Genomic DNA, 137782 nt, shown 5'->3' on the forward strand with positions numbered 1-137782 from the left:
CCAACACAAGTGTGATTTCCTTATATAATGATTTGGAACATTGTGCTATTTTTTTTTTATTGTATTGTATTTCTCCCTGGCTCATGTTGACACCTTGACCAGACAGTAGATGTCATCTTTTCAGCAAAAACAGGTCCTACAGAGACGCTTAAATCTTGTTAAGCCTTCCCAATAGTGTAGAGGCTGTTATAGCTGCAAATAGAAGGTCAACTTCATATTAATGTCCATGGCTTAAAATTGTATGTGAGTGTTTGTCCACATACTTTTGGCCAAATTGTGTTTTTCTAGCATTATTTATAGCCAGTCTGCAGTGTGGGATTGTTCTAACCACATGCCTCTAAGTACCAGGATAACCATCAAAGGCAGCATCTTCAAACACTGCATTACAGAATTGAGTTAAAGAGACATTTAGTGCACAAACATTTGGACATCAAAACCCTCGCCTGTTGCCTGGAGACTACAGTCCTTCCTGGGTTTCAGACAAGCAAAGGGTGGCTTTGCTAACCTACTTTTGAGCTGATTTCTACGAAATATACTTATTTGTAGAGAAATATTTTCTGAATTTCTGTTTGTACTGTCAAGGCTTTCTTTAAACTTCTTTCACGGTTAATAAAAAAAGTGTAACGCCGAGGCTTTCTAAAATGAAAATAAACTGTCCACCACCATCATGAAGCCCAGTTATTATGATCGGTTTTAATTAAATTTTGTTAAATGTATTGCTCCAGCATGTTGGTGCCAATTTTGTACCTTTTATCTTTCAGACATTGAACAGAAAAATGTGATTAAAGCATCTGCGGTGAGGAACATCAACAATTCCATCTAATCAACATTTTTCCCTAATGAATTCTTTGTGTAAGGTAACAGCGTGAATACCTTGCTTCCTGTTATGCAGATGAAGCAAGGTTCCTATGTTTCGATGCCAAAAACATTCTTGTAGAAATTTTAATAACGTGCTTTCTTTTTAGCTTTGTTATTAAATGGAATGAAAGACATGTTAAGGCTTTGCATAGTTTACTAAGTCCCTAGAGTTCACAAAGTTCAAAAAGTTACTCAAAGATTCCCTTCAGCTGTCCACAAGAGGGCGATTCTTACTGAATTTCACTTTAAGTCTCTTTTCTTTTACCAAAGCCAAGGAAGTCGACTGGGACCCAAACTATTTGAAGTATTGCTAAATATGTCATTCTAAGCCATTGCATAGTAAATTGTTTTGTATGTTTTAGTGAAAAGTCAACGTTACACCCATTTCCTCGCAATGAAAACGTTGCTAAAAAGGGTGTTTATCTGTCTATCTGACTGTTAATAAACTACCTTGGCTTACATTTGTCATAGGTTACTTTAAAATTGTAAACCTGTTACCTGTTAAATGTTGAATTAATAGTTCAAAGCTCAAGGGACAAAAGGTTAAAAAGGTAAAATTTCTGGCTGTTATGGTTGAAAATCAAGACTTTCCTTGCACCATTTAAGGACATACATGTTTACCACTCTAGTTTTGCTTTGGCAGTTTGTCACTTGTCTGATTGACGCCAAACTTTCCTCCTAGTTTAGACTTTCAGCCAGAGATAAATATTTTATCCAATATAGACCTGTACTGTACATTATTCTGTTTTCATTCTGACCAGATTGCCGGTCCTGGTACTGAAAGGCTTCTTATAACAAAACGCTACCAACAACATACACCGACCAGGCATAACATTATGTCCACTGACAGGTGAAGTGAATAACACTGATTATCTCTTCATCACGGCACCTGTTAGTGGGTGGGATATATTAGGCAGCAAGTGAACATTTTATCATCAAAATTGATGTTAGAAGCAGGAAAAATGGGCGAGCGTAAGGATTTGAGCTAGTTTGACAAATGCCAAATTGTGATGGCTAGATGACTGGGTCAGAGCATCTCCAAAACTGCAGCTCTTGTGGGGTGTTTTCGGTTTGCAGTGGTCAGTATCTATCAAAAGTGCTCCAAGGAAGGAACAGTGGTAAACCGGCGACAGGGTCATGGCTCATTAATGCACGTGGGGAGCGAAGGTTGGTCCGTGTGGTCCGATCCAACAGACGAGCTACTGTAGCTCAAATTGCTGAAGAAGTTAATGCTGGATCTGATAGAAAGGTGTCAGAATACACAGTGCATCACAGTTTGTTGCGTATGGGGTAGCAAAAGGGGGACCAACACAATATTAGGAAGGTGGTCATAATGTTATGCCTAATCGGTGTATTTTACAGTGGCAAATGTGTTACAGTAGCTCAACCTGGTCAGTGAAGCTTTATTGTATATAGTTTCTTAATTTATGATGAGCTAAACAGAGCTCATCAGGCATGTTTAGTTTATGTCTTATAGATCTGTGATTCTTAATCATTAGAATCATCAACTTTAACATTGATTTGATTTATTTAGTGAACAGTCTTTCCTATAATTATAGACATTGCAAAGGGTAGACTGTTGATCCTGGTGAAGTAATTAAAACTGCTTTTTCACAAATTTGCTAAGACAGATGTTTCCTACTAACAATTAATTATGTTTACTGTCATTTGTCTCATGAAATTAAAGTTATGTAGGATTTTTAATTTTAGCAAATGAAGTTGCACAAAGTTAAGACAACAAAATACAAACATATTTTAGGGGTAAATACTTTTTCAAAACACTATATTTGTTAATTAATTTTTTTTCCTTTTTACAAATGGTGAGACTGACACATGCCAGTGTGAAGACAGCAGGCATAATGCCAGTGATTACAGAAATTCATAAAAGCAGTATAAATGTAATGCACGGGTCCCCTGTGGTGGTGTTAGTTTGGACACCTCTCTTGCTCAGGGTTTTGATTGAAATTAAGCTCTGTGTTTTTATCAGTGAGCGAGAGCTGATTCTGCCTGACTTGACTCTTATCTCTCGGTAAAGCCAATCAGTGCTGGCTGTGTGAGCAGCCTGGCCTGATCTGCACCTGGCCCTCTCAGGGGCCTCCTGATTAGCCGAGGTCACAGGGCGATGGCGAAATGAACTAAAGCAAGCCAGGCCACCTCCCCCCACCTCGCCGCTCCACCTCTGCCCCCTGCGGCAAAGGGACCAACATGCTCCAGTCTTCAAAGCACGCACACACAAGGCCTTTGGGGCTGTATCTGTTCACATCAGATTACACTGCTGATAATGGTCATGGAAAAGACCCTCAGTGAAAACAGCCTCAGCAAATGTGTTTGTAAATGTTCCACCAGACCCTATGGGGACACTTTTTTATTTTTGTGAAAAGCACAGAGGGACGGTCTCTGTCTTACAGAGAATTATGCTGAGTCAGCTACCAGGATTAAAAGATGTGGTTCACAAAACCAGTCTATAGGTTCAGAATGATGATTAAACCTTCTAAATATACACTGAACAGCCAACAGTGTGAGAAAACTCCTCCCAATCATTGAGTTCAGATGTTTTAGACACACCTCTTACTAAAAGGTGTTTTTTTTATATATATATATTAATGTTTTACCACTGCTTTGGCCTGCCCAGGCTAGTGGAGGTTCAGATTCCCTGGAATTACTGGGTGCAATGCAGCAACACACCCCTGACAGGATGCAATTTATTGTGAGGCCTCATAACACCACTGGGGATTCGAACCCCGGATCACTGCTGTGCCACCCAAGCATCTTAAAGGGGGTTATATTAAATATAAACATTGAAAATAAATTGGATGTAAAGGTAATTCAGTGGCCTGTACAGAGCACGGACCTCAACCTCATTACTATCAATTTGAAGGAAAGTTGGACGTTCTCATCCAACATTCTTGCCTCACCTTATAAATGCTCTTTTGATTACATGGGTACAAATTCCCACAGACACAATAAAAAAATGTGCAAAGCCTTCCCAAAAGAGTGGAGGCTCTTAAAGCCACTAAGAGATGGGAGTGTGTGGGTCAGGTTTTACTTTCATATTTATGTGCATGGTTATGAAACAGGCTTTTTCCACAAGCTCATACAAGTTGCTCTAATTTACGACATGACATGATGTTTTACAAAATAACATCAGCTATGTAATTGCTAAATAACTGTTTCACCATACATTTATAAACGTTTTTGGATGTAAAAACGAAATGCACAGAAATGTGCATTTCTGTGGTCATGTTCACAATTTATACAATACAGTTTATACATTTACACAACATATGGTCACTAATGTGCTGTATATCTACAATCTGTATGTACCACAGTCACACAGGCTTTAATATCAATATTATGCATCTAAATGATCTACACTGTAAGCACAATTTAGAAAAGGTGTCTCGTCCATTATCTTTATTCTAGCACCTTGCTTACACCTGGAGGAGGTGGAGACCCCCCATAATACAACTCTGAATTGATTCCCATCCCCAAACACGTTTAAAAAACCTCTCCTCCCCCCAAACACCTTGCTAACAGAAGGTCGTCTCGGGTTGCTCCTCTGCATTAACTGCTTTGTGTCAAGGCCACACCCAACGGTAAGCCAGATTGGGTATTAGTGTGTGTGTGTGTGTGTGTGTGTGTAGGATAAGGTGAGACACATTACAGTGAGTTTTAAAGTAAACAGCTCAGAGGCTCTGAATCCTTCTCACCTGTCCATCTCTTTCTTTTTCAGATGCCCAGGGGTGCAGCCTTTATTAAAAATGTATTAATAATTAAATAAAATAGATAGATAGATAAGAACAGCTGATTGTAAGAACTGCTAAATATATGTTATGCTGTGTATTTATTTAACTGCTCTGTTTTGAAACATGATGTTATTTTACAGTGTTTTAGAAATTATATTATACCAATGCATGCATAACTAGATGGACCACCTATATGTAATGTATAAGACTGTTTACATAAAGGAAAAATCTGTCAAAATTTTTATGAATAGTGTGTAAAAAGTTCATCTTCAATAGACCACATACAGCATAACTCATTAATAGAATTTTTGCCACACTGTCTATGCAGAACAAGCTTATGGTTAAAACTGCATCCTTAAAAACAAATGATTAATAAATCTGTTTGTAACATTTTTATTTATTTCTGATTAACATCATGTTTTGCTTTTAACAAGGATTACTACTACTGCTACAACTGCTAATAATAACAATAATACCAGGATGTGTAGGTGTCCTCTAAACATTTTAGTTTTCTTTACACCAATGAGCCAAACATTAAGACCAACACCTATTTCATAACAATTGTGCATGTAAACATCAGTGATATGGTAAATGTTGGGCTGTTAGGATGTTAGGGTTTTTTTTGGGTGCTTTAACTGTGTAAACAAATGGTAATGTGTGATTTAAAGCAGGTGACTAACAACATTGCTGTAAGCAACAATATTTTGAGCAATTCATCACACAGTATGCAAAGCCAAGGGAATTTACAGCAGCAGTGAAATTATTGCCCCGGTGTACATTTAATAAGAGTGATTGAGTCAAATGAATGATAGTCAGAAGGTTAGAAGGTTGGTTCAAGCCCCACCACCACCAAGTTGCCAGTGTTAAGACTCTGAGCAAGGCCTTTGCTCTCATCAGTCAGAATTTTAGGTTGCTTTGGATAAGAAAGGTCTTTTCAATGCCATAAATGTAGCGTTTGTTTTCCAAATGAGCAACAATCATAAAAACAGTATCTGTACCCTGCAATCTCCAAAAGCAAAAGCTTAAGGTCTGCACCCACAGTACATTTAATCTCTTAGATTCAATCAGTTTAGATGTTACATATACATGTATATTTGTTTTAGTTTTATTATTGTCCAAGACATTAAATATCTTGTGTTCTTAAAACCAAGTCTTCCTCATAATGTTGCCTGGCTGAAGGGCACAGATGACAGCACAGAGATCTATGCCTTGTTTAACTGTAGCCATTTCGTTCTCGCAAACCACATTTCCACCTGTGTTCCTGGCCACTCTGAGATTTTCATTTGGCCCCTCTATTCTGATCCAATCTGCCACCTGAGAGAGGCCATAAACATTGGCCATGATGTAAGGCTATGAAGCTGTTTACAGTCTGCTATTATGCAGGGATCCAGTGCAGGTCCTTCCTGGATATGCCAGGCTAATGTTTAACAAGAAGCTCATGAAACCCTTTTGGCAGATGACCCCTGACGGAGAATGAATCAGGGCTGAGGCTGTGCGCAGGTGTTTAGAACTCTACGTCTGGCTAAAGGGGGACAGTCTGGCTCCTCCGAGCCTTTACAGCATTTACATAGATAAACCATTCTCTTTTCATGCATAGTAGTTAAGTAGTGAAAAAACAGACACCACCTAGGAGACAAGATAAGATAAGAGACCTAAAAGAGCAGACTTACCACCACTAGTGCATAATGAGTCAAACAAGAGCATTATACTTACATGCTCGTCTTAAATCATGCATTTACACAGCTCATTATGCATTAGTAATTGATCTGCACCAAAGCGGCTCCCCAGATGATGTTACATTATTCGTAATGAACTGTTCGACTATTTGACACTTACCCCTCTAGCTCTTCTCAACATGCACAAACTGGTGGAATGAATCGTGTCTTAGGGAACTAATAATCTCAGGATGCACTTAAGGGAAATAGTGTCAAAACAGAATTGGAAAACTTGTGCAGACCTGTGCAAAAGTATGTGCAGTTGTCCTGGGACTTTTAATCTTCCAGTAGATGATCTTTAATCATTGGAATGGGAAAATATGAATGCTGGCAACATTAGGTTTCTCCTTAGTGTGGATTTATGCATGCAAAGGGATGCTAGAGCTAATAGAAGTAAATAGTTAATTAGATTTGATTTGAGGAAAGTTAGCAATCAAGCGAGTAAAAGCATTTATTTTGTGAATAAAAAATGCATCCTGACATTTTAATTTTTTTCAGATTAATATATCTTAATATTTATGTTTAGATGTTTAGCTAATGTAACTTCTAACAGGTCATTTACCTTTGTCTGCTTCATCTTGTTGCAGAAAATGTTGATCTGCTGTAGTTCAAAATGTACTACTATTCATTTGCCAAGTGTTTTTCTTATAATTGTAACTTTTTCCTTTTTGTGGGGCCTATTTTTAAAAAAAATGCATTTCTTCCCCTTTTCTCCTGATTTTTAGCGCATCCAATTTTTTACCCAATTTTGTTATGCTTCCTCTCTACTGGTGCTGACCCCCGCCCCGATTGACACGTGTGCAGTAGCTGACTGCATCTTTTCACCTGCACGAGGCGAGTTCATATGCGGATCAGCTTTGTGTACGGAGAGCCACTCTACTCTGTGCAGATGCCATCAATCAACCAGCAGCGGTCATAACTGCATCAGTTATAAGGTCCCTATCCAGCATTCCGTACCTGTATGAACAACAAGCCAATCGTTTGTCATATAGCCGCCCAGCCCAGCCTGATAGCAGAGCTGAGTTTCAAACCGACGAGTTTGAAATGTCAGCTCTGGTGTGCTAGCTTGTTTTAATGCTGCGCCACCTGATTGGTCTGTTATTTGATTTTAACCATAACCATAATTATATAAACAGAAATCTGTGTACAGTATTGTTATATGAAGCCAGGTGCAGATAATGTGACCAATGTTTAGCAAATTCCTGTTTTTGTTAATGTACAAGCACACTTAGGTGGGCAGCAAGAAACACCCTGCACTGTTCTGCTCTCATGTCGACCTATCTCCTCTTCTCTAGCCCTCTGATCTCCTCTCCTCTGGTGCCATATTGTAATCTCCTCTTCAATATTTGCTCCTTTTCTCATTCACCTCCATGTCACTTGCTCTCACTGCCCTGTCAGCATCCTTGCACTTTCTCTTTTTTGAACACACCAGAGTAAACATGAAAGAATTATTATCAGTAAACTCAGGAATGGAGTCCTGACCATATCTGATCTTACTGCCAATTATATCAAGAAACACTGACTCATCTTTTGTACTACTGTATACATCTTTCATCTGACTAGTACTCATTTTCCTACTCAAATGTCACTGCAACCCTTCCTTTTGGTCATAGTGACTCACTGTGAATGAAAGCTGACTGCAGTAAAAATAAACTATCAACACTTTAACCAAACAAACACTAATAGTGCTATTTACCATTATACAGAATAATACAGCAATAAATGAAAGCTGCTACCATCGGCTACGTTACACATGAATCTCTGCAATGATTGAGACTTTAAAGACTTAACGTAGGTTTTCTAACAAATAGAACAAAAAGAAATTATTGTTAGATGAATACACCGTAACGACAGTAACTGTTGGTCATTTTGTGGATGTGTGGCTAACTAATGTTCCAGTTAACTTAGCTATGATGGCTAACGTTACGGACAGTTGACTGATTAGCAGTAGGAGGAAACCCACAAGGACATGGCGAGAACATGCAAACTCTACACAGAAAGGACCCAGATTGCTCCACCCAGGAACTGAAACCAGGACCTTCTTTTTGTAAGGCGACAGTGCTACCCACCGAGACACCGTGCCACCCTAGATAGTCATAGTTTTAGAATATCCACAAAAACATATGAGAACTCAAATTTGTGAGGCTATAAGAAATAAGTGTTTGAATAATTCAGTTACAGGAAAAGTCCAGGGTGTAAAAACATGCCAACCGGCCTAAACTTTTGACAGTTTATTCTTCTTTAATATATCACTTGGGCCACATCCGGCCCTTTGGCTGTCCCCAACCGGCCCGCATTAGGTCAGTGGCAATTAAAAATCAGACGTAAATAAATGTACATCACACATGCAGTGAAACAGGATTGTTTTTTATTTGAAAGGGAGCGCTGTTTTAAAAATTCTGTAAATTTCAATTTACGTGTGTGTGAGTGTGTTCAGCTTCACCTTGTGTAGAGTTTTAACAAGACATGGACTTTTAAGTATTTATTTACTGAAGTCAGATGTAAAGCTGTTTAAAGATCACAATTTAAATCACCATTACGGTACTAAACACACAGAAAAACTTAAACGATGCAAAATGGTCACATCAGAGGCTTTGTTTGTCTGTTATTAGGATTTTAACGTCATGTTTTACACTTTGGTTACATTCATGACAGGAACGGTAGTTGCTCATTACACAAGGTGTAACAATTTTGTATCTCCAATTCACCTCACTTGCATGTCTTTGCAAACTCCACACAGAAAGGATTTGGACCGCCCCACCTGGGGATCGAACCCAGGATCTTCTTGCTGTGAAGCGACAGTGCTACCCACAGAGCCACCATGCCTCCCCATCAGAAGCTTTGCTAGCTAAACTGCAAAAGCAACTTTTTATTAAGTTTTACACATCCAAGACTGAAGCAGTCAAGATCAGCTTTGTGATTTCCAAAAAGAATATCCAACAATAACAAAGGACTGAAAAAGAGCAAATGAGGTAATTAGACTCCAAAATAGCAACAGCACTTTGTGTAAAGTTAATTTAAAAACGGGCACATTTTGTTCACACCTGTTTTTGTGAAAATTGATGAAATAGTGATATAATGTTGATACTTTTTGCTTGATTGTAACATTCATTTATACCAGTAACAGCTTATTAGAACTGTACAATTTACTGCTTTTTATAAAGAGATACAATTAATATTGAGCAAAATTAAGTTCACCCTGTTATGTGGCCTCTTGAAAAAATTTAATTGCCCACCTGTGAACTAGCCTGTATTTCAAACCATGAAGCGGGGCTTTAAGTGCTTCTATTGGACAATTTTTTAAACAATTTTATTGAATAACACATATATTACATAAGATTATTTCAAATCACAGCCAAAATATGAAGTAGACAATAAACTATAAATTGCTCGAGGTATTAAAAGTAATAGAAATAAAATATAACTGAAAAATAAAAATAGCAGGAATCTATAAATAATATAATTTAATGATTTTTATAAACATTAAGGGAGAGAAGTTTTTAAGCAGTGTTAAGGTACTTTTTGCCTTCATATTTTTACAGGGTTTTAATGTATTAATGTAGGGTATAAAGGATGCCTTAAAAGTGTTGGAATTTGGTCTGTTATTCATAAATAATAATAATTGTAATATTTGGTTAATATTGAGAGAAGGTTGACAACATAAATCCTGTCTGAATTCAGCATATTACTTTTAATGATCCCAAACAGAATAAAATCAATTCTTATTGGACAATTAAAAAATATATTATTATTATTATTATTTTTATTTTTTATTTATTTTTATTTATTGCATTTTAGAAAAATAACAAAGGAAAATGAAACATTGTATAAGCAATATTGATCAGGATAAAGTATCAGCACAATAAACTACAAACATCACATTATTCCTATTGGACAATTCATCCTACAGTTTCTTGTCCCGTGACGTAACCCGAATGGGCGTGGTCGCGCCCTCCCTGCTGATCTTGGCGTATGACGCCACATGTAGCCCCGCCCCCTCCGCGAATCCGACGCCTCGCGTTCATTTCATTCCTGCTCTCATTCCGCGCATTCTTCACATCTCTGATCTGGCCCGGCCCTCACCGTCTGCTGCCTGCCACAATAACACAACTTTACGCAGTTTGCAAAAAAAAAAAAAATCCCAGATCTGATATTAGAAAAATCACAGGGGTGAAGTAGTTTAATATTACGGACATTGAGGTAAGTTTAATGGTAATAAAACGATAAATATGCAAACTTATTTGGTCGGGTATAACTGTTCAATTCCGGGTTAGTTTTTTTAAACTGGAATAAGGAGAATAGAGAATAAAATAAGTGAGAGAGGACGGGCTGGAAGTGTGTGAGCAGAAGGATTCGGTCCTGTAGTGCAGTGTTTTCTGCAACAGGCTGCTTTCACTTTGGTGAGCCCTGCCTGACTCAGTGCTCTAACCCGCCTGACATGGCAGGGAAATCTTTGGCATTTTTGACATATTTTGCTATAGTAGCCCGAGCTTGCGGCCGATCGCTTTGCACTGAAGCATCCTCCTCTTGGTGAAACCGCGCTCTGCTTTGGGAAACGCTCGGATCGTGAATTTGTTCGGCAATTTTGGACAAGATGACGGATCCAAAATGTTGCTGTTTTCTCTTCCACAGTTCGCTCTGCCGGAAGTTGCGGATCTCATCGGAACATTTTCTGCGCCGGGAGACTTGTTGCTCTTTGGCGTTTTGTTCTAAAATCTTCACCGTAAGTAGATCTTTTTTCTGTTGTACTTCTTGTCAAGTGCTTTATTTTTAAACCAGTTCTGTTTGCTCAGGTTGCGTTGTTTTACACCGGTATGATAGTAAATAATCTTTGATTTGGAAAAACAAGGGAATTTATTTATTAGACTGGGTTATGTTGATTGCCACAAACTTTCCAGGTTGGATTTTCAGTCTAAACTTGATATGCTCTCTTTATTTATTTTTATAGGCAAATTGTTGCGTTTCGTATTAGTTTTCTGTAACTAGCATCTTTATAAAAAGCTTCTATTGCTTAAGTTGCTTGTATTGTATTTTATTATGTGATTGAGATTTATCATATATATATATATAGTTGTATGTATACTTAAACAGTATCAGACTGAGACTGATCATACTTAATAAAAACAGTAAAATATGTAACTTCTAAGGGACATCGTTCCAAAAACGCTCCAAACTTTACTTTCCATGTACTTCTTGACACAGTTTAAATTTGTCCTTGAATGATCGATAACTACAAATGCATCACATTATGTGTTATTATATTTACCGCTATTGGTAAATATTAAAGTTAATATTCATCAGACCGGTGCGGTGGCCTATGTGTAACTTACTGGCAGCCTGTTGCATTTGAACGCTGCATGCTGCCGGTCCTTTAAGTGATATAACAATAACAAACACGTTGTTTATGTTGTTGGTTTGTTTAATTGCTAGCATGCAGTGGATTTAAATATACCACGTATATTACAAATCCTAAAGGCTTCAGTTACAGTAACACAAGTGATAACCGCTCTGGTTTTGGTTTGTCATTTCCTTTGTTGGGAATGCCCGCCTTACACTTCCTTACGGACTAATCTCGAAGGAGTCGCTTGTTGTTTTCTTAATGTTCGTCAATATTATATCTAGAGCACTTAGTAAAAACAAATTGCTTCTTGGTGTATGAAATACACATGTAAGCAACGTTACACATTCATTATTTGCTACAGAGTAGGATTTAACCAACAAACAAAAAGGTTTAGTTCGACCAAGTGTGTTAAGTTCAAACCCCGATTCGGGTTTTGCACTTAACATTAAGCTCATAAAGTAACATTAGATGACAAACATTTTGAAAATAATGAACGCTGCATTTTTAGGATTCTCTGGATTCCAAGTTTTGGTTGCTAAGCTAATCCTTAGCGCTGCACCCATGTTCTTTCATATCACATACTTAAAATAGTTATTAAAACTTAACTTTAATTCTAATTAATTAATATCAAGAAAGCGAGTTGTTCACTGAGAAGTGATTTATTTGTCGTTAGCGTGGAATAAAATACCGTCAAAATATCGCGATAAATGTAACTGCCACAGACGTCACACAATAGCAACAGTATTGCAATATGTCGTTTTTCTGAAGTTTGGCTAACTGTACAAACCAAAGGGATACATTATAACTCAAAGTTAACTCTTATAACTCTAATTAAACAATTGTAGAAATAAAAGTATTTGAAGATGGCACACTAAGTAATTGGTAGAACATGCAGCAGATAATGACAGTTAATCATTACTGAATAACAATACTTTTAATACAAACAGCACTGTGACTTTACATACTGGCTAGCCGCCAAATGCCCATGATGACTGTCTCCTGCTTACTGTATTACATGCATTTTAAAGACTAAATAACTTCAACTTTCCTACTGGAAAATTCATTTTTAAATATACTTGTTGGTTTAAATGTTGCAGCCATACATGTACATGTTGCAGTAAAACAAAATACAGTGGACCACAGTCTTCAGCTTACAGACTGACATCTGAGACTGACATCTTTAACACACCTTACAGATACAATTAAAACAAGCGCCATACTCAAATTTAGTTAAGGTCTATTTCTCTTAGCCTGTGTGTAATTACAGTAGTTATTCTGTCTTATAAACATCACCACGATTACAATAAAATATATAAATCATCACAGAATAAGAAAAACACATACAAAAAATACATCCGAGACACCGCACAATCCCCACACAACACAAGTTGTAAATATGTTGGTGCCAACATTACTTAACATCCACAAGATTTCCAAATTTTGTTACATTCAGATTGGTCACAATCTAATACTGTGTTTACTTATCAACTCATGGAGAAAAGTCGCAGTTTACTCTACAAATGACAAATTTAGTGGTTGTCACAATGCTGTGACCACATTGTTGTGTTTGTCTGGACTGTTGTATCACAGCTGTCTGGTTTGCTAATTTGTTTGTTGAGCACACACCCACTTCTAAATTATACACTTGTGTTATTTAAATGATAAACTGCTGTATATTATTATAAAAAAAAAAAAATTTATTAGGAAAAAATAAGGGATACTGTAAGACCAAGCCTACTTTTGTTCCAGTTAATTATTGTCTTTATATTTCAATCTGGCTATTATGTTAAAATGATTGCCGGAGAAACAATGCGGTGTTTGTCCTCTAACTGGACCATTATTGACAACAAGAAGTCGTGACCTTAAACATTATACTCATGTTCATGAGCAAATCTGCTTAAAGTGAAATTGAAAAATGAGAAGATTATTTACATCTTAAAACCACAAAATATTGTCTGATTTTGAAGAAAAGGAAATTGCACTTTTGGATGGACACTTTTACAGCTGGTAAAGCAGGTGCCATAGAGCAATGTAGGTTCTAAGGACTTTTTTGGTTTTGCTAGTTTTACCCATGTCTGCATGGGTTTCCCTCAGGTACTCTAGTTTCATCTGTGTAATTTACTTGCATATATGTTAGGGCTGGTGAAGCATGGTGTTCAATTAATTTATTGATTGGATTGAAGCCATTGCTGTGACTTTGTTAAAGTATGAATATAAGGTGCTCAACAAATATGTAAGTATTCCTGATCATCATGGACACTTATGCTATGGGCCTCGTGGGATTGGTGCTCCCCTGCTCTTGTGTTGGTCACTGATTCTCCTTTTATAATAGGGTCCATTACATAAGACAATAGACCAATATAGGCCAGTTGGTGTTAATTTTATAACTATGACCAAATTAAAGTTTTTATTTTTAAGTTTTTATCTTGCATAATTTATACATTTGGTTTATTATTAAAAAAATACTGTACAACATTGTGGTTTTTAGTCTGTCCCCAAATATTGAAATTTAAAAATAAATCTGAATCAGAGGGTGAAACACTTCCTCAATTTTAATACTTTCTGTCTGAGTGGTGCTTGTCAGCATGGCTGGAGAGGAAAACAATGCAGTCTTTCACTTGTGAAATGGGAAGAGAATAGGTGCATTGCTCTGACATAGGATTGAGTTACCTCTGGGAATGGAGGATTGTGGGGGAATGGACCAAATACAGAGAGAACCTATTGTCTTTTCTGTGTGTGTGTGTGTGTGTGTGTGTGTGTGTGTGTGTGTGTGTTCTGAAGGCAAACACTGCTGCGCTCGAGTTGACATCTGGTTTAGTCTCCTTCTGCACCTGTAAGGAGGAAAATGCAAATATGAACGTTTACTCTCACATTTAGTGCTTAGAGGATGCAGGCTAACGGCTATTTGTCAACCCACGGCTGCCGCTTACTGTCTGCACCAGGCCATTGTTATGCCAGCAACAGGCGGCTTGGGCCGTGGCACCATATGGCTTTTGTGTGCTTCAGATAAGATATATGTGCACTTAACTTATCAATGGCATTTTAATATGCTTCATGTTTCAGTTGCCCACTGTTAGTGGCACCGGGATTTTTCAGTAAAGGTTGACTGTTTGATGTGGCTTTAAATGAACTAAAATTGTGTGTATAGTGTACCAGTTCTTCTTCCTTTAGATGTTTTATTAGAAATTGTTAGAACTCTTGTTAAACCAAGTTGTGTTTGTGTACATTTGTATGTCCGTGTTGAAAATCCTGTACATGCTAATTTAAATAGAAAGCTTTTCTCTTGGAATTTGCATTAGGCAAATTACTCAGGTTTTATAGTAGGTTATACCTTTCTTACTGCTGAGGGCTAAACCTTTAGGGGTATTTTGTACATTTAGTGAGTGTGTTTACACATAGATTTGCAAATACATTACTGTAAAATATCACATTATACGCTGTTGGACCTTTGTGAATTTGTACTTTCTTTATCAGTGAAGTTGAGATCAGGGCTCTGGAGTTCCACCACACCGAACTCGTCAAACCATGTCTGTATGCTTCATGCACAGGTGCAGAATCATGCTTGATCATGCTGGCTATCCGTAATGGTTGCCAGAAAGTTGGAAGTATTTTTTGACAGTTTTTCCATACCTGTTAACACTGACTATGAGGGGGTGTCTACCTACTTTTGGTCTTGATTCATTATTAAAGCTACAGATTGTACTGTATATTTTTTACTTAAAAGGCAGGGTTAGTAAGTCAGTGGTTGGGTCGTTTTAGAAGTCTGTTAAATTTAAAAACTGGCAACATACCAGTGAATGCTTAGCTGGCAGAGGAAAGGTGCTGGAAAGGTCGGCAAAGGCTATGTCTAAAATTACACACTGTTTACAACACAGTGTGTTCAGAATAGTAATGTCACAATAACTGGAGTGCTAAACTGGAGGGCAAAGTTTGTTGAATCACTCACACTAAATGTGTTATGGTGTGTACTTGTCTAGTCAACAAACAATAATGTGTCTAGAACTGCAGTATTGAACACAAGGTGCTCTAGGCTTTATGCACTACTAAATACTGCTTAAATGGGCCTTTTTTAGATAAATCCGTAAGTTAAATGGGTTTACTGAACGCTTCATTCTGTTTCTTTAATTTTACTGCATTCATTAAATTGCTTGTAATAACAGAGTTCTGCCAGAGAGGTCTCCAAGTAGCTAAATACTAAATGTTTCATACTACAGCTTTAACGAAACTATTGACGTTTTAAAAAGATTCCAGAAAACCAAGAAAAACAAATCTCTTAGAGCCATCTGAGCAATATGAGCAATATGTATAGCCAAGTAATGATGCATTTGAATAGAATTTTTGCTTCCTTTTCTTGCCACTGATGCATTTATTGATTTCAGTCATTTGTATGCACTTAGCAAGCAGATTGAACAAATAGATTTAATAATGGCTGTATGCAGTGAGCTGATGGTGGTGGTGGTGGTGGTGGAGCTACCTTAACATGTATGAATGAACCATACATAAATGTTCTTGCCACTTTTAGAAGCAGCTAACTTGCTTTTCTCCCTTTCTGTGGTCACGGGCCAATGTGAACTGCTCAACTCTGCTGGGATGGAGCCCAACACAAACAGCCACGTCCTGTCTGTTTCATTCGCCCTCCAGATCATTTTCTATTAGAATCTATCTGCGGTCAGACAAGAATCGGAGATTGCTGGGTAAAAAAAAATCAAGGGATGGAAAAAATTACAGACCTTGGAAAATGTTTGTTGTAAACCTAGACATAATTGTGGGCTCATATTAGACAGGATTTTCCCCCTTTTGGTTGTATATTCTAAATTATTCCAGGATATTAGTGGATATACCGGAATGAGGCTATTTCTGTCGTTTCTCATCAAGATTTTTCCTCGTGCAACAGAGGCAACTGGTATGAATAAATCTTTGAACTGATCAAATTGCTCATGCTCAAGTGTTGTTAAGTCTTTCCAGTAGCAAAGACAGAGAGATGCTTCTGTGTTTTACTTGCCTTGAGTGTTTTGTAGGCATTTTTGTTTCCACTGTTGCCACTGCTGTATGTAAGATCTCTAAGATGTTTTACATTCACTGCTTATTCTAGACCTTTCAAGCATGACCCTGTATCCTTGTAAACTTGAGTTTATGAAACCTCACTGGCCAGCTCATTACTCTTGGAAAGGGCATTATGATTGGCTAGTGTGACACTAAAGCCTATATACAGTACTTATAGTTACACAGTAAGGTGAAATTTAAACCTGTATGTCTTGTATGAAATGCGGTTTAAAGATGGGTCAATGATTGATATATGGTTGTGATATTTGAGATCTGTGCCACTATAATAAATACAGCCATGTTGGCTAGGGAGTACTCAGAAAACCGTTGTCACTCAACACAGTTTACCACTGCATCAAGAAATAATGCTACCAAAAAAAAAACCATACTCAGTTCTATGCAGAAACAAAGCCTGGTTCTCAGAGCCTGAGCTTATCTCAGATAGACCTAATGACAGTACTGTGGTAACAGGACCATCCATACTGTTATCATGGAAAGGTGTAAAAGCCAGCATCTGTCATAGAATGGGGTGCATCACAGCCAACTGCATGGGTGACGGTACTATTCACTTGTGGGTGTATATTGGGATTTAGGAGAGACATACGAAGCCATTAAGGCAACATATTTTTTGGCAGGTGATTTTTTTTTCCCAAGCCTCATTCTGCATGCGCTTCAACCCTTGGGCTTCAAAGACACACAGTACATGCTTGGCTAGCCTGCCTGCAGTGCAGATCTGTCTCCTTCTGAAAATTTATGATGTATCATGCAGAGGAGAATTAGACAATGGCAACCAAGGATTGTTGCTGTTGAAGCTGAATATAGCATAATATACACCGATCAGCCATAACATTAAAACCACCTCGTTGTTTCTACACTCACTGTCCAACTGTTCTTGCTGTTCTTCAGTGGTCAGGACCCTTACAGGGCCACTACAGAGTAGGTATTATTTGGGTGGTGGATGATTCTCAGCACTGCAGTGACACTGACATGGTGGTGGTGTGTTAGTGTGTGTTGTGCTGGTATGAGTGGATCAGACACAGCAATGTTGATGGAGTTTTTAAACACCTCACTGTCACTGCTGGACTGAGAATAGTCCACCAACCAAAAACATCCAGCCAACAGCGCCATGTGAGCAGTGTCCTGTAATCACTGATGAAGGTCTAGAAGATGACCAACTCAAACAGCAGCAATAGATGAGCGATCGTCTCTGACTTTACATCTACAAGGTGGACCAACTAGGTAGGAGTGTCCAATAGAGTGGACAGTGAGTGAACATGGTAATTAAAAACTCCAGCAGCGCTGCTGTGTCTGATCCACTCATACCAGCACAACACACACTAACACACCACCACCATGTCAGTGTCATTGCAGTGCTGAGAATGATCCACCACCTAAATAATACCTGCCCTGTGGTGGTCCTGTGGGAGTCCTGACTATTGAAGAACACGGTGAAAGCAGGCTAAAAAAGTATCGAGAAACTGATGGACTACTGTCAGTAATTGTAGAACTACAAAGTGCTTCTATATGATAAATGGAGCTGATAAAATGGACAGTGAGTGTAGAAACAAGGAGGTGGTTTTAATGTTATGGCTGATCAGTTTATTTTATGAATGTGCAAACATTCCATTTGTAAAACTGCAGCAGTTAGTATCCTCAGTCCCCAATCACTTAAAAGTGTACATTTTCACCCAGCATACCTTTTAAAGTATAATACATTTTTTGGATGTAAACATTTGACTTCTACTGTATGCCTAAGGGGCTGCAACCCTAAAAGAAGCTGGAACAGTATCCAGAGCTAACAAATTGTTTAACTCTAGGATTTTCAACTTTGCTCCTGAAACCAGATGGTAGTCTCAGTCTTGGATTCAGTCTTTAGAAATAACCTCATTTTTATTCAAAAGATCTCCTGTTAACCTTACAGATTGAAATGTTGGATTGTTCTTGCGTATCTTCTGTAGCATATCTAACTCTTCTCCTAAAATATAACCCAGTTTCTATGGAAGACAGGCAATCTGTTCTTTGACCAAACACTTGAAAAGCGGTATCGAATGAATCCATGAATCATTAAATGAGTCAGTTCCTGAAGACGCCATAAACCCCCAAGTTCTTGGCCGCAGCTGAAAGCAGGAAATCCAGGCTTCAATAACTTCCTTTCCCAGAGCAACCAGCGACGGGAAGATGTACACCCATGCAACAAAGCCACTCGCTCACTTCATTTACTCAAACTGTTTATAATTTGTGGTCCGTATTCAAACGCTGAGCGTCCTGGCTTGCTGGCACAGTGTTTCCTGCTTCTCTGTTGCTATAAATCCAGAGCAGGCCTTTTATTAATGGCCACCTCTTTGTTAATGTGACCACCAGAGTTCTGAAACTGGCCTAAGGATAACTCGCAGCATTAGTATGCACGGAGGTTCTGCAGAACGGGTTTGAACTCTGGCTACAGAGAGGTTGCAGCTTTTGTAAACACTGTCACGCTAGTTCAACACCATCAAAACACTACAGAGTCAGATGCACAAAGATCCAGATTTGTTTGTGGTATTTTTAATAAACTTTTTTTTCAAGTTTTTCCAAAACTGTTTAAAGAGGAAGATTTGGTTAAACATAGACTGTTTAAAAAAAAAAAAAACCCATCATATTTACAATACTTACTATATATAACCATATTCTAACTTTAATGGTGTGATTGATTGCATATGTTGGCATAGATGATTTGTGTTTAGACTACATGCTTTTACAGAGTGAATTATGAAAATAAGTGAAATATTGATGTTTAATTTGATTCGTCAAGAATTCAGCTTCTTAGGGCAATGTGTATGTTACGCATGATGCCAATGCCTCATAACTGCAGTGATACAGTCCTAATATTTGACACTTTATTCCTAGAAATGATACTTTTGGATGTTTAATGAGGAATGTTCTACAGAAATAATACCAATATTAATTTTCTTTACCTTAACACATTTCAAGAAGTACTATATGTCAGGTGTTGTGACTATATATCTGTTATACACCGACCAGGCATAACATTATGACCACTGACAGGTGAAGTGAATAACACTGATTATCTCTTCATCACAGCACCTCTTAGTGGGTGGAATATATTAGACAGCAAATGTTAGAAGCAGGAAAAATGAACAAGCGTAAGGATTTGATCGAGTTTGACAAGGGCCTAATTGTGATGGCTAGACGACTGGGTCAGAGCATCTCCAAAACTGCAGCACTTGTGGGGTGTTCCCGGTCTGCAGTGGACAGTATCTATCAAAAGTGGTCCAATGAAGCAACAGTGGTAAACCGGCGACAGGGTCATGGGCGTCCAAGGCTCATTGATGCACATGGGGAGTGAAGACTGGCCCGTGTGGTCAGATCCAGCAGATGAGCTACTGTAGCTCAGATTGCTGAAGAAGTTAACGCTGGTTCTGATAGAAAGGTGTCAGAATACACAGTGCATCACAATTTGTTTTGTATGGTGTAGCAAAAGGGGGACCAACACAATATTATTAAGGTGGTCATAATGTTATGCCTGATCGGTGTATATCCATTTAAACTAGCTTTATTTATCTGGGCACAGAGAAGTCACAAGCTGTAATCAAACACTATCATCAAGAAATGCCACAAAGTTAAATGACATAATAAATTTACCCCCAGATTAACAATCCTTCACTTCCAGAAGCCAAATTTTTTCAAAAGTCATAGAAATCCCTAAACTACCATGACAAAGTATGAACAAGTGTAATAAGTTTCTTTACATTGTATGTAGTATTTATAGAGGTCAGATTATTATTATTATTTGTTTTTAAATGGCACTTTTCCCATACCATTAGTCCCCCATGGCCTTACATGCATTTCATGCATTGTGTTACCATGGAGTCCAGGCGTAGCATCACATCTGGGTTCAGTGCTCATGAGAAACCTTTAAACCCGTGGCGTCACCGTGTGACCTTTGTGCCGTGAGTGCTTTAGTAACCAGAGACGGGTTTTGCAGATGGAGGTCTCCTATCAGAATTTCTTCCTGACATGAAGGAAATGCAAGCAGCTTCTCTTATCTACTACTCTACTTATTTACAGCTTTAATTTCCTGTTCTTCATACGCTCCATCTCTCTCGCCGTGTTGTGCAAAAGCAGCACAACAAAATGCTGGAATTTGATTTCTTTATGGTGTCTTAAGATTCACGATGCAGCTCCGGCGTTCGGACAGCTCGTGCCACTTGTTCAGTTATCTTGACTTGATCATGACTACTGTACGTCTTGAGAAACCCTTTTAAGAGTGATATGTTGAGCTGGAACATCCAGCCTGAGCCGTAAATAGATAGCGTCCCTGTGGCCCTCTCTGCTGCAGCGGTGTAATGGGCTGAACAGTGCAGCTGATTGTTGTGCAGCGCGGGCAGGTGAAGAAAGCTGTTTTGACAGGTCCTGTAAATCAATCCAGCATCCCAGCCAACAGAAATTGATCCCAGAGTGGCCTGAAGTAGCAACGGGCTTCAGACCTCAGGTTTGAGCTGGATGGCATCAGACTGACTTAACATGTCCAGCTGTGTGGATTTAAAGATGTATAAAATAAGTGCTCGAGTGCTGCCAGCAGCAGAGAGTTTGTGTTCTGCTTTGGAACAAATTTTCCAACTAGATCTTATTTATAGGGCAATTTATTGACATTTATATTGGGATAACTGGCTCACAGGCTCACAGGCTTATCCATCTTTGGGTCATAACTTTTTTTGCCCACAGGGATTCGAGCCAATGACTCAAATAATGTTATGTTAGCATAAAATGCTGCTTCTTGAGTGACAACATGATTTATATAAGCTGACCGTTGGGGGAAAAAACCTGTGTTAAAATGTCCTGTCTGAATGAAGCAAATTCTATGCTATGGCCTGTGCAGTCACCAGATCTTGATGTAATTGATCTTATTTAAAGTGCTGTTTAACACAGCCTTCTCCACCACCACCATCCTCAAAACACTAATGGAATATTATTTGAACAGTTTTAGACCTGTACAATCCATGATGGGAATTAGAGATGAGTGTAGAACCTGCTTGTAATATAAAATGCTTTACAATGTATAAAAGTCTTACATGTCTGTTTCTAAGTATGCATTATGATATCCCATGTGTGGACTCAGTTATGTCTTGTTGCTGCTGACATGCAGAACTGGTTAATTCCAAACATATAGACTTTAGAACTTTAGTTTTAAGGTTGCAACAGTAATTAACTAGTCATTACTTCTGAAATGCTCATTGAGTGTTGAGTTTGGTAATTACTAGGCGATTGTAATTCTTCACTTTGAGGCCTTAACTACTCTGGGTCATTATGGAGTTTGTGAAAGACGTTCACGGGGTGATCATCGTACCTTCAGAGATAATAACACAAAAGGGCCTGACACAGAAAATTACATTTCAGCCCACTTCTTTTCTATTATATTATCCCAGCCTTGCGCTACGACAGAAATTGGGTCTCTTAATTTCAAGAAGCTACATTCCAGCTCGGCCACAACCGGGGCGGCTCGTGCAACCCGGCGATAAGTGTCATCTCCCGTAATACCACCTCACAGTTGCAACTCGCATCTCACAGAGGCATTCACTTGTTGCCCACTCCCCCCTTTATTGTGTTAATAAGGCTATTTCCATGGAGCCCAAGTCACTTGGAGAGAAGCATGCAATTATCTCCTGAGGTTGCGAAAGTTTCCACAGGTGCCATTCCTGCCTTGTGGAAGCTGTGATCATTAGTGATAGAACAAGTCCATCGGTTTTTGACAAGCTCACGGCCAGAGCCGAAGACGAGCTCGTGTCAGCTGGAGAGCCACTTACCTTACATTTCTGAATGATGTTACGCTGTTGCTAAAGCTGCCCGGGTCCGTGTTTAAATTTATAAAGGCGTTATGAAGGGCATGGGGTGTTTTAGACCTTATAATTAAAGTGTGTTATTTGAGGCTCACCATGTGTTGTGTTTAGTTTCTTCAGTATTCAAAAATTGGGCAATAAAAGATGTGCTGATTTGTGCTGAGACTATTTTTATTATTACAGTTGCTGCTATGCCTGCTATGTTTAATAGTTTAGTTTAGTATAAGAGCACCATTCGTTTAGAAATGCCTTCCATGTCACTTATATCATATTAACTAATGGCTAACAGTATGTATTGCTTGCATTGCTTTAAAATGGTCACAGGTAAATATGAGTGGTATATTAGTATTTCTATTAATTTAAGTATTATTAATTTATTTTAGACACCTGTCAAAGCTTTTAAATTAAACCACAATACCCGGAATTTGGGCTGTGTTCCAAACCTCATACTATAACCCTGAAATTATAAAATGAATTAAATTGTGCAGTAGTGTCCATTGATGATGATTTTATTCTAACACGCTCTTTGTAGCCTGTAATATGAAATGACTTCAGTTTTTTACCAGTGGTAGAACAATATTTGACTGCATAAAACACCATAAATTAGCAACCACCTGATGCTGTGCTATGCTACTTTTTACAGCAGAGATGTCCGGTAAACGGCTTGATGTTAGCATTTACTTTAGCTAACACTGATCACATGTACATTCATTTTTTTTATTATGTGCAGCGTTATTATTGCTAACAGTGTGTCAGCTAGCAGGCTAGTTAACTAATTGCTAATAAACTTGCTTACAAGTTTTCAAAACACTTGTCATGCTATAATATTAGGTTATTTATTTGGAGATTACAGTATTGCATTTAGTGCTCACCTGAGTGTCCTTGTATGAATGGCTAAGTTGATTGCAAATTACAGATGCTGGTTTTGTACGGTTAGCTAGCTAAATTCAGTCAGAGGCAACGTAGCCACCAGTCTGACTGTTTGGCAATGCTTTTTAAGCACCAGTAGACAGATTGTGAGATGCTGTTAGGTGCTGTATGCTGTTCGTAACTTGCTGTAAAATCGTGTTGCTAACTGTTGCTAACTTCTCAGTATGTAAGCATTTACAGACATCCCAAGTCTCCCGGAAGTTCCGGGAGTCTCCCGCATATACATAGCAGCTCCCTGATGCCCGTAAGTCAGATAAAATCTCCCGGAATCTAGAACGAGCGGCCAAGAGCGACACAAACGGGCACACAGGCGACACAGACTTTTTTCCCCGATCGCGTATTAAATCCGTTATCTGATATACAGTCTAGCGCACTGTGTAGGAAACATAAATCAATTGTCTAATATACTGTCTAGTGCACTATGTAGGGAACATAAATCCGTTATCTGATATACAATCTGGCGCACTGTGTAGGGAACATAAATCAATTGTCTAATATACTGTCTAGTGCACTATGTAGGGAACATACATTCGTTATCTGATATACAATTTAGTGCACTGTAGGGAACATAATTAATTATGTAATACACTATCTAGTGCACTATGTAAGGAACACAAATCATCATCTAGTTATACTTTCTAGTGCACTATGTAGTGAACATGAATGCGTTATCTAGTGCACTATGTAGGGAACATAAATCTGTGATCTGATATACAATCTAGTGCACTGTGTAGGGAACATAAACCAATTGTCTAATTCACTATCTAGTGCACTATGTAGGGAACATAAATTCATATCTACAATACTATCTAGTGCACTATGTAGGGAACATAAATCCGTTATCTGATATACAATTTAGTGCACTATGTGTGAAACCTAATTCTGTTAACTAATACGCTACCTAAAGCATTATGTAAGGAACATAAGTCGAGTACACTATCTAGTGCACTAAGTGAGGAACATAAATTATTTTCTAATATACAATCTAGTGCACTATGTAGGGAACATTAATCTATTATCTTTCACACTATCTAGTGCACTATGTAGTACACAAATAGGTTTGGGATGTGAACAGTTAGCTTAGTAGCTCAGTTAGCAGCTCCTAAAAGCTTTGGTGTGTGCGAGAGGTTTTTTAGCTTTTTTTTTTTTGGGCTTGCAGGGTCGGGGCCGAGGTACGGGTCCGGGGGGTACCTCCCTGAAATGAGTTTTTGCAACTTGCGATGTCTGCATTTATATCAGGATTGGAACCAATGTCTGAACTGCACTAGTGGACAGATTGCGAGATGCTGTTAGGTGCTGTATGCTGTCCGTAACTTGCTCTAAAATCCTGTTGCTGACGGTTGCTAACTTCTTAGTATGTAAGCAAACATTGTCTGAACTGACAAAATGTTAAATATTATCTTTAAAATTTTGCAATATATTGCCTAAACTCTTCTTAGTACATGCCTATTGGAAGCATGAGCAGGATTACACAGTCCCAGTGTAATATTCACCTGAATGTGAAATTAGCCCCATTTCAAAATCCATCACAGTACGTTTGCTCATATGCTCTTTACCAGGCTTTGTGCACTTTGTGTGCCTGGCTTTGTGTTTAAACGATGAGATGGATATAATGATGCCATGTAGATATATGGCTCAAATGAATGAGCGAGTAAATAGGGCTCTCGTTTGCATGGCAGACTTTTTGATATCATTCTAATGAATGCACCGCCGTCCACTCCACTGCTCTAAAGGGCCTATGTACCTAATAGCAGACGCCGCTAGACAAAAGAGATGCACTAGCAGAAATATTCCATTCAAATGCAAACGCTCTCGCGAAAGAGAAGCCCTTGAAGGGACGCATTTTGTACGTCTTTATTTGAGTTCTTTAGCATATTGTGAATTATCATGTTAAGGTCTGTGAGCTTTACTAATCAGTTCTAACTCTTAAAGCTTCAAGCAGAAAGCATGTAGTTAGTTAAGTTTCAGAGTCTTTGTTGTTAACCACATGTCTATTTACAGTAACAGCTTGGTTTTCACTTCCCACCAGACTGACCAACTGCTGCAGTTATTTAACTTATTGGTCACTCCTGGCCTGTTTGTATTTTCACAGGCAGAAACAGAAACCAATATGCATGACCCCATTCAAACACACTATCAGAGTATGCTGGTCAATCTTTTTTTACCTGATCCTGAGTAGAACTGATAGCAGCAGAAATGCTGTCAATGCTAGCAGTAGAGCTCAGCTGCCTTTCCATACACATTCAAATTCCCAGTACTGGAACTGCTGGCGTGTGTGTGCATAGCAGTAAGTTGTGAAAGAGACGTGTTGGGGCACATCCTGGCCCTAGCATGTACAGAACGTTATCAGAGAGGGAGATGGCCTCCAGAGGTGCTGTGCTTCTACAACAAGCAACAACCTCCAGCAACCCCCAACTCTCTTTTAAATTTTAATTTTTTACTACGTATGGCTGGTTAACCCTTCTGCATTAGCAGTAATACAGTCATACAACAGAACACTGCCAAATTTGTAGTTTTTAATATGTTCTTATTGATAAACCACTCCACGACGTTGGCGAAATGTATGTATTCAGGTTTTGCAGCACAAGTGCGCAAAAATGTATAGCAGTATTGTCAAGTTATATTGTGCCAGTGTGTGTAATTATTGCTTTAAACTTTAGAACTGTATGCAACCACTAGAGATCAAATAGTGTGAAGACCTTCGAGAAGTGGTCGATGTGGGTAGATTTCTAGTCAACAATCTTGACTAAAAAATATTAAGTTTGTTGTCTGTTTAAAAGTGAGTCAGCAGTCAGGAAAGATGTCATTACATTAGGGATAATACACCGACTAGGCATAACATTATGACCACTGACAGGTGAAGTGAATAACACTGATTATCTCTTCATCACGGCACCTGTTAGTGGGTGGGATATATTAGGCAGCAAGTGAACATTTTATCCTCAAAGTTGTTGTGTTAGAAGCAGGAAGAATGGGCAAGCGTAAGGATTTGAGCGAGTTTGACAAGGGCCAAATTGTGATGGCTAGACGACTGGGTCAGAGCATCTCCCAAACTGCAGTTTTTGTGGGGGTTCTCGGTCTGCAGTGGTCAGTATCTATCAAAAGTGCTTCAAGGAAGGAACAGTGGTAAATCGGCGACAGGGTCATGGGCAGCCAAGGCTCATTGATGCACATTGGGTATGAAGGCTGGCCCGTGTGTTCTGATAGAAAGGTGTCAGAATACACAGTGCATCACAGTTTGTTGCATATAGGGCAGCAAAAGGGGGACCAACACAATATTAGAAAGGTGGTCATAATGTAATGCCTAATCGGTGTAAATAAAGGTACTGAAAAATAACTGTGGAACTTTTTTTGAATTAGGTGTTCCATTTCACTAAGACAAATGTGTAGTTTTCCCACGTTTTAAATAATTGCAAAACTTAATTATAATAGGTAGGCAAAATAAAACTATTAAGCTCATAAAATTCTTTAAAACCTAAGGAAGTCTGCAAAACATAATTAAGATTTTAATTTTGTAGAAATGTTTTGCTGTGAATAAGAAATGCTTATATATCTACAAAAATACCTGCTATGCATATAACAAGAGCATGTGTGTCAGTCTGTAATATGGTATTTGGATTTAAACCATGTAAATAATCATTACAAACAGAATCAGTCTACTACAGTGCTGGGTTCAACAGACTAATTCCTTAATATTGAGTCTGCTAATGTGCAGTAGCTTAATTCAGCTAAGCTTTGCCTTGTTTGAGCTTTTTTAAGTTTAGGGGCGGTGTGTTGGAGTACAAGCTCCTGTGGGCATGGTGCCTATGAGGCAATTGTGTAAGTGTGAGCGAAGGCTGGAGGTATTAATACAGTTTACAGTACACAGTCTCCTACCAGCCGGTACACTGAACAAAGCCTGAGATAATACCCCATTCAATAAAACATGTTGCAGGGCTCTTGTCAGATGATGCCAGATGCCTCTTGTTTTCCTGAAACTCAAAATATTTGGGGGGACATTTATGGGCAGTCTTATGCCCATAAATGTCTTATGCCAGTCTTATGCCCATAAATGGAAGTAATTATAAATACTAAATTACTACAACTTAATTACATTATTGTACAGACTAGAGTAGATTATAGGCATTCAGTTGAGGCAAGATTACCAAAATGATACCAGCTGATGATTCATGAACAGTCACTAATATGTGTAATAAACACAACAATGTAATTTTGTCCACTCGTTATTTAAATTTGTACTTTTTAATGTTGAAAAAACATTGCGCAATATGCAAAGTACCTAAGATTGCTAATTTACATTTTCGACATTTATCCTAATTGACTTACAGTTGTGACAGTAAACAATCTAAGCAATTGAGGGTTAAGGGCCTTGCTCATGGGGCCAACAGTGGAAACCTGGCATTGGTGGGGCTAGAAACGGCAACCTTCTGATTACTAGTCCAGTACATTAATCACTAGGCTACAGCTGCTTTGTAATCTGTTTATCAAATTTGCTGTACCTCTCATGTCGTCTATTTGTCTTAAGTAACGTTCTGTTCTGTATCACATTCATTGTGATTGGCTGGTAAAGCTACAGGGCGGGACAGTTTAATTAACAGAACGAGTAGAACGAGTGAGAACGAGTCAAAAAAATTTACCAGCCCACCACTGATGAGATATGGGGTGGAATCTTACCTGTGCTATCGACCAGCTGGGCATCTACACGGACATGATTGGCAATTGGTGGTATTTCTGGGTATTCTGGTATTTCCATGGTATTTCTGCCTTGCGCCCTGTGTTTCCCGGTGAAACCAGTAGTTTGTCAGCAATTTCTTCTGCATGTAGGCTTGTCTTTAAACTCCAGCAGCCTTCTGAATGACTCTACACCATTGTTTTAATAGTACAGATGAATTTGTGTTTGGTGTATAAAATAGCAGCCACTCTGCTCAAATTTGATGCTTTTACTATTGTGATATATAAACATCTGTGCTCATACCTGGATTAAAGTGCCTTTAATAATGTTATGTGTTAAATATCGCTAGCATAACGTGCACTCTAGTAAACAATGCCCCAGGCTTTCTTGCTTGCCGCCTTGGCCTTGGCTATCCCTAAATGGGTATCAGTGTCGTCTATTTGTCTGACATGCTCAGACTGAGAGTAACCACAGTATATTGTTGCTCCCATCTGTCACTGAGACTCAGATAAGCAGCATCAAGCTCAGCATCATCTGGAGCCATATTGTGCAAATCACAACACACTCTGGCATGAAAATACAGCCAAGTCTCATTTTAGCGGGTCAAAACTTGCTGGTAAATAATCTGGAGTGTATTACGTTTTTAAGTCATAGGTTTTTTTATTTTTTTATTTAGTGTTATATTCTTGTGAATCCTCTGTGTAAAGTACTAGGATTTTATTGGCTAATGGAGTTAGTGTCCCTTCTCACAAAACAGACTAGTGAATTTGGTAAACATGTAGCTTCTGTTTGTCTCTGCTTAGAGAGGATGTGTGACAATTCACAGTATTGTGTCGAATGCTTGTGGAACTGGTCATAATTAGATATACGATGTGCACTTGTCTTCCCCATGACAGAGGGTTTATTTATCTTATTAGTGTTTTAAATTATGTTTAAAATGTCATTGTTGGGCATTGTTTTAGTGTTCCTAAATTATTTCTCTTGCAATGTTAGGGGTTATCTAAAACATGTTTGTATATTTCCTCTACTGTATTTACTGTGTATTTAAATAGCCTTTAATTCTTTGTGTTTTAAGAGTGAAAATGGTCAAAACATGCAAAGACTAGCTTGGCCAACACCGATTTATATGGCCTGATTTCTTTCATGCCTTGATCTTGTCAGTGTATTTATTATAAAGACGCAGTGGAGACACCAGCAAATAAGATCAAGCCATATTCATGCTCCAGCTTATTGCCTGATAACATAATACAATAATGAAGAGCTTTTAAACTCAGCTGAAAGTATCATTATCTTTAGGCAGGAATGATCAGGCACTCCCGTGGGTCGTGTTGTATATGAAATTGTGGTAGAGGTAAATCAGTTAGGTTGATTTATTGAAGCTTAAATGACCACAGAGGGACTGAAGCCATGTCCCACGATTAGGCTATTTTTATGCTATTGATTTCTGCACTGAATGTATCAGTTGATGTATGCTGTTGTGATACTTTGTCTAAAAGCAGCAAAAAAAAAACTAAATGAGAATGACAGGTTAACCTTATTATTTGGTGCTTGTGTAATACCAATTTGTAATTAATTTCTTGTATTACAGGACAATGATTGCTGATTGCTGGTGATATTATGAACACTGTGAGAGTCAATAACAATTAAGCAGCATAAATCGAGAGACAAGAATGTTCTTGGCCATTTAAAGACGAGACTTGCATATTCTTGCCTGGCTGTGTATGTGTGCATGTCATGCAATGTATTATTGATGCAAACTTGTAAGTTTCAGCTCTGTTAATTATCTATATTTCCTTCTACATCTTAGTTTAATTGTACTTTCACTCACTTGTCCCTCTTTATACAAGTCGAAGTCACTGTAGGTCAGACACCACCACGAAAAACAAGCCTGGCACAAGCCTATCGCAGGGCAGCACACTCTTATTTACCTACTTATTCACACCTAGGGGCAAGTTAGAGTAGCGATACCTAGAGCAAACGTATGTGGACCATCAGGAACATGTCAGGCTCATTACGGAGTGTGGGATCTCCGGGACCTTGGTCTTGTGTGGCACTGACACTACCGCTATTAAATAACTTTAGACTGAACTGTGTTGCTAAGATTTGTGGCCTTAGGATTTAGGTATTAGACTAGTGATCAGCAGGTTGTTGATTCAAGCCCCACCACTGACAACTTGCCACTGTAGGGCTCCTGAGCAAGGTCACAATTGTAAGTCACTTACATTGACCTGTACTTGGCATAACATTGGTCTTCAAGCTAGTATGCAGATGGCTGAGTTTCAGATAGCTTTTTACATTTACATTTTCAGCATTTATCCAAAGCGACTTACAGTACAGTTACAGTATACAGTCTGAGCAATTGAGGGTTAAGGGCCTTGCTCAGTGGCCCAACAGCAGCAACCTGGCAGTGGTGAGGCTTGAACAAGTGACCTTTTGATTACTAGTCCAGTACCCTAACCACTAGGCTACAGCTTTTTTAGAGGCTCTACTGGGCAATAGTAATGTACAGCACTACTATATCATTTCCTTTGTGTAGTGCATTTGTAATAAATACTAAGCCATTGGGCTATGGCTAAAGTATATTTTTCTGTGTTAATAAGTTAACAATGGTGGATTATTCTATGCAGTAAAGAGTAGAACGTTGTATATGGTATTATGTATGATATTATATGCAGTTAGACTCTTGGTTTTGCTTCTTTTTCCTTTACCCTTATTAGTTTGAAATGTAAATCTGATCCTTTGTAATGAGTAACTCTATTCTTAAGTACAAAATGTATAGAAAGAAAAATGAACATGCCAAGAGTAGAATTCAGAGCTGTAGAATAATGACAGTGGTTTTGAAATGGGATGCCCTAGGTGGCTAGGTCCACATACTTACTTTTAGTACAGTTTATTTTGTTCAGTCTCTCCAAACCCACAATTCCATTTTTATCTCAGGTCAGCTGCAAAAACCTGATGTACTTGATTCCTAGATTTGCATGTACAGTTCTTAAAAAGAGACATACGTTTTGATAATTTATTGACTGTTCCAGCATGGTGGCATTCTCATGTTTTCTCATGTGATGTGTTCGGGCAACCACCTGTGGACACGGGACATTTATTTCCCTAAAGATCCCCCCCCCCCCCCAAAACAAAAAACAACTCAGAACGAAATGTCAGTGCAGGAAAAATGGTAGCAGGAGGAATGGACATGCCCAGACGCCGCGTTCCTCTAGTAGGCCTCCTGAGGCAGATGCACCAGACGCCAGCGTTTTTTAAGGTGACTCTCTGTTTTCATTAAGAAGCTACAAAGGGAGTAAACAAGTGTATCTATGCCAGGCTTGGCCGTCTTTACACAGCTTGCGCTGCTGAGGAGCTAAAAATGTGTTCGCAAGATGAGCGGCCGTGCCGAACAACCACAACATGTTCGTTGCAGTGCTGGAAGTGATTACCAATGTAGTTCATTATGCAGTAAGGCTGGGTTACTGGGAAGTGGGGCCAAAAGAAAAAAAAAGCCTGAGCCATTTAGTGGTTAGAAATGAAAAATAGGCTTTTTCCCCCTCTCTCATCAGTCTGTAAGTTGGTCCTGCAGTGTCAGCATTCAGCACACAAAACCCGAATTCAGGAAAAGCTCCCTCCACTCTGGTCATGTTGCCCCCTCCCTTTTTTTTTCCTCTCAACAGCTTGCTCCCTTCCCCCCTCATGAAATGACATTCTAGAAGAAACATATGCTGCTAGTCCCACTACACAACAGCTTGCATTGCCTTTGCAGGAGCAGGCCAAGGGAGGAAAGACTTGTCTGGAGAATTAGGGGGAGGGGCTAGATGAGATTTCGATAACGTTCGAAAGTCTTCACAGTTTTGACACCTTTGGCTTTTTGAATTGTTCTCAGTGGGTTGGTTGTAAGCATATATGTTTAAAAGCAAACTTGACTCTCTTTAGCAAGCTTTTGTGCTATGCCGATTCAGCAGGTTGTCACTCCTGTTTGAAGTGCTAAATCCAGTTCTGTCTATACACTGTTTAGCTATGACTCCCAGTAATGTTGTGTACTATGTACGATCAATACAAAGAGTTGTTTTTAACAGTTGGTTTAGTCTGTGGAAAAAGAAAACAATACACAGTGAGTACATTCTACACTCACTGTCCATTTTATCAGCTCCACTTACCATATAGAAGCACTTTGTAGTTCTGCAATTACTGACTGTAGTCCATCTGTTTCTCTAAATACTTTTTTAGCCTGCTTTCACCCTGTTCTTTAATGGTCAGGATCACCACAGAGCAGGTATTATTTAAGTGGTGGATTGTCACAGCACTGCAGTGGTGGTGGTGGTGGTGTGTTAGTGTGTGTTGTGCTGGAATAAGTGGATCAGGCACAGCAGTGCTGCTGGAGTTTTTAAATACCGTATCCACTCACTGTCCACTCTATTAGACACTCCTACCTAGTTGGTCCACCTTGTAGATGTAAAGTCAGAGACGATCGCTCATCTATTGCTGCTGTTTGAGTTAGTCATCTTCTAGACCTTCATCAGTGGTCATAGGACGCTGCCCATGGGGCGCTGTTGGCTGGATAGTTTTGGTTGGTGGACTATTCTCAGTCCAGCAGTGACAGTGAGGTGTTTACTCCATCAACTCCTGACAGTTTACTCCATCAACTCCAAACTCCATCAGCATTGCTGTGTCTGATCCAGTCATACCAGCACAACACACACTAACACACCACCACCATGTCAGTGTCACTGCAGTGCTGAGAATGATCCACCACCTAAATAATACCTGCTCTGTAGTGGTCCTGGGAGAGTCTGTAGTTCTGCTTAGAGAGTTTTATGTTCATCTACTGCCACATTTCATCATATCCAACTGCTGGATTTGTTTTTTCCCTCCACTGCTGCAAGCTCCACTCCTGACTGAGGAGCCCGTAACTGACACACGCCCACTCTGCATGTTTGCAGTACCGACCACTTCTTTTCACCTGCATGAGGCAACTTGGGGATCTGTATTGCACACAAAGAGTCTCTGAGCAGGTTATCGACCAGCCAGCAATGGTAGTAATTGCAGCAGTTATGCTGAATCTCTACTGCCTCTCTCCCTCGGACCAGCCAATCATTGTTCGTGTAGGTTCTCAGCGAGTGCTTAGCAGAGCTGAGATTTGAACTCACACGCTCGTCAGCACTGGAGGGTTAGCATGCTTTACTGCTGCACCACCTACATGCTACAAAGTTTTAAAATGTATTTTATGTTTCTCTTGTGACCGCTTTATTACGAATCATCTGTCAATACGGCAACATTTATGGACAACGTTTATTTTGCCATTCAGTTTGAGATTTAATAAGTACATATGGTGATCAGTACCAGACTCTGTCTAATCCTAGGATCTGTCTGATCCTAATATTGCACTGAATGTTTTGTGAACAGCAATACAGTGCATTACTCAATTTGCCCGACATGATTTCCGTCCAGATTTAAGGGGCGATTTAAGGGGCCAGACAGCTCAGCTGAAATTGGCTCGCCTTAGAAAAAGTCTGCTGCTTTACAGGAGATGCCAGGTGGTTTTGGTGAAGCGTTTTAAGGTTATACGCCTGCTGCCTTCTCATTCGACCCAGCTCATTTCTCAAAGCAATTGGATCATACTTTCAGTTTGCTGAAAGTACCTCAGTGAAAAGTAGAAACACAATCTTAATATCTGGGAAATGGGAAGCTGTTCGGAAGCTAGCGGTTGTCATTTCTTAATAAGGGCAATTAGAACGAAATGTTTGCATTGCTTGGCTTAATGGAATTGTTGTGAAATGTAGTGATCATGTAATATGTGGGTTATAATTGACACTTTATATAACATGAGTGAAGGTGTGTTAAAGCATCGTTTAGATCTTTTCCAATAAATTGCAGAGATCATTGGGGCATTTTCACTGTTGAAAATACTCTGCATGTAAAAGGTAGCAGTATATCACATAACTGACCACATAATTGATCACAGTTTTTTAAAGAACTTTTAAAGACATATTTAAACAGCCTCCTATAAGCTTAGGACAATACAGCCGCTGGTGCCCAAAAACATGATCATCGGAAGAATTCCCACTCCAAAAACTTTTGTTTATTATTATTAACTAATTAGGCTTAATTGTGTAACACTGCAAGTTATCTAACAATCATTTTGACCACTAGTTTGACCTTTTCTTCTTCGTCTCTTATAGTTCTCACCCTAGTGTGCTCCAGGCTTCGGCTTGGAGGTCCCTACCGCCAAAATTGATCCCAGCAGCTGGAGCGGCAGCGAAAGCCCTGCCGAGGACATGGAAAGGATGAGCGACTCTGCCGAGAAGCCCATGGACAACGATGCTGAAGGCGTGTGGAGCCCTGACATCGAGCAGAGCTTTCAGGAGGCGCTGGCAATTTATCCACCATGTGGCCGCCGCAAGATCATTCTGTCAGATGAAGGAAAGATGTATGGTAAGAACGCTGGTGCCATTTTTTTCCCCCAATCAGGTCCAAAGGTATTTAAATCTCCAGACTGAGAGTGCTATGTAAAGTAACTGTATTTTCCCCAGTTTATTTTCCCCATATTAATAAGCATTGCCTGAGATTCATTATAAGAATTTGTCAGACCAGAAAACCAGTTATCACATACTATTTTGTTGTGTCAGATACCTAGTATATCCCACTCTGTAGCCTCTGTTGAACTCCAATCACCATAACAGATATTCTGAGAGAATGCCTTAAATACAAAGGGAAAAGACAATGACTAGTTGTGACCAACCCAATGAGAGATATATTCAACCAGAACAATGCAAAAATAATACTCATTTTTTTGACTAAAGTCTAGTCTTTAGTCTAGGTTAACCAAAGACTAGTCCCACATTAGAAACGTAATAATTAAATTAGCTAAATAACTTAAGTTCACATTTTAATACCAATCATCACTTGACTGCTTTTTCACTTAAACCTTATCTGACCCCTGTTTGTCTTGTGGCATTTGTGGCATATTGCAGATGCTTTTATCCAAAGCAACTTACAATTCTGACTGAAAACAATTTGAGCAATTGAAGGTTAAGGGCCTTGCTCAGGAGTCCAGCAGTAGCAACTTGGCGGCGGAGGGGCTTGAACCATCAACGTTCTGACTACTACTCCAGTACCTTAACCACTGAGCTGTTGGTCCCTTTAAAGTTTAAATAATGTGTTTGCCCTTGTCTAAACAAACCCAACATAAAATCTAATTTCTTTTTTAGTTACTGCTTAGAACTGGTTGACTGGCAACAAGATGGAAAAGCGGCATGAATGGGGCGCTAGTCTTTGCAATATACCAAATTCCCACACGTTCATTTAATTTGACTTACATCTAGTTTTTGTGCCAGGAAAATAGCTAAAAATGCAAGTACCTGAAAAAATGGCAGGGGATAACACAGCAAACATCACAGCAACATGTCACAACATGAGTTCATGTGACTTTGACCTTCTATGTGACCTCCACTCTGCTGAACTCTACGGTCAGTCCAGGAGTGGATGAAGGGAGGGAGAGGAGAAATGAAATGAGGAAGCGGGTTAGAGTGAGTGGAGGGCGAATGAAAGCAATTGTCAGTCAATTAATTAATGTGTTAGCCTGCCTGGCCTCTAAAGACCTCGGTTCAGAACAAATGAGGTCTCTCAGATGATTGAAACGTTTTCAGAATTATTTCACAAGTCCAGTTACTCAGATGTAAAAACCTACAGACATACTGGTCAATTAGAGGTCAGAATTCCTCGTCATACCAGGATTTTATATACGAAGTTCCGTGTGCAAAATGATGCTAATTTTTAATAGAATTTACAAGGAAATGCGATTTTGCACTGCTAACTTACACTGATCCGCCATAACATTAAAACCACCTCTGTGTTTCTACACTCACTGTCCATTTTATCAGCTCCACTTACCATACAGAAGCACTTTGTAGTTCTACAGTTACTGACTGTAGTCCATCTGTTTCTCTGCATGCTTTTTAACCTGCTTTTACTCTGTTCTTCAGTGGTCAGGACCACCACAGAGCAGGTATTATTTAGGTGGTGGATCATTCTCAGCACTGCAGTGACACTGACATGGTGGTGGTGTGTTAGTGTGTGTTGTGCTGGTATGAGTGGATCAGACACAGCAGCGTTGCTGGAGTTTTTAAATACTGTGTCCACTCACTGTCCACTCTGTTAGACACTCCTTCCTAGTTGGTCCACCTTGTAGATGTAAAGTCAGAGACTACATTTCGACCTGATTTGGTTTCTGAATGTATTTTATATTATTCATTTGGTTTATGAAACTGGCAAGAATTTATTACCACATTTCTAAATGGCTAACTAAACCACAATGGCAAACCTTTTAACAAACAATAAAACAAATGACCACTCACACAAGTTTCTGGTGTGACTGGGGCTCAAAGCACATTTGTTAATTGTGATCTGATGTTGTCGGAATGCCATGACAAGCAGGCAACAGCAAGCGCAGGGAAAAGCAGAGTAACTGTCAGCCAGTAAATTAACGTGTTAGCCCGCCCGGCCTCTGCAAACCTCGGCAGCAGAATTCACCGGGCAGTAGTAGAGGACTTGGGAGTCTGTAAGTAAAGCAGCATGAAGTATCAGTCTGGAGCAGATGGCACAGCGGCTGCCACCAGCTGTGCCCCCCACCCCTCCAAAATCCTGGCTGAGTGACGTCATGGAAAGAGGGCACATTTTCTTTCGAAATCTCTCACTGCCAGTCAGTGTCAAGTGAAAGCAGAAAGCCCTCAGGGGCCATCCTTCGCAGCTGTCATGTGACCTCTCCGGCCAAATGAAATGTAATGTTTAAGAGCCGTGGCGATGGCTCTCAGCTGCCGGCGCAAAAAAGGGTTTCAGAACGTGCGCGCACACTCGTGTGTGGCCCCTCCTCCTCGTACACCGGGAGTGCCAGAGAAACTCACTCGCACTCTCTCACAATGCCTCGGATTAGAGCATGACAAATGGCTTGGCCTAGTGAGTTTTAAATGATTAACGGCACGTACCAGAGCTGCTACTGCTTACTGATTTAACGGTACAAAAACCCTTTTGAAAAAATAAATCCCTTTATCCTATGACTGAATGATTGGAACAAACCTTAAAAAAAGTTTACATTTCATTCAACTATGTGGCATGGCCTTGTATTTCCATATTATTGACTACATCTGATGACTTCTCTGCATCTATTGAGGTAAAGCTAGTTTGACTGCGTCTATTAAAATGCACAGTGAACAGTGGTCTCTTGAATATTGATGAAAGAATGGAGTAATGCAACACCGATGAATGTAGAAAACCTTGAATAATTCTAGGCCCTGTAACCTTTTATTACTAATAAAACTGATGGTAAATGTAAAAATCACACAGTTTTTTTGCACACTGAAACTTTCAGCTCAAAGGTTAACATACACCGATCAGCCATAACATTAAAACCACCTCCTTGTTTCTACACACATTGTCCATTTTATCGGCTCCACTTACCATATAGAAGCACTTTGTATTTCTACAATTACTGACTGTAGTCCATCTTTTTCTCTACATACTTTTTTTTTACCTGCTTTTACCCTGTTCTTCAATGGTCAGGACCCCCACATGACTACCACAGAGCAGGTATTACTTGGGTGGTGGATGATTCTCAGCACTGCATTGACACTGACATGGTGGTGGTGTGTTAGTGTGTGTTGTGATGGTGGATCAGACACAGCAGCGCTGCTGGAATTTCCACTCTATTAGACACTCCTACCTAGTTGGTCCACCTTGTAGATGTAAAGTCAGAGATGATCGCTCATCTATTGCTGCTGTCTGCTGTCATCTTCTAGACCTTCATCAGTGGTCACAGGACGTATTTTTGGTTGATAGACTATTCTCAGTCCAGCAGTGACAGTGAGGTGTTTAAAAACTCCATTAGCGCTGCTGTGTCTTATACACTCATACCAGCACAACACACCACCACCATGTCAGTGTCACTGCAGTGCTGAGAATGATCCACAAAAGCATGCAGAGAAACAGATGGACTACAGTCAGTAATTGCAAAACTACGAAGTGCTCTTATATGGTAAGTGAAGCTGATGAAATAGACAATGTGTGTAGAAACAAGGAGGTGGTTTTAATGTTATGGCTGATCAGTGTATATTTAGTATTAGTTACCATGTGGAACTGAAGCGGAACCATCCGCTTGTGTATGGGCAGAACAGCGCAGTGTTAAGTTAATCTGTTTAGCCTTGCCATAGTGATACGTTAAGTGTGCATGTTTTGTGGCTCAGGATCCACCATGACCTGTCAGACTGTGCAGGGATTGAGCAGGGGTTAGCCGGGCCAGATGTTCAGGGTGTCTGGTTGCATGTGTACTCAACAGCGAGGTCTTTCGCAGCGTCTGGTGTAACGTTTCCCAGGCCAGAGGAGACAAGATGCGAGCTTTTGGAAAACACTCATTATTATGCATTACTGCCGCTGTGCTCATTGAGAACGTATTGTAGGTCATGTGATCTCGTTGACGTTTTAAAAAAAAAAATAGTTTTGAGAAGGTTTTGAGTCAGGATGACTAAACTTGTGGTTCAGCCTTTGCAGTATTTTGCCTTTGGTGCTTTATTCATTAAAAATAATAACTTTTTAGTTGCAGTTTTATGAATGCAATTTTAAAAGACATTAAAAGACAGCTAGAAAGCTTTAAAAGCAGATGTCGGAAACCGATTTGTTTTCTTGTTTTGAAGGCCACAGACCCTCTATTTAGACATGAAGTTTTGATGTGTCATCGAGGTTGAGCATAGATATTTGGTGGGAAAGGACGGGTCTGAAAGGCAGTGTGTAGGCGTCAATTTCGGCACTTCTCCACCCCTTTTCTGGTGAAACTAGTTTGGCGGGAAGAGTAGAAAACTAGAGGTGGCAGATTGCGGCTCGGCACTCTTTGTAGGGGCTGGGATCATCTTTCAGCCCTGCAGCTGTTGCTGGCTTCTAGTGCCAAAGCCATCGCACCGTGAACTGTGACCTGAGCACTCGCTCAAGCATTAACGAGGGCCGTTACAACCGTCAAAACAAGCGCGGAGCGTCTGTCAGTATGGAAGCTGAACAAATTAGGAAACTGGAATTTGTTAATATTTGTGCAGATTGCTAAATTGTCATCTGTGAGTACATATGTTGTAAACAGCTGGGTTGTTCATGTCTGCTTTTTCTTTGGAAAAATGAGCCGTCGTGTAAATTGCCGTCTGATTGGTTGGTGGATATTTAAAGGAGACATGGAACACTAAAGGAAGTTAGCATAACTGCTTTTAGCAGTCAGACGGCAACTGTGGATGTTAACTTTTGTTAGTGATTCAGCGAAAGCAGATTAAACTTTAATTCCCATTCACATTTAAACATTACACTGTGACCTTTTACATGCTAAATTGCAATAATTAGCTAAGGTTACGTTACCTGCTCCTCATGGACTTCTCATTGGGAGAGCATAGACACTTCTAAGACAACCCTATCAAAGCAGAACACCTGATTAATTGTGGGTCCCCAACCAAGTGGTCCACATTAGACTCCTAAAAGCAAATCGACTTAGCATTTCAGTGCAGTTACCACAGCTGCCCCAGCTGGTGTTGCCCACCCTCTCCACACCTCAGGGAACCGATGGCTACACCTCTGAACAAACTTGAGTTTGTACTTGTTACTCTTCTCCTTCCTATCTCAAATGCATAAGTCATTGGCTTTTTTTTTATCTCCTCAAAACACTGTTCAGTTTTGTCTTCTGCCATAATGTAACAACAAACACAATGAAGCAACAAGCACTGACTGTAACTGCTGTACAACTAACCAGCGTCATGACCTAGTTACTGATGTGACATGCAAAAGCATAGTTTAGTACAAATTATAAATTAAATGGACCCTGTACTGATTGTGGACTGGACTAAGGGGCCAATGAGAATTTGATTAAGGCAAGTTCTCTGCCCCTCAGTGTTGGCCCCTCATTAAAAACTCTGACTGTTCTACGTGACATCCAGACATAGTGCATTCTGTCCTTCCTGGCCCTTCATAGGCTTTGAATGGTTTTTCTATAGTTATACTGCCCAAAGTCAGCCCATAATGACTATTTTTTTTTATTTTTTATTTTTTATTTTTTTTAAATAAATTTTTACCCCTTTTTCTCCCCTTTTAGCGCATCCAATTGTTCAATTAGCATCGTGCTTCCTCTCTGTCTATGCCGAACCCTGCCCTGACGGAGGTGATTGAAGCTAACCCGTATCCCCTCCGAAACACGAGCAGCAGCCAGATGCATCTTTGCCACCCACACATTGACGAGTTTGGCGCCACCTAGCGTTGCATGCGGAGAGACACACCCTAAGGGCACCCTCTCCCATCTCTGTGTAAGCGCCTCCAATCAGCCGGCAGAGAACGCAATCGCATTCTGACAGAGAGAGACCCACATCCGGTTCTTTGTCCCACCCCCCACATGAGCAACCGGCCAATTGTTGCTCATATAGCCACTCAGCTTCGAACCGGTAAAGCAAGGCTGTATTCGATACCACGCTCTCAGAATCCAGCCCTGGTTGCAGCGCGTTTCTTTTTACCGCTGCGCCACCTGAGCGGCCTGAGGACTATTTCTTAATATTGGTGTGGATTATTTGTGGGCTAACCTATAAAGGCACCTTGTGGGACATTTTTGATAAAAGCCAAGTTAATTATACCATATAACTTGATTAAAAGTGCAGTATTTCAAAGAATGGCAAGTTTTACATGCATGATCAGTGTTAAATTGAGGGTAAATTAGTTGACCACTAATATTGCAAGAGTTGAAGTTGGGTGCATTGCTGACTTGACAGAGCCAGTAAACGCCAGGACTGTACGTATAACCATAATAAAAAACCAAAATCTTTTATCATTAGACATCTACTTATACACATCACCACAGTAAATCAAAGTACCGTACGAGATGAGCTGTCTCTCTAAAATGCCACAGGATGAGCTGATGAGATCCTCCTCAAGTGCTCCTTGATGCTGGTGGGTCACGTTGATTGGCCAAGGATGCAATGATTATTTTTGTCGTAGGTAGGCGGGCCCCCAGACAAGATTTACAATCTGCGTCTGCCTTCGATAGGCCGGTCGATGCACTTCTCCTGACATGCGTTAAGGGCGAGGAGAATAAAGGAGAGACGCAGGTATTTAAGAGAAGGGTAAAAAAGGGGGGGTTGCACATGTGCACTGTGCTGTCCTGAGTGCCTTTAAGCCCTTTGTTCCCCTGGCTGAATGCAGTTAATTAGCAACAGTTACTATAGCAACTGCCTCTCACTTCAAAACAATGTCTGATTTTTATTTTCTATTTTTTTTGCCGCTAAGCTTATCGTACTGTTTACCTGATGGGCTCGCTGCTGGCTCGCTGCCCAGCCTCGAAGGTTAATTGTGACAGCGGCAGAAAAACATCACCACCACCGCTTTGTTTTGAGAGGAACACGAAAAAAGGGAGAAAGAGACGAGTCCCCACGGCAGCGAGAACCTAAGACCTAGCACTTACATAATTCACCTGCTTTGCAAGCCTTCATTCAGCCTTGCCTCAGGCAATTACATAGCCTCTGGAGTACATCACTACACACATGACCAGATGTGAAACACGACAAGAAAAGCACAATGGGACACTGAGATCAGAGAAAATGTATTTAATGGGTGTTATTGTGGGTGAGCGAGTGCCTTATGTCAATTTGCTTGGAATAATGTGCTCCTCTAAGTTCCCCTCTCTAATGCAGTTTGAAGTTTTTATCCCAGGCCTTGTAAGTAAATTCTTGAATTCTGCTAGGCGCCTTTTTGCAATCCTGACATTTGGATGGCACATCTTTTGTAATTTAAACAATTTGTCTCCTAGCTCACATCCCAGCAACTAAAACATATTTGTAATAGTGCGCTACCACTAAGCAGTCTAAATATCACAATATGTTTTGGATGGTGCCTAGGAGCATATGCAGGCTGTTATGATTATTATGTGCGAAAGGACCATCTGTTTCAGGAGCCGGGTGCTTTTAGCGGCAGCTATCAGGCTCTGACCACCTGAGTAGTCTTTTACAGTGCATCTGTTTGCTTAGGAGGTGGCATGCGTTAATCATATCCTGCTATTTTTTTTTTTTTTCAACCGTGACCCAGTACTGGAAGTTCTGCTTCAAGCTTAAGGTTTTGCATAATAGCTACAAGTGCAGATCGGACCCGTTTACGGTGTCGTTTGATGAGGCATTTGTTTTTGCCCCATTACTGACATGCCACGCACTCGGTCATCTCATCAGAGTCGGCCGGCTGCCTCAGACGAGCACTAAGTAGCACTTGGTTTGCAGGGCTGCTGTGGCTCAGTTAAGCGTAATAAGCGAGCCTGGCCTCCCCCGTGGACCGCTGCAGCAAACACGGCCCCCGCTGTGAGGATAATGAGGAATTCTGGGATCCGCTCAGGCTCCCTCCACTACTTGCATTCACTCCGCGAATGGAGTCTGGAGAACTTCAGCCTCGCACGCGCACACAGCTCCTATACAATTTCCCGCTTTTGTCGGCACGCCATTGTGACTGGGTAGCGCAGCTGTAGTTTCGCACCGGTGGAGGACACGTTTACGCTGTGATTACCAGTCGTTGTATGAGGAGGAGTAAGGTAGAGTCTTATTCAGCTTAGGCAAAAGGTCAGGGTAACATAAAACCTTCAGATCTGTGTTTTTTGTGGGTTTTTGTTCAGTCGACATTTGAATTTAACAAGGTGGTGTTCATGAAGCGTTTATCAGCACTAAAGCACTGATTCTTATAAGCTCCTAAATGCAACACAACTATATTAAAAGGTTTAGAGATCACTTGGAATACCATACAAAATTAATATGTAATGCCAAAAACCCTAAATAAATAAGTGGGCAAACGTAAGTACAGATGCTTCCATACGTAGGAATCATGGTAGCTTAGTGGTTAAGATACTGGAATAGTTATCAGAAGGTTGCTGGTACATGCCTCAAACAAAGCCCTTTACCCTCCAGTGCTCAAATTGTATTCAGTCACTACTGTAAGTCTCTTTGGATAAAAATGTCTGCTAAATGCTGTAAATGTAGCGATTCCATAAATACAGTTTAGCGATTGAGATCCTGCCATGCTCCATGGCCTTGTTGATCTCCATTTTCCTTAGGAAAAGGTCTTAATGACTAGAAAAATGGTTTACTATTTAAGTGGAAAGCATGTGCTTGACTAGTTTTATGTCTATCATGGTATCTGAAAAGTACCAAGAGAACAGTACAGACCTAAATGCTGGACTATTACATTAATTGGCTCTAGTGGTGCTGCAGTGCTGTATGGGACAATTTACTGGCATCGTTTGGGCTTACTTGTCCTCCTAAATTAAAGGATCATTGCAAAGTAAAACAAAGGTATTAAGGCTTATTGCAATATCAATATAAAGCAACACCAATGGCAGGAATATTTAAATTAATGACCCTTTAACAGAGTGTGAATTATACACTGACAGTTGTGGGGGGTCAACTTCACTCCCATTAGTGGTTGCATCTTTAAGGTTGAAGTTGCTCAAATCAGAGCAGGCAGTGTATGTTAATGTATGTAGCTATCTAGCTTATTTAACACATTTTATTATTTTCTGATTTTCTATGTTGTCAACTGCAAATTGATGAATGCCTGAAGTTTCAGTTTAGCTAACTAACCACCCCCCATTTTCCACCCGAGCTGTTGATTTTAACCTTTTTGGGGGTGTCTAAGTATTAATTAGGAGGGTCGGACCCCTCCCAACCACACCCGTAATTTAAACCAAGCCCTTTAATTTAATGACCTTATAACTGATCACTGCATTTTGTGTAATCATTCCCTTTTGGGATATCTTGTTTGTCTGGTCAAATGGTCAAATGGCTTTTATCCAAGTCTCTTAGTGTAACCACTTATGACAAGTTCAATAATGGCAATGTTGTTGGAGCTTGCAGGGCTTGTAGCTTTCTGCCATCTCTAAACCAGAGGAGATGTTTTATCCATTTGGTCCCAATATTGAATCATGAGAAAACGGTTAAAAAGAAACACTCATCTGAAAACTTCCCCAGGTGCTGGCCACTTACTGTTTTACACTACATATTTCTTTCTGCTTGAAGTACTGGCCGATAGTTTTAATAGTTTATTACTAGATTGATGCTGCCTGATTCCTAGATAATTAACATTTTTTTAATTAATAGGTAAGACCATGGTTAGTGTTTGCTTGGTTAAAGTGGGTCTTTAGTCTTCATTTGAAGACTAAACCACAGGACTTCACAACTCAGACTGCCAGGTGAAGTTCATTCCACCACCTGGGTGTCAGAACAAAGAGGAGCCTTGATGCTCACCTTTCTTGACTCCTGAGGGGTGGTTTTAAGTCGAGCCAGACTTGTGGCTGGAGGGGTGCAAGGTATAGAACAGGGCTTAGTAAGTGTTTTCAGGTTGATGCTGGGGGCTGGCCACTTTGTACACAATAATTATTGTGAAAGGAGCGCAGCAGTGGGATGATGTGGCACTGGTTGGGTAACCACTGCAAGATTGCACCTGATGCAGTGCATAACAGCCTTGCATGTGTGACATCTATGCATGGTGAACATATTTAAACTATGGAGTGCTGCAGCATGCATGTTCTGCTACATTAAAAAAAGCCAAATTTAAAAAGTGGTAACACATTCTCTATTCCTTATAAACCAACAGAATTATTGTTGTATTGTATTGGTAGTATTGGGCGGCACGGTGGCTCAGTGGGTAGCGTCACAGCAAGAAGGTCCTGGGTTCGATCCCCAGGTGGGGCCGTCTGGGTCCTTTCTGTGTGGAGTCCCCTCATATCTGTGTGGGTTTCCGACGGGTGCTCTGGTTTCCTCCCACAGTCCAAAGACATGCAAGTGAGGTGAATTGGAGATACAAAATTGTCCATGACCGTGTTTGACATTAAACTTGTGAACTGATGAACCTTGTGTAATGAGTAACTACCGTTTCTGTCATGAATGTAACCAAAGTGTAAAACATGACATTAAAATCCTAATAAATAAATATTGCTGGTATTATTATAGTAATTTGTATTTGCATGGATTAACTTTTTTTTCTATTTTTATACACTATAGTCCCAAATATTATAGTAATTCATCCAAAAGAACTTAAATAAGTTTCTTTCCTTTGTCATGATTGGTGCTTATTGTGTATCATTGTATTGTCCAGACCTTAATGCACCTTTATTGGTAAAAAAAAATGCTTGCACAGCTGGTAGAGCTAAGGGATAGTGAAACAAGTGGTTTGCCAGCATGACCAGACTGGTGTTAATAGTGCTTATTTAAATTGTACAGATTAAGTTTGGTATTGTAGGTTTAGTGTAAAGTGTTAATAGCTAAACGATCCATAATTTTACAATCATTTTTGCTGTATTTTCAAATCAGATTTTATTCTATTAAAAATTTGTTAAGGGTAGATAACAAAGGGTGGATTAAGGATAAGGTTGTAGGTTTATTGTATGAACGGATGGAAGTCTAAAATGAGTAGTGTTCGGACTTTGCATGCCTAAACTGGTTTGATGTTCTTTTCACAGTCACTGGCCAGGTGAAAGTAAATGGGCTTTAGGTCAGCCTGGTCATCTCATGCTTGACTGCCCTTTTTAAACCCAAAGCCTGAGGCCTTTGTGTCTCCTGTTTGGTTACATTTTGAGATGCAATCTTATTGACAGGCCATTTCTCAGAAGAGTTTTCAAACTGCACTGCTAACAAATAGGTCACGACCTACCAGACTGTAGTCCATTTGAGGTTTTTTTTCTTTGACGTGGGTAAAATAATACAACTCATCTGACATTTACTTCTCTAATGAATTCCAGAGCAAGAAAAATAAAGCTTGCTTGTTTTCACTCCCAGAAGACTGTGTTGTCTGGTTTTTTGCTTTGCAAGCAAACTGCTGTTCCAGACTTCACACGGGCTTCTCATCAGAATGGAATGTGCTGGGAAATCTTGTATTACTTTATTAACAAAGTGTAAGCACTCATCACGTAAACCTTGCAAGATCTAGTGAAAACTGAGACTGCTTTTGTGTTTTGCTAATCAAATCGTGAGCATAGCACAAAAGATATACAGAATTGACAGTTAAATCTAGAATGATTAACTATTGGAAATATCTTACTGATAATTAACCAGCAAAGCAGTCTTTTTATTTGATTTATTTTGGCTGACAGGGTTTTATACTCTAGATTGGTGGTTCTTTTCTTTAACTGGGTTGGTCTTGTGGACTGCACCAATGCATTCAAGAAAATGGAAATACAGGTCATCACTTTGCGTGTGGCAGGCCACGAATAGCCAGATATTCTAAAAGATTATTTGTTGCAGCCTGTAAGGCCGCATCTCAGTGAATAACTAAGCAAAGAAATCTTGGATTTTAGTTTTTAATCCTGTTTTGCATTTGATATTACTTGCTGATGTATGCATGGCTGATGGCTGTTGGTAATAAGTTCATAATGATGAATCATTTAAGTGAATCATTTGTGAATCATACTTGCAAAAAGCCATACAGTAGAGAGAGAGTGTGTGGCTGATTTTACCAAATCCATCCTATGGGCCATTTATGTGATGATATTCATAATGGGATTGTAATTCCTTATCTGGTAAATGGACGTGTGAAGTCTGGGCGTAGCAGGACACAAAGCCTGACCAGAATCATGACATAGACATACACCAACGAGGCAAAATATTATGACCACTGACGGGTGAAGTGAATAACACTGATTATCTCTTCATCACGGCACCTGTTAGTGGGTGGGATATATTAGGCAGCAAGTGAACATTTTATCCTCAAAGTTGATGTGTTAGAAGCAAGAAAAATGGGCAAGCGTAAGGATTTGAGCGAGTTTGACAAGGGCCAAATTGTGATGGCTAGACGACTGGGTCAGAGCATCTCCAAAACTGCAGCTCTTGTGGGGTGTTCCTAGTCTGCAGTGGTCAGTATCTATCAAAAGTGGTCCAAGGAAGGAACAGTGGTAAACCGGCGACAAGGCATGGGCGGCCAAGGCTCATTGATGCACGTGGGAAGCGAAGGCTGGCCTTTGTGTCCCGATCCAACAGATGAGCTACTGTAGCTCAGATTGCTGAAGAAATGCTGGTTCTGATAGAAAGGTGTCAGAATACACAGTGCATTGCAGTTTGTTGGGTATGAGGCTGCATAGCCACAGACCAGTCAGGGTGCCCATGCTGACCCCTGTCCACCCCCGAAAGCGCCAACAATGGCACGTGAGCATCGGTACTGGACCACGGAACAATAGAAGAAGGTGGCCTGAATGCAGATCTCAATCCAATCGAGCATCTGTGGGATTTGCTGGACAAACAATTCCAATCCATGGAGGCCCCATCTCGCAACTAACAGGAGTTAAAGGATCTGTTGCTAACATCTTGGTGCCAGATACCACAGCACACCTTCAGGGGTCTAGTGGAGTTGACGGGTCAGTGCTGTTTTGGCAGCAAAAGGGGTGCCGACACAATAATAGGAAGGTGGTCATAATGTTATGCATTATCGGTGTATAAATAATGGTAACCTGGTATTTTCGCAGGTTTTGAGTGTAAACAGAAAACTACAGACCTATAATTGCTGACTGACAGATTTGTGTGAACAAGAATCATTTGCATGTCGGAACAGTGCAGGTCTGATGAGGCTGTCAAGAGCGTCCAGCGTAGCAGCCAGACAGTGCAGCAACTGGTTTGAGATTGCATTTGTACTATTTTGAGGAAAAGTGTACTGAAATTAATGAACCCCCATCTAAATTATCTATTCTAGATCCAAATTTAGATCATTTTAGCTTTGGCATAAGAGTACATATGATGTACATGTTTGGCGCAGAGAAGATTTTGCATGCTAATTGACATTACATTGAGTGACAGTGGAAATGAAAGAAATTCCCATGCAATTTACAACTGTTAAGCATGATTGACTGTGACGAAGGACTGCAGCACTACAAAACAGAGAAAGAGTGATGTTTGGAAGGCGGGTGGTGATGCATTGGGGTCATGAAGTTTGGCTTTTCATTTACACATATTGGTGACTGCTAACAGGTTTCTCTTCATGTTCAGATGCAGGATTGATCCTGAGAGATTGAAAATATTGATTTAACTCAGCGTCTGACTTGCTGCTTGCTGGGAGGTATTGGGAGGTGCAAGTCGGCAGCGTGTTCACACATCAGCGGGACTTGAGTTCCTTAGTTCCTGTGCTCCTCTTGGGACTCCTCATTACTGCTGTTGCCCTCTCTGCAATTCTGGCTCGCTCTCTTTCTCTTAGAGAGCCCTCTTCTCACCCCCATGACCAGGCTTGCCTTGACAGTAATGCATGTGATGATGATAATGCACTTGCGCCTCCTAATTGATAGAGCAAGGCCATGGAGGACCGGGTGCATTAATTGGCCCTCCGGGAGCTGGTACTAATCCAAGCAAGGTTGGAGTGGCTTCTGGTCGACTGACAAGCAAAAGAGGACAAACACGGTCACCTCGACTCCCTCCCCACCTGCCTCCGCGCTCTCGAGAATTACGAGGGGTCGTCTAATGTGATCCTCAGTTCTCTCGGGCGACTTGGGGTGGTCGCCTGCAGATTTTTGCTGTTTGCTTGTCTGTTTGCACAATGAATGTTCATCATTAATCCTGCTTTACAACCCAGACTTCTCCATCTGAGTGTCCATAATACAGGCTTTTAGCTCTAACCCAGGTCACCTAAAGTTAACTATCGATTCCATTTGTACATTCGCAATGTTTCAATTGATTTTTAAAAGGGTATTCATTACACTTAAGTGTCCTTTAAGTGTGAATTTAATTGAGCGGACGTCAAGTCTGACTCACAAGACTGATGATCTATTAACAGGTCTTACAAATAACTGCTGAACCCCAGCATTATTTAATAGTACGTTATCTCATAAGGAACTGCACTCTGGCCCGCGTCATAGTTTTGTCATGTAAGTAAATGCCCAGCAGCACTTACAGGTTTGGAACCCAGTTTAGCACTGGCTCTCCATAAATGGTCTGTCACTGCTGAATGCTAGTAGAGCCGGCTTGCATACATGCCATTATTTGTCATGCCAAAGCAGCATTTTAGGGTGACAGTGAGTGAAAGGTGGATATTGTCGGTAGGTGTGGTGGTGAAATGTGAAACATTAGATTTTTTTTCTTAAGCCTGCAGCACTTTCAGATCTCTGCTTGCTGTAATCACAAGCTTTTAAATTTGTCAACTCGCCTGGAGACTTTAGAGAAAGCATGCAGCGCATATTCTACCGGCTTGCATTGTGGGTCTGCACTTTTATCTGCTGGTTTTTATTTGGTTGATAATTTACTGCATTTTTTTTCTTCAGAGTTACAACAAATAATCAAAAAGTTTGTTCATTGTGCCACACATGCATGAAAAGACTCCAGTGGTGATGGATTAATAAGGGCAGCATTATGGCAAGCGGACAGAGCAAGTGTGTGTGCAACATTGTAATGCACAGCAAGTGGCAGATGGCACGGGGGCCATGGCCCTGGTGAGCCAACTCCAGACAAGGCCCGAAGTTCACCGGGTCACAGTGCAACACACAAGCTTGAACCTTCAGCTTGTAAAGGCAGGGGTGGCTGCAAGTGCAGCATTGTGCCTCACAGAAAAAGCCAGGGTGGGTGTGATGGTCATGGCTGTGGGCGTGGTGACTTTGGACTTGGTTCTTTAAAGCCTGGGGCCCTCACCATTTGGGAGCTTAGGCTAACCTTATTCGGCAGCTGGTTGGCTAAAGTCAGATGTTAAGATCAGCAGATGTTATCCAGGATTTCTGTGCCTGGTTGCACTGAGCTCTCTTTCTTATAACCCTCATTACCACCAAGAGCAGAATTAGACAACACTACATACCCACACCCCCACAGTGACCTTTAAAGCCTCTTAAGCCCCACTTATCTGAGGGGTCTTTTTTTTTTTTACCGTAGTTCTCAGAACAAGATCACTAATCTTGGCTCTGCTTAAGTTTTTTTGGTGCTTTGAATGTGAAATAAAATACATGACTGAATGCTGAGCTCTTATTGCAAGAACCTTTATAAATGTGGGTCCAATTTACTTATTAAAAAATTTATATATCAAAAAAATAAAGACTTAAGAAAGACTTAAAAATTAATAGTAACAGTCGAATGCTTCAAAAGTTGTGTTGCAGTTCATGCCTATAAAGCTTTTGTGAATATTCTAAATGGCTTTCCTCATTGGCTAGCACATTCTCTAGGAATCCTGTCTTTCAATCACACGTACAGACACACTCTGGCCCCCTCAAACCTAGCCAATGACCCTTGGTACTTAGAGGCTGAATGAATGCCTTCATATTGTTGGTTTAATTTATTGTAATGCTAATGGCAGCCAGAGACCCTTAAGTCATCTATCATGCATGACAGGAAGGAAGGGGTATTGTCTAGACCTAATACCACATATTGGAACAGGACTACGGCCTCTACCGCATTCATTGGGAACAATACAAACAGAAAGACTTAATGCCCCTGCTCTAGTATGTCCAGAACGTGTGTACACCAGACCTACTCAACAGGAGGCTACAAGACACACGTAGCCCTTATTGTGGTTCAAGCATTAACCAGACTACAGCAAAGTTATAAGCAGTTATAAAACGTTCAAAATAAGATATTTGTAGGGCCTAATGTGCCCAAAGCAAGGAAATGGCTTGGAGAGTGTGGAACTGACAAATAGAAAATATATAATATAAAAGCTATCAGGTCATACTACATGCTAAGTATATATAACTAAATTAAGATGATGCAATTAAAATGTTTTAGTACTCACTTACTCACTTTCTTAACCGCTTATCCAGTTAGGGTCGCAGGGGGTGCTGGAGCCTATCCCAGCTTTTCAATGGGCGCAAGGCACACAGTAACACCCTGGATGGGGTGCCAGTCTATCGCAGGGCAGACACACATACATACATACACACACACATACACACACCCATTCACCTATAGAGCAATTCAGTGTCTCCAATTAACCTGACTGCATGTTTTTGGACTGTGGGAGTAAACCGGAGCTCCCGGAGGACACCCACGCAGACACGGGGAGAACATGCAAACTCCACACAGAAAGGACCCGGACCTCCCCGCCTGGATATCGAAACCAGGACCTTCTTGCTGTGAGGCGACAGTGCTAGCCACCATGCCACCACGTTTTAGCACTGTAATATGTATTTGTTGTTATACAGCATATGTAAGATTGATAGAAATAAGTCTTTCCATATGCTATACAGTTTTTTCACTGGCAGGTGAAAAGATGTGGCTGGTGCAGGGTTTTATTTTACCACTGTTTAAATCACCCAAGGTCTACAACATTTTCTCAAATCACACAGCTCATTTATTTATGACTGGCATGTTGCTTCTGGTCATGTTGAGCTAATTAAGGTTAAGCAGTAGCAAAATTCTGATTGTAGTTCTCTTCCAGTCTGACAAGTGACACAAGATTATAACCTAATAAGGATTCATAATAAATTTGGACGTGAGACAGAGGTCTGCAGGCTTTGTAAAGCTGCCTTTTATGTTCCCGAGTACAAGTAGAGCTGTTCTTGAAGAAATCCTCAAGAAAGACGCTTCACATGTGTTCAAGTGCTGCTGGCTGACATTGTTCCTGAGTGAGCGTGGCCTAGCGTGCAGTGACATCATCTCTGGGCCAGATGTGAGTGTGTTCTTGCTTAGGTTAACAAAAGTACTGTTACAAAATGTTTGGAGCATAGTGATAGTTGCAATTCAAGGATTAAATCGAAGGATGACCAAATGAATTACGTAAGGCGTAAAGCATGGCAGGGAAAAAATAATCAACAACAGAACGGTGGTTCAGGAGCAACTCTTTGGAATGGTCTGCTGCAGCCCTCATTGGTTATGGTGTACTTGACGGCTGATGTCACTAAGTCTTTAAAATAGGGGAAGATGCATCACATAGTATTGGTGACTTTAAAGCAGCTTGCATAGTGATCATTATGTCAATTAAAGTACAAGACACTACACCTGAGTTATCTACTAAAGTAGCTCAAAGTTTGTCTGTTTTTGGCTTTGTAGACAAACGTTTTTATTCACAGTCAAGCCGGAAAGTCTGCACACCCCTTTCACCTTCTCCACGTTTTATGTTACAGACTCATTCTATAATAGATTGAGTTTTTTTTTGCCTCAAACACCTACACTTAATCGCCAATAATTACGAACTGAAAACAGGGTTTAGAAAATATGCAATTTTATTTTTATTTATTTAGGGGTTACATATTTTGGTGGTTCCAAACTTCTTCCTTTTAGGAATGATGGTGGCCACTGTGCTCTTTGAGACCAGTAAAGCTGCAGCAATTTTTCTGTACACTTCTCCAGATATATGCCTTGGCACAATCCTGCTTCTAAGGTCTGCAGGTAATTCCTTTGACCCCATGGATTGGAGTTTGCTCTGATATGCCACTGTCAACTGTGGGACCTTATATATGTAGGTGTTGGCAATCCCCAATCATGTCCGGTCAATTGAATTTACCACAGGTGGACTCCAATTAAACTGTAGAAACATCTCAAGCAGTATCAGTGAAAACAAAATGCACCATAGCTCACTTTTGGGTGTCATATCAAAGGGTGTGCACACTTGTGTACATATGATATTTTACATTTGGATTTTTAATAAATTAGCAGAAATCTAGTCTAAAAACCTGCTTCCACTTTGTCATTGTGTCTATTTTGTGTAGAATTTTGTGACATGAAATGTGAAATGAACTCAATCTATTATAGAAAGAGTCTGGAATGTAATAAAACGTGGAGAAGGAAGGTGAAAGGGGTGTGCAGACTTTCCGGCTTGACTGTAGATACATTTTTCCTACAGATACCAATGTATAATCTATAAAGCTTTGTAGCTAAAACCAGCCCATCCTGATAACCTAAGAAAAGAAGCAGTGGTATGCAAATCTGTACACTTGTCTTCTCGAAGTCCATTGTACAATCATTCGGTCACTCTAAAAATCCTAAATCTGGAGGCTACTGGATGAAAGAATTGCCTCTCTGTCCTTTAAGAGGGTGATTATGAAGTGATTATAAAACACATTTTCTTTTTATTTACTGTAATGACTTTCTCATTTAGTGGCACTTTAGTTTAAGACCCAGGCTCTCAAATCTGACCTCAAATATTGTGACTCTACACACATTTATTATTATTACAAATTTATGCTGAGAAATTAAACTCAAGCTAAAAACCACTCTTCTTGTAGTGGTTGGTGAGTTTCTGCAACCTTGAGTAAAACATAAAAGCACAGAGGAAATAACTTGCCAAGGAGCGGATTAAAAGCAGGCCAGTCCGAATCTTTCCTTGAATAAAAGGAGTGTGATGGAACATGGTCAGAATGTGCCAGGGGAGAGTGAATATGTTGTAAATCTTACTGGCCTCAAGTGAGATAGCAGGGGGAGGTGGGTTTCAGAAAAGCGATGGTAGGGGGGGGGGGGTTAGGGTAGCTGTTCAGACCAAGCAGCTGTGTAAACCTTACTGACGAAAGGAGGGTCTGGATGTAGGCAGGGAGGCAACGATAAAGCCTGATAAAGGAGGACAGGAACTTTTTTACTATTGACTCACTCAGCTGACTTCCACATCTCAACCTCAGCCCGGGCTGATAATCTGTGCTCCACCCGTTTCAAAGAAAGAGTCTTTGCCCAGCAGTTGGATTTACAAGTGCAAGCAGACAAAGCTTTCAGGTTTCTCTCTGCATATGAAGGCGAAGGCGGGAGACCGTGCACTGTGGAGGGTTTGCCGAAAGCCCCCCCCACTCAGCAGGGAGTAGGGAGGGGAGGCAGTTCCAGCAGCCTTGAAGGGAGGCACCACCAAGGGTAGATCTGTATTTCTAATGAATAGAGCAGTCAGCTGCTGGGGGCCAATTCTGGGAAGAGAGGGATGCCACACGGATCTATTGTGGGACGTTGCCGTTTGAGGGCCATTGATATGGCTCAGGACCTCCAGGGCTTATTCAGATTTAGGGACTTTTTTCTGGCCATTGAGGGTGGGGAAAACACTTTCACTTTCAGCCCAGACCCCAGGCTTTACTTTTTGGTCAGCTCATAAATATCTAATCCTTCCCCTGCTGGTTCTCGGCCCCTGCTGGTTTTAGAGACTAGATGTCCTTCATAATTTCACATAACATACGGAATGTCCACCTGAACCCCCTCTCCACCATACCACATAACTTTAAGTAGCCGAGCAAAAGGGGGGCTCCGTTCCAAAAAGTTTTGAAAGTTTCTGGATTAGATCAACCATACTGGAGAGAAGGAACATCATTTGTACAAAAGATACCCTTGAGGTTTTCAGCTGGGTCCTGAGCTGGTCAGTCTGAAGATTATTGAAGCATTTTTATACTAATCAAACCTTTCAGTGACTCGTTGTGCACTTGACTTGTGTTGCGTTGTGTTGACCCACCTTGACTGTTACCAGGGAAAACATAAGAAAAGCTAAGACAGTAATACATTAGTGAATAACATGCATTTATTTATACACTGATCAGGCATAACATTATGGCCACCTCCTTGTTTATACACTCACTGTCCATTTTATCAGCTCCACTTACCATATAGAAGCACTTTGTATAGTTCTACAGTTACTGACTGTTGTCCATCTGTTTCTCTACATACTTTTTTAGCCTGCTTTCACCCTGTTCTTCAATGGTCAGGCCCCCCACAGGACCACTAGAGAGTAGGTATTATTTGTGTGGTGGATCATTCTCAGCACTGCAGTGACACTGACATGGTGGTGGCGTGTTAGTGTGTGTTGTGCTGGTATGAGTAAATAAGACACTGATGGAATGCTGATGGAGTCTACCAACCAAAAATATCCAGCCATCAGTGCCCCTTGGGCAGCGTCCTGTGACCACTGATGAAGGTCTAGAATATGACCAACTCAAACTGCAGCAATAGATGAGCGATCGTCTCTGACTTTACATCTACAAGGTGGACCAACTAGGTAGGAGTGTCTACTAGAGTGGACAGTGAGTGGACACGGTATTTAAAAACTCCAGCAGCGCTGCTGTGTCTGATCCACTCATACCAGCACAAAACACACTAACACACCACCACCATGTCATTGTCACTGCAGTGTTGAGAATGATCCACCACCTAAATAATACCTGCTCTGTGGTGGTCTTGTGGGGGTCCTGACCATTAAAGAATAGGGCGAGCAGGTTAAAAAGGTATGTAGAGAAACAGATGGACTACAGTCAGTAATTATAGAACTACAAAGTGCTTCTATATGGTAAGTAGAACTGATAAAATGGACAGTGAGTGTAGAATCAAGGAGGTGGTTTTAATGTTATGGCTGATGGCTGTATATTTTCACTGACCTCTGGTCCTGGTCAGGCTGGAGGTGGGTCAACCACCAATTAGAAACACTAAGTGCAAGTTAGATCACATCCAGGAAAGCGTGACGATCCATTTCAACGTACCAAACATTTAACATGAACTCACTCACCCACTCACACCAAGGGGCCATTTAGAGAGGCTTATTCATCTTCCATCCTGACTGGAGGCAAACTGTCGTTTATTGATGGTAATATAGTCAGAGCTCACAAAGTGTAATACAGGGGTGTAGCGGTTACATCTCTGTTCCTCTGCCAAGTACATAGAGAGCCTGTAATAATAACTGCGGTGGAGTTGTAAGCTGTACATGTGGAAGTAATACGGACTTTAATATCACAATGTCTGCCCCCAAAAATTAGTAATCCCATTAAAACGTAACTATATTTGTGTTTTCTGATCCAGACAGCCTTAGTTTCTTGTTTGTTGATTAAGACCTTAAATCCTTAATAGATTTTTAACACCAGATTCTACCAAATATTGCATGAACAATTAGTCAAGTTGGGAGTTAAGCAGTCAGCTTTTATATAGACTACAGTAATGAGATTAAAAAGTCCCCCTAAAACTTACATAATAAAAAAAAAAATTCTCTGTAAAGTAAGGCGACTTCACAATTGTTGGGCTTTCCGTAGAGGCTTAGTTTTTTCCCCTCTTACATAAAACACTAGTCCTGATTAGTTTATGACACGCAAAATTAGTCCTCATAAAGTTCATAGGGGAAGTGCGGCCAGGATTTGGAGTCCTTGAATGTGGCTTGCCTCATTTTCCATGCACTTTTTTGTGCCAGTGTTGTTTTGCACTGCGAACACAGGAGAGAAAGCACGCTGGCTTGGTCCTGCTGAGTGGGGTGGCTTTTTTTTTCCTCTTCGAGCCGGTGAAAAGAATGAATTATTCAGCAGTGAGCATGCTTACAGCTGGCCGATTGTGAGCTTTGATCTGGAAATAGGGCGTCTGCATGAATAGCCTTATTGTCATGTTATGTGTACACAGCGTTTGAATTATTGAAAGTGGCGAGGGCCCCGGCTTCATCTGGGAGAGATTACAGTGCAGGCATGCTGGGGTGCCGAGCTGGAACTGCAAATCTTCCAGATGCTGTTTATTTGTCCTTGGGTCATGTGACTGTTGGTACAGCCTTCACAAAAAATGATGCCTCCCACGAATTGGTTCATCTTGTACACCCACACATGCTTTACACGCCTGAGGCCAGGTAGCAGTGCACACCTGTCGGGTGCGGCCTTGCTTAAGTAGCATGTTTTTTTTGCTTGGGGCCTTGACTGATGGATGATCTTCAACAGACTTAATGTGCCTGTGATTATACTGTACAGATCCCAAAATTTATGGAAAAAGGGGTGTGCACACCTGATCATGAGCTTTTTTGGACATCCTGTTCCTAAACCATTGGTCCCTTGGTATTTGTATGGAGTTAACTCCCAACCTCCAACCCATTTGCAGCTATAACATATTGCAGTGGTGTAATTAGGAGCTCATGGGCCCCAGTGCAAAAAGAAATTTTGGGCCCCCTCAACAAATGTCTCTATATATATAGTATATATCTGTTTTATTCCATATATATCAGTGTTTGCTATATATTTCCTGTTTGGCTTGCCATAATACATGCACAATACGTGCAGCCAATGGGGGGGGGGGGGGGGGGGGGGGGGCAGTGAGGTGGGTGGTTGAGTTCATGTTGTGGAGGGGCCCCCCTGCAGTTACGCCACTGACATACTGCATTTCTAAGGACGGCTTTTTTATTCATAAGTTTTGTGGAGAGTGTCTATGTACATGTGTGCCCATTTTGTATAATGAAGAGAAGGTCTGGTTTGCAGTCGTTGTTCCAATTAATCCCAAATGTGTTTAGTGGGGTTAGGTCACTGCTCTGTGCAGGCCACCAATTTTGGTGTGGAGTTGTCAAATTGTCGAATTATGCATGTATGTAGGCCATATGACAAAGTCAAAAGCAGATAATCGAATATGTTATTTATTTTATATTCCTTTCTGTGTGGAGTTTGCATGTTCTCCTTTTCGTGTCTATGTGGGTTTCCTCCGGGAGCTTCGGTTTCCTCTTACAGTCCAAAGACATGCAAATGAGGTGAATTGGAAATACAAAATTGTCCATGTTTGTGTTTGACATTAAACTTGAACTGATGAATCTTGTGTAACCAGTAATTACCTGTCCTGTCATGAATGTAACCAAAGTGTGTAAAACATGATGTTAAAATCCTAACTAATAAATATATATATTAATAATTATGCCTTTCATGCCCATATAAGGCATGTCCCACCAATCAAAGATTGTTTATTAACCGAAGAGTCTAGCTGTAAGTAGGCCTGTACCCAAGAACTGAAGGTGTACTGGTCAAAACCTTGTTCTTGCTAAATCAAATTAAATGGATGCACCTGATTTAAAACAATGTAATGTAATCAAAGCAAATATGTCATATGCCTAAAATATCATTCCTTAAATAGCTATTAGCCATTGTGTGATGTAATAATTATAACAGGACTGTCGTAAGTGCTAAATCCGTCCTGGTGAAAAGATGAAAAGGTGCTCTCTGTGCACGTGTTCTTTACTGAACTGGCTTAGGACAGACACAGATCAAGTTCCTTTTTCACATGGCAGGTGTGTGTAATGGCACAAACTCAAGAGGCATTACCCGGCCCCGCTGGCTTTCATCTAGCCCACCTGAATGCGGCAGCCTCACTCGGCACACAGCAGGCATGGACTGCAGCTAGCTTACGTGTGCCCTCATTTGAAATAACCAAGTATATATACAAGTATATATATATATATATTTATTATATTATATATATTTTATCAGCTCCACTTACCATATAGAAGCACTTTGTAGTTCTACAATTACTGACTGTAGTCCATCTGTTTCTCTGCATGCTTTTTTAGCCCCCTTTCATGCTGTTCTTCAATGGTCAGGACCCCTACAGAGCAGGTATTATTTGGGTGATGGATCATTCTCAGCACTGCAGTGACACTGACATGGTGGTGGTGTGTTAGTGTGTGTTGTGCTGGTATGAGTGGAGCTGGAGTTTTTAAACGCCTCACTGTCACTGCTGGAATGAGAATAGTCCACCAATCAAAAATATATCCATCCAACAGCGCCTCGTAGGCAGCGTCCTGTGACCACTGATGAAGGTCTAGAAGATGACCAACTCAAACAGCAGCAATAGATGAGTGATCGTCTCTGACTTTACATCTACAAGGTGGACCAACTAGGTAGGAGTGTCTAATAGAGTGGAAAGTGAGTGGACACGGTATTTAAAAACTCCAGCAGCACTGCTGTGTCTGGTCCACTCATACCAGCACAACACACACTAACACACCACCACCATGTCAGTGTCACTGCAGTGCTGAGAATGATCCACCACCTAAATAATACCTGGTCAGTGGTGGTCCTGTGAGGGTCCTGACCATTAAAGAACAGGGTGAAGCAGGCTAAAAATGTATGTAGAGATATAGATGGACTACAGTCAGTAATTGTAGAACTACAAAGTGCTTCTATATGGTAAGTGGAGTTGATAAAATGGACAGTAAGTGTAGAAACAAGGAGGACTTTATTCTCAAAAGCAAAGAAGCAAGCAAAATCTAGCTCTTCAGATAGTTCCAATTGCATCTGTGTATTCCATTTTAACGGAAATGCATTACGCCTACTTTATTCACTAACGTACACACAGCACTTTCAGGCTAAATTCAATCCAGACCAACTTGCTGCCTTGAATCAGTGCTGTTTAGCTGACGGTCACTCATCATTTCTACATATCCTCTTCTGTTTCTTTTCTTTTCTCTCTACTAATTACAACATGGCCTTAAATTGCAGTTTAATGTCGTTCCAAAGTAAATTGTGAATCCAGAGCCCTAAAATTGTGCTCCGACTTTAGCGCCGCCTGTTTAAAAGCTTGTTATCTTTGCGATGGCCCAGATTTCAAATTGAAAACAACAGTTCTATGGCAACCTTCGGATACAGCTGGACACATAATTAGAGCGGCTCCGTACCTATAATTTGCGTAATAGTTTTGAGGTGGCGGTATATTATTAACATATGAAAAGGCTAAGCAGGGGTCATTCCGCCTTACATGAGCAATTAGGGGTGCGTCGAGGGCAAAAGAATGTTTAGAGCTGCCATTAATTGGAAATCACTACAAAGCCATGCTTTAATTAGAATTTAGCGAGAACGGCGCTCTGTTAAATGGACATAGTTCCTGCACCATTATGAGCTGTAACAGTATGAATGTCAGGTTCTGTTTCCTTTCACGGTGTGAGGCTTTGAAGAAATTGGGATTAAATTAGATTAATTTGAAAGCCTATAGAGTTAGACAGTTTTCTCATGGTAATACCGTGTTTGTTTGCATTGAAATAAATCACGTTTGTTTGTTTGTTGGAAAGAAAGCAGGTCTGCACTGTCCATGCGCTGATTATAATGAAGATAAGAATATACGTGCGCGCAAATGTATCTGCATTTTCAGGCTGCATTCATACACAGCTGAATAAAACCTTTTCTTTTTTTCTTTTTTTTTCTTCTTTCAGGTCGGAATGAGCTGATTGCCAGATACATTAAACTGCGCACTGGGAAGACGAGGACGAGGAAGCAGGTAAGATCAATGCTGCATGAACATTACACAGGAAGGCCGTTTGTATTCAGCGCTGCTGATGCCTGAGCTTCTGCATAAAGGATTATGGAATAGAACATTATAGTGCTAAACCAACACAATCAAAAACCTTTTCATATCCTTAGTTTTGGACACAGGCAGTGTTTTATGTAATTTTAAACACATTTTCTAAACATACACGGGAGCATGGAGCTTTGCAGCATGGCTCGGCTAGGAACAAATGGACTGTGACCCTGAAAGTACATCACTATGTGGAGACTTGTATTTTTTTCAGCTGCATGGTGCTGACCTGTGCCTATGGCCACTCACACATAAGACAAAACAACAACAAACACACATCGCACTTAAATAACCCCGAAAGATACACTGTAAATTGATCTCGGTCATTAAACATGAGTTTGTCTATCGATCAAATGTAATTAAATGTGACTTTTACATGTTTAAGCCTGTGCAGCCCGGTGTTCAGTTAGGCTCCTTTAAGTGCTAAACTGCTAAACGGCTTGGCACTGGCTGTGCCGTAGCTTTCCTGTGGAGGAAGTGGCGCCAATTACCTTGTCGCTGCACTACCTTAAGTGTCATGCAATAAATGGATTTGGCACTTTGCTGCTCTGTTTTGTTCAAGGAGCTGTTTTGTTTTACGACCTAAAAATCAATACTGTGCACAAGCACAGAAATAAATAGAAATAAAAATGCTAAATAGTTTCCTTGCTTTGATTAAGTCAGCTCCACTAAGAATTAAAACCTGCTCACCAGAAAGGAGATGCTTGTGTAGGCAGGGTGCATAATTTGGCATAACATCAGTGTTGTGGCCGTACTTTGAACTGGTACACATGCACCGAAAGCTTAAAAGATGTATGATTGTATGATTGATGCATGATTGTCTTAAAATACACTGTAAAATCGTACATAAACTGCATCTCCAACAATGCATACCGATTTTGTGACCTGCAAAGTGACCGCATCCCACCACAAGGTGGCAGTGTGTCCACATTAGCATTTAACTGAGGCGGTTTTCCAACAAGTGATGTTGAGAAATATTTACAAATAATCCCAAAATGTACAAGAAGAGAAAATTGAAGCAGAAGGAAGAGAATTTAATGAAAGATGGGAAAGTGAATACAAGTTTGTGCTTTAAGAGTAGAAACCGGTATGTCAGACTGCAATCACAGCATTCTGCCCTTTGAGGACCACCATAATGCACATGTGGCCCTCGGTGAAAATGATTTTGACACCCCTGATCTATAGCAATACCTAGCAATCCTCAAGTTTTTGAAAGAAAATTAGTGTCAAAGAGCGCATCTAAAGATGAACATATACAGTGGGGTCAAAAAGTATTTAGTCAGCCACTGATTGTGCAAGTTCTCCTAATTAGAAAGATGAGAGAGGTCTGTAATTTTCATCATAGGTACACTTCAACTATGAGAGACACAATGAGAAAAAAAAATCCAGGAAATCACATTGTAGGATTTTTAAAGAATTTATTTGTAAATTATGGTGGAAAATAAGTATTTGGTCAATAACAAACAAGCAAGATTTCTGGCTCTCACAGACCTGTAACTTCTTCTTTAAGAAGCTCTTCTGTCCTCCACTCGTTACCTGTATTAATGGCACCTGTTTGACCTTGTTATCTGTATAAAAGACACCTGTCCACAGCCTCAAACAGTCAGACTCCAAACTCAACCATGGCCAAGACCAAGGAGCTGTCGAAGGACACCGGGAAGAAAATTGTAGACCTGCACCAGGCTGGGAAGAGTGAATCTACAATAGCAGGTTGGTGTGAATAAATCAACTGTAGGAGCAATTGTAAGAAAATGGAAGACATACAAGACCATTGATAATCTCCCTTGGGGTCAAGATCTCATCCCTTGGGGTCAAAATGATCATGAGAACGGTGAGCAAAAATCCCAGAACTACACGGAGGGACCTGATGAATGACCTGCAGAGAGCTGGGACCAAAGTAACAAAGGCTACCATCAGTAACTCACTACGCCGAGAGGGACTCAAATCCTGCAGTACCAGGCGTGTCCCCCTGCTCAAGCCAGTACATGTCCAGGCCCATCTGAAGTTTGCCAGAGAGCATATGGATGATCCAGAAGAGGATTGGGAGAATATCATGTGGTCAGATGAAACCAAAATGGAACTTTTTGGTAAAAACTCAACTCGTAGTGTTTGGAGGAAGAAGAAAAATCCAAGAACACCATACCTACTGTGAAGCATGGGGGTGGAAACATCATGCTTTGGGGCTGTTTTTCTGCAACGGGGACAGGACGACTGATCCGTGTTAAGGGAAGAATGAACTGGGCCATGTATCGTGAGATTTTAAGCCAAAACCTCCTTCCATCAGTGAGAGCATTGAAGATGGAACATGGCTGGGTCTTCCAGCATGACAATGATACCAAACACACCGCTCGGGCAACGAAGGAGTGGCTCCGTAAAAAGCATTTCAAGGTCCTGGAGTGGCCTAGCCTCCAGACCTCAACCCCATAGAAAATTTGTGGAGTCCGTGTTGCCCAGCGACAGCCCCAAAACATCACTGCTCTAGAGGAGATCTGCATGGAGGAATGGGCCAAAATACCAGCTACAGTGTGTGCAAACCTGGTGAAGACTTACAGGAAACGTTTGACCTCTGTCATTGCCAACAAAGGTTATGTTACAAAGTATTGAGTTGAACTTTTGTTATTGACCAAATACTTATTTTCCACCATAATTTACAAATAAATTCTTTAAAAATCCTACAATGTGATTTCCTGGATTTTTTTTTTCTCATTTTGTCTCTCATAGTTGAAGTGTACCTATGATTAAAATTACAGACCTCTCTCATCTTTCTAAGTAGGAGAACTTGCACAATCAGTGGCTGACTAAATACTTTTTGGCCCCACTGTAAGAACAACATTTTAAAAGGACTATAGACTGACAGATGAGAATTACTTAATATAATCACTGTGTAAGCACAACATAAAATATCTGAATAAATAAATGGTACTTGCCAAACAAGTCATACTAGAGCATATTGACCAATCATAATTAAGCATGATCAACCATAATCAGTAATCCTGGAGTTCAAAGGTGCACCTCCTATTTACAGATATTCACAAATCTAACTTTGCCAAGTTGGAGTGTTGAAACTGTTGGCCATTATTATGGCCATTATTCCTCTAGCCTCACAAGGCCTAGGAACTCAACCTTCACAATCACAATGACACAACATTTAGCCAATTTTTTTCCAGAGTCCCAAACGCTGTCTGTCCCTGAAGGCTCCCAGACGTAGCAATTGTCATTCTGCATGCGGCTGAGCACATCTGCTGTTTCTTAATGTGCTTAAGGAGCCTGCATACTTCTTAATCAACTCACTTAAGAGCCGAGGACGAGCCGGTGCGGCCGGTGGCTTTGAGCTTGGGCCACGCTTCTCTTTCCTAGTAAGCTCTGCTAAAAGCTGCTGCTAATTTCTTTTTCCGTCGAAAGGAAAAACCATAATTACTTTGTGTATCTTTTGTTTTTGCCTCTTGTCTTCTTCAAAATGGAGGTGTCTAGTCACATACAGGTCTTAGCAAGAAAGAGAGTTCGTGAAATCCAAGCCGCATTCAAGGTAGGTCTAACTCTGCCCCCCGTCAAGGGGGTAGGGGGCTTTTGATCACTATGGTTACAGGCTGTGTTCCTTTGTCTTTCCTCCCCTCCCCGACCCCGCAGGTGTCTAGTCACATTCAGGTTCTTGCCCGGCGGAAATCTCGCGAGTTTCATTCCAAGCTAAAGGTATGCGCTTTCCTGCTTTTGGCTCTGTGGTTGCCGTGCCAATGCAACTCCTTCTCTTTCTTTAAGGGGCTAACGCCTTGTTGCCCTGGTTCCATCACACCCATGACCCCTGCACGTGTGTGTTGATCATGCATAATTCACCCCATCCACACAACGCCTGACCCCGTTTAGCTTTTTCACTCACGCTCATTCTCACTTACGCTGCGGCCGTCCGGTGGTTAGTGTCTCTGTTTTATGACTGTTTATGCTGCTCTGCCTTCATTGACCACTAAGTGCATCTGCTTTGAAGCTAACTAACCCAGGGGACCTCTTTGCTGTTCGAGTATAGTTAGATGGCCTTTATTAGTAACTCATAAAGCTTTCATGAGAACAGAGCGGGGCATCAAAAACGTGGGTGGAAAAAAAAATCCTGTACAGCATTAATGTGACAAGTGAAAGATTTCGTACTGAGCCTGTACTGGTATCCATTTCACTAACAATGAGGGGAACTATTCTTCACAAACCAAATGTAATTAAATGTCTGAACTCAAATCAGCTAAAGTAGGAGCAGCTTCAAAGCAGATGATATTTTAAATAATATCTTCTTTATTTCTCTGTCTTTCTTTCTGTCTGTCTGTATTTTTCAGATCATCATTTCTGTATTGCTTATGTAAAGTATGTGCAATTACCACATATAATCATTTCTGACACCTTTTCTTATACTAAAAAATAAGACGAAATGTGCTTGAACAAAACTAGGCAGTTGCTTAATCTCTTAAAAATGACTTGAATTAATACGGTACCTTCACAAGTTCCATCCAACCACTTCAAAAAGCTTTCCATGGAAATGAATGATCGTTTCTTTGTTCTGAGAACGGACAACGCTAGTAAGAAGGTAATAGACAACTGATTAATCACATGGACATCAACTGCTAATTCCCTGATTGTCACTTGAAACTTTGATTTGATTTTTAAGTGAATACTTATGTCATTAATGTAGCCTAATAATAAACATGATGGGGGGAAAAGGGAAAGAAAATGTATAAGCATGTACGTCAAAATTATCATAGGAAAATTGAAGCACTTTGACATGATGTAGGAAAACAACTGATTTTGACAGTTGACACCATGTGGTATAATATTTTCATACAACCCCAAATCAGAAAATGTTGGGACAGTTGGGACAGTAAAGCATTTACCATTTTGTAATGTTGCCATTCCTTTTCACTACACTTGAAAGCATTGTAGAGGGTGAACTATGCAAATCCCTTCCAATCTTTCTTTGAGGTTCATTGTTTTTAAACATTTCAATAATTTTCTCACACATTTGTTGATAAACTGGAGATCCTCTGATCATCTTTGCTCATCAAAGACTCAGCCTTTCCTGGATGCTGCTTTTGTACCAAACCATAATTACAATCACCTGTTGACATCACCTGTTTGAAATCACATCATTATTTAGTTTTTCACCTCATTACTAGCCCTAAATTGCCCCCATCCCGACTTTTTTTGGAATATGTTGCAGGCCTGAAATGCAGGAATGGAGGTATATTAATAAATGAGCATAAAGTTGACATAGCATGAAATATCTCGTGTTCAAACTGTCTGCAATCAAATAAAAATCAAAGTAAATGTAACGAACACTGTGTGTTTATTTTATTTGCATTTTCGATACTTCACACTCAAGGATGCCTTTTTCAACACTTTGATTGACCCAAAAAAGACAAGATATAATAAACAGACTGAATCATAATACAGACTATGCCATGAAATGACACACAAATGTGTTAAATACGACATTAAAACCCAAATAAATGAATAAAGACCTGGAGTTTACAAGAATACATAATTTGCATGAAACTTTCTTCACTACCCTCTAGGGATGTAACGATTCACCACAATACAGTTAATAACCGATTAAAAAATTCCACGATTCAAATCGATTCCATGTAAAATGAATCGATATTCACTTTTAACAGCAGAGGGCACTGGTGCTATACACCTCGCCTTAATGACATCACTGGCGCTATATGCCTGGTTGCCAAATTTGGGATTTTTCTGCCAAATTGGACTTAATTCAAAATTGTTTTGCATAGTTTGTACCTACCTCAGAAATAAAAGGGCAGTATTTTATTAATAATAAAAGGAAATAATAAAAGGAAACTTTGTCATCATTTGTCTTCAATTTTAGTTAAAAAATAAAATCAGAAAAAAATTGTATCGTGAACCCAGTATCGTGAATCGCATCGTATCGTGGGTAGAGTGTATCGTTACATCCCTACTACCCTCAAATCTGACCTTAGACGTCTGTTATGTAAATATGATGTATGAATATTTCACTGAACTCCCATGATAACAGGAAAGTCTGTTGAGAGAATTGTTACTAATACTACGTGGTAATTGCACATTGTTTTACATACAATAATGCATTCAATAATTTCCTTCGGGATAAATAAAGTATCTATCTATCTATCTATCTATCTATCTATCTATCTATCTATCTATCTATCTATCTATCTATCTATCTATCTATCTATCTATCTATCTATCTATCTATCTATCTATCTATCTATCTATCTACATACAGGGGTTGGACAATGAAACTAAAACACCTGGTTTTAGACCACAATAATTTATTAGTATGGTGTAGGGCCTCCTTTTGCGGCCAATACAGCGTCAATTCGTCTTGGAAATGACATATACAAGTCCTGCACAGTGGTCAGAGGGATTTTAAGCCATTCTTCTTGCAGGATAGTGGCCAGGTCACTACGTGATGCTGGTGGAGGAAAACGTTTCCTGACTCGCTTCTCCAAAACACCCCAAAGTGGCTCAATAATATTTAGATCTGGTGACTGTGCAGGCCATGGGAGATGTTCAACTTCACTTTCATGTTCATCAAACCAATCTTTCACCAGTCTTGCTGTGTGTATTGGTGCATTGTCATCCTGATACACGGCACCGCCTTCAGGATACAATGTTTGAACCATTGGATGCACATGGTCCTCCAGAATGGTTCGGTAGTCCTTGGCAGTGACGCGCCCATCTAGCACAAGTATTGGGCCAAGGGAATGCCATGATATGGCAGCCCAAACCATCACTGATCCACTCCCATGCTTCACTCTGGGCATGCAACAGTCTGGGTGGTATGCTTCTTTGGGGCTTCTCCACACCGTAACTCTCCCGGATGTGGGGAAAACAGTAAAGGTGGACTCATCAGAGAACAATACATGTTTCACATTGTCCACAGCCCAAGATTTGCGCTCCTTGCACCATTGAAACCGACGTTTGGCATTGGCACGAGTGACCAAAGGTTTGGCTATAGCAGCCCGGCCGTGTATATTGACCCTGTGGAGCTCCCGACGGACAGTTCTGGTGGAAACAGGAGAGTTGAGGTGCACATTTAATTCTGCCGTGATTTGGGCAGCCGTGGTTTTATGTTTTTTGGATACAATCCGGGTTAGCACCCGAACATCCCTTTCAGACAGCTTCCTCTTGCGTCCATAGTTAATCCTGTTGGATGTGGTTTGTCCTTCTTGGTGGTATGCTGACATTACCCTGGATACCGTGGCTCTTGATACATCACAAAGACTTGCTGTCTTGGTCACAGATGCGCCAGCAAGACGTGCACCAACAATTTGTCCTCTTTTGAACTCTGGTATGTCACCCATAATGTTGTGTGCATTGCAATATTTTGAGCAAAACTGTGCTCTTACCCTGCTAATTGAACCTTCATACTCTGCTCTTACTGGTGCAATGTGCAATTAATGAAGATTGGCCACCAGACTGGTCCAATTTAGCCATGAAACCTCCCACACTAAAATGACAGGTGTTTCAGTTTCATTGTCCAACCCCTGTATCTCTATCTATCTATCTATCTATCTATCTATCTATCTATCTATCTATCTATCTATCTATCTATCTATCTATCTTATCTATCTTATCTATCTTATCTATCTTATCTATCTATCTATCTATCTATCTATCTATCTATCTATCTATCTATCTATCATAATAACTGCATCATTGCTTTGACTGCATTACAGGTTGCATGGCTGTATATTGATTGCATGTTTTGGTGTGTCTGTGTGATGTTCGCTGTAATGTTCTGAGGGTTTGTGTTGAAGTTTGGTGGCATGCTGGCAAGGTGCTTTGGCTGGCTGGTTGGTCAGAGGTCAGACAGTCATCTGTTTTGTGGCCTTTGCTTAAAAGCTTAACATCATGCTGGTGGGCACGACCTAAGACCTAAAGGCCTTCTTTAACTCAGAATGGCCTCTGTTTTTTTTCCTCATTTTAATGAAGTCATCCCATCCAAGTCTCAGCGGAATGACGTGGCCTAAAGAGGGGCCATTAGAGCAGCTACTCACAAACTTTCTGTGGGGTTCGCCCCCCTCTCTCGCTTTGTCCTCTTTTCTGTAACCCCACTGGCTGTCAAATGCTTACCTCATACTGCATTAATGAAACTACTGAAATCCCCCCGTACTGCCTCCCCTTCCGTTTCGTCCCTCTTTTTTCTGTGATTCAGCCAGCCCACAAAAGCTGCCTCTGGTAGAAAAAAAGCTTTTGTGGGAGGTATAATCTGATAATAAATTGACCTGTTATTAAAGACATTTCTGTAAGAGTCATCTATAACTGTGTGTGACCTTGGAGTTAGTCTGACTTCGCTCTCTCACACTCCCACCCACTGTACTTTCTCCTCTTGTGACTGGCACACTTTTCCACAGGTTCTAGTTTACTCGGGTGGATTAATGACCCCTCATTTGTGTCCTGTATGTATGTGTGTGGGTTTCCGTTGTAAATGGCTGATCTTTCAGTGCCAGTGGCGACTGCCGAGTAGAAGCAGCCTGCCTTTGTGTTGCTTTCTGTCTCCTCTCATCTAAAGCAAATTAGAACTCAGGAGCAGGGAAGAATTCGCCCTGGCTCCCACCATTTGCGGCTAAGCATTAGAGAAAACCGGCCCGGCATCCCCTTATCTGAGACATGTTGAGTGAAATGACTGTCATTACACAGTGGCTCTCTCTGATAGGCTAGCAACTAATGAAAGGTGGTCACAATGATCTACAGCCTTTATGTTATCAGCTGCAAATCTCTCTTTAAGATTCTTTCTGTGGTGACTGCTGACTTGGAGTCTGATCTCTAATATTAAACCTGATTTAATTGAAATGGCACCACCGATCTAAAATCTGTTACAGGGTCCAAATGTCTAGGGTTGACCGAAAGGCTCCGCTAACAGTAATGTGTTTTTAAAATAATTATTAATTATGCAAAATTGCTTAAAGTTATGTCTGAAATAAGTTTAATAATAATAATATAATAATAAATATAATATAAAATAAATAATATAATATTAATATTAAATAAATAATTATTCAATAGTATTAAATATTCAGAAAATATGTTTTATTAAAACATTATTATAAAAAAAAGGTTTTAATGAAATAAATAAATTAAAAAAATTTATTTAATAAAATGTATAAAGCTTTTATATAGTAACAACAACAACAGCAAGAATAATTATATGTATGCGGGTGGCACAGTGGTAAGTTATGCTAGACCACTACTGCTGGTATTTAGGGTTCAAATCCCCAGTGGAGCTATTGGCCAGTCGGGTGTGTACATACAGACATGATTTGCTGTGTCTGAAGGAAGGGGGTATGGCCGAGGCCCTGTGATGCCTGTGATACTGTAATACGCCTAGTGACCCTGATCAGGATAATACACTAGTAAAACATAAAAATTAAATAAAAAATAATTTACAAAGATTTTGTAACACCTAATTTAACAGATTTGTTTTTGTAAAAGGAATCTTCATCCACTTTCCCAGCATAAACAGCCACCAGAAGTACTGTAAAAATGAACAGGACAATGCGTGGAATAATCCTTACAGTTACTTGACTTGTCTCAGAACTAGAAGCCTTCTGCAAAGGAGGGTGGCTGAAAAATCTCCCAGCTCCTAACTGGCTACAAAAATCATTTACAAGCTGTAATATCTGCCAAAGGAGGTTCTACTAAGCACTGACTTACACCGATCAGCCATAACATTAAAACCACCTCCTCACTGTCCATTTTATCAGCTTCACTTACCATATAGAAGCACTTTGTAGTTCTACAATTACTGATTGAAGTCCATCTGTTTTTCTGCATGCTTTGTTAGCCCCCTTTCATTCTGTTCTTCAACGGTCAGGACTCTCCCAGGACCACCACAGAGTAGGTATTATTTGGGTGGTGGATCATTCTCAGCACTGCAGTGACAATGACATGGTGGTGGTGTGTTAGTGTGTGTTGTGCTGGTATGAGTGAATCAGACACAGCATCGCTGATGGAGTTTTTAAACACCTCTCTGTCACTGCTGGACTGAGAACAGTCCACCATCCAAAAATATCCAGCCAACAGCGCCCTATGGGCAGCGTCCTGTGACCACAAACAGCAGCAATAGATGAGCGATCATCTCTGACTTTACATCTACAAGGTGGACCAACTAGGTAGGAGTGTATAATGGAGTGGACAGTGAGTGGACAGTATTAAAAACTCCAGCAGCGCTGCTGTGTCTGATCCACTCATACCAGCACAACACACACTAACCACCACCACCACCATGTCAGTGTCACTGCAGTGCTGAGAATGATCCACCACCTAAATAATACCTGCTCTGTGCTGGCCCTGTGGTGGTCCTGACCATTGAAGAACAGGGTGAAAGCAGGCTACTAAAGTATGTAGAGAAACAGATGGACTACAGTCAGTAATTGTAGAACTACAAAGTGCTTCTATATGGTAAGTGGAGGTGATAAAATGGACAGTGAGTGTAGAAACAAGGAGGTGGTTTTAATGTTATGGCTGATCAGTGTATTGTGGTGTTGAAACATGCGCACATGCCACCATTACTAAATAATTATTAATGTATTTTTAATTAAGTATAAAGACACTGCATTGTTGTGGATTTAGTAGTATAGATTCAGACCTTTGGATCCTAATGCACTGTGTACTGAGAGTTTGAATCAATGGGTAAACTGAGGGTCGTATGTTACTGTTGAATGTGCCATTATGAAAAGTATGACGTGTAAAATTACAGTACAGCCTTGTTTGTTTCCGTTTAGGTGACGAGCATGGTAAGTACTTTATTTCCGAACGCACTTGCTTTTGTCCTCCCGTTTCCTCTTAAGGCCTCTTCACTCTGTTAGCATTGAGCTTTCTCACCAGCCTGCCGGACAAATACGCACAATCTCTGCCAGCATGTTCACCAGCTCCTGCTCACCGCTAATCAAAAACGTGGCTGCTGGAGCGCTAGCATACAGTTCCGTCGCATTATCCGCTAGCTCTTTGTGCTTCGCTAGGAATGATGCGTGTGAAGACCATGTGCGGTGAAAGGAAGGATGTCTATTGTAGCATTTGCGTTCTCGCAGGTTGACGTGTTTCTCTTGTCGCTCGTTAATTAACCTTTGCTTAAATGAGGTGTATGAAAATTATAAGTCGCTACGAACCGAAGGTAAAACTGAATATATGCATGCAGAGTTAGCCCTTAGCCTCGTCTGGAAGATTAAAGGCTGGGTTAATGAGTCGATACACAAAAGCAGAAAGACTCTTAACCACAGTGTCCTCCACGCTTGCATTCACCATTAACCTTGTATTGTTGACTTCGTTCAGCAGCCTTGATGGTTGCTGCGGACGGTGAATGTAACACGGAGAAAGGAAAGAATGTAATTATTGCTTACCTTTAACTTTAAGAAATTTTACTCAGAAAAGATGTTACATTCCGGTAGTGAGTTTACTGTAGTGGTTAATACAGTTTTAATAATATTATAATATGAGATGAACAAAACTGACACACAGGCAGTTCTTCTTTGAGAGTTTGGTCAAACACATTTAATAATCATGTACCAACATTAAGGAGAAATATTAAACCTTGGTTTGATCATCGTTGGATGCCCACTTTTATGTAAACTACCAACAATACTGAATTTCTTCCATTTTTCAATAGGTGGGCTTATTCTTAATTGATTAACACCAAGAAAATTTGTTTTGATTGACTCATGGCCCATGTAAACAGCTTTCTAGAAGAGGGCAGACTCAGGCTTCTTGTTTTTTACTAGGTCAAGGCGTCTGAACCCACTGTCCTGTCCAGCCACGTTCTTCCTGTGTCTGTGTGGGGGTTTCTTCCAGGAGCTCCGGTTTTCTCCCACAGTCCAAAGACATGCACATGAGGTGAATTGGAGATACAAAATTGTTCATGACTGTGTTTGACATTAAACTTGTGAACTGATCAATCTTGTAAAGTGTAACAATTGTTTCTGTCATGAATGTAACCAAAGTGTGTAAAACATGATGTTAAAATCCTCATAAATAAAAAAATAAATAAATTAAACCCACTTGGGTGAATTAGACATTTCCAATTCTTGATGGTAACCTCGTTGCCACTTGCGCTATCTCAGTTCTGACTGAGAAGCATCATAGACCATCACATGTCCCCTCCAACATGTGGCCAGTTGCCAGCCACTTTTTATCACCTGCCCCCAGTGTCTGTGTGGGTTTCCTCCGGGAGCTCCTGTTTCCTCCCACAGTGAATTGGAGATACAAAATTGTCCATGACTGTGTTTGACATTAAACTTGTGAACTGATGAATCTTGTGTAACGAGTAACTACCTGTCCTCTCATGAATGTAACCAAAGTGTGTAAAACATGACATTAAAATACTAATAAATAAATAAATAAATACCCTTTACCACGTGCCAGTGTTGGGTTCCCCCACAGCTTCTGTCACTTTATGCAGAAGTTGGTGGAAGGAGACTCTACCCACCTCTAAAACATGGCTAATTGTGTTTGTGTGGTTGCCCAGCCAGGTCGGTGTGGCTCTGCTGAGATTGTATTTCACAAGTACAAACATGCCGCGTTGATGTGCTAGCACCTTAGACTGCTTTATTCTTTATTTATTATTGCAAGTGCAATCTACAATAGACATCCTTCTAAAAGCCCACCAATGGAACAAACACATTTTATATACATTTATGTCATTAATTTCATGGCTGCGAACATTTTATCCTCTCTGTTCATCTTGCTTGATCTTTGTCTTCTTTTTTTTACAACGGCATGTGCTTATTGCTGATATCCTGGAAATTTTTGCCTTCTCTTTAATCCCAAATGCCTTATAAAGGATCAGACCGTGAAGGACAAAGCCCTCCAGAGCATGGCATCTATGTCCTCGGCACAGATCGTCTCTGCCACAGCCATCCACAACAAGCTGGGCCTACCAGGCATCCCGCGGCCGGCCTTCCCTGGAGCGGCTGGGGTAAGAAAGCCCAATCCCATTACACACTCACATTCACTGCCCACATCTGATGAGCGAACCGCTGCTATAGTCCAGATAACGGGCCACTTATTACTAACCCAGGTGTAGTACGTGCCAGGTTGGGCTAACACTCGTATATATGATGAATATCACAGATCTGCAGAGACTGTATGTGATAAGCTTTGCTTTTTCGTCTATTAACGTATCTAAATCCTCAGCTTTGGCAGGGCATGATATCCACGGGCCAGCCTGGATCCTCACAAGAGTAAGTAAATATATAATAAATATATATGCAATTCAGTTTCTAAAAATTAGTCCACTTTTCCTCACACTTCCTGCTGTATCTTTTGTTTTAGCTTGTACTTTAAACTGCTCTTATTTTTTGTCAGTGGTAATACAAGAGCTTTTGGCAAAGTTTATATATATCTGGTTCACTTCCATATGCCCCCTTTTTTCAAGTACCTTGTTGGTCTAACAATAAAATACACACACATGTACCTGACAAAAAATTAAATACAAACTTTTCAATAAACAAAAACTAGAATCAATATAAACTAGATCTGTTATGATACATTAGTAGTTCCATTAACTATTTGTCCAGTTTATATTTCTCTATAATTTGATATTTATTACTGTAATGATACAGTAAAAAAAACACCACTTTTCAGTCTAAATGTACATATTATAGATAGATAGAATAGATAGAATGCCTTTATAGTCATATACATATACACATGTGTACAGTACATCAAAATTCTTTCTTTGCATATCCCAGCCTGTTTGGAAGCTGAGGTCAGAGCGCAGGGTCAGCCATTGTATGGTGCCCCTGGACCAGAGAGAGTTAAGGGCTTTGCTCAAGGTCCCAACAGTGGCTGCATGGCAGAGCTGGGATTCAAACTCTCAACCTTTCAGTTCATAGCCCAAAGCTCTACCCACTAAGATACAACTGACCCAAATGTACATACTTCACATAAAATTAAATACATAAAACCCTTCACTCAAATATTAATGAATTAAATAATTTTTTTTTTCATTTAAGTCCAAGGTCTTTTACATATACAAAATACAGTGTGTTTTTGATGTGATCACAAATGACCACAAATAATGTTGAATACACAGCTATTTACAAAAAATTCTATGGGAACTCTGGTAGTGCTAGTTCAATAACCTTGACTAACAGTCAACGAAAATGTAATGCACCCTGATTTCATAATTTAATAATTTTCATAATTAATATATACATACTTCCCATTTTTGTATATACAAAAGTATGAAATCTGTTGATTACTGTTGATAGTCTTAAATACCTACAATTGGCTCAAATCATCGTTATTAAGTGATGTGCACTAATTGTAACATATTTTTTTTCCCCTTTGTTGTTTGTTTAATTCAATCATCTTTTAACTTCACCAAATTGTATTCCATTCTACTACACGTCTCCTTGTGGCGGCACGGTGGCTAAGTGGGTAGCACTGTTACCTCACAGCAAGAAGGTCCTGGATTCGATCCCCAGGTGGGGCGGTCCGGGATCTTTTCTGTGTGGAGTTTGCATATTCTCCCCCTGTCCACGTGGGTTTCCTCCAGGTGCTCCGGTTTCCTCCCACAGTCCAAAGACATGTAAGTGAGGTGAATTGGAGACACTAAATTGTCCATGACTGTGTTCGATATAACCTTGTGAACTGATGAATCTTGTGTAATGAGTAACTACCGTTTCTGTCATGAATGTAACCAAAGCGTAAAACATGACGTTTCATTTTGGTCAGTGTCACAGTGGGTCCGGTTTCTCCCAGACACCAGTCTGTATTGAAAGAATTCAATTTTGCTGCAGTATGGCAATTACAAGATTCATTTGCAAAAATAAAAAATAAAGAAAAAAGCCTTTATAAACATATGATTTTATTATGGCTGGCTTTGTTGCTTTTTCTCTTACTTCATTCGGCCATCTTTTCTTTTTCTGCCTTTTGTATAATTTAGAGGTTGCTGATATGGCACAGATATACTGTATGTTTGAAGGAATTTCCATGATACACACTGTTATGATTGATTTTGCTAACAAAGTAGTGGTAACATACTTACAAAATATATAACTAATATGTTTTAAATGGTAATTAAGGGAAAGAACCAAATACATTTTCATGACTTGTTGGTATGAGTAATTCTAGTGTGGTTTATTATTTTATTCATATAATATTATCCTATCACTCATTTAGACTTTTGGGATATGTCAGATACCCTGAATCTAATTTCTCTCTTTCTCTTTGGTTTAGCATCAAGCCATTTGTGCAGCAAGCCTACCCCATCCAGCCCACAGTCACAACAGCAATCTCAAGTACGCTTAACATAGTTTCATTAATTCAGAGGTTTAATAAGTTTGCACTGTTTAATTAGTGCTGATTTTAAATGTGTGTGTGCAGGTTATGAGTCATCAGCACCACCAGCACCTACAGTGCCAGCATGGCAGGGTCGCTCCATTGGCACCACCAAACTCAGACTGGTGGAGTTTTCTGCTTTTCTGGAGCAGCAGAGGGAGCCTGAATCGGTAAGTGACACTGAAGATGGAAAATTTTGCATGTTTCTCAAGGATCTGTATGTGTATTTTAATTTACTAAATAAAAAAACTCAGAACTGGTCTAAGATGTTTACTGTCTAACAAGGAACCACTGCAGTATTGGGTTTATCCTCTTATCACCCAACTGGAACAAAAATACAATGGTACCTTGTAACTCAACGTCCCCTAAACTCAAAATCTTTGAAACTCAACGCCCTTCGTCAAGAAATTTGCACCCTTAAACTCAACGTGTTATTTGTTTAATTTTAAATTTACAATGATCAGCCACTTTGTTCAGCGCTTGGCATGAGCCCTGCAGTAAAATGCCATCAAGTGCGCGTATGAGACGTATCTGCGTTTGTGTGGAATAACCATTGAATCCACTCTGAAAGCTCCACGTGTCTGTGTTTAGCTGGTTTTACTTTTAAACTTGTTACAGCTCGAGGTTCTGTTTTTTCCCGAGAGTCTAAAACGCTTATTGTTAATTTTATTGTTAATGTATTAAAAGAACGACATAGAAACACTAAACCTCTCTTAATGATTACTGCTCATAAGTTCTCTCCACTAATTAAATTCCTTGCTCGTTGTTTTAGTACAATAAGTCACGTTAACCGGGACCATGGAACGCATTAACAGGTTTCCCATACATCCTTATGGAAAAAAAAACCTTGAAACTCAATTCAATGCCTTTTAAACTCAACGCCACTCCCAGAACCAATCGACGTTGAGTTTCAAGGTACCAACTAAAAAAACTAATACAAAGTATTTAAATAAAACCTAAAAAAATCAAGTTAAAAATGATTAGAAATCTTAAACAAAAGGTTCTAAAGTAAAATGCTTTAGCTAAATACCAATAGTTATTTTTTATTATACATAATTTTTAATGCTGTATAATACTAAAACACATTTATAAACTCGAAGTATGCTAGGCCTGTAGCCAGACAAGAGACAAGGCCAGTAAGAAAGGCCAGACATGTTTCTGTCCCTTGAAATGCTGACCCTGAGTGTGAGCGAAACATTTTTTATGATTTCTTTGACGCCAGTGATCCATTTTAGTTTGTGCACCTTCTCGAGAGGGTTTTGTTTTGCTATTGATAACACGACATGATCCATTTATCAAAGCTGAGGCTGCATTGTTGAAATGGTCGTATCTGCACAAGTCAAACTGAAGCTCGATTTATCACAGTTACAGGCTGGTAGGGTTGAGTTCGGCTGAATTTTCAAGAACTCTGAACATATGATTTGTCAACAATCTATGTAGAGTAATGACTTGTTAATTAAATACTAAACATTGCCAGGAAACATCTCGCATCTTTCACTCAGATTAAAAGTACCAGCATCTGGTCTCCTCTCATCCCTCAATAAAAAAACTAGCTAACTGCTAATAAACTTTTGCTGATGTGTATTTGTTACCGATACCTAAAAGTGGGTTTTTAGTTTCTCACTATTTATTTGCATTGCAATAACTTGTAGCCAAACATGTCTAAATACATTTTCAGCATTTGGTACAATTAACTGAGTGTTGTAGTTGCCGCAAAACACACACAAAATCGTTGTAATTAGTATACACTGATCAGCCATAACATTAAAACCACCTCCTTGTTTCTACACTCACTGTCCATTTTATCAGCTCCACTTACCATATAGAGGCACTTTGTCGTTCTACAATTACTGACTGTAGTCCATCTATTCCTCTGCATACTTTATTAGCCTGCTTTCACCCTGTTCTTTAATAGTCAGGACCCCCACAGGACCACTACAGAGCAGGTATTATTTGGGTGGTGGATCATTCTCAGCACTGCAGTGACACTGACATGGTGGTGGTGTGTTAGTGTGTGTTGTGCTGGTATGAGTGGATCAGACACAGCAGCGCTGCTGGAGTTTTTAAATACTGTGTCCACTCACTGTCCACTCTACTAGACACTCCTACCAAGTTGGTCCACCTTGTAGATGTAAAGTCAGAGACGATCGCTCATCTTATCCACTCATACCAGCACAACACACACTAACACACCACCACCATGTCAGTGTCACTACAGTGCTGAGAATGAGTCCTGACTATTGAAGAACAGCATGAAAGGGGGCTAACAAAGCATGCAGAGAAACAGATGGACTATAGTCAGTAATTGTAGAACTACAAAGTGCTTCTATATGGTAAGTGGAACTGATAACATGGACAAGGAGGTGGTTTTAATGTTATGGCTGATCGGTATATACCGTACATTAGGTCACTCTGGTGGTGGAATGCAACTAACTAAGTGGCCCAGTCAGTGTCCGAGTTGTTAGTTGCTGTGACTTGCCACTAGGTCTGAGTGAGCAAGTGAATGGGTGACTGTGTTGCCATTGTGCCCAGTGTTTCTGGGTGACGCCAAATGTACTGCAGCCCAGTAGTATTGACCATTTTTAATTTGAAGGTTACATTTATGCTTTGTTATTACATAATCTAAAAATAATAACTTAATGCTCAGTTGAATTGCCATTTTGAAAGCATCATATTTTATGACTGGGTTTGTTTCTTGTTTTTGTCCACAGTATAACAAGCATCTGTTTGTACACATCGGTCAGACAAATCACTCCTACAGTGATGCTTTGCTGGAGTCGGTAGACATTCGTCAGATTTATGACAAATTCCCAGAGAAGAAAGGCGGACTGAAGGAGCTTTTTGGCAAAGGCCCACAAAATTCCTTCTTCCTCATAAAGTTCTGGGTGAGTAGCTGTTCTCTGTGCATCTTCAGTGTATGATCTGTGAACAAACATGCCAGTACAGGAAAATCCACCCATTTTAGTAGACTGTAAATTATAGTTAAATATAGTACATTTCTTGTCATTTTGAACACAATATAGTCAAAGGTCTGCGGGCATCATAAACCAAATACCTGCATTAAAACCCCAGACATTAATTTGGACTTGGTCATTTATACAACAACTTCTTTTCTGGAACATGACTGTGGGGGTTTATTTGTATTTTGCCACAAGAGCAGTGATGAAGCTTGGCATTGAAATGTACTATTTACATTTTATCCAAAGCGACTTACAGTACAGTGACAGTATATTGTCTAAGCAATTGAGGGTTAAAGGCCTTGCTCAAGGGCCCAACAGTGGCAACCTGGAAGTGGTGGGGCTTGAAACAGCAACCTTTGGATTACTAGTCCAGTACCTTAACTGCTAGGCCACAACTGTCACTATACACACATTTTACACACTATTTTTGCCCATCCCTAGAGTATTATGCCCTATCAAACAGTTGTCACAATAATAGACAATTTTCTCTTGGCAATTAATGCTAGTTGATGCCTGGAATTATGCATTACTATTTTTAGATTGTCTGTTTAGCCATGGGAACCCAATCATCTTCTTGAATAATTCTTGCGCATATGGTATCTAAAGGTGGAATTGTATGAAAACATTTAAATTTATTGGATTAAGCAGATGCTTTTATCTAAACCGACTTACAATTGTTAATTTATACAATTCAAGCAATTGAGGGTTAAGGGCCTTGCTCAGGTGCCCAGCAATAGCAACCTGGCTGTAGTGCGGCTTGAACTAGCAAGTCTCTGATTACTGGTCCAGTACAGACTGACAGACTGACTCACTCACTCACTTATTCACTCACTGATTCACTCACTCACTCACTCACTGACTCACTGATTGACTCACTCACTCACTGATTCACTCATTGACTCACTGACTGACTCACTCACTGACTGACTGACTCACTCACTCACTCACTCACTCACTGACTCACTCACTCACTGATTCACTCACTCACTCACTTACTGACTTACTCACTCACTCACTCACTCACTGACTCACTCACTCACTGATTCACTCACTCACTCACTCACTTACTGACTTACTGACTCACTCACTCACTCACTCACTGATTCACTCACTCACTGACTGACTGACTGTTAGCCTCTACCAGAAGTGCAAATAGTAGCATTGTGAAAAAAACCCAAAAAAAACAAAGAACATCAGTAAGCTTATATATCTATGGTTAATATAACAATTATAACTGTAACTTTTTACATATATGGTATTAGGTCTATATACATAGTAATATATACATAATAATAATAACATAAGAAGCATAAGAATGGGAATACCTAGGTATGTTTAATAATAACAGTTATAATGATAGTAGTAATAATAATAATAAAGATATGTAAAATAAATAACTATACATAGGGTCTTGATGGGTATATATTGTGCAGATATGTGTAAGGTAGACAGTTTATGTAAGATGCAGGTGCAAATGATAATAAATAATAGGTCCAGTTTGTAGTCCAGGTAGTTAGTTGTGTTAATGGTGTAGTGTGGCATTCAGCAAAGTGATTGAGGTGGGGACGAAACCGCTGAGCTACCACTGCCCACATGAAAACATGGCACTGTGGGTCTAAAGATCAATTAAGATCAAATATTAAGAAATTATGTTTGGCTACAATAAACGATTACTTGATCACACTATATTTGTATGGCAACTATTTGTAAAAATGTAATGTAATGCAATTCAATGTCATTTAATGTCATAATTTATTATGCACACAATAAATATATATATATATATATATATATATATATATATATATATATATAAATACACAATATGCATCAGTATTCATACACACACGATAATGCTGAATCTTTGAAACCCTGCCCAGTTGAACATGAACAGAATGGCCCACTTCAGTCCGAGTTTGCATATGCTGCTATATTTGGCGCCACAACATATGAAAAGTGGCAGATCAAAGCTTTTGCTAATTCAGTGTCATATTTCAAAACAATCGGTAGGATCCGGCCGCGCTGTAATAGCTGTTAAAACATTGCATATGCTATGCCCAAAACAAAATGCTAACTAGTGGCAAGCGATAAAGTGGGCCACGATGTAGCCTGCTCAGATTCCGTTTGAAGTGACGAGTGGATCTGAATTTCAAACACGATGGTGATCTGAACAATAATGCATCTCAGGAATATGATATCAGAATCTAGCGGGCTGCTTCAATCAAGGGGCTGCATGCCTGAGAGAATTATTTGTGTTTTCTTTGTCCTTTTTTCCTTCAAAATTTTGGTAATGACCACGGGCTTGTAATGAAAGAAGAAGCGCCGCTAAGAGCCGCCGTCTTTTACAAGGGTGAAATAGCACTTATGTAATGTGTCATTTAATATATTCTTTATCATCCAGCTTTGAAAGGCCACTGATACACTGCTGTTTAAATGGATGTTAGCTCATTGAATGAAAAAATGCAGTGCTGAACACCAGAGCTGTAGAAAATTAAGATGTTCCTTATTTCTTCGTAAATGTATTTTAATAGCTCAGTTTTTGTTCGTCTTCAGAGTAATTCCACTTATTACAGCTAGTCTCACAAAACGAGCAGCTATTCTCTTAACTACATTTGGCTTCTGAATAGAGTCATTAAAAACGTTGGCTACAAATGGCGCTCAGATCACAAATACCTACAGTTAAAAAAAAAAAATTTACCCGAATTATAAGATTTTAATAGGGATGTAACGATGCACCACAAGGCAGTTTTAAAAATCGGTGCACATGTGCCATACATTCGAATTGGTAATTCATGTAAAATGAATCGATATTCACTTTAAACAGCAGAGGGCACTGGCGCTATTCACCTCACCTGGTTGACGTCACTACTACAGAGTTGTAAAGGATTTTTCAGCCAAATGTATTTATGTGAGGATACTTTATTTATTTGTATTATTCATTTATTTACATAATGTTTTAAAACTTCATTTCAGTTTTTTTTACGCAAAAATGGAAATGTGCAGCATTGTTTTGCATAGTTTGTACCTACCTCAGAAATAAAAGACATTCATTATTTAGATAAATAAAAGATTGGGTAGAGTGTATCGTTACATCCCTAGATTTTAAATCTTGAATCTTCAAAATAATGTTTTAGAAACAGACTTAGCATTTTATTAACTTCTCATTGAGGTATTTTGATTCACTGTTAAAGTTATTGCTGTCCTTTATTATGCGTAACACTGTTTAGCTTCAATGTGCCAATATTTATTTTTACCTCCTTTTTACTACAGAGATTGCTTCTAATGCTTTATAAACCCTGAACCAAAAAATGATAATTTACAAAAATAATAATAATTAAATAAACTAATTTTACCAGGCACATAAAAAAGAAAATAACTTGTACATGAATGCCCCCTTGTGGAGGCTTTATGTCACTCCTTTAAACCACAGTGGGACCAGATTGCCACCGTTTTCATTACTTATATTTCATTTAGATGAGTTGCCTCATGAACAAAATGTGTGTTGCTTGAAAAAAAAACGCTGCTTTAGTGCAGTCTATAGTATAGTACATGCCGTATATTACACAGGCCAAATAATGTGGACACATGAGCATGAGCTTGTAGACACCCCATTCCAAAGCCATGGCTCAATATAATAATATGTTTTAAATAACTGATTTTACTCACCTCTTTGCAATAAGTGTGGCTGAATCACCTAAACTTAATGAGTGAGAGGGGTGTCCACATACTTTTCGCCAAATAATATATGATACAAAAAATTTAATTTATTCTGACTGCTTATTCTCCTCTTCATGATGCGCTATACATTTTTATTAGGAGACAGATCTGGACTGCAGGCAGGCCAGTCAAGCGCACACACTCTAAAAAAGCCTGGTATCGTCTTGCTAAAACAATAGTCATGATCAAAGCATCAAGTCTTGCTAAAATTCCAATATACCCATGCTGTGGGCACTGATGCACCCTCATATCGTGACAGGTGTTGACTTTAGGACATTTTACCTGTTTACTCCTACCTGTTACCAATTAATCTGCTTATTGCAGAGTATTTTAAAATGATTTGATTACTTTATAAACTTTTCACTACTATCTTGTTCCTGTCCTAACTTTTTTTATGTGTTGCAGACATCAAATTCATAATTTGTTAATAATTACAAAATAAAATCAAGCTGGTCAGTCAAAGCATTGTCATTTCTTTGTACGTTTGTTAGTTTAATAAAGGTTCAAGAGAATGAACAAATCACAAATTGCACAAACTGTGCCAACTTTTCTAGAAATAGGGTTTGTATTTAGTACAGCTGAGCTAGATTTTAATGATCGTGTATCAAATAGAGATTAATCTGGACCTGCAGGGCTACATTACAGCATACCGGCACTACACATCATGTCCACTAGATGGCAGCTTTATAACGTCAGTTCAGTATTGCCGTTTTGATAACGATAAATGATTTTTCATACTAAGTGTTTGTTTACACTGCTGTTACTTCCAGGCCGACTTAAACTGCAACATTCAGGAGGAAACTGGGGCTTTTTATGGTGTCACCAGTCAGTACGAGAGCCCGGAGAACATGACCATCACCTGCTCCACTAAAGTTTGCTCCTTCGGCAAGCAGGTGGTGGAGAAAGTGGAGGTAGGATTTTTACACCTGAAATCTAGATCTTGCAGTTCCACCTGCTATTTATGTTTGTTTTATTTTAGTTTATTATTTTACTAATAAATCATTTTCAAAGTAGAGTGTGGCATAGAGTGGCCTGCATAGAGCCCTGATGTCATGTCCATGAAACCCCAGCTGATGAACTCCAAAATCTAGTGAAAAGCCCTTCCAAAAAAAGGGGTGTGTGTATGTATATGTACAAAGCAAAGTTCATAAAGACACGCTTTGACCAGCATGTCGTGACCTGCACAGAGCTATGACCTTAACCTTAACACCTTTGGGATGAATTGGAATGTTTAACTTTATTGTCTGACCTCACAAATGCCTGATACAAATTCCCACAGTCCTGTGTTGTGGAAAGCTTCCCCAAAGAGTGGAAGGAGGGGGCAATTAATAATTAATGTAACAATTTTTCAATCAATATACATTTACCTTCTTCCACATTCATATTTGAAATACAGTTATAAGCCTTGCAGAATGTGCAATATAAATAGTTATTTTATTTGTTTGTATTTCTTTCTTGTAGACGGAGTACGCCCGCTTCGAAAACGGCCGCTTCGTGTACAGGATAAGCCGCTCTCCGATGTGTGAATACATGATCAACTTTATCCACAAGCTCAAACACCTTCCTGAGAAATACATGATGAACAGCGTGCTGGAAAACTTTACAATCCTACTGGTGAGTCCCAGCGTCCATCAATCATCCCTGTCCTCCAGCCCCCTTCAACGTCAGCCTATTTAGGAGGGTATCAGAGGGGTGGGTTTAGAGTCCGTGGCCCCTGCATAGATATGGCTTAGAATTCCTGAAATTCCTTTCAATGCCCGGTGACCTAATAAGCGTTAGAGGGGTAGTTCTGTTGCAGAAAGCAGCCTTATAGCCTGTACTTTTCTGTTCCTTCTCCCCAGACCTTCTATCTACCTGTATATCTGTCTGTCTGTCTGTCTATCTATCTATCTACCTGTCTGTCTGTCTATTTATCTATCTATCTGTCTGTCTGTCTGTCTATCTATCTATCTATCTATCTATCTATCTACAGTGTATCACAAAAGTAAGTACACCCCTCACATTTCTGCAGATATTTAAGTATATCTTTTCATGGGACAACACTGACAAAATGACACTTTGACACAATGAAAAGTAGTCTGTGTGCAGCTTATATAACAGTGTAAATTTATTCTTCCCTCAAAATAACTCAATATACAGCCATTAATGTCTAAACCACCGGCAACAAAAGTGAGTACACCCCTAAGAGACTACACCCCTAAATGTCCAAATTGAGCACTGCTTGTCATTTTCCCTCCAAAATGTCTTGTGATTTGTTAGTGTTACTAGGTCTCAGGTGTGCATAGGGAGCAGGTGTGTTCAATTTAGTAGTACAGCTCTCACACTCTCTCATACTGGTCACTGAAAGTTCCAACATGGCACCTCATGGCAAAGAACTCTCTGAGGATCTTAAAAGATGAATTGTTGCGCTACATGAAGATGGCCAAGGCTACAAGAAGATTGCCAACACCCTGAAACTGAGCTGCAGCACAGTGGCCAAGATCATCCAGCGTTTTAAAAGAGCAGGGTCCACTCAGAACAGACCTCGCGTTGGTCGTCCAAAGAAGCTGAGTGCACGTGCTCAGCGTCACATCCAACTGCTGTCTTTGAAAGATAGGCGCAGGAGTGCTGTCAGCATTGCTGCAGAGATTGAAAAGGTGGGGGGTCAGCCTGTCAGTGCTCAGACCATACGCCGCACACTACATCAAATTGGTCTGCATGGCTGTCACCCCAGAAGGAAGCCTCTTCTGAAGTCTCTACACAAGAAAGCCCGCAAACAGTTTGCTGAAGACATGTCAACAAAGGACATGGATTACTGGAACCATATCCTATGGTCTGATGAGACCAAGATTAATTTGTTTGGTTCAGATGGTCTCAAGCATGTGTGGCGGCAATCAGGTGAGGAGTACAAAGATAAGTGTGTCATGCCTACAGTCAAGCATGGTGGTGGGAATGCCATGGTCTGGGGCTGCATGAGTGCAGCAGGTGTTGGGGAGTTACATTTCATTGAGGGACACATGAACTCCAATATGTACTGTGAAATACTGAAGCAGAGCATGATCCCCTCCCTCCGGAAACTGGGTCGCAGGGCAGTGTTCCAGCATGATAATGACCCCAAACACACCTCTAAGACGACCACTGCTTTATTGAAGAGGCTGAGGGTAAAGGTGATGGACTGGCCAAGCATGTCTCCAGACCTAAACCCAATAGAACATCTTTGGGGCATCCTCAAGCGGAAGGTGGAGGAGCGCAAAGTCTCGAATATCCGCCAGCTCCGTGATGTCGTCATGGAGGAGTGGAAAAGCATTCCAGTGGCAACCTGTGAAGCTCTGGTAAACTCCATGCCCAGGAGAGTTAAGGCAGTTCTGGGAAATAATGGTGGCCACACAAAATATTGACACTTCAGGAACTTTCACTAAGGGGTGTACTCACTTTTGTTGCCGGTGGTTTAGACATTAATGGCTGTATATTGAGTTATTTTGAGGGAAGAATAAATTTACACTGTTATATAAGCTGCACACAGACTACTTTTCATTGTGTCAAAGTGTCATTTTGTCAGTGTTGTCCCATGAAAAGATATACTTAAATATCTGCAGGAATGTGAGGGGTGTACTCACTTTTGTGATACACTGTATCTATCTATCTATCTATCTATCTATCTATCTATCTATCTATCTATCTACCTGCCTGCCTGCCTGCCTGCCTGCCTGCCTGTCTGTCTGTCTGTCTGTCTGTCTGTCTGTCTGTCCGGGGATTAGATTTTTGAATAAAGTCCACTTTTGTCTATGACCTGGTTAAAATATAGTCTAGCTGCTTAGATTCATAATTTGTTGAAAGTAGAGGCTTTATTCGGCATGGGGACACCAAATTGCAGAGTTAAAGACTTGCTGACCCCCCAGAAGTGTCCCTGTTCTGCAAATCTCCAGTAGTGACCCTGTCTCTCTAACCATCTTTCTCACTGTGTGTAGGGTCAACACTTGCATCCACTTTCAGAGAGGTTTATCATGTTTCCATCCCAGTAAAATATAAGTAATATATAAATATCTAAAAGGTTCAATATAAATTGGTAACATGCCTTAGTTTAATTATTACACTCTTTATTTGCAGGTGGTCACAAACAGAGACACACAGGAGACCTTGCTGTGCATGGCATGTGTGTTTGAGGTGTCGAACAGCGAGCACGGCGCTCAGCATCACATCTACAGACTGGTGAAAGAATGAAGCTCCTGCCAGCCAGCAGCCCTGTCCTATAGACTCTAAACCTCAATAAAGAAAGTGGCAGTGCCTCTAGTTTAACTCACCCACGGCGATTCTAGCTCACATCCGGGTGATGCTTATTGTTATTCAGTTTTTTTGTCTTTAATGTATATGTGTTTGTTGTTCGACTGCAGCTGTGAAACACGGTACAGTTGTATTATGTTCTTTTTTCCCCTGATACAGGAAAGGATCGTTTTAAAGGAGGCCTAATCGATTTCCTGTAGGTTGTATAAATCAACTGGCAGTATCAGTAGCATTTAAGGTTAACTTAGATTAAATCCGGTCAGAAAAAAATACAAAACAATAAAATCTAAGAAATATTTAGATTTTTTTCACCTTAAAAGCAGTTTTAGACTAATTGTCATGGTTCATGTAGTACGATGATGTCTATAAATATGTACATGTGTAGTCAGAAACATGTCTATGTATAAATGTATATACCCACGTACAGAACCTTTAGTCCTTCCAAAGAAAAAGTATTTCATGTTAAAACATCTGGTTGATTCAATGAAAAAAATGCAGTGACCACATACTAGTCATACTGGGCTAGACCTGATCTAGTAACAAGAATACACATCTGGAGAATGTTTTTCTGTTTTTTTAAACAGTTGGTTGTAAACTTCAGTAACATTGAGCCTAGATTAGGTCCAGAAGGTTGCCCTTCAGTAGTCTTAAAATTCTTCAGTAGGGGCTGCTCAGGTGGCGCAGCAGTAAAATACGCTAGCACACCAGAGCTGGGTTTTCAAATACATCGTATCGAAACTCAGCTCTGCCACCCGGCTTGGCTGTGCGGCTGCATGAACAACGATTGGCTGTTGTTCATAGGGTTAGGGGCAAGCCAGATCATGGGTCCTCATAACTGGTGCAATTACGACCCCTGCTGGCTGATTGATGGCGATTGCGCCTGAACAGGGCTGAGGAATAATGCTGATCAGGGTGTGGCTCTCCGTGCACAGTGCTGATCGGTATATATGAACTCGACTCGTGCAGGTGAAAAATGCAGTCGGAGGGGGCGTGTGTCAGTTGAAAAGCGTCCTCAGTCAGCGGTGGAGGGTTAAATCAGTGGAGGATGCAATCGGAGTTATTGGACACGACTAGATTAGGGGAGAAAATTGTGGGATATGTTCGATGCACAGAATTGGTTGTTAGATTTTGTTCCCTTTTACAACTGGTTCAGACAATTATTTTAAGGCTACTTTGTTCACTTTAATCAAACAGCTTTTTCTGTACTAAATAAATTATTTTTATTGCCTATTCGAACATGTTCACATTTTATAAATGCTTGTTAATAATAGTAGCAGGCTTGTTTTTAGCCAGACAAAAGCACACCAGTGGTTTCTGGAGATCTGTCTGCATCCAATACTACACACTAAATAGTGTGTACCATTGCTTATGGTTTTGTATTAATTTGACAGTTCATCAGCACAGTACACAGGGTTTTAAGACCCCTGTTTTAGTCAGTACCAAAATGCAGATTTTTAGTGGCAGCGGCATTTTCTAAATACGCTTTGCATTACTTTCTCCCCTTCTATGCCTACAGCATGTTTTATTTAAATGAGGTTCAACGAGGACATGCTAGTTATATAGTCTGTAAATAATGCGCTCAGGACAGCACTCATCCTGATTTTTATCTATCAGACAGTAGTTCTGGCTTGTATTACACAACTTTGTCTGGATATCTTCTTTAAGAAATATTGTCAAGTGTTTCTCCAGATGTGTATTCTTTTCAAATCTTGTTCTGTGAGACACTCACAGTCATTCAGTTGTAACATTCAGGGAATTTAAAATGAAGCCCTTAAACTTTAAGGCTTAAAGTATTTACCTTGAATCTCGGGCTAAAATTAAGTTAACACTTGCAATAAGAAGAAACAGAGATTAAAGCCCATTCCTACAAATTTTTCTTGCTATTGTTTAACCATTAAATATGTCACTGACGTTTTAAAAAAGCACTACGTTAAGTACAGAAGGCGAGCTGATTGTCACTATGTCCCTAGCACTTGTATTTTTTATGGGACATGCCTTATCAAGCGAACCTACATTTTTAGTTAGAACGAGACACAATCATTCAAAGACATCAGGGAAGCTTCTTTCTAAGCTCGTCCCATTAATCTGTTTAATTCAGCTGTTCCTGTTTTTCTATTCTTTATGGAGTCCTAACCCAATGTCTGATGCCTTTACCCTGAACATCACGCCCATGCCAGTGTGGCCTCCGAAGACTGTGAGCCTTAACCGTTGCGTTAAGTGTGAGATTTTCCAAAAGATGCCACTAAAACTGTGAGCTCTTTTCTAAGCTGGAAGACCTTCCGGTCATGTAGGAATTGTACAGTAACAAAACTGCCAAAGCGTAACTATATCCAGCACAGGTGCCTTACTGGATGACTATACATATACACGACCTGAAGGGAAATAAATATCAAACACTAAGAATATTCATTGTCTGTTGATCCATATGATAAGAGGTGTGGCCAGTGCACACTAACTCAACTACCACTACATGTACTAACAAATTTAGCAACACTATCAAACTGGCTATGCGTTTCTTATCGGACGAGACCAAAAATCCATGGAGGCACATCGAATCTCCTCCTCGTTTCCTGCACTGTAGCAATCAAGTGCCTTTGGTTGATTTTCCAGCTTAGAAAAGACATTTTGCATGAGCAAGTTTATCAACCAAATATGTGGACGTAAAAAGAATATTCACCACAATGCCTTGCTAAACGTTTAGATGACAAGGGACATAGGGAAATATGTAACAATTATTAATCAGAGAATATAGATTTTTTCCCAAAATGTTTTGGGAAGTACCGCAGTTTGTTTATGTATAAAAAGAACTCTGTAAAAGACTGCTTTTAATTCATTAGAATTACTTTTTTTGGGAGAATATTTAACACTACATGAGGTGGATTTTTAATTCTTTTGAAGACCTTCACTGTTTCAGCACAGCTAACACTATCTTTAAGACTATTTACCCAAGATTAATTTCAATCCATGCTGTCATGTTCACAGATTTATAGTTTTAATTGATCTGTATGTTGTGTTTACCGTAAACTGTGGAGTTTTTTCAATGCTTGACCTGAAAATGATTGTTTTTTTTGCCCTTAATTTCCTCTCTGTTTTTGGAGATTTTCCTGTATTATTGTTCTACACGTACACAATGGTTTTTGTGATGATGTCAGTATATTTGGAGCCTGTTTGGGCTGTGATGCTGTTACTGCTGCGCTGCTGGCACCCTGGACACATCCCATCCACCTTATACCAGCTGCCCCCGCCCCACTTTTCCAGGGAGATGCATATGATTGCGTTTCATATAATGAATGTTAAGGACATTATTTTTAATGTACACTAAAGCAGTAGACCCACGTCAGCAGTCTAGCTCTTGTTCCTAATTTGTATTTTTGTCTATGTGTAGGTACTGGTACCTCCTTGTTTGTTACCATTTAAGAAGTTGGCTTTAAAGTGAACTATACTCTAGTTCAAAATAGTATCATTTAAAAAAGACTATTGAGTTTGTGTGCAGAGATTTTTTGTAAAAAGGTGCTTTGTATAAAATTATATAATCTGGCTTTTCTTGGTACAAAGGCGTAAAATCTTTTATTATCCTAATGATGGTGAAGTGTGGAGCAAAGTCGAGAGAAGAAGAATTCTGCTATGTGTATGTGTTTTACTGCATATGGTCTTGTCTTTGCTCTGTAACATTTTTGATGCCTTCTGGATAAAGTGGTAGATATTTTGTAGCTTTCTAGACACTTTGTATGTATACCATATTGAATAAATAAGAAGAAAAACTATTCCTTGCATTTCTATGCTGGAAACACTAACAATGACCCAATGTTTTATTTATTTATTTATTTATTAGGATGCATCGTTACATCCCTAGTTTCTACTCACATGGCAATATCTTCTAAGTAAAATGTGAAGTTATAAATATAGAATAAGTGTAGCTAACAGTGCTTTGGAATAATAAACTGATTAGACTTAAAGGAATGTTGTAATGTACAAATTATTAAAATAATTTCTTAAAAATAGAACTGATCAAAAATAACATTACATATTACATCCAGGTTTTTTTTAATCAGCATTTGTAAGTGTGCCAGCAATTAGGTTCCAGTTTCTGTTGGCACAGCTCATTTTTGCTTAATGTGGTACTGATTAAATAATCACCTGAACCAAATCTTATATAATGAGGTAATGAGGGAAGTACTGCTGTGGTCACCACTGTCCTACTGCAGAGGACCAGCTTGGTGACAAAAGCATTGCTAGTAGTAGAAACTACCTCAAAAGTGTTTGTAATCAAAATCTAATTATTGATCATGCCTAAAGAGTGGAAAAGGAAGGTTTTGTGGGAGAAAAAGAAAGGTTCTGGTAGTGTTCCCCAACTCTAAGGATTGTTTTTAGGTGTGGATGGAGGCCCACTAGATCAGGCCCCTGTTATAGCCTGTTATAGCTTTAGGTTATATTTAGACCCTTGGACTTTTTACAACAAAATCTTGGAACTGAAATACAACTACAGAGTGGATAAAAATGGTATGTACGCCTATCCGTAACATTTAGTATGTTTGTGTGGGTTTTCTCCCACATCCTAAGTGGATAAGTGGATAAGTGGATTTACTATTCTAAATTGTCTCTGTTTATGTGCCTCTCATCACTCATCGATGGACAGTTGTTGTACCACTGTTATACCACTAGCTTGTTAATAGATATTGACTGATCTATGCTAAAAGAACTAATAGTTATATATCCAAAAGTCAAGTGGGTTCGTTGTTTATATTTAACCCCACAGATTGTCATGTTTTTAGTACACAAACAACAAACTTATGACATACAAGTTTTTGGGGGGGACGAATGGATCTACCTATTAAGTCACAAAAAGAACAGTTAAAATCACAGTTAAAATTTATTACCAATTAATAAATATCATTGTAATGGTGTACAATGATTTCTTGAAGTAGATAAAAATAATTAATAGTACAAAGCAACATAAGTACAGTATAGTGTAATTATTGGGCACCTGTTGCATTTGGTATAGTAATTGTACCTGGGAAAGTGCCAGTTGAGTGTATATGGCATGTACAGCTATACAAAAGCCACACACACTAAACAACTCCAGTCTTTTCCTCATTACAGCATTGAGCTTTGTTTTACCAATGTAATAATGCTTTTGGACACTAGGGGGTAAAATGGTCCAACTAATATAAAATGAAGGCAGCGCTCATGTCAAAACTACATGGCAAAGCTGGATTGATTTTCTCCTCATTCTTCGTTAATGATTGGTTGACTGCTGCTAACGACTTCTCTGTGCCCATATTAATAGGGTTAGTTTGACTGCACTTATTAGACCAAGCAACAAGCAGTACAATAAAATGTCTACAAAGCTCAGGAATAGTCTACCACTTAGAGTAGAACTTCAGGTCCCAAGATAAATTGTACGATTATACATACATTACAAGGTACATGAAACAAACATCTCTTTGGAAAAAAACAATTGATTACCAAATAAGAGTTTGTGTATTTTATATATAGAACTTGATTTATTAAATGTAACCATTACATACAGTATATTCTTTAGTGACTGGACATTTCTGTCATTATTTTTGTGCTTTTTTAATATGTTTTGTACAAAAAGTAATTTTTTTAAAAAGGTATTAGCTACTGAAGATTTAAGCTACTGAGATGTACTTCAGGCCTGATTTACAAAACTGTAATACATTAATTCTCACCTGGTGATTTATGTCCACTGTTTATATGCACAAAAAAACAGTCAAGTTTTACAACTACACAAGTGCAATAAATTTTATTTATTTTTATAGCCGTAAAAGTACAATAAACTTTTATTTTCCATTTTTATATCCAAAATAAATGAAGAAAAAAAAACTAATTTATTATTTACAGCCACAAAGGTGCAATAAACTTATTTTCTATTTTTTCTGCCCAAAGTAAATAAGTAAACAGTGAATAGAATAAATAAAAGAATAGAATAGAAATTAAATTGAGTGAAAACGAGTTAGAAAAAAAAAACTGATTCATTATTTACAGCCATAAAAGTGCAATAAACTTTTATTTTCCATTTTGATGTCCAAAATAAGTAAGTAAATAGAGCATAGTTTATTAATAATGAGGGAAACTGAGTTAAGAAAAAAACAATTTTTTATTTACATTCATAAAGGTGCAACAAATCTTCATTTTCTATTTTTTCTGCCCAAAGTAAATAAGCAAATAGTGAATAGTTTAATAAAATTGAGTGAAACTGAGTTCAGAAAAAAAACTAATTTATTATTTACAGCCACAAAAGTGCAATAAACTTATTTTCTATTTTTTATGTCCAAGGTAAATAAGTAAACAGCGAATAGTTTAATAAAATTGAGTGAAACGGATTTATTATTTACAGCCATAAAAATCCAATTAACTTTTATTTTTGCCAAAATAAATAAGTAAACAGAGCATAGTTTATTAAAAATGAGTAAAACTAAGTTAAAAAAAAACAGAACAAATGTATTATTTACAGCTATAAAAAAGCAATTAACTTTAATTAAATTTAAGTCCATCATTAATTTTCTGTCCCTAATTAAATAGTGCATTGTTTATTCTAACTGAATACAGGTAATTTGAGAACACAGTGTTTATTAATTTAATCAAAACAGCTTCGTGAATGTCTGGCTTTGAAACTAGTAATGTAGTAAAAATGTAGCTGAATTATATTAAAACACGTATCATGTCTGGATAATAAAATTATGATTTTATTAAATCTAAAAATAATAATAAAAGCTAGGTGCTGATGTGTGGAGTGGGTGGGGTTTTCTTTACGTCATCAAAGCAAGTGCGCAACAAGACTCTGGTGTTTGAGTGAGACAGAGAAGGACAGTGTGTGAGTGCGCGTTCATGAACACATGAGGGATCCGTGTAATGCGCTCCTGCCGGGGTCTGGCGATCATCTGCACCCAGGACCGAGTGGAGAGTTTAAAGATTTGAGACTATTTATGGGATTAATGTCCAGTTTTAAAAGATTTTTTCTTACATCCGACTGGAATACATTCTTTTTGGTGCGCACAAACTTTCCTGGATGCGCCCGACGCGCCTCAGTGTGAGAGATGGAGGCTGAAGAGAACCAGATCTCTGTGTGGGTTTGCCGGGAGGAGAAAGTAGTATCGGGTCTGTCTAAACGCACCACGTGTTCAGATGTTATTAAAGTCCTTCTGGAGGAGAAGAGCTTACACGGGAGGTCTTACTGCATCGTGGAAAAGTGGCGTGGATTTGAACGTGTGCTGCCCAACAAGACCAAGATCCTGCGCCTGTGGAACGCATGGGGTGATGAGCAGGAGAATGTACGATTTGTACTTGTCAAACAGGATGTATCCTTACCCAGCAGTGCTCCACGTAGCGCAGAGGCGCGCCTTGTGCCAAGCCGGCAGAACCCTGTTCAGGACACCGTGCGCCAGGCCACGATGGCGCTGTCCCATGAAAAGCAGCGGCGTGTGGTTCGAAAAGCCTTCAGGAAGCTGGACCGGATCAACCGGAGACGTGCTCGAGCTCTGAGCAAGGATGCTGAGAGGATGGAGACCCTGGTGCATCTGGTGGTCTCTCAAGACCACACTTTACGGCAACAGGTGGAACGTATCCAGGAGCTGGACCGTGAGATAGAGCTCTATGAAGCCGAAGTGCACCTTGATAGAGTGAAAGCACATGGTGCCAACTATGTGCAGGAGACATACCTAGTGGGGGCAGATACTCCTGGGCAGACTGACAATGATTCAGAGCAAGAGATGCTCAATCAGCTTGAAGAGTACACCCAAAAGTGTGAGGAGGTTATTATGCTTCAGGATGAGCTCACCGAACGCCATGCTCTTCTGGACAGTATCACTCGAGACATCCAGGAGGAGCTCAACCAAAGGTGGATGAAGCGCAGACAAGAATTGGGCAATAGGGATTTAAAAAATGACCATTTATTGAGGGTTAGGGGTGAAATGACCAACTGTGATTTTTTTAAGTTGGATATATCACCAGATGATGACCTACTTCTGGAGGAGGAGCGAATTAAGACTCAACTAGACACCAGCTTATACATTGGACTGAGGCTTAACACCGATTTAGAAGCAGTTTGGAGTGACTTGGACTTGACGCAGGAAATTTGGGGGACGAAGGACAAAGAAATAAGGGATCTGCTCGAGAAAGTGGACTCAATGGATTTAAAAAGAGAACTTAAGGAGGTAGAAGGGTGCGATGGACAGGAAAGTGGTGAAGCAGTTGTAGAATCCTCTCAGATACCCACTATGAGTACAAATCCGGTGTGGGTTGAACAGGCAAGAGGACTTGCATGTAACGCCAAAGAATGTAACTCCAATGACGATGACTCGGACACAGGACTCAGCTCCATGCACAGCCAGGACTCAGATATCGCCCCTATTTGTGAGTCTCTAGTATAGCAATTATAACAACTGCGGCCCAATGCACCCAACAAAATCCCCCAAAGATTGAAATCACACAGAGAATATTCATTTATGAATGAAAATCAGAGATAATAAAGCACATGGGAGTTTGTTGTACATATTTTAATTAATGCTACTTGGACAATTTTGCTGTGCTATCAAAAGGAAATTGTAATGGTTCTGATAAGTTTGCACTTAGGGATCACATTAGTTTGTCACTGTTGTCAGGTACAATTGTGTGCATGAACTGCGTTTAACTGACAAAATAAGAGATTGTTTGTGGAGGTTTGGATGTGTGGTGTGACAGACTTTATAGTGCAAATTCAGTTGGTAGCGCATGTTTATAAAGCCTGTATTAAGTCAATAAACCCTGTATTTCAAAATTTAAAGTAACATGTCATTATTAGCTGTTATTATTAGTACATTGTTCTTAAAGTTTCACTATGAAAAAAACAGGAATGAAAACGATTTTAAAACAGTGTGTTATTGTGGTGCTGTAAGTTGTCCTGAAAAGCCTAACATAACATAACAGTACATAGAATCCAAAGTCCAAACAATTTTGGCTTAAGTTTTTCTGAATCTTAGAAACTTCAACACTAGGGACAGTGGTAGCTTAGTGGGTAAAGCTTTGGGCTATCAATCGAAAGGTTGAAAGTTTGAATCCGGGCTTTACTATTCAGCCCCTGTTGGACCCTTGAGCAAGGCCCTTAACCCTCTTCGCTCTAGGGATGCTGTGCGATGGCTGACCTTGTGCTCTGACCCCAGCTTTCAAATGAGCTGGGATATGCAGAAAAAGAATTTCGTTGTACAGTACTTGTGTACACCAATGAGCCATAACATTAAAACCACCTCCTTGTTTCTACACACACTGTCCATTTTATCAGCTCCACTTACCATATAGAAGCACTTTGTAGTTCTACAATTACTGACTGTAGTCCATCTGTTTCTCTGCATGCGTTGTTAGCCCCCTTTCATGCTGTTCTTCAATGGTCAGGCCCCAACAGGACCACTACAGAGTAGGTATTATTTGGGTGGTGGATCATTCTCAGCACTGCAGTGACACTGACATGGTGGTGGTGTGTTAGTGTGTGATGTGCTGGTATGAGTGGATAAGACACAGCAGTGCTGCTGGAACACCTCACTGTCACTGCTGGACTGAGAATAGTCCACCAACCAAAAATATATGACCAACTCAAACAGCAGCAATAGATGAGCGATCGTCTCTGACTTTACATCTACAAGGTGGACCAACTAGGTAGGAGTGTCTAATAGAGTGGACAGTGAGTGTAGTGCTGCTGTGTCTGATCCACTCATACCAGCACAACACACACTAACACACCACCACCATATCATTGTCACCGCAGTGCTGAGAATCATCCACCACCCAAATAATACCTGCTCTGTAGTGGTTCTGTGGTGGTCCTGACCATTGAAGAACAGGGTGAAAGCAGGTTAAAAAGGTATGTAGAGAAATAGATGGACTACAGTCAGTAATTGTAGAACTACAAAGTGCCTCTATATGGTAAGTGGAGCTGATAAAATGGACAGTGAGTGTAGAAACAAGGAGGTGGTTTTAATGTTATGGCTGATCAGTGTATATTTTATGATAGTTTAAAAATGAAGAGTTTGTACTATAAGTAAAGAGAGAGGAGGTGTAGTACGTTCGCAGAAGAGCCTCTGTAATTGTATCTGTCAGTGGATAACAGGCACCGTGAGATTGGTGAAGGAAGCTAGATCAAATTACAGCTCATCACTCACATTCCAGTAAGCATAACACAAACTTCAAGTCTTTAAAAGGTTTTAATAGAACACAGAAACTGTAAACATTGGTGTACTTTATCACAATGAGGGTTTTCTGAAATATACCAAATATACATACTGCAACTTTGAGACATGCTAATTTCTTTTTAGTGATAATAATAGAATACAACTGATAACATGTGACCTTGGCAAGAAAACTGTTTCATGTACTTTTTAAAGGGCGCTGTCAAACCAGCCCTATTTATACCAGCACAGAGAAGTCAACAGCTATAGTCAATTATAATCTGAGTGATGATTGAGATGTAAGGAATGACAGGAATTGGGAGGCAGTGAAAAGTAAAATGACACAATAGAACTTCCTACACCACCAAATATTTGTTTTGCTTGCTGTATATGTAAGTAAATGTTCCGTAACGGCAATAGAATAGAACAGAAACCAAAGACTGACATGAAATACATTATCAAAAGGCAGTCCATTATTAATGTAAAACCAATATAACATTTTCTATAAAAGTTGGGACATTTTGTGTAATGCAATAAAACAACTCTGTGATTTGGTAATTTTCTTGTTAAGAATTTTAGTGTTTTGGCTGGCCAACTTTATTGTTTTTTGTGAATATAAACAGATTTTGATGCCTGCAAGACACTTAAAAAGTCAGAAGGGGGCAAAATAAGAGTGAAAGGTTTATAAAATATTCAAGAACAAAACTTTGGTTTCAGCAGATTTGTTTTCTTGAACTGTTGTCTACTTAAACTAGAATAAGGTAATGTTTGCTATGGAAGCTTCTCTGTAAGTCGCTCTGGATAAGCGCATCTGCTAAATGCCGAAAATGTAAATGTAAATGTAAGTTACACCTTTTGAAACATTTTACAATTAGATTTAAACATTAAAAGACATGGATCTACCAAAGGCTCAGTCTTTGCAAGCAATAATGTGTCATGGCTCAGCACTTTGTGGCAAAGTTCATGAGCAAATGATCATTTCTAAAAGGACACAATATTGCAAATGATTTGCTAATGACACACATAATATTGTAAAAAGATTCAGGGAATCGGGAGAATACTTATTATGTGTTTGGCAAGGATGGAAACCATTGTTAAATGTGCATAACCTTCGAGCCTTCAGACAGCGCTGCATTAGAAAGTTTCGTGCTAGTTCGGAAGTACTTCAAAAATCCATTGTCACTTAACACAGTCCACACAACTTGTAGTACTATTACAAAGCTAAACACGTTTCAAGCTCTGGTCCAAGCTCATCTCAGATGGACCAAAAGTCATCGGTCAGTGGTTATGGTCAGATGAGTCTACATTTCAGCTTGTTTGCTAAATGCCAGAGATGAAAAACACCCAGACTTTTAGATAATCAAACCATGTTTTTTGGATCTGACTTTGTGCACAGCTCTTGTTGGAACATGAAAGGGCCTTTCCCAAACTGTTGTCACAAAGTTGGAAGCACATAATTCATTTTATAGATTAATTATTGATTTTATAGACGTTAACAATAGGTGTGGGGAATACCTGAACTCAATAATTAGAATTGGTATTCCCAAAAATGTGATTAAATAATGTAGATAACAGGTGGAAAATGGCAAACTGTGAATCAAATGGCTGAGGATGAGCCACAGACTGCATTAAATTGACAGCTATATGAGCTAACATCATTTTAATGCTGATAAGGTGCCTGTATTCTATAACCTTCTAAAGGGTGTCCTAAAATGAGTTGACATTTTAAGTTTTTAATAAAACAAATTTTTTATTTGAACATTAATAATGTTTTTGCTTTATTTGAAAGTAAAGACATGGAGGTTATGTATGAAACAAAACATCTGACAAATGACTGCCTCGACCGTGGCAGCACATGTTCACTCTTTTGATGAAATTTTCCATGACACGTTGACATAATTGCTGAGAAATTTCAGCAATGTTGTGTCGAATTTCTTCTTTGAGGTCCTCAATAGATTGTGGTTTGTTGGTGTACACTTTATCCTTAAGATAACCCCAAAGAAAGAAGACTAACGGCGTCAAGTCACGTGATCTTGGCGGCCAATTCACATCACCTCGCTGCGAGATAACACGTCCATTAAATTTCTACACGTTGTTCGATTGTGTACCTTTTCATGATTTAACCTCAATGTTTACTAATGACAGCAATATAAAAATCTCTAACTCTGGTTTTGCCGTGAAACAATGGCGGCAAATTTAAAATGTCAGTTCATTTTGGGACACCCTATATAACACCCTGCCAATTCCTACAATTTCTGCAATATTAATTATTTTAAATTTGACCATTAATTGGTGGTTTATTTCACCTGGCAGTCTCTGTGCCTCTTTTTTGCCTTAATTTCTTTACATGTGATTTAAGTGCTCATCTTCCTAACACTTTAGTGCACTTCTCATACTAATTTTGGCATATCCAAAAATATATCTATGATACCATTAATTATTAACTGTAGTTTTAGTGGTTGTCAGACAACTCTGTGGGGTAGAAACATCTGTCGGGTAGAAATCAGTCAGTAAACCACTAGTCTCTGTCACTGTTATGGAAACAATGCAACACCCTTTAACTGTTTGATTGGTAAAACATATTTATATGTATTTATATCAAACATTCCACTGTGGCAACCATCAGCAAAAGTAAAACCCTGTGCTTAACCAGTGGAGCAGGTTGATAGCATTGTGTTGTCAGTGTAAAATGATTTACTGTGCTAATCTGGGTGTTGTGTTACAGACTGTAGACTGATGCCAAGTGTTTGGCTGCCTTTTGTTCACACTGTGTTGATAAAAAGCCCTGTTTTATTAACACATAAATTAACACATAAATATTATATAAAAACTATTAAAAACTAATAAATGCCAAAATATGTAATTTTCAGTATTTTCAGTTTAAGGTAACAGGTGACAAAACACCAAAATTTCCAGAAACAGGTACTGTTGTTTTTTAATGCAAATATTAACATGCAGCTGGACTTATATATCTAGAATCACCCAAAAACAAAGGGTTATATACTAATTGTTTGTTATATACAGTTTGTTATACACCAATCAGCCATAACATTAAAACCACCTTCTTGTTTCTACACACACTGTCCATTCTCTACATGCTTTGTTAGCCCCCTTTCATGCTGTTTTTCAATGGTCAGGACTTTCCCAGGACCACTACAGAGCAGGTATTATTTGGGTGGTGGATCATTCTCAGCACTGCAGTGACACTGACATGGTGGTGGTGTGTTAGTGTGTGTTGTGCTGGTATGAGTGGATAAGACACAGCAGCGCTGCTGGAGTTTTTAAACACCTCATTGTCACTGCTGGACTGAGAATAGTCCACCAACCAAAAACATCCAGCCAACAGCGCCCTGTAGGCAGCGTCCTGTGACCACTGATAAAGGTCTAGAAGATGACCAACTCAAACAGCAGCAATAGATGAGCGATCGTCTCTGACTTTACATCTACAAGGTGAACCAAGTAGGTAGGAGTGTCTAATAGAGTGGACAGTCAGTGGACATGGTATTCAAAAACTGTGTCTGATCCACTCATACCAGCACAACACACACTAACACACCACCACCATGTCAATGTCACTGCAGTGCTGAGAATGATCCACCACCTAATAATACCTGCTCTAAAAATGTGTTTTGAACATTTACTACTAAAAAGTAGTAAAATGCATGCTTACCCAGTGTAAACTACACAGTCCTCCTGGTTTGTTAGTCTCTCTCTGTTATTACTATTGTTACATAACTCTGCTTTTAACAATGCACATTTAATAATTAGATTAGAGAGTCTGTTTACCTTATGCATATTTATACCTAGTCTATAAACTTAACTTAGTTGTCTGTATATAAGATAAGCCCACATACTGTAGATTCACAGTCATGTATCACTACCCGCAGCTACACTCACACAGCAACAACCCACCCTCATCTGCATACACACATTCCTCTAACTGAATTGTAACATCAGATCCTCATTACATGCAGGTCTGCTAAGAGTCTCATATAGACTGAGGCAAGATAAAAAAAAAAACATGAATTAAGAACTTTTGAACTGTTAATAATTGGTGATTGGTTCTGTAACGGCTGGTATGGTGTTGAAACCTGAAGTAGGTTAGTTTAATTAATTTAGTTTTGTGTGAAATTCTACAGTGTTTTAATTCAAATAAACAAACCAAGAAAACAAAAATGACTAGAAAGTGAAGCACAAAGCTTATGGTTTAAGGATACAGTCGATAGTGCAGAGTCTTTATTTTGGCACCGTACAGCACTGATGTGCTGGATTTTCTTACAAAATGTATCACGTCACATATAATGCATTGTATTTCTACCCGATACCCTAAAGCGCTGTATGCTTTGTTTTTCAAATATGTGCTAACATCACTTTCAGAAGACTAGAAGGGTAGAGGAATGGCATCAGCAAATAGCCAATTCAAGAAGAAATAGCTAATAAAACACATCTAAAAAATTATATTATTATTTTTTTAAGATTTTGCATATTAACAAAAAGATTTTCTCCATATCTGCATATCAGGATAAAAACATACTGTAGTGGTCAAGCTTTCTACACACTACACAGAGAGTACTGATTTCAGGGCATGTGTGAAAGTTTATCCTTCCTCAGAGTGAGGTTTTAATATGGCCACCCAGTTTTACTGTGTTTGGGTGTAACGATGCAGAAAGGAATTTCACCTACCCTTGACTGGGCGGAAATCAGCATTGTGCAGCTTTTCAAAAACATTTTAAAAGATCAGCCCCAAAAAATCAAGTTTTATGGAGAAAATCACATAAATAATTAAGCTCTTCCTGCTGAGGTCAATTCTGGAGCTTTTTCTGCTGAGGCTTACACCATTAAAAAGAATCAGTTCCTAAAATACATACTTTACCATTACTATGTGGCTAGAATTATGTGTACACCAAACCATGGGCATTAATATTGAATTGGTCCCTGTTTGCCAGTCAAAAGAGCATTGGTAAGAGAAGGTATTGATTTGGAAAAAGCAATTCATATTCAGATGTATTCTAAAGTTGTTTACTAGGGTTAAGTTTAGTGCTCTGTGCAGGCCACTTTGTGAACAAGGACACAGTCCTTAATTTCCTTCAGGATTAATAACCTATCTATCTATCTATCTATCTATCTATCTATCTATCTATCTATCTATCTATCTATCTATCTATCTATCTATCTATCTATCTATCTATCTATCTATCTATCCATCCATCCATCCATCCATCCATCCATCCATCCATCCATCCATCCATCCATCCATCCATCCATCCATCCATCCATCCATCCATCCATCCATCCATCCATCCATCCATCCATCCATCCATCCAACCGAACCAGGAATGGGCTTTTCTTAGATGGTATTATGGACTGTAAATTCCTCCAAATGTGGAGCAACAACAGATCACAAAAATGACCCAAAGTTAGAAATAATGGGCAAAAATGGTAACTATGGAAGGACTGCAAACCAAGAGAAATATAAAAATTAACCACAAAGACATTATCATAACCTTTTTACCATCTTTTCCAATGTTGCCAATTATTCGGGACCAACTGTACAGATTAGTCATTTAAACATATGTTTTTAAAACTACGTTGTAGACTACAATAGCTCCCCACCTACAATCTTAAAGTACGTATAAGCCTAGTCACTGCTATGTGTGCAGTCCTGCAGAATTAGCTAACACACACCATTAACTGAGGTCATGGTGGGGGAGGAAGCAGAAATTTCACGGGTCAGCTGACTGTTGAGCTTTGGGGGTAATCTTCCGAGGGGATGGTCACTGGTCGTTCCTTGTGTGATTATAGTGTGTCTGTGTGCAAGCAATGTGTGTGTTGGGTTTAGTGTATGGATAAATAAAGGAAAAGCTCTGCTATGAAGTACCAACCACACTAGATCTAAAATCCAGTTGTGATCATGGGTTCACTCATACACAAACACACACAGTCGGCATTTACATTCTTGATACAGCTATCCAAGTTGTTTAATTACAATTTTTAAACAAATAATTAAAGTTTAAGTTCTCAGTAATACTTATATAAATATAAATATACTATCAGTCGAATGTTTTATAAAGGTGAAAAAACTGTAACACATCTTGTGAATATATAGAGAATACACCGATCAGTCATAACATTAAAACCACCTTCTTGTTTCTACACTCACTGTCCATTTTATCAGCTCCACTTACCTTATAGAAACACTTTGTAGTTCTACAATAACTGACTGTAGTCCATCTGTTTCTCTGCATGCTTTGTTAGCCCCCTTTCATGCTGTTCTTCAATGGTCAGGACTCTCCCAGGACCACTACAGAGTAGGTATTATTTGGGTGGTGGATCATTCTCAGCATTGCAGTGACACTGACATGGTGCTGGTATGAGTGGATCAGACACAGCAGCACTGTTGGAGTTTTTAAACACCTCACTGTCACTGCTGGACTGCGAATAGTCCACCAACCAAAAATACCCAGCCAACAGCGCCTCATGGGCAGCGTCCTGTGACCACTGATGAAGGTCTAGAAGATGACCAACTCAATAGATAAACGATCGTCTCTGACTTTACATTTACAAGGTGGACCAACTAGGTAGGAGTGTCTAATAGAGTGGACAGTGAGTGGACATGGTATTTAAAAACTCCAGCAGCACTGCTGTGTCTGATCCACTCATACCAGCACAACACACACTAACACACCACCACCATGTCAATGTCACTGCAGTGCTGAGAATGATCCGCCACCCAAATAATACCTGCTCTGTAGTGGTCCTGGGAGAGTCCTGACCATTGAAGAACAGGGTGAAAGCAGGCTAACAAAGTATGTAGAGAAACAGATGGACTACAGTCAGTATTTGTAGAACTACAAAGTACTTTTATATGGTAAGGGGAGCTGATAAAATGGACAGTGAGTGTAGAAACAAGGAGGTGGTTTTAATGTTATGGCTGATCGGTGGATGTTATAGTACGCAGTAAAAACAATTCAGATATTTTATAATATATAAATCTAAATTTGTGGGATCTTACAAGTAGTGGGAAGTAATAGGGAAATAATACTAGAAAAAGAACCAGCAGGATGTTTATATAATAGTAATTTAAATTTAAAAGTGTGCATTTAAATTGAGAAAAGAGGTCTTTTTTGATATTGAGAAACCAGTCAGATGTTTGTTCATAGTAAAATCTGGTAGGATACTTTATAAAAGACAGTCAGTAATCAGTAAGATATTTTATAATAGTGATAATTGGGATGTAATGTAACAAATGTTATGTAATGTAATGTAATGTAATGTAATGAAATGAAAATCAGAAGGATGTTTTTGGTAGTGAAAAAATAAATCAGCATAATATTTTCAAATTATTTCCTAATTATTGTAAGCTGAGAACATCACAATGAGATAATATAGATGGCAGGGTGGTAATATTTCCTGCCTCTTAATGTGTACATTTCAATTCTGAAGCAAATCCTTATAAACCTTTAAGTCTGGATAAATTGATCCCAGCTTGTTAGCCACACCAGAGTGAACCACACACGAAGATAATCAAGTCTCAGCTCTATTAGACACTACTCCACTTCCTCACAGATGGATGTCTAATGAGGTTAAAAATCCACTGATTCAGAAAAGCTCTCAGACTTAAAGCTCTTTGTTGTAGCCATTTACTTCGTTGGCAGGTTTTCACGTTGGGGTGCTCTCAGACACACGGACTGACTTGTCTGGCTTATGAATTATGAAGTAAAATGAATGCCAAGCCCATTTGTAACTCAAATTTAACAATGGATCTGGTCTACCTTTTAAGTGCTTGTACGGGGTTGATTTTTTTTTATTTAGCAGTAGAGGATTTGCCAGCATTAGGGATGTAATATCAAGCAGACGGGCGGCACGGTGGCTAAGTGGGTAGCACTGTTGCCTAACAGCAAGAAGGTCCTGGGTTTGATTCGGGGTGGTCTGGGTCCTTTCTGTGTGGAGTTTGCATGTTCTCCCCGTGTCTGTGTGGGTTGCTTCCTGGTGCTCTGGTTTCCTCCCACAGTCCAAAAACATGCAAGTGAGGTGAATTGGAGACACTAAATTGTCCTGATTGACTGTGTTCAATATAACCTTGTGAACTGATGAATATTGTGTAATGAGTAACTACCGTTTCCTGTCATGAATGTAACCAAAGTGTAAAACACGTTAAAATCCTAATAAACAAACAAACAATATCAAGCAGACAGCCTTGTATTCTATATAGAAAGCTTTTTCTGCCCTGCTAGAACTACATTAGCCAACTGAACGTGCTGTTATGATGAACACAGTTCAGCTGCCATATGATAGGCACACCAAGCGATGCTAAAGCAGGTATAGAGTCAGAACTGTCTTTGGATGCAACATCTTCACAAATACCAAGAGATTTGTGGATTGGATTTTAAAAGCTGACTAGATACTCTCAAGCCTAATATAAACATTGGCTAAAGTGACATAAAGCACACCATCATTAGACTCCAGTGCTGGTAACAAGTGTTTCCTAGAGTAATGAACAAAAATTTGGTTTGGCACATGGAAGGAGAATGTTCCATGCATGAATGTGTAGTGCCAGCTGTGAAGTTTGGTGGAGGATGAATAATAATTTTGGGGCTTTGGGTGTGGAAAAACATAGAACTCTTCATAGAACTAATCCAATTTCTCAGAATTTACAGTTAAATGAAGTAACAGTATATGTGTAACAGATTGTCTTTCTGACCATATGCTCTGATCTCTGTGACCACAGTTTTAGATAGAAATCTGTTAGCTTACATGTCATGTACTAACTGCAGTTTTACTCAGAGGGGTTATTTCTCAATCAAAAATGCACAGTACAATCAAAATAACAAAAAAATAGCATTGCTCAAAGAGCTCTGAGCATGTGCCTCAATAGAAATTATTAGAATTTGACCCTTTGACCCAGGGACACAGTCATGCTGAAAGCAGAAAGAGCCCTCCCCAAACTCGTCACAAACAATGGAAGCCTACAGAATCTATTTTACTATTTTACTTCATAGATTTTATACAACTATACTTCTGGGTGTGGCTAAAATATCTAAATGTAATAATAAGGTGGAATTTTCACATACTTTAGACCTTTACTTTGTTGTATAGCTAGTGTTAGCACCCTTTACCCCAAACCCCTACTAATGCAACATGATAGGGTGGAGGGAAGAAACACTAACTGCCCAATTAGTAAACATGAGCTAACATACAATCTCTCTCAGTCTCATGTGTACAGATGGTTGGGGCATTTTATACAGTACAATTCCTAATCCTCTGAGAATAAATAGCACTTTCCTGTTGAACCTTATTGCTGGGACAAAACCTCTAATAAACAGATCACATGGTATTCAAAATATTTTAATATATAGCATGAATTTTACTGCTACAAGAAAGTCTATCGCTGTATGGTCTTGATTACAGAATTCCCTTTTACTGTCAGGATTTATATAAGTGCTTTGTGTTGCATCCACCAGCTTTACAGAAGGTGAAGCCAGATAGAGTAAACCATGGTTCAACTGTTAAAGGCAAACGCTGTAACTATAGACGGTGTCACCCATCCACAATTAATCCTCCAATGACCAAACCAACAAGTCAAGTAGTGCATTCAGCAGACCCCTTTCACTTCTTTACATGGCTCTTTCTCATGGAGAAATGTCAACGTCTGTTTAGCTATGGACTCTAGGGAACAGGACACAAAGCTTTTCCTTTGTGAGCATTTGTATTCGTGTGTAATTAGCTCAGCAGTGAAACCAAAACAGCTTTTTTTTTCATTTTTGAGAGGACAACAACAAAAATCAGTTAAAAATAAACAACAGTTTGGAATTGCCCAGATTTTTTCATGAATTCAAGACCATGTAATACTACTACTACTACTACTAATAATAATAATAACAATTTGCTTAATAATTTGCAATTACAGCTAGAAAATGTATGTGAACCACTGGACTTATAACACCTCCACAAGTCATGTTTTCAGGTTTTTGGGATGAAATTGGATTTTACCTGCCTTATAAATAACTTCTCATAAAGTTTGATCACATGGACCATGCACCAAGTAAAACAATGTGTAATGTTTGGATGTTCATCGTCCAGTATAATATAAACTGTCCACAAATATGTATAAATCAGTAGTGGACACGCCGCAATAACACCATTACACCTAAAGCACAATGCTAGAGTAAGCAATCACCAAGGCACACCATCACCACCCAGAGACAGTGGTAGCCTAGTGGATAGAGCTGTGGGTTACTAACTAAAGGTTGTGGGTTTAAATCTTTGCTCTAACATGCGGCCACGTTTGTCCCCAACCCTTTTGGATATGCAAATTAGGAATTTCATTGCACTGTAAATGGTGTATACAGTATGTATATATGACAAATGAAGATGTTCCATCTGAAGTTCTATAAAATCAACACAAGGTTTCACACACACTACCTTTTCCAGCCTGAAATTAATGAGAATAATTAATGTATGTAATTAGTACAATAATTAATGCAAAATATACTAATGTTAGAAGTTAAGCTGTATATAAAATGTATTTTTCAGACCAGTTTATCAGAAAGAAGACAAAAGGGAACAGAAATTCACAATAATTGTAGTAAAACGATCATATAGTTGGGCACATCATCACCACTCAGAGAAAGTGGTAGCCTAGTGGATAGCGCTGTGGGTTACTAACTGAAGGTTGTGGGTTCAAATCTTTGCTCTGCCATGTGGCCACTGTTGGGACCCCAACCCTTTTGGCTCCAGGGCTTTTAAAGAATCTGGGATATGTGAATTAGGCATTTCATTGCACTGTACGTGGTGTATATGACAACTGAAGATGTTCCATCTGCCCTAGACTATCCTTATCCTCAAGTAAAACAAAAAACAGTATAGCTATGAAGAAGTTCTATAAAATCAATACAAGGTTTCCAGCCTAAGAATAATAACAATAATTAATAAATGTATATAATTAGTACAATAATTAATGCAAAATATACTGATGATAGAAGTTTAGCTAAAATGTATTTTTACATTTTGACAGTGGTAGCCTAGTAGGTGGAGCTATATTGGCTTGAATATTGAATATTTGAATATTGGCTTTACCATGTAGCCACTGTTGGGCCCTTGAGCAAGGCCCTTAACCCTCTCGGCCTCCAAAGAAGCTGGGATGTGCAAATGAAACATTTCTTTGCACTGTACATGGTGTATAAATGAAAAATAAAGGCATTTCATCTGACTATCCTTATCTTTAGGTATAACAACAAAACAATAGCTACGAATACGTTCTATAAAATACCTTTTTCAGAATAATGAGAATAATTAATCAATGTAATTAGTACAATAATTTATGCAAAATATACTTGTCTTGTTTTTTTTTTATAATGAATAAATACAGAAATTCAGGTGGGAATTTCACATTTTCACACACAACTGCATGTTAACGATTATATTATACACTGCAGGTTTTTACACTTCAAATGCACTTTTCATTATATAGGAACTACTCATTTATTGGATCATTTAACCTCAAGAACCATACAAAGAGAAAGAAAGAAAGAAAGAAAGAAAGAAAGAGAGAGAGAGAGAGAGAGAGAGAGAGAGAGAGAGAGAGAGAGAGAGAGAGAGAGAGAGAGAGAGAGAGAGAGAGAGAGAGAGAGAGAGAGAGAGAGAGAGAGAGAGAGAGAGAGAGAAAGAAAGAAAGAAAGAAAGAAAGAAAGAAAGAAAGAAAGAAAGAAAGAAAGAAAGAAAGAAAGAAAGAAAGAAAAAGACCTAGTCTGGTGAGATTGGTGGGATTTGGCAGATCTCTCAGGCTTTCCTTAGATACCTGTTCACTATTCTCCATCTCTATGTGTGTACAATGCTGCCATTCTTCAGTCACTACAGCTCTGAGCAGAGAAGATAGCATCAGCTCTCACACATTGTCCTAATCCGTCGAGATGTGCTTTTAAAGTGCTGGCAAAGACATGATCGGGGAGGAGAAGAAAGAAGTAGTTGTTTTTTGTTAAAGGAGTTAAGCTGATTTTAAGAGGTGCATTTAGATAGATCAGAAAACTGGGTTGTTCTTTCCACTATTTTCTTTAGATCTAAATCAAAATGAAACATACATGTGTTTTGTCAGTTGTAAACCTGCCCCAGGTACACCCCAAGTGACTAGTACAATTGGTGGTAATTTGATCTTATTGAACTAACAGGAATTTTCTACCTAAGGCAATCTGCAAATACAGAAGTTAGATACAACCAGCTTGATGTCACAAGGCAAGAAATCATTTTATATACAGTGGGGCCCAAAAGTCTGAAATTTTCTCTTAAATTTGGTACAGTGTATTTTCATTGGGTGCCCGGGAGGCACAGTAGTTAGTTATACTAGCCCATTACCACTAGGATCCAGGGTTCAGCCGGTCGAGTGTCTTCATACAGACATGATTGGCTATGTCTGAAGGTGGGTGGTTGAGGCCCTGCAATGGATTGGGGTGTTACTGCAGTGTGCCCAGCAATTTCAATTAAACTGGACCTTTGTTAATTCTTGATTGGGTTTATTTCAGGTAGCTAAGGAGGAAAGTCTAGAACTGTCAGCACTGTTGAATCTTTTTGACTGGTTTTGAAGTAGTTGCAACAAAATTTAAGATTGTTGCAAAGTTTGAGATTTGTATTGAAAAACAAATGTGAAATAGAAGCATTTCGCTAGTTGGCACTGACTATTAAACTGATCAGCCAAAACATTAGGACCACTCTCTAATACTGTATGCTGTCAAAACATCTCTGACCTGTGCAGTCCTGTGTTACGTGATACTAGAACTTTATCAGCAATTCTGTTAACTTCTGTAAGTTTGCCTGATCTGCTTGAGTAGATGGTATGTTTATTTTGCATGTGTAAGCTGTTTGGCTTGGCCTGAAATTGCCAGTTTAATGTTTCCGGACCTGACTTGGCTTAAGTAACTTGTTTATTTAACTGGGCTTGTTGGCTCAGCTTGAGCAAGCTGTTTTAGTTGGTCAGATGAAGCTGTTTATTTTTTGGCTCTAACTAACTAAGTAAACTGATTGTTATTTTTTTTCTGCTTGGCTTCGTTGGATAAGACTTTTCAGGTCATGTAGCCTATTTGACTTGACCTAAGTAATCTGTTTGTTTAACTTCACCAGCTTGGCTTGTGTAAGCTGTTAGTTTAACTTTGCCTGTTCGGCTTGGCTAGAGTTAAACTGGTCGGTTTGTACTTGATCTGTTAGTTCTTACAACTTTTCTGTTTGTTCTCTGTGGGTATCTTACAACCAGACTGAAATGTTGTTACAGTCTTTCACCAAGCATGGTCCATAGGTCATTACTGGTGGCCTACGCAAATGACGTCTAAAGTCAGTGTGTCCTCCCGGTAGCTATTTATAGACTGTCTTTTGGTAATTTATTGAGATTTTTGTGGGTGGGCGTACATTTTTATTGGATTGCTAAAGTTTAGGGCACATGAAATATTTGAGATAAAAAATGGCAGGACTTGTGGACAGTGTACAGTGCATTTGCTGTAATGTTACATTTATTACATTACATGTATAACAGGCAAATTAAAGAATACTTACAATTTCAAAATTCACAATTGTATGTTCCCAATCCCTCACTGCCCAGTACAATTTTTTTCTTAGTAGTTTTGTCATCCCTCCAATCTCCTCACTCAATGAATAAAATCGACTGAATTGGCTGCCATCCCTGTGGTCTAATCTATCCACAGCCAAACAAGCACATACAACACACACACATCGCTGTCTGAAAGTAGTGACTCAGGTCTCCAACACAAAAAACAAGGTCCTTTTGCCCAGACACAGACATTGAGGCTTGGAATGTTGTTAGGATCACCACACTGTGAATGAGGTTGGAGTCTCAGTTTTAGCCTGGGTGAGATAGTCCAAAATCTCTCCCATCTCACCGTGTCTGGTTTACGCTGGCCGTGAATCAGCCAGCCTATTGTGTGTGAGTCTGACCTCAAGCTAAAATAGACCATATCACACCGGGGAATCAAAGTGAATGTGCAACAACTATGTACCCAAACACAATCTGATCCCAGATAATTTACCTCCTCAGGTGTACACACTGATAACCACAGTTTTGGATGTTTAGACACGTCATGTTGGGGGGGAAAACAGTGAAACACAGCCATGAAAAGTACACAGCCTGTTAATTTTTTTTTAGGTCAAACATCAGTTATAGGTAAATATAAGAAATATTTAAGAACAATCCTGATATAAAGCAGTTTTTTCTTTTTCTTTTGTTTTTGTACTATAGCACTGATTTCACATTTTTCATAGTTAAGAAGAAGTTGAAGTTGGTAAGGACAACACAGCTCCTATTAGGTCCCTGGTTAATAGAAACAAAAACAATTGTGCTTGAACAAGTTAAAGGTAAAAGAGGAAGAGGACTACCAGCAACAATATGAATGGATACAATTAGAGGAGTAATAAAGGAGCTATAAAATAGCCTGAAGACTGAACAGAAGAGATGATGTTCTAAAGAAACACTATCCACATGGTCACCAAGATTAGAATTGGAATTAAGTTGTCATTATAATTATATGTGAAAGCTGTGGAGCATGGTAGAGGTAGCATCATGGGTAATTTGCTGCCTCAAAGACTGGACATCATGGTGGAATCAATTCATTTATAACCTGAGCTTAATAGAAGGACTGCTCTAATGAAAGAATACACCAACCCAAAGCACAAAAGTAAATCAACAAGAGAAGCACTTGGCCACTTCTTGTGTTGGCCTAAAATGCAGAAATGGGGGAAGTGATGATTAATGCACTTCAAAGCCCCTATCTCACAGCGGACCCATCAGGTAGATATGGCCTGGTGCTGACAGACAGAAGAGAGAGTCAACACAAAGGTACACAATACACAATAGCATAGATGTCACTCTGAAATCCCCTTTGTGCAGGCTGTTGCTTTTCAAGTCCTTCAGACCTTGAGGAATAGATGCAGGTACCAAGCAGCAGGAATACTGAACTATTTAGACTTGGGCTTTATCGTCTTTTAAAGCTGCCCAGTTCAGTTGTCTTTCAGCTGGATTGCTAATAAGAGAACATTTTATGGTTGTTATTGAACAAAAAAACGCAGGTATTCATTACATTGCAGCAAACAAAAAGAAATAAAAAGTTCTTGCCATGAAACCAAAATATTGCACTAATCGATCCTCATGGTAACTGTACATCATTACTAAAACTAAACTCTACCAACTTATCTGCAACAATACATTTAAATTAACATAAATTCAAAACAAACTGCACTACACTCAATCTACAACATTACTACAACTAAATGTCAATTTAAATTTGCTTTCTATCTCCTTCCTTACTTAGATATCTACAATAAAACAAGATTCCACTACATGCAATCTACAACATTACTAGAACCAAAAGTAAACTACACTATATCTACAGTATAACATTAATAAAACTTCAAATAATACGAAACTCAATTTCATTACCTACAATACTTTTGTACAAATGTGACTATTTTACTACATTCAGTCTACAACATTACAAAAACTAAAAGTAAACTACATTATTTCTTCTAAACAACATTACCTTTATATAAAGTAAAACAAAATTACACAACCATTCACACTGTAAAAGATGGCTGTAAATCTACAGTAAATATTTCACAGTAAAATACTGTTTTTATAATTTACAGTATTATACTGTATATATTTGGGCAAATATGGGCATGCCTTAGTTTACAGTAAAATACAAGAAACCGCAATGCATGATTGGATTTCCATTTTTTAGGCAGGAGTTAGAAGCTTACGCCAACACCGTTTTCTTTTAATCAACGTCAGCAAAACGCGATATTGTTTGATTCTGAATCCAGTTTTAGTGTACATCTATATGTGTACGTTGATGTGGTTGAATCGCAAACTCTATTTAAAATGCAGTGCGTATCTGAGGTAAAATATTTTTTGAAAAGTAAATAATTGACACTTTATGTGTGTGTATGTGGCTCTGATTCATTGGGCGAAATGCAGGCAACACCACAGTCGCCAGTGCACACACTCAAGTAGCTTCAATTGGCCTGACTGCATGTTTTTGCATTTGTGGGAGTAAACCGGACCACCCAGAGGAAACCCACACTGACACAGGGAGAACATGCAAAGGCTTTGCAAGGCGACAATGCCACTATATACTGTATATATACAGTATATATATATATATATATATATATATATATACAGTGTATCACAAAAGTGAGTACACCCCTCACATTTCTGCAAATATTTCATTATATCTTTTCATGGGACAACACTATAGACATGAAACTTGGATATAACATAGAGTAGTCAGTGTACAACTTGTATAGCAGTGTAGATTTACTGTCTTCTGAAAATAACTCAACACACAGCCATTAATGTCTAAATGGCTGGCAACATAAGTGAGTACACCCCACAGTGAACATGTCCAAATTGTGCCCAAAGTGTCAATATTTTGTGTGACCACCATTATTATCCAGCACTGCCCTAACCCTCCTGGGCATGGAATTCACCAGAGCTGCACAGGTTGCTACTGGAATCCTCTTCCACTCCTCCATGATGACATCACGGAGCTGGTGGATGTTAGACACCTTGAACTCCTCCACCTTCCACTTGAGGATGCCCCACAGTGCTCAATTGGGTTTAGTCCATCACCTTCAGCTTCAGCTTCCTCAGCAAGGCAGTTGTCATCTTGGAGGTTGTGTTTGGGGTCGTTATCCTGTTGGAAAACTGCCATGAGGCCCAGTTTTCGAAGGGAGGGGATCATGCTCTGTTTCAGAATGTCACAGTACATGTTGGAATTCATGTTTCCCTCAATGAACTGCAGCTCCCCAGTGCCAGCAACACTCATGCAGCCCAAGACCATGATGCTACCACCACCATGCTTGACTGTAGGCAAGATACAGTTGTCTTGGTACTTCTCACCAGGGCGCCGCCACACATGCTGGACACCATCTGAGCCAAACAAGTTTATCTTGGTCTCGTCAGACCACAGGGCATTCCAGTAATCCATGTTCTTGGACTGCTTGTCTTCAGCAAACTGTTTGCGGGCTTTTTTGTGCGTCAGCTTCCTTCTGGGATGACGACCATGCAGACCGAGTTGATGCAGTGTGCGGCGTATGGTCTGAGCACTGACAGGCTGACCTCCCACGTCTTCAACCTCTGCAGCAATGCTGGCAGCACTCATGTGTCTATTTTTTAAAGCCAACCTCTGGATATGACGCCGAACACGTGGACTCAACTTCTTTGGTCGACCCTGGCGAAGCCTGTTCCGAGTGGAACCTGTCCTGGAAAACCGCTGTATGACCTTGGCCACCATGCTGTAGCTCAGTTTCAGGGTGTTAGCAATCTTCTTATAGCCCAGGCTATCTTTGTGGAGAGCAACAATTCTATTTCTCACATCCTCAGAGAGTTCTTTGCCATGAGGTGCCATGTTGAATATCCAGTGGCCAGTATGAGAGAATTGTACCCAAAACACCAAATTTAACAGCCCTGCTCCCCATTTACACCTGGGACCTTGACACATGACACCAGAGAGGGACAACGACACATTTGGGCACAATTTGGACATGTTCACTGTGGGGTGTACTCACTTATGTTGCCAGCTATTTAGACATTAATGGCTGTGTGTTGAGTTATTTTCAGAAGACAGTAAATCTACACTGCTATACAAGTTGTACACTGACTACTCTAAGTTATATCCAAGTTTCATGTCTATAGTGTTGTCCCATGAAAAGATATAATGAAATATTTGCAGAAATGTGAGGGGTGTACTCACTTTTGTGATACACTGTATATATACAGTGTATCACAAAAGTGAGTACACCCCTCACATTTCTGCAAATATTTTATTATATCTTTTCATGGGACAACACTATAGAAATAAAACTTGGATATAACTTAGAGTAGTCAGTGTACAACTTGTATAGCAGTGTAGATTTACTGTCTTCTGAAAATAACTCAACACACAGCCATTAATGTCTAAATAGCTGGCAACATAAGTGAGTACACCCCACAGTGAACATGTCCAAATTGTGCCAAAAGTGTCAATATTTTGTGTGACCACCATTATTATCCAGCACTGCCTTAACCCTCCTGGGCATGGAATTCACCAGAGCTGCACAGGTTGCTACTGGAATCCTCTTCCAATCCTCCATGATGACATCACGGAGCTGGTGGATGTTAGACACCTTGAACTCCTCCACCTTCCACATGAGGATGCGCCACAGGTGCTCAATTGGGTTTAGTCCATCACCTTTACCTTCAGCTTCCTCAGCAAGGCAGTTGTCATCTTGGAGGTTGTGTTTGGGGTCGTTATCCTGTTGGAAAACTGCCATGAGGCCCAGTTTTCGAAGGGAGGGGATCATGCTCTGTTTCAGAATGTCACAGTACATGTTGGAATTCATGTTTCCCTCAATGAACTGCAGCTCCCCAGTGCCAGCAACACTCATGCAGCCCAAGACCATGATGCTACCACCACCATGCTTGACTGTAGGCAAGATACAGTTGTCTTGGTACTTCTCACCAGGGCGCCGCCACACATGCTGGACACCATCTGAGCCAAACAAGTTTATCTTGGTCTCGTCAGACCACAGGGCATTCCAGTAATCCATGTTCTTGGACTGCTTGTTTTCAGCAAACTGTTAGTGAACTTTCTCGTGCGTCAGCTTCCTTCTGGGATGACGACCAAGCAGACCGAGTTGATGCAGTGTGCGGCGTATGGTCTGAGCACTGACAGGCTGACCTCCCACGTCTTCAACCTCTGCAGCAATGCTGGCAGCACTCATGTGTCTATTTTTTAAAGCCAACCTCTGGATATGACGCCGAACACGTGGACTCAACTTCTTTGGTCGACCCTGGCGAAGCCTGTTCCGAGTGGAACCTGTCCTGGAAAACCGCTGTATGACCTTGGCCACCATGCTGTAGCTCAGTTTCAGGGTGTTAGCAATCTTCTTATAGCCCAGGCCATCTTTGTGGAGAGCAACAATTCTATTTCTCACATCCTCAGAGAGTTCTTTGCCATGAGGTGCCATGTTGAATATCCAGTGGCCAGTATGAGAGAATTGTACCCAAAACACCAAATTTAACAGCCCTGCTCCTCATTTATACCTGGGACCTTGACACATGACACCAGGGAGGGACAACGACACATTTGGGCACAATTTGGACATGTTCACTGTGGGGTGTACTCACTTATGCTGCCAGCTATTTAGACATTAATGGCTGTGTGTTGAGTTATTTTCAGAAGACAGTAAATCTACACTGCTATACAAGCTGTACACTGACTACTCTAAGTTATATCCAAGTTTCATGTCTATAGTGTTGTTTCATGAAAAGATATAATGAAATATTTGCAGAAATGTGTGGGGTGTACTCACTTTTGTGATACACTGTATATATATATACTGTACTGTGTATATATATATATATATATATATATATATATATATATATATATATATATACGTATAAATATAATATTCTCCTTATTAAATCTGATGAGTTATTTAAAACAAAACAACCACTATAATAGTTTATTAAACATCATGAGATCCCAAGAAATTACAGTAGTTTATTACATTAATTTTTTCTGATCTATTAAATAAAATATCCTATACTTTATAGGAACTTTAGTTAACCAAAATAAATATCAAGCTTTGGATAAGGCCACCCCTGGTTATAAATACAAGAACTGCGCTACATCAATAGACATGCTGGGGTGTATTATCCATATGCAGATTAGATTTATTATATATTTTTAATTATTCTTCTTATGTAATGATAATGGTTAATTTATCTTGTTTAAAAGCAGCCGTGTTTTTGCTATTCACACTGGTCATTTATGTTGCTCCAGAGCAATACTTGGAATTCCTTGCAGAATGTGAAGAGTTTTTGGTTTGCCCTGGCCTTGTCAGTTGATAAAGATGTTATTATAAGAGATTTCAACATACACATGGATGTGGAAATGACTGTTTATGGTTAGCTTTTCTGTCAATCATTAACTCTGTGGGTTTCATAGAAATGATTACAGAGCTGACATATACAGCTTAACATACTTTTGACCTTGAGGATTTCTGTAAAAAAGTCATTATTTAGCCTCAAAGTAATCTTTTTCTGAGCATGGTCTTGTTTGATTTGAGGCACAGTAAAAGCATGTCATTGTTTCACAGGTACTAATTTGTCTACACTCCACTACATTGTAGTTTGCCTTGAACACATTGCAGATATGCAGTTAACTCCACAGAACTAGATTATATGATAATGCAGTAATTATTATTATTTTTTGCATTTAGTTTTTTTAATTTTAGCTTAATCACAGGCTATTTGTTTAATTTTATTTGCATGGCCATGTCAGTAGCTTAAAGTAAATATTCTAAAAACATAAATACTCTAATAATATATTTCAATGTTTAAAAAATGTCCTGGAACTTCACACGTGTTGTTAAGGGCTGGGTGCTGGTCTGCAGCACTTCTCGACCAGCATGGGGGTGGGGAAAGTGGCGGTGGAATTAAAGTAGTGAACTAAAAAGTACTAGATTTCCAGAAATAAGAGAAAAAGGAGGGTACTACAGATCAGCCTTTCTACACCTACATTATGTAACCAAACGTATATGGATACCCATTTTGTTCAGGTGGTACACCTTTACACATTGGTAAAAGGTGAATAAAATAATCGATTACATTATTTAAAATTGACTTTAAACTTTGTGGTTCTTTTCTGTTCTAGCATGACTGTGTCCATAGCAAGATCTATGTAGACATAGTTAAACATGTTTGTTGTGTAGAAACTCCATATTAATGCCAATAGTTTTGAAATAGGCAAAATGCCAGGTCATTTTCCCCAATTTAGTCATGTTTTTTTATTTAATTGAATTGAATTTTTAATACTTTTATTTTTCAGTACCAAACCAGACTGGTGGACCCTAATTTAGGTATCCAATGTGGTGTGCAAGTGCATTAAACAGTGCATTCAACAGCAGCTGTTCATGTATTTTGATGTCTGACTACTAATTAAAAAATTGTGATATATAAGTTAAGACAGTTTGCTATTTGGGACAGAAAGACAGAAGTGTGTTAAGTTTTAATATTTCATTAAATAGTCTAGACCCTGGTATTTTAAATAAATGGGAAATCATTTTGTAGTTTTTTTAGGTTTTGGAAAATTCTTTGTTAAGAAGTCAGATTATATTCATTATTAAATAACAACACTTGACTACACGGCTGGTCCCAGTACTTTTTTTTCTAATAAAAAGGTGCAATTTGTAATTTAATAACATGAAAGTTTCTGCACTTTTATATTTTGGTTGGAAGCAGTGAGGATGGGAGGAGTAGTAACTGGTCGTGTCTGAGAGACTGAGAGAGAGCTTAAAGTCTGGATTCAGTGCCATCTGATTTCCACCTTTTTTGGACCGCTCAAAGAAGCTTTAAGGTGCTGATTATGTGCTGATGATGTGAAAGCAGCGGTGCGTCAGTGGCTACGCGCTCAACCAAAAACATTTTGAACAACCCTCATATCTACTATAAGCAAAAAGGTAACATGGTTATACAGGTAAATATGGGGTTAAAAATATGAATACAGGATTATCCAGAGGACAGAAGTTTAAGAATGGTGGCATGGGAAAAAAGAATAGGGATTTTTCCCAAAACCACAAAAGTGGATCTAGTGGGGTTAAGAAAATAACAGCTTTGCGTTAAACACACAAACACTCTTGGCTCTGGTATAAACCATTCAGACGATTCTAATGTTTTTGGTTAATTTAGTTGGTCTTAGTTATTTCAGCAACTGTGTTGTGAGGGTATTATAGTGGTGTAAGTCTCAGCTGGGGAGTTTCCATCTCTGTTTGTGCTTCATTTCTACTATAATAGAGAACAAAGTACTGTAAATTTGTCCTCTAACTAAACTAAACTATACTAAACTAGAACGCTCTTCTATTGTACTGAATGTTATTGCTATTAAATTGACGTACTGTATGTCAGATTAATGTCTCAGTGCTTCAATAAGCTCTTAAAGATGGTAAACACAATTCTGTATAGGGTCTGTTAAAAAGGTACAAATTTAAATTGTTTAACATGAAAAAGCGACTTGCAGTTGTGTGACAGTATACAGTCTAAGCAATTGAGGGTGAAGGGCCTTGCTCAAGGGCAGCAATCCAGCAGTGGTGGGGCTTGAACCGGCGACGGTTGATTACTAGTCTAGTACCTTAACCACTAGGCTACAACGACCCACATTTGCATGGTGACTGAGAACGTCAATCAGTTAAAACTAATTATTTTAACTGACCACCTGATCAATAGGATTGAACATTTCCAGCCTAGTAGCAGTGTTCTTGTTGACAATACCCCCATACACATGAGCCAAGAGATTATTTAGTGTAACCAGATCTCAGTAATTAGATCTTAACCCAATCAAACATCTGTGAGACACAGTGCTTGTCATCACAATCAAGAAAACCCCAGTGGGTAAAGTGGGTATCACTGTAGCCTCAAAGCAAGAAGGTCCTGGGTTTGATTCCCAGGTGGAGCAGTCCGGGTCCTTTCAATATGGAGTTTGCATGTTCTCCCCATGTCTCTGTGGGTTTCTCCCGGGAGCTCCGGTTTCCTCCCACAATCCAAACACATGCAAGAGATCTTGGTTTGGTTTTCTTACAAATAACAGTGTGTAGCATAATATTATATACTACACATACACAAAACATGCTATTTAAATTGCAATATATCCTGTTTTTATATCCTTTTTATGGGATATTTGTAAAATCCTAGTGTGGTGTTTTTGCCTTTGCCTCTGCTAGTGTTGATCTAACCTTTGTTTTAACGCTACTTGAGTTTCTCAAAGCTACTAAGAGCAGCGCGGTGTGTGTTAGCCCTGACCTTCCCCTTCTGTGATTAACACTAAACACACTCAGGAATGGAGATAAGATTGCATCATGTCAGGTCTGCATTGTCTGTATTAGCGTGCGAGAGAGAGAGTGAAATGGGAGAGACACCTGAGATCACACCTCTGCTATTAGCAAATATTTCATCATTATTAACTCAGATGGATTAATGTTTGTCTCTCAACATGTAACACTCAGGATCTTGTTTTATGTTAAAATAATAATAATATGTGGACTGTTTGTTGCAAATCAGACTTATATTATTTGCAATAAGACATGTTGGCATGCTGACATAAAACATAGGCTTCCTAATACAGTCCAAACTGACCATGTGCTTGATGGTTATCCCATTTCAAAACCATGATCATTAACATAAGGGTAGAGGTCAGGGCCCACTAAAGTTGCTCTACACCAAATTTGTCAGACCATGTCTTTATGGAGCTTGCTTTGTGCACAGTGGCACAGTCTTGCCAACACAGGAAAAGGGTCTTCCCCAGATTGTTACCAAATTGTACATACAGTGTATCACAAAAGTGAGTACACCCCTCACATTTCTGCAGATATTTAAGTATATCTTTTCATGGGACAACACTGACAAAATGACACTTTGACACAATGAAAAGTAGTCTGTGTGCAGCTTATATAACAGTGTAAATTTATTCTTCCCTCAAAATAACTCAATATACAGCCATTAATGTCTAAACCACCGGCAACAAAAGTGAGTACACCCCTTAGTGAAAGTTCCTGAAGTGTCAATATTTTGTGTGGCCACCATTATTTCCCAGAACTGCCTTAACTCTCCTGGGCATGGAGTTTACCAGAGCTTCACAGGTTGCCACTGGAATGCTTTTCCACTCCTCCATGATGACATCACGGAGCTGGCGGATATTCGAGACTTTGCGCTCCTCCACCTTCCGCTTGAGGATGCCCCAAAGATGTTCTATTGGGTTTAGGTCTGGAGACATGCTTGGCCAGTACATCACCTTTACCCTTAGCCTCTTCAATAAAGCAGTGGTCGTCTTAGAGGTGTGTTTGGGGTCATTATCATGCTGGAACACTGCCCTGCGACCCAGTTTCCGGAGGGAGGGGATCATGCTCTGCTTCAGTATTTCACAGTACATATTGGAGTTCATGTGTCCCTCAATGAAATGTAACTCCCCAACACCTGCTGCACTCATGCAGCCCCAGACCATGGCATTCCCACCACCATGCTTGACTGTAGGCATGACACACTTATCTTTGTACTCCTCACCTGATTGCCGCCACACATGCTTGAGACCATCTGAACCAAACAAATTAATCTTGGTCTCATCAGACCATAGGACATGGTTCCAGTAATCCATGTCCTTTGTTGACATGTCTTCAGCAAACTGTTTGCGGGCTTTCTTGTGTAGAGGCTTCAGAAGAGGCTTCCTTCTGGGGTGACAGCCATGCAGACCAATTTGATGTAGTGTGCGGCGTATGGTCTGAGCACTGACAGGCTGACCCCCCACCTTTTCAATCTCTGCAGCAATGCTGACAGCACTCCTGCGCCTATCTTTCAAAGACAGCAGTTGGATGTGACGCTGAGCACGTGCACTCAGCTTCTTTGGACGACCAACGCGAGGTCTGTTCTGAGTGGACCCTGCTCTTTTAAAACGCTGGATGATCTTGGCCACTGTGCTGCAGCTCAGTTTCAGGGTGTTGGCAATCTTCTTGTAGCCTTGGCCATCTTCATGTAGTGCAACAATTCGTCTTTTAAGATCCTCAGAGAGTTCTTTGCCATGAGGTGCCATGTTGGAACTTTCAGTGACCAGTATGAGAGAGTGTGAGAGCTGTACTACTAAATTGAACACACCTGCTCCCTATGCACACCTGAGACCTAGTAACACTAACAAATCACATGACATTTTGGAGGGAAAATGACAAGCAGTGCTCAATTTGGACATTTAGGGGTGTAGTCTCTTAGGGGTGTACTCATTTTTGTTGCCGGTGGTTTAGACATTAATGGCTGTATATTGAGTTATTTTGAGGGAAGAATAAATTTACACTGTTATATAAGCTGCACACAGACTACTTTTCATTGTGTCAAAGTGTCATTTTGTCAGTGTTGTCCCATGAAAAGATATACTTAAATATCTGCAGAAATGTGAGGGGTGTACTCACTTTTGTGATACACTGTATATGATACATTATGTAAAAATATAGGATCTAATTTGGAGTAGGGCTACATTTTAAAAAAAATATTCTGTTTATGCATTTTTTTCTCCCTTTTAGCGCGTCAATTGCCCGATTGTGTCATGCTTCCTCTCTACCAATGCCGATCCCCGCTCTGATTGAGGAGAACAAAGCTTACCCACGCCCCCTCTGACACGTGGGCAGCATTCCGTATGCATCTTGTCACCTACACTTTGACGAGTGCGGTGTAAATCAGCACTGTGTACGGAGAGACACACCCTGACAGCACTCTTTTCCCATCTCTGTGCAGGCGCCATTAATGAGCCAGCAGAGGTTGTAATTGCATTAGTTATGAGAGAGACCCTATCTGGCTTTTAATATCCCACCCCTATCTAAACAACAGGCCAATCGTTGTTTATGTGGCTGCTCATGTTCATGTATTCCCATATTCTCATGAGATCCCAGCTCTGGTTCCAGTCTGTGTTTTTACCACTGCGCCACCTGAGCAGCCTAAATATGGCTACATTTTAACTCTAAAAAAGATTTAGTTGTTCTTGGAATGCTGTCATACCAGCCCTGAATGGATTGTGGTGGGATAATGGACCTTTTTTTTGTTCTTAGAGGGATTAAAGAGGTACAGATCCACTTTACAGGCTATATGCCAGAATTTTCTATAAACGTTAAAAAAGTTGGGGAAAGACTGGGGAAATAAATAAAAGGCAGTTTGGTCTTTGACAAATCAGTATTATAATAATTTTAGCACTAAATTGTAGGCATTATTTTACTAGGTATGGTAACTTTATCAATAAACCCTGTTTACACCATAGGGTGCACCTATTTTAGTAAAATTAGCTAATATTGCTCATAATTTTTGACTGTTATTCAGCCATTTACAGCAGTTATTCAACCTAATGACGTCCAGTTGACAGCTGCCCATACCAATATGGATCCACAGTTACTGTGGATTGAGAAAATCATTTAACTGTCAAATATAACCCTGTTCAAATGTAAAAAGAAACTTGAACTTGACTCAACACAATATTATAAATTTGCTTTGCTCAGGGGTCCAGGGTAAGTGCTCCATATACTAAGCTGTGCCTTTGCATACTAGCATTTGATGTTAAATTGGCAGCTCTGCACTAAATGTGAACTTTATAAGCTCACAGTTTTTGAGCACATGATTTAACTTAGTATTATAAATTTGCTTTGCTCAGTGGTCCAGAGTAAGTGCTCTTTACACCAAGCTTTGTGTCTGCATACTATTCTTTGTTGCTAAAGGCTTTGAATAGCAGCTCTGCAATTTAAACTTTAGGAAGCTCACAGATTACAGTGTTGGTTAAGACTGGATTATGAGGGTGTTAATCTGTTTGGGGACAGCAGAAGGTAAACTGGATGGCATTTCAAAGGAATGTGAAACACAGAGCTACACCAAAAATGTACGCAAGTGTTGAAAGCCCTGATCTTTTTTTTGCTCTAATGTCTACTCTCGTCCTTGGAAATGTCCCCACATTTTCACTGTACATTAATCCTAAAGGGCTTTACCTGGGTGTGGCACTGCCAGCATGCTTTACACTAATCATAGTTTCAAGAACTTTCACAAATCTGCATTGTGTTTGTCTTGGCTCAGATAAAATGAAACTGGCGCACCATCTGACAAGACAGGACTCTCTAGAATTTAAAGCAAACTCATGCCCTGCAGGTGGCCGTGCTGTAGTATTAGTCTGAATTCCTCTTGTCTGTGTCTGAGCTTCTGTGTGATTAGGACACCAGAATTAGAGCAAAGTTTGTGTGTGGTTTATTTAGGTCATTACAGATTACAGTTACGGATTTGATCCAGTTTTGCTTAGTATTTGTATGTAATGCAAATAAATACCAGAAAACACCTGCCCTGAAGATCTGCCCTCAGTCCTGATTCGCTTAGGGTTTATGTGTGTAAAAACATGCAAACTAGCAGAATAATCAGGCCATCAGTGTTTAGTTTGTAGTGTTTTGAATTAACACGGTAAAATTTCATGTCTGTTTTGTATGTCTGCCCTAATTAATATGCAGTGTGGGTGCAAAATACATGTTGCAATCAATGCAAAAACAGCTGTTTCTTTTAAGCTATTCAGATATGAACATTTGGATATCATCAACCAATTATGCCTCAGGTTCCGCTCATGGACAGATAACTACACTTTCTTAATGCAAGTGAAATTCACTGTTCCTTTTTGTAAGTGCATTTATATTCCACAGCACTGGTTGAAATAAAGTCCTCCAGGTACCCTGGTTTCCTCTCACAGTCCAAAGACATGCAGTCAGGTTAACTGTAGATACTAAATAGATACTAGGTACTAGATACTGAAGATAGATATAGTATATATATATATACAGTATATATATATATATATATATATATATATATATATATATATATGCGAAGAAAGAATTTCATTGTACTGTACAACTGTATATACAGTATATACAGTATATACAGTATATATATATATATATATATATATATATACAGTGTATCACAAAAGTGAGTACACCCCTCACATTTCTGCAAATATTTCATTATATCTTTTCATGGATCAACACTATAGACATGAAACTTGGATATAACTTAGAGTAGTCAGTGTACAGCGTGTATAGCAGTGTAGATTTACTGTCTTCTGAAAATAACTCAACACACAGCCATTAATGTCTAAATGGCTGGCAACATAAGTGAGTACACCCCACAGTGAACATGTTCAAATTGTGCCCAAATGTGTCGTTGTCCCTCCCTGGTGTCATGTGTCAAGGTCCCAGGTGTAAATGGGGAGCAGGGCTGTTAAATTTGGCGTTTTGGGTACAATTCTCTCATACTGGCCACTGGATATTCAACATGGCACCTCATGGCAAAGAACTCTCTGAGGATGTGTGAAATAGAATTGTTGCTCTCCACAAAGATGGCCTGGGCTATAAGAAGATTGCTAACACCCTGAAACTGAGCTACAGCATGGTGGCCAAGGTCATACAGCGGTTTTCCAGGACAGGTTCCACTCGGAACAGGCTTCGCCAGGGTCGACCAAAGAAGTTGAGTCCACGTGTTCGGCGTCATATCCAGAGGTTGGCTTTAAAAAATAGACACATGAGTGCTGCCAGCATTGCTGCAGAGGTTGAAGACGTGGGAGGTCAGCCTGTCAGTGCTCAGACCATACACCGCACACTGCATCAACTCGGTCTGCATGGTCGTCATCCCAGAAGGAAGCTGACGCACAAGAAAGCCAGCAAACAGTTTGCTGAAAACAAGCAGTCCAAGAACATGGATTACTGGAATGCCCTGTGGTCTGACGAGACCAAGATAAACTTGTTTGGCTCAGATGGTGTCCAGCATGTGTGGCGGCGCCCTGGTGAGAAGTACCAAGACAACTGTATCTTGCCTACAGTCAAGCATGGTGGTGGTACCATCATGGTCTTGGGCTGCATGAGTGTTGCTGGCACTGGGGAGCTGCAGTTCATTGAGGGAAACATGAATTCCAACATGTACTGTGACATTCTGAAACAGAGCATGATCCCCTCCCTTCGAAAACTGGGCCCTCGTTTGGGATAACGACCCCAAACACAACCTCCAAGATGACAACTGCCTTGCTGAGGAAGCTGAAGGTAAAGGTGATGGACTAAACCCAATTGAGCACCTGTGGCACATCCTCAAGTGGAAGGTGGAGGAGTTCAAGGTGTCTAACATCCACCAGCTCCGTGATGTCATCATGGAGGAGTGGAAGAGGATTCCAGTAGCAACCTGTGCAGCTCTGGTGAATTCCATGCCCAGGAGGGTTAAGGCAGTGCTGGATAATAATGGTGGTCACACAAAATATTGACACTTTGGGCACAATTTGGACATGTTCACTGTGGGGTGTACTCACTTATGTTGCCAGCTATTTAGACATTAATGGCTGTGTGTTGAGTTATTTTCAGAAGACAGTAAATCTACACTGCTATACAAGTTGTACACTGACTACTCTAAGTTATATCCAAGTTTTATTTCTATAGTGTTGTCCCATGAAAAGATATAATGAAATATTTGCAGAAATGTGAGGGGTGTACTCACTTTTGTGATACACTGTATATATATATATATATACTGTATATGTGTGTATATATGTGTATATATATATATACAGTTGTACAGTACAATGAAATTCTTTCTTCGCATATATATATATATATATATATATATATATATATACAGTGCTGGCCAAAAGTATTGGCACCCCTGCAATTCTGTCAGATAATACTCAATTTCTTCCAGAAAATGATTGCAATCACAAATGCTTTGGTATTAATATCTTCATTTATTTTGCTTGCAATGAAAAAACACAAAAGAGAATGAAAAAAAAGTCAAATCAATTATCATTTTACACAAAACTCCAAAAATGGGCCGGACAAAAGTATTGGCACCCTCAGCCTAATACTTGGTAGCACAACCTTTAGACAAAATAACTGCGAACAACCGCTTCCGGTAACCATCAATGAGTGTCTTACAATGCCCTGCTGGAATTTTAGACCATTCTTCTTTGGCAAACTGCTCCAGGTCCCTGAGATTTGAAGGGTGCCTTCTCCAAACTGCCATTTTGAGATCTCTCCACAGGTGTTCTATGGGATTCAGGTCTGGACTCATTGCTGGCCACTTTAGAAGTCTCCAGTGCTTTCTCTCAAACCATTTTCTAGTGCTTTTTGAAGTGTGTTTTGGGTCATTGTCCTGCTGGAAGACCCATGACCTCTGAGGGAGACCCAGCTTTCTCACACTGGGCCCTACATTATGCTGCAAAATTTGTTGGTAGTCTTCAGACTTCATAATGCCATGCACACGGTCAAGCAGTCCAGTGCCAGAGGCAGCAAAGCAACCCCAAAACATCAGGGAACCTCCGCCATGTTTGACTGTAGGGACCGTGTTCTTTTCTTTGAAGGCCTCGTTTTTTTTCCTGTAAACTCTATATTGATGCCTTTTCCCAAAAAGCTCTACTTTTGTCTCATCTGACCAGAGAACATTCTTCCAAAACGTTTTTGGCTTTCTCAGGTAAGTTTTGGCAAACTCCAGCCTGGCTTTTTTATGTCTCTGGGTCAGAAGTGGGGTCTTCCTGGGTATCCTACCATAGAGTCCCTTTTCATTCAGACGCCGACGGATAGTACGGGTTGACACTGTTGTACCCTCGGACTGCAGGGCAGCTTGAACTTGTTTGGATGTTAGTCGAGGTTCTTTATCTACCATCCGCACAATCTTTCGTTGAAATCTCTCGTCAATTTTTCTTTTCCGTCCACATCTAGGGAGGTTAGCCACAGTGCCATGGGCTTTAAACTTCTTGATGACACTGCGCACGGTAGACACAGGAACATTCAGGTCTTTGGAGATGGACTTGTAGCCTTGAGATTGCCCATGCTTCCTCACAATTTTGCTTCTCAAGTCCTCAGACAGTTCTTTGGTCTTCTTTCTTTTCTCCATGCTCAATGTGGTACACACAAGGACACAGGACAGAGGTTGAGTCAACTTTAATCCATTTTAACTGGCTGCAAGTGTGATTTAGTTATTGCCACCACCTGTTATGTGCCACAGGTAAGTAACAGGTGCTGTTAATTACACAAATTAGAGAAGCATCACATGATTTTTCAAAGGGTGCCAATACTTTTGTCCACCCCCTTTTTTATGTTTGGTGTGGAATTATATCCAATTTGGCTTTTTGACAATTCTTTTTGTGGTTTTCCATTGAAGACAAATTAAATGAACATTTTAATATCAAAGCATTTGTAATTGCAATCATTTTCTGGAAGAAATTGAGTATTATCTGACAGAATTGCAGGGGTGCCAATACTTTTGGCCAGCACTGTATATACTGTATATATATATATATATATATTATATCTATATCTATCTTCAGTATCTAGTACCTAGTATATATTTAGTATTTACAGTTAACCTGACAGTTGTACAGTACAATGAAATTCTTTCTTTGCATATCCCAGCTTGTTTTGAAGCTGGGGTCAGAGCGCAGGGTCAGCCATCGTGTGGCGCCGCTGGAGCAATCAGGGTTAAGGACCTTGCTGGATTTGAACCACCAATTTTCTAGTTGACAGCCCAAAGCTCTACCCACTAGGCTACCACTGTCCCCTAGGTTTGAGTGTGAATGAGTGTGTGTTTGCCCTGTGATAGACAGGCGACCTGTTCAGGGTGCTTCCTCCCTTTTGTCCAGTGATTTGCACCCACTAAGACCCTAAATAGAATAAAGCGGTGGTAAGACAGACAATAAATGAATGAAGATGAATGAATAAATAAATGATATTAAATAGATGCCTGGTGCATACAGTATATTCTATGGTGCACCATTAACAATTTGCTTTAGCACATTTATAGTTTATATTTAACACGCAGATAACAGGTAAATGAAGTAAAGCATGACATTCTCACTGTTTTGTGCGGGTGTTAGCCTGACAGCTCCTCCACTGATAAGGTTATTACACTTTGATGATCTTGGCATAGTTTAAGTGATCTTATACGGGCTTCTGAAAAAATATGCTTCCGAAATCCATCTATTGCCAAGAATAATTTTACTTTTTTATTATCTTACTGGAATATGGAAACTTTATCAATGAGATTCCATATTTCGAAAGCCAATTCCCAGCATTAACCTGGCTTTGTGGTATTAAAGTATGCTCGTACAAATGCTGACAAACAAGCTCTCTGTTTCAAAACAAAGAGGATTAAAAATAGCACACTGACTAATAGTTACAAACTAGCTACCCAACCTTTATTAGACTATAAGTGAAAATATATAAAGCTCATTGTTCTGGGACAAATAATTGTACCTCGAGGCTCAAAGCTAAGAAGTTTGGCATATGTTATGATTAGGGCCCTACTAAATTCATGAGAAATTCTAAATTCAAAAATCACAGATCACACAGATTTTTAAAGAAAAGAGCCACATTTGACGGCAGTCATTAAATTACACTCATATATTGAATGATAGAATAAATGAAAGCTACAATACTGTACACAGTACACGTTTAACCAGTAAACGTGAGGCACTTGAACGTTATGCAAATGAAAAATATTAAATCGCTAAACACGAACCATGAATGACTTAATTTCATTGGATGTGAATTAGGTCGGGCCTTAGTTATGGTCCTAACCCTGATGGTTGAAAAAAAACACGAGAGTCAATATAAAACTAAACATTTATAACTATATAATTACTTTAACCGACACTCTGTTGGAACTTATCTTTGTGTGTTATTTGCTTTACACACAAGCAATGGCCTTATTTACATTAAGTGCTATTTAGATTAAGTGTTATTTACATTAAGCAACAGTATCGGATCGGTTTTTTTCCTTCCGATATCGATCCAGTGATTTGGGCCAATATTGGACCGATACTGATACAGAGTATCGGATCGGTGCCAGCCCTAGTTTGTACTTAGGCCTCATGTTTTAACAGAATTTGGGCATTACAGATGTAGTGTGACCTTGAAGATTAGCAACCTGCCCTGTTTCACTCTACTCCCACTCAGCAGATATGAAGGTGTATAAACAGACTGGCTCAAAATATCAGAAACAAGCTTGAAGAAAGCTGAAACAATGTATTAATATGAACTAGTTACAGTGTGACAGATCATAAAACCTGCCTGAACAAGATTAATAGAACAATATTTCTTCAGAGCGGTATATTGTGGGGTTTTCACCATTCGAGCTGCTTATCAGAGTGATTAGTCAGAGTGAATCTTTTCAGTTGAGGATTAATGCATTTGGCAGCCTGTAAGTTAGTTTCTGTGAGGAGTGTGTGTGTGTGTGTGTTGTGGTTGGCTTAATTTCCTTTCTTTTAATAGAGTGATCAAATAGCTGGAGGTCCTTTCAAATAGAAAACATTTCAATTTCCAACAGCATCAACTGTTTCTTTATGTATGATGTGAAGTTGTTGCCATTAAACAGGCATCTGTTCATTTAAATCATTCATTGTCTGTTTTACCACCTCGTTAACTGATTCAGGGTCACGGTGTGTACAGTTCACTGGGCGAAATTCAGGAACCAAGCTAGACATGTCACCAGTCCATCACAGGACAAACACACACACACACACACTGACACACACAACTGTCTTTGAACTGTGGGAGGAAACCGGAGCTCCCGAAGGAAACCCACGCAGACAGATGGAGAACATGCAAACTCCACACTGAAAGGACCCAGGCTGTTCCACCTGGGAATCAAACCCAGGACCTTCTTGCTGTAAGGCGACAGTGCTACCCACCGAGCCACTGTGTCACCCCTCATTTAAATCAGTATTTCTTAAAGGTATTAGTAGCTGTAGGTTAACTTACAGAACACACACACCATGTGTGTATGCAGTGTGCACCTACAATTTCAGTAAAAATAATGATCATGTTTAGGAGTGTAGCCCTAATTTCTTCCTCCATGCCAGTTGTACCATCATGTAGCTGTTTTAAAAACTTGCTAATGCTACAACTGTAGATAGGTCAATTTAAATTCAGTAAGCTTTATTAGCACGACTAAATTCAGCTAAAATATTGCCACAATCTGTGTTGATATTAACATTGCCAGCCATTGTCCTCAATCCCACATTCTGGATTCTACACACACTGTCCATTTTATCAGCTCCACTTACCATATAGAAGCACTTTGTAGTTCTACAATTACTGACTGTAGTCCATCGGTTTCTCTACATACTTTTTTAACCTGCTTTTACCCTGTTCTCCTATTGTCAGCACCCCACAGGACCACTACAGAGTAGGTATTATTTGGGTGGTGGATGATTCTCAGCACTGCAGTGACAATGACATGGTGGTGGTGTGTTAGTGTGTGTTGTGCTGGTATGAGTGGATAAGATACAGCAGCGCTGCTGGAGTTTTTAGATACTGTGTCCACTCACTGTCCACTCTATTAGACACTCCTACCTAGTTGGTCCACCTTGTAGATGTAAAGTCAGAGACGGTCGCTCATCTATTGCTGCTGTTTGAGATGGTCATCTTCTGGACCTTCATCAGTGGTCACAGGACGCTGCCCACGGGGTGCTGTTGGCTGGATGTTTTTGGTTGGTGGATTATTCTCAGTCCAGCAGTGACAGTGAGGTGTTTAAAAACTCCATCGACATTGCTGTGTCTGATCCACTCATACCAGCACAACACACACTAACACACCACCACCATGTCAGTGTCACTGCAGTGCTGAGAATGATCCAACACCCAAGTAATACCTACTCTGTAGTGGTCCTGGGAGAGTCCTGACCAATGAAGAACAGCAGGAAAGGGGGCTAACAAAGCATGCAGAGAAACAGATGGACTACAGTCAGTAATTGTAGAACTACAAAGTGCTTCTATATGGTAAGTGGAGCTGTGAAAATGGACAGTAAGTGTAAAAACAAGGAGATGGTTTTAATGTCATGGCTGATCAGTGTACTGTATTATCTTATTTACTTTTTCCAGCAAAAGTGACCAGTCTTGGAAAAATAGTCTAGGGAAAATTTCAAGATCATGAAACTGTATGTAAGAAAAATATAAATAACATAAACACACATATGTAATACATTTTACATCTATTTAAAATAAAATAAGAAAATAAAAAAGGTAACATTAAGTTAAACTAAATGAAAACGAGCAAACAACCTAAAGTATTAAAATAATTACCGAAATTAAATGTACAAAATATTTTACTACATTTACAATAATAGAATACCACAAGAATCATCCATGAGCTTTTCTGAGCACAGACAGACCACACACATTTCTTCTGTCCTTCCTCATCAGGTTATTAAAATGATTTATTAATCTTTAATTCTTTAACGAGATTAGTGAAAGCAAACTCCCTTCTATAAAGACAAACATCTACCTGTTTGTCCACAATCCGATTCTACAAGCAATAAAAATGTCATCCACAGGTTGGCACACCCATATACAGCTTTTGTTTATGGGCGCTGTTCATGTGCTCACGTGTGCATGGGTTATATTTGCATGATGCTTGATAATGAATTATTGTTGAGTTCTATTTTACAAAATAGATAATAAATCATCAGAGGCCCTGTTTACGCATGACTGAAAGATCTGTCCGGAGAGATCTGATCACAAGCATTCATTCTACATTAGGTAATCAGATCACTCAAGTTACATTCAGAGGTGAACCTGGGACAAGCACTGGGAGATGTACACTGATCAGCCATAACATTAAAACCACCTCCTTGTTTCTACACTCACTGTTCATTTTATCAGCTCCACTTTGTAGCACTTTGTAGTTCTACAATTACTGACTGTAGTCCATTTGTTTCTCTACATGCTTTGTTAGCCCCCTTTCATGCTGTACTTTAATGGTCAGGACTCTTCCAGGACCACTACAGAGTAGGTATTATTTAGGTGGTGGGTCATTCTAAGCACTGCAGTGTTTAGTGTGTGTTGTGCTGGTATGATCCAGCATCCGCCCCGTGGGCAGCGTCCTGTGACTACTGATGACCAACAAGATGACCAACTCAAACAGCAGCAATAGATGAGCGATCGTCTCTGACTTTACATCTACAAGGTAAACAAACTAGGTAGGAGTGTCTAATGGAGTGGACGGTGAGTGGACATGGTATTTAAAAACTCCAGCAGCGCTGCTGTGTCTTATCCACTCATACCAGCACAACACACACTAACACACCACCACCATGTCAGTGTCACTGCAGTGCTGAGAATGATGCACCACCTAAATAATACCTACTCTGTAGTGGTCCTGTGGGGGTCCTGACCATTAAAGAACAGACAGGGTGAAAGCAGGCTAAAAAGGTATGTAGAAAAACAGATGGACTACAGTCAGTAATTGTAGAACTACAAAGTGCTTCTATATGGTAAGTGGAGCTGATAACAAGGACAGTGAGTGTAGAAACAAGGAGGTGGTTTTAATGTTATGGCTGATCGGTGTATATAATTCTGTGAATGTAACTCAATTCACATCCATGAATTATATAGACATAATATAGAAAACTTAATGTAGATGCAACATTTAATTCACTTTTACATGACTGAGTCAGCGATGTTTCCAGAGACCGATAGAGTTTGAGAATAAAAGCTACAGTTGTGTATACAATCCTGTGTTTGCAAATCTACATATTGGTGTTGGACAGCATATTTCATCCTCAAGGAGAAAAACGCCCCCAGACACTGTTTGCTTTGAATTAGTCAGACAAGAAATCATAGTTTGTTTACATACTAGAATTGCTTTGTCTAGCTGTTATCCTTGCTTCCTGCTCTGTGACAGCCTGCATCAATCATCCACAATTGTTAAACGTGAACCCTGTATAGCAGAGGTGTCAAACTCATTTTCACAGAGGGACACAACCGCATTACGGTTGCCCTAAATTGGCCGTTTGTAACTGTAAGACCTCATAAATGTAACTACTTCTCAACATATTGTTAAATAACCTGAGACACCATATCACACACCATCCTCATGTAATGATATTTTTGGTGTTAAAATGCTGACATACACCGATCAGCCATAACATTAAAACCACCTCCTTGTTTCTACACTCACTGTCCATTTAATTAGCTCCACTTACCATATAGAAGCACTTTGTAGTTTTACAATTACCCCCACAGGACCACAAAGAGCAGGTATTATTTGGGTGGTGGATCATTCTCAGCACTGCAGTGACAATGACATGGTGGTGGTGTGTTAGTGTGTGTTGTGCTGGTATGAGTGGATAAGACACAGCAGCGCTGCGTGAGTTTTGAAATACCGTGTCCACTCACTGTCCACTCTATTAGACACTCCTACCTAGTTGGTCCACCTTGTAGATGTAAAGTCAGAGACGATCGCTCATCTGTTGCTGCTCTTTGAGTTGGTCATCTTCTAGACCTTCATCAGTGGTCACAGGACGCTGCCCACGGGGAGCTGTTGGTTGGATAATTTTGGTTGGTGGACTATTCTCAGTCCAGCAGTGACAGTGAGGTGTTTAAAAACTCCATCAGCATTGCTGTGTCTTATCCGCTCATACCAGCACAACACACACTAACACACCACCACCCAACTGCAGTGCTCTGAATGATCCACCATCCAAATAATATCTGCTCTGTAGTGGTCCTGACCATTGAAGAACAGCATGAATGGGGACTAACAAAGCATGTAATTGTAGAACTACAAAGTGCTTCTATATGGTAAGTGGAGCTGATAAAATGGACAGTGAGTGTAGAAACAAGGAGGTGGTTTTAATGCTATGGCTGATCAGTGTATATGGCTTGTACTTGGAATAAAATCACACACACACACACACACACACACACACACACACACACACGTGTGTGTAATATGCAGTGTGCATCTACAATATCAGTAAAAATTATGATCATGTTTAGGAGCATAGACCTAATTTCTTCCTGGGTTGTACCATCTAATGCTAGCACTTGGAATAAAAATAGTCCTTGGAATTAAATTTCAAACCAACTACTCCCCAATTGTGTGTGGTTATTCTTATGGCCAGTTAAGCTTGATTCCATCCACTGGGAATCGAACCGTGGAACCTAGAGGACTGCCTAAAGGTCCTAACAATACCTAAGTCAGTGGTTGAGTTTGTGATGCTTTATGACAGATAGCTGCCCTGTATAACATCTGTTTCTGCCCTGCACCTGTGTTTTCAGGTGGCACTGGGCACCTGATTGAAAAATCCGCATTAATATTGGCATTTGTTTTAACCTGCATCTCTTACATTTCAAAACGAGTGTTCATGACATTTATAGATTAAGAAAACATAATAAAATATTACTCGATGCTCAGTTATTTCTCACACGTGATTTGCCGGAGGACAGAAACCTCCGAAGCACACATCAAACCCCGTTGTAATCCGACTCATCATGTGCGAGTCTGCAGAACAGAGGACGTCTGCCAGTGTAGCGTGCCAGGCCGTTAAATCAAGTCAAGTCAAGTCAAGTCAGATTTATTTGTATAGCGATTTTTACAATTAATATTGTCTCTTAATGTCTCTTAAAAATCACTTGATGGTATATCTAATTAACTGTCTGTCTATCTATCTTTGTGTCTGTCTGTCTATCTACGTATATAGCTTTCTGTCTGTCTGTCTATTTATCTATCTGTCTGTCTATCTGTGTGTCTGTCTGTCTATCTGTTTTTAGGTTTATCTTTCTGTCTGTCTGTTTATCTATCATTGTGTCTGTCTGTCTATCTACGTATATATTTTTCTGTCTATCTATCTATCTATCTATCTATCTATCTATCTATCTATCTATCTATCTATCTATCTATCTATCTATCTATCTATCTATCTATCTATCTATCTATCTGTTTTTAGGTTTAGCTTTCTGTCTGTCTGTCTATCTATCATTGTGTCTGTCTGTCTATCTACGTATATATTTTTCTATCTATCTATCTATCTATCTATCTATCTATCTATCTATCTATCTATCTATCTATCTATCTATCTATCTATCTATCTGTCTGTTTCTGTCTGTCTATCTGTGTGTCTGTCTGTCTATCTGTCTTTAGGTTTATTGGTATATCTAATTAACTGTCTGTCTATCTATCATTGTGTCTGTCTGTCTATCTACGTATATATTTTTCTGTCTATCTATCTATCTATCTATCTATCTATCTATCTATCTATCTATCTATCTATCTATCTATCTATCTATCTATCTATCTATCTATCTGTTTCTGTCTATCTATTTGTGTGTCTGTCTGTCTGTCTGTCTATCAATCTATTTATCTGTCTGTCTGTGTCTGTCTATCTATTTACCTGTCTATCTGTCAGTAATTATATATATATATATATATATATACAGTATATATATAGGGGACAGTGGTAGCCAAGTGGGTAGAGCTTTGGGCTATCAACTGGAAGACTGGCGGTTCAAATCCAGGCTCTGCTATGCAGCCACTGTTGGGTCATTGAGCAAGACCCTTAACCCTGGCTGCTCCAGGGGTGCCGCAAGGTGGCTGACCCCAGCTCTGACCCCAGCTCCCAAAACAAGCTGGGATATGCGAAGAATGAATTTCATTGTACTGTAAACCTGTATATGTATATATGACAAATAAAGTATATCTTCATCTTCTTCTTCTTATATATATATATATATATATATATATACGTATATGCCAAAAATATTAAGCGCTGGAGAGCGAGCGATTGCAGAGGATGAAGCCTCTTAACTGTGCCTCAGTCTTGCACCACATTGCTGTGTGTATTTGACTGCTGGGGTACATGTAGTCAGAGAATGTAAGGAAATATCACACTTACTTATAAATCATCAATGTTCTCCTGGTTTACACTTTCTAGTTCAGTGAGGCTCTGAATAAGACATGCAGGTCACATTTTTCATGACCTGGTGCGCTCGCCTCCTTCTGAGAGGCAGCTGGCTCCAAAATCCACAAGCTGCCGTGAACCAGCGCAACAATGAAAGGGAAGGAGGGAACGCACGGGTTCCACACACTTCAGCTCAGATGCTTTCTCATACCTCTGCAACCTCTCAAAAGAAGCCCCATTATTCCCAATCTGGTGTCTGTAAATACTATTTTGCATGTAGCCGTGGACAAAGAAGCCTGTGCATGTGTGGGAGGCAGCGCTGCCTGATTTACTTCTTTTGTTACTCTGTGCAAGTCCAGGACAGAGTGGTCCAGGGGAATGTGTGGGAACCTGCGTTTTATTGGCCCTCACCAGCTTCTCATTTGATATGGAATCTGTAGTGAGCTCTCAATTTAATTAAATTAGTACAAGAATGAAAGCTGCATTTAAGGGAGGCATTATGGACACACTTAAAAAGCAGGGGAGGGGTCATATAATGATTTAAGAAATGGGACGGCTAATTACATGTCAAGATTTGTTTTTCACAAGCAGCTTATTGTTTAACTTACAGATACAGATAAGATTGACTAAATAAAAAATACTGACACTACTGAAACTAGTCTGACACCGCATGTAAATAACATTAATTTTCTGTTGTAGTGCTTGTAGCATTGTAGTTCAATTTTGGACCATTCCTCTTAGAACAGAATGCCTCTATTTGCCATACACACCGACGAGGCATAACATTATGACCGCTGACAGGTGACGTGAATAACTGATTATCTCTTCATCACGGCACCTGTTAGTGGGTGGGATATATTAGGCAGCAAGTGAACATTTTATCCTCAAAGTTGATGTGTTAGAAGCGGGAAAAATTACCAAGCGTAAGGATTTGAGTGAGTTTGACAAGAGCTAAATTGTGATGGCTAGACGACTGGGTCAGAGCATCTCCAAAACTGAAGCTCTTGTGGGGTGTTCCCGGTCTGCAGAGCACAACAATGAGTTTGAGGTGTTGACTTGGCCTCCAGATTCCCCAGATCTCAATCCACTCGAGCATCTGTGGGATGTGCTGGACAAACAAGTCCGATCCATGGAGGCCCCACCTCACAACTTACAGGACTTAAAGGATCTGCTGCTAACATCTTGGTGCTAGATACCATGGCACACCTTCGGGGGTCTAGTGGAGTCCATGCCTCAACTGGTCAGGGCTGTTTTGGCAGCAAAAGGGGGACCAACACAATATTAGTAAGGTGTATGTAGTAATGCTTGTGCCTTAATGTGTTCTTTCACCCTCATGGTTTGGTGTAACTGTTGTTCCTGCTACTTTCAGGTTGTCCTGCAAGTCTTTAAGAGACTTTCTATTACTGTTCTCAGCATTAGTCTAAGAATATGTTGTGGAAATGTGTGTTGCTCATCTTTCCAGGAACAATTCCATCCAGTTCATCCACTAAATAGTAAATTAAATGCCATGAACTTGATTTAATGTACTGATTTAATGTTTTCATGTAAAGCAGGTTCTCAGTTTTCCTGACAGGATTAGCAGATTTCTGTACTAACAATTTCTTGATGTTTGAACTTGTTGGGTAAAAGTTATTTTCCTGGTTCTTTCACATTTAGCTCCAGATAGTTCACATTGTTTGCAAACACAACATTGTATGATCCAAAGTCCTGTTGCAAAGTCCGTCTTATCCCTCACCAGCACATCTTAAACTTCAAAATGCATTCTAAGCACGTAACACATTCCTTCGGCTTTTATTTTGATAAATTAGCTTCTAAGCGAATAAGAATTCACACAGGTCTTTCATGAAGTGTGTAATTACTAGGTGGGGTTTCGGGAACTGATGTGTTCGTTATTAGAGGCTGTGGAATAGTAAGGTCAAAGGCCAAAGCTGGTTTTAGAGGTCAAGCATGTCTGTGGGATGGGAAAACAACATTCTTTGTTGTCCTCTTGTAAAGAAATAAATGATTTTCCTTTATTTTTTGTGTTTTTTAGTTATAATGTCA

The 137782-nt window shown here is 39.6% G+C and overlaps 2 protein-coding genes across 4 annotated transcripts; both read left to right on the forward strand.

The window, feature by feature from the left end:
* Nucleotides 1–10383: 10383 nt before the first annotated feature.
* Nucleotides 10384–90125, forward strand: tead1b (TEA domain family member 1b). Of its 3 annotated transcripts, XM_063012529.1 has the most exons (14): nt 10384–10519; nt 10952–11042; nt 34307–34559; nt 59934–59998; nt 63704–63766; nt 70837–70848; nt 72888–73022; nt 73241–73287; nt 75290–75351; nt 75437–75561; nt 78103–78276; nt 82839–82979; nt 83530–83682; nt 86155–90125. In XM_063012529.1, the coding sequence occupies exons 3-14, from the start codon at nt 34403–34405 to the stop codon at nt 86266–86268; spliced, it is 1248 nt and encodes a 415-aa protein (XP_062868599.1). In that variant the 5' UTR covers nt 10384–10519; nt 10952–11042; nt 34307–34402; the 3' UTR covers nt 86269–90125. The 3 variants fall into 3 exon arrangements, with proteins under 3 accessions (XP_062868599.1, XP_062868601.1, XP_062868600.1); XM_063012531.1 differs by lacking the exons at nt 10384–10519; nt 10952–11042 and adding an exon at nt 63540–63602 and having other exon boundaries at nt 34331–34559; XM_063012530.1 differs by lacking the exons at nt 10384–10519; nt 10952–11042; nt 63704–63766 and adding an exon at nt 63540–63602 and having other exon boundaries at nt 34331–34559.
* Nucleotides 90126–93345: 3220 nt separating this feature from the next.
* Nucleotides 93346–95092, forward strand: rassf10b (Ras association domain family member 10b). The gene has a single exon (XM_063013131.1). It carries the CDS (start codon nt 93390–93392, stop codon nt 94719–94721), a length of 1332 nt encoding a protein of 443 aa, XP_062869201.1. The 5' UTR covers nt 93346–93389; the 3' UTR covers nt 94722–95092.
* Nucleotides 95093–137782: the final 42690 nt, after the last annotated feature.

The sequence above is a fragment of the Trichomycterus rosablanca genome, chromosome 17 (genome assembly GCF_030014385.1).
Source record: "Trichomycterus rosablanca isolate fTriRos1 chromosome 17, fTriRos1.hap1, whole genome shotgun sequence".
NCBI classification, from domain to species: Eukaryota; Metazoa; Chordata; class Actinopteri; order Siluriformes; family Trichomycteridae; genus Trichomycterus; species Trichomycterus rosablanca.

Coding starts and splice junctions, on each gene's coding strand:
- tead1b (XM_063012531.1), top strand. CDS start 34,403: ATGGAAAGGATGAGCGACTCTGCCGAGAAGCCCATGGACAACGATGCT. Junction 73,288..75,289: donor CAGCCTGGATCCTCACAAGA/GTAAGTAAATAT, acceptor TCTTTGGTTTAG/CATCAAGCCATTTGTGCAGC. Junction 78,277..82,838: donor TCTTCCTCATAAAGTTCTGG/GTGAGTAGCTGT, acceptor TGTTACTTCCAG/GCCGACTTAAACTGCAACAT.
- rassf10b (XM_063013131.1), top strand. CDS start 93,390: ATGGAGGCTGAAGAGAACCAGATCTCTGTGTGGGTTTGCCGGGAGGAG.